Source organism: Xenopus laevis, chromosome 1S (assembly GCF_017654675.1).
Source record: "Xenopus laevis strain J_2021 chromosome 1S, Xenopus_laevis_v10.1, whole genome shotgun sequence".
NCBI classification, from domain to species: Eukaryota; Metazoa; Chordata; class Amphibia; order Anura; family Pipidae; genus Xenopus; species Xenopus laevis.
Genome location: NC_054372.1, coordinates 130055659 through 130199837, shown reverse-complemented (window position 1 = coordinate 130199837; position 144179 = coordinate 130055659). Strand labels below are relative to the sequence as shown.

General features: G+C 39.8%; 4 protein-coding genes and 1 long non-coding RNA gene across 9 annotated transcripts in view; 2 read left to right on the top strand and 3 right to left on the bottom strand.

Moving 5' to 3' along the window:
• Positions 1 to 9481, bottom strand: part of jph4.S (junctophilin 4 S homeolog) — a 14110-nt gene extending 4629 nt beyond the window's left edge. Inside the window, exons 1-4 of one of the 2 annotated variants that reach the window (XM_018243930.2) lie at positions 8994 to 9481; positions 7404 to 8237; positions 6190 to 6982; positions 935 to 1053 (exon numbers count right to left, since the gene is read on the bottom strand). In XM_018243930.2, coding sequence (XP_018099419.1) covers positions 935 to 1053; positions 6190 to 6982; positions 7404 to 7782 — 1291 coding nt within the window. In that variant the 5' untranslated portion in view covers positions 7783 to 8237; positions 8994 to 9481. Of the gene's footprint in view, positions 1 to 934; positions 1054 to 6189; positions 6983 to 7403; positions 8238 to 8936 lie in introns of both variants that reach the window. The other variant, XM_018243931.2, reaches the window with a different exon arrangement.
• A 26302-nt stretch (positions 9482 to 35783) lies between these two features.
• On the top strand, positions 35784 to 52279 carry ap1g2.S (adaptor related protein complex 1 subunit gamma 2 S homeolog). Of its 4 annotated transcripts, none has more exons than XM_018243926.2 (22): positions 35784 to 35924; positions 36180 to 36384; positions 38649 to 38773; positions 39211 to 39352; positions 39581 to 39677; positions 40274 to 40350; positions 40759 to 40851; positions 42147 to 42227; positions 42325 to 42423; positions 43026 to 43081; positions 43998 to 44111; positions 45083 to 45223; positions 45303 to 45357; positions 45538 to 45660; positions 45879 to 45962; positions 46228 to 46355; positions 46814 to 46918; positions 48163 to 48301; positions 48366 to 48504; positions 49380 to 49540; positions 50891 to 50989; positions 51088 to 52279. In XM_018243926.2, exons 2-22 carry the CDS (start codon positions 36184 to 36186, stop codon positions 51187 to 51189), a joined length of 2361 nt encoding a protein of 786 aa, XP_018099415.1. In that variant the 5' UTR covers positions 35784 to 35924; positions 36180 to 36183; the 3' UTR covers positions 51190 to 52279. The 4 variants fall into 4 exon arrangements, with proteins under 4 accessions (XP_018099415.1, XP_041436118.1, XP_041436119.1 ...); XM_041580184.1 differs by having other exon boundaries at positions 35805 to 35924; positions 45879 to 45956; XM_018243925.2 differs by having other exon boundaries at positions 35923 to 36046.
• Positions 52280 to 53800: 1521 nt separating this feature from the next.
• On the bottom strand, positions 53801 to 107983 carry zfhx2.S (zinc finger homeobox 2 S homeolog). Its single transcript, XM_041580183.1, has 10 exons — positions 107626 to 107983; positions 93982 to 96102; positions 92964 to 93520; positions 88502 to 88712; positions 85290 to 85361; positions 82830 to 82888; positions 75414 to 75614; positions 72817 to 72910; positions 68020 to 72234; positions 53801 to 58139 (listed from the first exon to the last, which is right to left on the bottom strand). The coding sequence occupies exons 2-10, from the start codon at positions 96059 to 96061 to the stop codon at positions 57334 to 57336; spliced, it is 8295 nt and encodes a 2764-aa protein (XP_041436117.1). The 5' UTR covers positions 96062 to 96102; positions 107626 to 107983; the 3' UTR covers positions 53801 to 57333.
• Positions 107984 to 119865: 11882 nt separating this feature from the next.
• On the top strand, positions 119866 to 126484 carry thtpa.S (thiamine triphosphatase S homeolog). Its single transcript, NM_001096213.1, is given in 4 exon segments — positions 119866 to 119958; positions 124203 to 124266; positions 125555 to 126141; positions 126268 to 126484. Coding segments are annotated over 2 exon segments (645 nt in total). The 5' UTR covers positions 119866 to 119958; positions 124203 to 124266; positions 125555 to 125597; the 3' UTR covers positions 126369 to 126484.
• Positions 126485 to 138701: 12217 nt separating this feature from the next.
• Positions 138702 to 143455, bottom strand: LOC108707021. Its single transcript, XR_001934201.2, has 4 exons — positions 143272 to 143455; positions 140737 to 140890; positions 140578 to 140638; positions 138702 to 139328 (listed from the first exon to the last, which is right to left on the bottom strand). It is a non-coding gene; the product is annotated as an uncharacterized LOC108707021 (long non-coding RNA).
• Positions 143456 to 144179: the final 724 nt, after the last annotated feature.

Genomic DNA, 144179 nt, shown 5'->3' with positions numbered 1-144179 from the left:
GGGCTCTGAGGGATTGAATCCCTGAAAAGATAAGACAATTTTGATTATATCAGCCAAATTTTCCTACAGTTTCAATTGAATTGTTAGGATACTTGAATTGGTCTGTTTAAAATTCCTGCAAAGATTGAATGGCCATGGGATTTCCCATTTGGTCTATGATATATTATTGGAGCTTACAGATGTGCAAAATTGACCAGGAAAAATGTGTTGCAACTAGAATATATTTGTTGCCCCTTTATTAATAGTCTCCAAAGATTCTCATTAGGTCTTTCGATTGTCAAGAAAAATTGGTGTGACCCTTCCTTTCTTACTTTTTTTTTCAACCCTTACAGATTTCCACAGTTCATTTACGACATCGCACTGGTTGCTAAACTTTGCTAACAGTGTTTGTAATGTTATTCTGTTTAATAAACTGAAAACGCCCAGGTCAGGTGAAACAGAACATCAATTAGTAGACAGGATACTTGATTTGACTGAAGCAAATGCTTCTCATGATAGTGCAAGTCAATCAATGTTCTTAAATGGAAATGGAAGTACTCAGGATAAATGGGTGAGTAGATAAATGAAAAATCTCCCTTGTCTCATGTGAATTTCTTTTCAATTTCAACTCTAGGTGACCTTTTCATTTAATCATTTTTAAAATGTTAAAAACGCATAAAAATGTATACATTGTGAAGAAATTGCATTACATGTAGTACATTATCCAAACAACAACTGAGTTTTTTTTAACAAATCTCTAATCAGATCATTGCAATTTTTGGTGAAATTGCTTACTGCTTCTGAAACATGGTCAGCCCTTTAGTAAGGTTTGTTATGCACATGAAAATTCAGTGTTCATGTCATGCAACTTCATAAATTCTGTTCACTTTTTTTATTAATGATAAGTACATGTATGGTCTTGTACTGTACATGTTTTGTACACACAGACACTTACTTGGTGTCTCCAGCAATTCTTCTAGGTCTTGAGACAAAATCTGTGCAGCTCGAGAAGCTTCCAGAGCCTGTTGAGCAGCTACAGATGCTGCGTCAGCTTGAAGGCGGGCATCTGCAGCACTGCCAGGGAGAGAGGGAAATCTGATAAACAGCTCTGCCAGGGAAAGACAAATGGAATTACTTTGCCAGAGTGAGAAACAGAACTGCATGGCCAGAAAAAGGAAACAGAGAAAAGATTAAATTGATGTGTCCTCCACTCATGAAGAAGAAGGCAAGTGCCAGCCAAAGCAATAGAGAGACAAACTCATTGGCAATGCCATGAACAGTCAGAGCTGCCAAAGCACAACTTGAACACATTGTCAGAAGCAACAGAAGAGGTACTTTATTTCCCTTAATATTGATAAAATGCCTTATTTCAAAGGTGCTTCAAAATAAGGATAAGCTTGTCTGTGCCAAATAATTTACTCAGCACCAATGCAGCTTAATTTAATAAAGTAATAAATCATGCCTTGAAGAGATATACAATGCACAATGACCAGTAGGTACAGGCCCCCAAAGCAAAAGTTTTCTAAACATTCAATATATATCATTCAATTCAATACATTAAAGGGGACACGTCACCCAAAAAAATTGTTCATAATCCTATTTTACCACATCAGTCAAGCAAAATGAACTTTAATTACACTACATAAATTATTTGAATCTTGTTTCCTTTAGTCTGGGAATTCATAATTATAGCAAGCAGTCAGGAGCCATTTTGTGGACACTGTTATTAAGACAAGCTTTGCATCGTCTCAGAATCTTGTTTGTGCACCAGAATGGGGGACCTGATGTCCATCCCCATGCACTGGCTACACAATTAAATGGTGAAGAGAACTGCGGGAATGTGGGGAGAGCAACAATTTCTAGGAAGTGCTGAATGGAAAGTGAAAGTAATTTTCTGCCCCGCCTCTATGCCAGATTGACAGCTGAGATGTTTAAATGAGTTTACAACAGTTATGAATGCTTTAATAAAAAATAGAAATTGGATTTCATGTTTAATTTGAAAATGACTTTTATTATACAGATGTTTGTGTCTGGGTGACAGGTCCACTTTAAGTAAAATTGTGCATCTTTCAGGACCCACTGCAAACCCTCGGCAGCATCTGGGACTTCTTTTTGTATTTAACATGCTTTTACTTATTGGTCTTGATCAAATTCTTTAGACTACAGCAATAACCTAGTAAGAAATATTATGATTTGATAAGTCTTCCAGCCTGCACAACCATTTCTTTATGCTTAGGCCAGTTGGTAAACAAAAAGAATGGATGTTATCACACATGCTGTTGACACTGCATTTATTCTGCTGTGTGCTCTGAAATTATTATACATGAAACTGATACTGTATTTTATATTACCATGTGCTCTGGGGGCATTATATGCAGTATATGTAGAATTTGCACTTCAGCCATGTGTTCCATGGTATAATACAGGAAACTGGAATTCAATGGAGGAATCTGCTTAGAAAATATCTATAAATACCCTCTCCAAATGCAAAAATCAACCTCTGTCCATAGAAAACTGTTTTTTTTAACTATTACAACAGAAACACATCTGCTCAATGTGTGATTGCTGGTTGGAATTCCCCAGTTTCCCCCTTAGTTCATCATCATTGAAGAATCCAACGTCTATTTTTTCTTTCATCCAGGACACTGCCAGCACAGAAAGAGAAAACAAAAAATAGACCTAAATTGTTTCTTCCTTCCAGTAAAAGTGGAATAACTAGTTATTTTCACTAGACCGTAAGGCAGGTTATATTTATGTGTTTGTGAGAATGCCTATTTCTCCAACATATATAGCTCAATGTTCCAGCAATTCAGCAAGCACCTCTGAAGGAGGCAGCACTCTGCTTACTGTAAACCTGCAGAAGCCACATCCCCCTACAAAGGCCAGTAGCGTCACTTGAGGGGGCGGGCCCTGGTGCGTGACGCGCAGCCGGGCCCCGCCCCCCTCCGTTCAGCCGCATTTGGCCGTATTTGTCAGTGGAGCATGAGCTGCCGGGTGGCCCTGAGGGGGTGCGGGCCCTGGCCCACTCGCACCCCCTACTCCCCCGGTAGTTCCGCCACTGACAAAGGCATTGTTGGAGGTAAAAAGTGCTGCTGTAAATTATAAGGTGACTTTTTCTTTTTATTGTATCCCTGAATAGCTCAACTATTTACAATGCACTGTTTAACAGTAACACCAAAAATGAAAGTGTTTTAAAGAAATGCCAACATAATGTACTTGTGCCCTGCACAGATAAAACTGGTAAGTTTGCTTCAGAAACACAACTATAGTTTATAGAAACAAGCAGCTGTGTAGCCATGACGACAGCCATTCAAGCGCAGGATACACAGTAGATAACAGATATGTTCTGAAGAATCCCATTGTATAATATAGAGCTTATCTTTTATTGGCTGTGTATCCTGTGACTTTTCTCCTTTTTCAGCTTTGAATGGTTGCCCCCATGGCTACTTGGCAACTTGTTTATATAAACTATAGTAGAGTTTCTGAAGCAAACACACCAGTTATTCCTGTGCAGTGCAACACTACATTACATTGTCATTCATTTAAAACACTTTAAGTTTTTGGTGTTACTGTTCCTTTATATTCTACTATGGTACAAAGTGAGACATTCAATGACCCATGGTGAAACCATAGAGACATTAAAAGGACACCTGACAGGGACATATACACTGTAAAATATTAAAGTGATATACAGGAAATGTAGGAGCACCTGCATGCCACAACCAAGCACTTAAACTAAAAATAGTATTCCAGTTCAACTGATGAGATTTCCCTGCAATAAGTCAGATCCAATTTTAGAATGTAAGAAAGTGAATGCTAGAACATTTTTAACTTTCAACTCAACAAAGGTTAAAAAGGATAACAAAAAGAGGATAACAAAATGTAAGCATATGGCTAGTTTGTCTTTAATCTTATATAAGTATGTTGCAGGCTGATACAAAACGTTGCTTGCTTTAACACCACAAGCACATCTACATTGTTGTAGTTATAAGATGGCCAATAAAAACACATATGTCTGATCATAGATGGAGCAAAATTAGGTTGACTATAATAGTCCGTGTTTTCATGATTGTCTGCAGACATAGAAAATTATAGTTTACATTCTTCCTAAAGCAGAAGTGGTTTGACATATATGCAGCATTTTTTACATACAGTTGTAAGGGAATCAGTCATTACTGGATTCTGACCGAACAAAGTGGCAGCCAGAATACCCTGAGTTCTATTAGCATAAAGGACTCATTTACCAATACATCCTACATTTCTCCTGTGCAGTCGACAACTGCAAACAACCAGAAACCATCAGTTACCGATAGCAACCAATCAAGCTGAAAAATGAGGGTTGTTATAGGCTAACTGCACTGGTATATTGATGGTTCCAGTGAATGCAACCTTACAGGAGAACTAAATCCTAAACATTAATCTGACTAAAAATGCCATATTGTATATAGTGAACTTTTCGCACCGGCGTAAAGTTTCAGCTTGTCAATAGCAGCATGATCAAGGACTTCAAACTTGTCACAGGGGGTCACCATCTTGGCTAGTGTCTGCGACACTCACATGCTCAGTGGGCTCTGAGCAGCTGTTGAGAAGTTAAGATTAGGGGTTGTTGCAAATTATCAAGCATGGCCTGTAATGTAAGCTCAACAAGGTTGATTATTAAATGTTGATGCTAGTTGCACTGCCAAGTGGCAACTATTTGTATTAATGACTAATTAGCCTTATATTGTAACATTACAGTCAGTCCCTTAGCTCAGTGAGGGGCATTTTTGGGGGCACAGATCAGTGGTGTAACTAGATATTACTGGGCCCCACAGCAAATTACTTTTCAGGCCCCCAAAATGTTTAGAGGTTGACTTGTTTCTCCAATATTTATTGAAATTGTATGTGAATTAGGGCCTCATGGGGCCCCTATACCTTCTGGGCCCCCCTGCAGCCGCAGGGTCTGCTTCCTCTATAGTTACGCCCCTGGCACAGATCTTACCTGCTAAAGGGCTGTTGTTGCTTTGGGCTGGTACAGAACCACAAAACATAATGTACAACATTTCTAGCCTGCTTATTTAGATAAGCTTTAGTTCTCCTTTAATACTGCCATGTACAATGACATTTTTGCCAATACTCTGGTTCCTTCTTTGTAGCAATGTTTTCAGGGAAGGCCCTTTCTGTGCAAAGTGAGGTCTGCACAGAATGAATATGGCGAGACAGGAGTGGAAGAACCTGGCTGGCCTGCACAAAGTCCTCACCTCACTCCAACTGTGGGATGAGCTGAAACACTGACTACAATCTAGACCTTAGTGACCAATCATCAGTGCCCAACCTTACAAATGCTTTTGTGGCTAAAGGGAAACAAATCTCACCAATAATATTCCACTGCCGCGTGAAGACCATCCAAGAACATTAGAGGCTCTTTTAGAGTCAAAGGGATGACCAAAATCATACTAATACCCTTGTTTTTAAAAATTAAATGTAGGACAGGCTGGTGATCATACACTTTTGGCCATAGAGAACTAAAAGTAGTAAGGGTTACTTCTCATTGACTGTACAGGGAGGCATCTCTAGTAACCCTAAACCCCACTTCACCAAACAATTGTTGTTTTACAAAATGAATAAGCATAAATATAATTACAATTATATTGAACACACAAAACGAAGTGACAAGCATTAACACTGAACCTAGTGTATTTTAAACAGCATTGTTCCCAAGGTATGTGGGTTCTAATCTGGACCAAAATATTTGGGTGTAGTTTATATATATATATATATATATATATATATATATATATATATATATATATATATATATATATATATATATATATATATATATAATACACAAAAGCCATGAATATCTTGTAAATGATATCCTTATAAACGGCGAGTTCTGATGTCATCAGTTATAAACGGTGAGTTCTGATGTAATTTCTGTCACATGACTCACTGAAACTTGTGTATTATAATAAATAAAAGTACCCCCAGTTGCAAAATCTGAGGATATTAGAAGTTACCTCGAGTTCCATGACCTGTATAAAAACACTCGGCCTTCCGGTTTGTACTTTTATATGGTCATGAAACTCCTCAGTAACTTATAATATCCTTATATTTTACAAGAGGGGTTCATTTATTCACTATATTACCTATTACCTCAGTGGCAACTCTTACAAGAGAGAAAGCAAGAAACATACTCATTACAATGAGTCTGACATAACCTCTTACCTGGCCACTGCCATTTCCTGTTTCTGTCTGGCAGTACCCTCTGCTCTTCTTGCAGCTTCTACTGCTCTCTCCACCTTCTCTCGACCTTTGCCTCTTCTTAGTGGGAACAGACTTTTAACTTTGCCACTGGTTAGTATATTCATCTTATACTTGCCCTCTTCTCGTGAGCCATCAGGAAAGGTTGTCCTACCATAACCATGTCGGCGGTTCCTCAGCCATTCTCCCTCATAGCAGAGTCCATTAGACCTGCGGCTGACACCATAACCAGTGCGTCGGTCACTTCTCCACTCGCCTGCAAATATCTCGGTCTCCCAAGCAGCTATTGGCAACTCTGGGTCTGTGTCCGCCACACTTGCACTAGAACCATCTTGACTAGCACTAGAGCCCAATGAACCCCCAGCGCCCCTTGACTCACTTCGCAGGGAACTACGTTGGCTGTCTCGACCACTTGAGGGAGTCTTATTATCAGACCCTCGATGCAATCGAAACCCACTTAGAATGAGCGAGCGTGAAAAGAAGAAGCTCCTTTTTTTGGGCTTTCCACCACTACCAGGTCCATGAGATTCTGAACCAACCCCTCTGACTTTCAAGACAAATCCCCCTCGGGATCCAGAGGCTGGGCTTCCCGGAAGAAGACTAGGAACAGTGGGGCAGTGGGTATCAGGGGAGTGAGGCAAGGAACTGAGTGTTGGTGTACGAGGGGAGCGTAGGAGGGCAGCCTGATGGTAGGGAACACTTTGACGCACTCCATAACCATGGCGCTTACCGGATTGCCATTGTCCTTGATATGTACCTATTTGGAAATAATAAAAAGTGATTTATTAACACATGTCTTCCGTTTATAGTGTTCAAAATAATTTGCCACATTTCCATTATATAATACTCATAGCACATTTTACTAATACACCTTAAAGGGATTATAAAACCAAACAACAAATCTAGTAATGAAAGTAAATAGAATTTTAAGCAACTTCAAATTCAGTTTTATAATTATAGTTATTTGTAAATGTAATTGCTAATGAAAGCAGTAACTGTCACTTGCACTCACATCCTCTGCACTCACTGCTGGTTCTGCCAATTAAAACAATGTAGCAGCATAGCAATAAAGTTGATTTTCCAGTTGCCATTTTAGCAAACATGGAATCTAACTGATTATCCATTTTCTTTATCACAAAGTCAATTTATTTTATTTTCAAATTATCTGTATTGCTTACCTCCATCTGAGTAAGTTTCCATCCCATATCCATCCTGCTGTCCATCTGTCCATAGTCCCTCATATTTTGCTCCAGACAGACTCTCTCTCACACCAAGCCTCCCCTTTAAACCATGTGTCCATTCGCCCCTGTACAGCCAACGACCTTTGTGCTCCTCTCCAAGCCCGTTTCTCTTGCCTTGGTCCCAGTATCCACGATATGTGTTTCCACTTGGCCAGGTGTAAACTCCCAGAGACTCAAAGCCATTACTCCAGAGGCCACTGTATTCCCCCTGTCTTGTAGGACCTTTGCACACTCCATAACCATGTGCCCGACCATCCTGCCAGTCCCCCATATAACAACCGCCATCTGAAAACCCAAATGTTCCTCCGCTGAACATGCATGAGCCGGTCTCACTATTGGTTAGTCCACCAGGATGTTCCACAATTACCTGCCCTGTACATCAAGCATATTTTGTTCTTCTCCTGAAGTTCACACATTCATGACTGACACAATGCAGACAATATATTGAAGATCATGGGACACAGGTGATGGCAATGCCAATATTTGTCAATTCTAATGTATGCTTTTCTTAGGAGCCCCAGCACTGTTTTTTTTGGCTTTCCTGTAGTTGCTCTTGATTCTTCCAAGAATTCCTTTGAAAGTTTCCCTTTAAAATTGGCTTTTGCAAACAGTCTATTCCAATCTGCAACTGCAGGTTTCCCTTTTCCAAGTCATCTATTATACGGTGCCATGGATCTGCCTTCCAAACATTTTCTGAAAGTCACTATTCCAGACTTTCTGATATGCGCCTTCACTGGTTATTTCTCCTGGAGAATCTCAAGCAGCATTGAACTATACAGAAAAAAACATGACATATATATATAGATACATTGATAAAAGGAAACATAGTGGGGTAAATATACACAAACACATATTTATTGTGTGAATAATCAGGTGATATGAAGTGATGTGTTTTTGTGATTGCAGGTGCTACTGTGTAATTATTTGACCCTTTATTTATTAAATCACAATTAACAACTGGCTTTCAAATGTATCCCACCTTTGGATCTTTGAATGCATAAATAAACATCTTGCAGCTCTGTTTACAATAAACAGCAGAATATACAGTACATTCTCACTGTAATTAAAATGGTATCACAAAATGAATCTTATTTTTACATATTAGTAATCACAGCTATGACTTTCCCCAGACACAGAAATAAATACCATAAAAACTAGCTATAGATTTAAATTGATAAATACAGGTGTATAACATAGATTTTTATAAATGCAGACACTCACAAAAAATGTATGTGTGTGTATAAACATATGAACAGCATATCACAACGGGCACAGAACACATCTGTACACACAGCTGGACAAAATAATAATGCGTGCAGCACAGGAACAAAATTACAGCAGCTATGAAAAATGCTCTCATTCCAAGCAACAAAGATAAATGAATTAACACTTCACACAATGCATAATGTCCGTGCAGCAGATGAATAAATGGTAGATCTTTCTTTGTACAGATTCTAAACAAATACTCACACACATTTAGCAAAAGACACGACAACATCAGAATCTGCTCCCATGACTCGTACTCACCTAACAGTTGATATAGATGCAGGCTGCAATAGCTGAAAGGGGTGGAGGTTTGCAAATGATAGGAGTGATGGTACTGGTAGGCTAGAATAGGAATTGAGGGTTGTTAAATGTTTTAAGGGAGCAGAGGGCTGGAGGGGTGGTTTGGAAAGGCTGCATTTTGGTTGAGGTTGGAGGGCTGGGAAACATGGAATATTGGGGTGGAGGCTTCGACAGGGGTCAGGTGTGAATGGTTTTAACAGGATACAGGGTAGGAAAAAGTGGTGAGAGTGTAGCGTTCTAGAGAAATTAGTGTATTGGACAGAAGTGATTGGTTTTAACTAGATTGTATAGATAAAAATTGAATCCTTTGGGGAGGTGTTAAGGGGAGTGGTTGTGCAGGGTGGGTATGGCAGTAAAGAAAAGCAAGGGGTGTGGATACACCTGGAAAGGGAGTTGGATGGGATGTAGGTGTGATAGGTATATGAGAGGAAGTGCTGTTTAAATGGGTGGGGGGGTTGCTTGTGCTGTCAAAGGGTTGCAGAGGGGTAGAGAATAGTAAGAGATGGAGCATTGGGAGAACAAATTTACATGGGGGTGGGTCTGAGGTGTGGTGTACAAAAGCACAACACAGTTAACTTGTTAGTGCCCAGAAAGCTTCGTCCATATTTAATTTTTAGACTTAAAAAAATACCTGTCTGATTTCATGCAGCAATATGTTTAAAAAGATGTTAGGTTCTATTTCTCGAATGTTGTGTTAAATGTATTTATTTATGCACTATCACCTCCCATAAATAGCTAAAACGCACGATGTATAAAAGCGTTCTACACTCTGTATAAATCTATTCATTGCACATTGTCTTCCTTCCCTCCCTAGTAACATCCTTACTGCTGTGCCATGGATACAGTCACCATGGCAGCAAGAGGAGAAGAGAGGCTGGACCCATAGAAACAGTAACCATGGTGAAGAGCGCTGCAGAAATCCTCTGCTATCATGTTACATTAAAAAAACACACTGAAATACACACTCTCAGACATGCTACACATTCTTTGAAATTTTTTCCAGAAAACTAGCAATGGTAATAGTTATAGTTATAACAGAACAGTTCTACAACACAAGCCTGTGCAATAGGAGACTAATTTCCCTATAAATGAGATACTGCTTAATAAATAAATGCCGAGCACTGTGCTGTGTTTAACACTCGAAAGGCCAGGCTTAACTAAGAAAGCTTGCCCCTGATACTGCCTCTTTGACTATACAAAATTATTTACAGTATCTGCGTTTCCACCGTGTGTGGGGAAATTATCATCATATATATAAATGCATGAACAGATAGTCGTTTAGACTTGTATCTTATTATTTTTCAAAACTGACAAGAAAAACTTTGCATGGAAAAAAAAGTTTGTTTCTGAGGAAAGCAATGTATTATACTGTATCAACAGTGAAATTGATGGCTACTTTTCCATTATGCAGAGCTGCCAGCTGGAACACTGAGCTGCGAGAATGACAGCGGCGGCTGCTTTAAATGATGATATTACATTTTGTGAAAGGGGTTGTGAAATTCTTCCTTTGTACCCTCAATTGGAGTTGAGATGTAGTTGAGATGTTGCTGTATAATGGGCAGAAGAAGCTTTATACCAGTTTCTGTGCTCCTCATGTCTAGACTTGTTATCCTTTCACAGATTCAATTATTACCATGATTGTAAACAGATCATACACGTATGTTTCCTTTTAAACAACGGCAATGGGAAAACATAATAGCAACCTATTATATACTCCAATATACCGTAACAAAGAAAACATCTAGAAATCACATCCACACACCCCACTAATGTTTGTTAGCTGTGCATGTAGTAAGCACTTAGTAACAAAGAAAGTTAATCTTTAGTGTGGTGGCTTGGCATGAGGAAGGACTAGTCTAATTTGTTATCACATAATGCTTTGTAATGTGTGTAGGGAACACATATGGTTTGTGCACAGGTTAGAGAGGGGACATTGCTCATGCCAGGCTGAAGCTTGAAAAATAACAGAAAGGCATGTAGACAGGCAAGCAAGGTGGCAGCTTTATAACTTGCCCCAGGACTTAAAGGAAAACCAATTAGCCAGAAATCCCATCCGCAGGGATATCGCCAATTCACTAACAGGTGTAGAGGACAATTCACTAGCAAACGAGGCCGTCGCTAGCGTTAATTTGCACTCTATCGTCAGGCGTTATTTCGCAAATTCAGTAAAGTGCGAATTTTTTTTTCCAGAGTTTATATCGCCACATCAGACCAGGCAAACTGCTAAAATTAAGATACATCTTCCTTAATCTTATGTCAGTCATATTATGTCTGCCAGAAAGTCCTAACTATTAAACTTTGTGTGTTACCATTTTTCTCCAGACATTTGAGGGACATGGAACATTCATTTTAGGGTGGGCTCAAGTCTAGGACATTAGATGATCTCTTTTATCTTTGTTATGCTTCCATGGACATTTGTGATAAAAAGTGGCCACTTCAAGCATTTGCACCAACATCTCTAATAAAGACGTCCATACGACTTTAATGTACCTGCCTTATTCAAATTGTCTTAAGTGTAAAAATAGCTTTGAGAAGTGATGGCTCATGGCCCACCTTGTGTGGCCCTCTGCTATAAATGCTTTATGTAAACTTTAAATGATATGAGAACTGAGATCAACTGGCCCCTGCATTGTTCACACCTCCGATTCAGACTGTTAAAGCACTGGATTGTTCACACTAATCCAATGTATTATTCACAGCTGTCAGAACCTGTATTGTTCAGGTCCAGGTGCCCTAGGCGATTTGGCTGGCGTGGCGCTGGCTGAAAGTGCACAAATTGACACTTGTGCGCATGCTCAAATTATTGCTCTCGGCATGCTTGAACTGCACGCTCGCATGTGCAAAACCCCACAATCACGGTAGTGATGTGCGTTCCGACCCAATACCCGCGGGACCCAACCTTGCACACTTCTTTGCGGGTGGCTGACAGGTGCATGTTGAGCTCTTCTCCTGTTCTTCACCCACCACAGATTGTAGGGCATTTTGTCACTGTACATAGTATAGTAGAGTGTATTGGTCCTGATAGGTCTCCTACCTTGCTCTACTCTGCCTGCGTGTGCCAAATTCTGCCTGCCCTAGACTGGCGTTGTGCCATACTCTTCCACTTGTGCCATACTCTTCATTTATAGAGATGAGCCTGGTCAATGCCGGATTTAAATGAGGCGCGCCCCTAGGTTGCGCGGTCCGACCAGGCGGCCGCGCGGTCCTAGCGCCCACCTCACCTCCCCTTCCCAGCGCGCCGGCGCAGCTGCTGTAAATGAATGGGGACGCATGCGTCCCCATAATGCGGCTGGGCGGCATGCCGCCCCTATTTTTTTGCCGCCCTAGGCCCGGGCCTATGCGGCCTTGCCGCAAATCCGGGCCTGAGCCTGGTGGGGTTTGTTAGCATTTGGACATGCTTATTAGGGGGTACCCAAGGTGTTTAATCATGTGCTGGAGGTTGCTGTGCTATGGATTTAAGGGTATGTCTTAATATGAAAAACTTTTTTTCACATATGAGTACTGGGTAATATCCCTGCAGTGAGCATCAACCATTTGGTTTTTTGTTGTGTTACCAACTTTAATGTGGGTATCATCTTAACATTTGTTGTGATAACAAATGTGTGGTTTAAAAAGGGGAGTGGTCAACACAGGCTTCCATTATCAGCCCTCCACCACGTAGGTCAGAAAAATTCCTGCCCTCTTTACCCCAGAAATTGGACAGCACTGGCTCAGAGTAAGATAATGCCCTCAATACTATGGTTAATTGATTACAACCTTTAAAATAATACATAGTCATCATAATTAATACCTATTAATAAGTATTATTAATACCTAATAGTTACAGTTTACAAAAAAAACAACGGTCACTTTATTAGGTGTGAGTTGAGTATTGGTTTATGACACCTTGATTTGTAGTCTTTTTAAAGGAGTCCAAAGCACTAGTACTAAAGGACTTGTACTTAGCTTTTGGAAACAGTTAGGTATATAGTACAGGATTCTTTGAGTTTAGGCATCCACGCTATATTTATGGCTTGCAGCTGTGTAGTCTGAGGTAGTAGAACCTAAATTACCATTGATTATATTATCAAGTAAGTGGAAACATCTTACTACTCTGTGTGCATCAAACAGAACAGCAAAGATGCAGGTTTCCTAATGGAAATTACCATCAAGCCAGCACTTTATGATGACATTACTGAAGAGAAAGTGCTGGCTTGACTGCCATTTGCATTCTGCAGCCTGCACACAATTAATTTAACCAGTTACAGTATTTATTAATACAATCATGCTTTGCATGATATTGATCAAAAAGGAAATTTAAAAAAAAAGAGAATTCACATTTTATTTACAATCAATTAATAAAGCATTAGTAACAAAAAGCTTTGATCTGCTCATGACTGACTAATCTTTGTCATGAAATATACTGTAGCTAGATTGCAGATTGTTGACAAGAAAGAAGAAGTTGGATTTTTTAATCCTACCCAGGAATTAAGCTTTTTCCCTGACATGATGAATCAGATATCATATCAGATACTTTGCTTATTATTTCAAGATTTCCAGGCATTTATAAGTCCTCCTTATCACTTGCAGTTCACACACAATGTAGTTGTCATTTCCTTTTACCTATAATCAATTATACCATATTTCTGCTTTATAATATGTGATTGCATAGTGCCAGGATTTATTTTAACTGCTGGTGTGTGCTCCAAGATGTAATTCTAATGTTTGCCAATTAGATTAATTATATAAAAATAAAGAAAGTGGTGGGAGACAGTCGAATCTCAGATTGGGTGTTAATTAACATGGTAGCAGTCACTGATCTGATGCTGCAGCTTGTCAGTGTTTTGCTGGCAACTTAACTTTGTTCCTGGGTGTATTGAAGCTTTGCAAATAAATGTACAGGTATGGGATCCATTATCTGGAAACCTGTTATCAAGAAAGCTCAGAATTACAGGAAGGTCATCTCCCATACACACTTTTTTTTAATCATATCCAAATTTTTTAAAATAATTTCCTTTTTCTCTTTAATAATACAACATCACCTTGATCCTAACAAAGCTGGGTGACTCCATATTGGTGTCAAAACAATCCTATTGGGTTTATTTAATATTTAAATTATTTTTTTTAGGTATGACGATGCAAATTTTCGAAAGACCCCTTAGAGCTTACCGTATAATACAACAATTCACCACTGAAAGGGACAGTTCTCATAAAGCTATAGTGTATTACAATGAATACAATGAATGAATGTGTACTTGGCCTGCCTCACAGTGATTCTTATTCTCTGCATCTGCATCCAGTCTATGCGTATAATACTAGAATGAGAACCACTAGGGAGCACTGTTTATACTGTATACAGCAGTAAAAAACACAATTTAAAGGGATACAATCATTTGTAGTAAAATGCATTATTCTTTTCAAGATACAGCCATATTATTCTAGTGGAATAATAAATACATGTTTTGACAACTCTAGTAAAAGGATTCCAACTGTCTGAATAGCCAGGATCTGCAGTCCTACATCACAAATGGTTGCACAGGCTAGGGAGATAAAAAAGCTAAAGGGAAAAAATACTCCCCCTTTTTGGCATGGGCTTATTCAAAAAAGTTTAGATTATTTTTTTTATTTATATAGCGCCAGCACATTTACAGAGATTATGGGGTAAATTTATCAATTGAAGTGAAGTGAAGTTCCGCAACTAGAGTGAAATTCCGCAGCTCACAATTCATTTCTATGGGATTTTGAAAGGCATATTTATCAATGGGTGAAAGTGAAAGTTCACCCTTTGATAAATACGCCTTTGAAAATCCCATAGAAATTAATAGAAAGTGGCGGAATTTCACTCTAGTGGCGGAACTTCACTATTAACTTCACTCTTTGATAAATATACCCCTATATCTATAGAAATAAGTCAAATCAACTGGACTTGCTGTGTTTTTTCTTTAAGATGTTTCTCTAGTCATCCAATTGGTTATTCTGAATTGAGAAAGCCAGTTGGATGACTGGTGAAACATCTTCAAGAAAAACTCAGCAAGTTCAGTTAATTTGACTTATTTTTATAGATATACCATGACCTGGATGAATGAGAACTTTCACAAACATACAGAGATTATATATAACTCACATCAATTCCTGTCCCAGGGGAGTTTACCATGTTAGGTCTCTATCCCATTCCCAGACACTATGGTCAATATAAGAAATTTACTAGCAATTAACCTACTAGTAGGTTTTGATGTGTGGCAGGGCTAGAATAAACACATTTTTCTCACATTTGCTTTATTTTGCCAAATGCAGCACCATGCTGCAACCTGTCATTCAAACCAAGTGAAATCTGAATCTTAATTGCAGAATTAAGGTCCCCTTAGATGCAAAGATTTCTCTTGCCGAACGACCGATTTTAGCGAAGTCCGACCAATCCTTCGAAATTATCGTGCGTTTAGTGGGATTCGTGTGATCGAACATCGTACGATTTTTTGTCCGACATCTGTCAGGAAATTGATCGGCCAGGTCAAAAAATCTTTATCAGTCCCAGTGCAATCTATCTATGTTTGCAGGGCCAAGCAGGCAGCTCCCCTTTGTTTTCCTGGCAAATTGGCCTTTTTAGTTGATGGACAATTCGTACGATCGTTCCGAGATAATCGTGGTCTCATGATGATGATCGGATCTTTTAAAAATGTCAACATCTATGGCCAGCCAAAGTATTGCATATTCTGCATTGAGTTTCTTTTGGGTTTTTTTCTGAAACAACTGATTGCATTTTCTGCCTTCATTTTAAGGGTAAGGCCACACGAGGAGATTTGGGGAAATTTTGTCGCCTGGCGACTAATCGCCTCGTCTTTTGAGCGACTATCTCCCTGAACTGCCTCAGCGTGTTTTCCCATAGGCTATAATGAAAAGTCGCCTGCGCTAATGCACACGCGACGATACGTTTTCTATAGTCGCCCAAAGTTGCCTCATCTATAGTACTATTGGTTAATTAAGACTCTACAGGTGACCCTGAGGGCTTAACCTTATAATTGAAAAAAAAAAAAAGAACCAAATTTCAGGCTGAATTTTATTTAGCATATTCTATATGCTATAGGCAGCTGAGTTGACCGAGATATAGTAAATGTAACTCAAAAGAAAAACAATTCTAGGAGTAATGCAAAACGGTATAGCATGACACCATATTATTTCAATGGAGAGGCTAGAAGGAATGACTCAAAGACTGAGGAAGAGAAATTTAGGTTTTAATAGCTCTATAAGTATGCTGCCTCATTTTGGTTTCTCTCATTACAGTGATACTTCAAAAGCAGGACTGAAATAATTTGTAAGTAAGATGCTTTTGCCAGGGAAAAGTTTCACAACACAGGTATGATGACACAAGTCAGTAGGACAAGTCTTTCCTGTAACTATGATCAGTGATGGGCAAATAAATTCGCCAGGCATGGATTCTCAGCGAATTTCCGCATTTCACACCCAGCAAATACATTCGCGGAAAAATGTGTCAAAAATTTGCCCTGGTAAAAAATCATCCGCAACAAAAAAAATTGGTTGCTCATCAGAATAGTAAAAATTGTCATGCGTCAAAATTATTCGGACGCCCAAAGACTTTAATGCATTTGGACAAAATAGTTGCACTTATAAAAATTGTCGCTCGCATCAAAATTGTCAAAATTATTTTGGCGCCCAATGACTTCAATGCGTTTCACAAAATTTTCAATAAATTCACGAATTTTTCGGCGAAGTGAAAGACCACAGATTCGCCCATCACTAGTTTTGATGTCCTAGAGGACATGGTGGCAGAAGAAAGGACTGCCCTGTGAGTATGATGACTGGACTGCTCTGTATGATGTACCAGCCTAGAACTGCATCCTAGATCCTAGTGCACTTGGCTCCTGCCCCCCTACATTAGCAGCTTTCCTAGCACCTCTATTTTTTTTGTACTGCCCCACTGGAAAATAATATTTAATTGTTGCCATATCTGCTTATGCCTACCAGAAAAAAGATGCTATTTGTTCTTAAATGGCATTAAATGGCACACCTTGTTTTTGGAAGGCCTTTAATCTATGTGATATTGGAAATATAGATAAGTATTTAATACTGTAAAAAAAATTGCATAGTAAGAGGGAATGTACACTCTGTACAATCTTTTAGTTGTAGGCCCAAACATTTTTAGTCTGTCATTAAATCCAAGGTGCAGGCAGGGAAGCACTAGATGGAGCTAAATTCCAATGTTAGCTTTGGCACTCCAAGCAAAAAAAAAGCTCTTAGCATATTTAGACAGGATGATACATTGCCAAATAAGTTTAACTTACAGTGATACTTGAAAGTTTGTGATACATTGCAAAATGTCTATATTTTTATGAATGTGACCTATACATGATCTTATTTTCAAACAAGAAAAGTAGATGAAAAAAACCTACTTATACAAATGAAAAACAAATGATTATATTTGGTCATGTAATTATTGAATTGAAAAATGATCCAATAACATATCTGCATGTGGCAAAAGTAAGCGAATCAGTATTCACTTACTTTCGCTCAGTATTTGGTGTGACCCACTTGTGAAGAAATAACTGCAACAAAATGTTTGTAGTAACTGTTGATCAGTCATACACATTGACTCGGAAGAATTTTAGCCCATTCCTCCATACAAAACAGCTTCAGCTCTTGGATGTTGGAGGGTTCAGCTTGCTTTAAGTCTTTCCACAACATTTCAATTGGATTAAGGTCAGGACTTTGACTTGGCCATTCCACAACATTCACTTTATACTTCTTTAACCGACCGAAAGACTTGTGTTTAGGATCGTTGTCTTGCTGCATGACCCGCTGTCTCCTGAGATTCAGTTCACGGACAGATGTCTTGACATTTTCATTCAGAATTCTCTGGTATAGTTCAGAATTCATTGTTCCATCAATGATGGCAAGCACTCCTCTTTTAAGTCAAAAAGTTTGTCCACATGCTCTTTAGCAAACTGTAGACAGTCAGCAATATTTTTGAGGGAGAGCAGTGGCTTACTCCTTGCTACTCTGCCATACACACCATTTCTATTCAGTGTTCTCCTGATGGTGGATTCTTGAACATCAACATTTGCCAATGTGAGATAGACCTTCAGTTGCGTAGAAGTTACCCTGGGTTCCTTTGTAACCTCTCGGACTATTAGATGCCTTGCAGTTGGAGTTGTTTTTGATGGATGACCACTTCTGGGTAGGGTAACAATAGTCTTGCGTTTCCTACATTTGTCCACAATCAATCTGACCCTTGGTGTTGATAGGCAGAGTCCAAACTCTTTAGAGATAGTCTTGTAAACTTTCCCAGCTTTAAAGGGGTTGTTCACCTTTAAATTAACGTTTAGTATAATGTAGAGAGTCATATTCTGAGACAATTTGCAATTGGTTTTCATTTTTTATTATTTGTGGTTTTTTAGTTATTTAGCTTTTTATTCAGCAGCTCTCCAGCTTGTAATTTTAGCAGTTTGGCTGCTAGGGTCCAAATTACCCTAGCAACCATGCATTGATTTAAATAAGAGACTGGAATATGAATAGGAGAGGGCCTGAATAGAAAGATGAGCAATAAAAAGTAGCAGTAACAATATATTTGCAGCGACCCCCATTTGAAAACTGGAGAGAGTCAGAAGAAGAAGGCAATTAATTCAAAAACTATAAAAAATAAATATTGAAGACCAATTGAAAAGTTTTTTCGAATTGGCCATTATATAACATTCTAAAATTTAACTTAAAGGTGAACCACCCCTTTAACGGCATCAACAACTCTTTCTTGAGACCCCACAGACACCTCGTTTGTTTAAGCCATGACACACATCCACAAATGTGTTGTATGTATGATCAGACTTTGCTGGATCCCCAGAAATAAAGACTTTTTCCAATTACTTTCTATTTGTGACCATTTTCAAATTCAAAAAGTTCTAAAGTTTCATTTTTTTACCTTCTAAAGCAGCTCTGGGGGGGGGTCGCTGACTTTTTCACTGTTCTAAATTAATAAATGTACTTCATATTTCATACTTCATTTGTTATCTTTGTCTCTGTTGATCAAAATCCCTGAGTTTCATTAAATGCAGATGTTAGACTTAATACACTAGCCAATATTCTACAGATACTGTATCAACTAAATGTATCAAGTGGTGGCAGACAGGGAGATTAGCGACCAGCGGCAAATCTTCTCTACTGCGGGCGACTAATCCCCCCGAAATACCTTTCCGCCAGCAAGAATGCAAATCGCAGACAGGGTGGCATACGCATCACTTCGGAAATTCCGAAGTCGCCCGAAGTTTCCTTGTGAGGCAACTTCGGGAGACTTTGGAAAACAAAGTAATACATATACCATCATGCTGAAAAGTCGCATTCTTGCCGGCCGGAAGGCATTTCGGGGAGATTAGTCGCCCGCAGTAGAGAAGATTTGTCACTGGGTGACTAATCTCCCCGTCTGCCACCACCCGAAATGTATCAAATTGTAACCGTTTAGATGCTCCTGGATTACTGAGCTGCCAGACTGAGACACCAGAGACAGGAACATTAAGGGCAAGGTCACACGTGGCGTTTTTATGTTGCGTTTTTAAAAATGTGCGGTCAAGCGTAAATACGCCACTGAAACCACACACGCATAATAATAATGCGTATTTCAGCCTGTAGTTTTCCCCACAACTCCACTCAGAAGAATTTTAGTAAATTTTTGCGGAAAAAAAGCCAAGTGGAAAACAATTTACATGCAGAATGTAGCCGTACTGCTTGCCAATACACAACGTAATTATGTCACCAGCATAAAACACCATAAATACGTATATGCAAAACCCTGGCGTCTTGTAGCGGATGTTGGCTCACAAGCACCCAGTGGGAATTGCTATAGTGCGCATTCCATTATTTTCAATAGGGCTTCATTTTGTGCATATTAAGCTCGTCATAAATAGTGACCTTGCCCTAAATTTTAAAATTAAATTTTGGGAAAACAATAAAAAATGGACTTCACTTTTAGGGATGTAGCGAACGTCGGAAAAAAAGTTCGCGAACATATTTGCGAACTTGCGTCAAAAATGCGAACGGTTCGCGAACGTCGCGAACCCCATAGACTTCAATGGGAAGGCGAATTTTAAAAGCTAAAAAAGACATTTCTGGCCAGAAAAATGATTTTAAAGTTTAAAGGGTGCAACGACCTGGACAGTGGCATGCCAGAGGGGGATCAAGGGCAAAAATGTATCTGAAAAATACATTGTTGACACAGCGCTGCGTTTTGTGCTGTAAAGGGCAGAAATCACACTACATTTCTAAACCTGTGTAATAAACTGCTTTAAAACGTCCGGCGTCTACATGCCAATCAAGTCGTGTAAAGGTTACAGCCTGTTCACACGCAAAGAAGAAACGTGGCGCTTACTGCAACGCAAAAAAACGCAAAGAGCTTTAATGAATGTTACCGTCAAGTGAGCAAATAATAGTTGTTAATTACTAGTTGAGCTTGTCACCTCCAGGATGTTCGTCCTGTTGGTGGCAATATTTCTGTAGTGGTGTGTTTAGCAGTCACCGTGCTTGTGTGCACGTGCACGGTCAGGCAGAGGTAATTCAATGTACAGTGAAGTGAACCAAAAAACACTGATTCTGCAGTGTGGGCCCAGTTTTGGTCTACTTTATTGATCACCTGCGGTGACCATAAAAGATGCGATTTTGCCACTGTTGCAGAACCCTGAAAAATTAGGCATGTGTACTTTCCTGAAAAATTATGTTTTTTTTGTCGCAGCCACTGAAGCACAGAGGCCAGAAAAAATATGCCATATAAATGCTGAAAATAGTCAATTTTTTTTGTCGCAGCCACTGAAGCACAGAGGCCAGAAAAAATATGCCATATAAATGCTAAAAATAGTCATTTTTTTTGTCGCAGCCACTGAAGCACAGAGGCCAGAAAAAATATGCCATATAAATGCTGAAAATATTAATTTTTTTTTGTCGCAGCCACTGCAGCACAGAGGCCAGAAAAAATATGCCATATAAATGCTGAAAATATAAAAAAATTTTGTCGCAGCCACTGAAGCACAGAGGCCAGAAAAAATATGCCATATAAATGCTGAAAATATAAAAAAAAATTGTCGCAGCCACTGAAGCACAGAGGCCAGAAAAAATATGCCATATAAATGCTGAAAATATTCATTTTTTTTGTCGCAGCCACTGCAGCACAGAGGCCAGAAAAAATATATGCCATATAAATGCTGAAAATATAAAAAAAATTTGTCGCAGCCACTGAAGCACAGAGGCCAGAAAAAATATGCCATATAAATGCTGAAAATATTCATTTTTTTTGTCGCAGCCACTGCAGCACAGAGGCCAGAAAAAATATGCCATATAAATGCTGAAAATATAAAAAAAATTTGTCGCAGCCACTGAAGCACAGAGGCCAGAAAAATATGCCATATAAATGCTGAAAATATTCATTTTTTTTTGTCGCAGCCACTGAAGCACAGAGGCCAGAAAAAATATGCCATATAAATGCTGAAAATATAAATTTTTTTGGTTGCAGCCACTGAAGCACAGAGGCCAGAAAAACTCAGGATTTACCTGGATTCAAATGAAACTAGTAGGGTTTGCACCCTAGTTTGTAACGGTGGCGGAGGGAGGAGGATGCTAAAGGACAGCTGTCTGTGGAGTCATGAGGCGTGCAGAGAAGGACAGCTGCATGGGGAGTCAGAACAAGTCTTCCGGCGTGCAGTAACCCTCCGAGATCCACGCCTCGTTCATTTTAATAAAGGTCAGGTAATCCACACTTTTGTGACCTAGGCGAGTTCTCTTCTCAGTTACAATCCCTCCTGCTGCACTGAAGGTCCTTTCTGAGAGGACACTTGAGGCGGGGCAAGACAAGAGGTTCATGGCAAATTGTGACAGCTCTGGCCACAGATCAAGCCTGCGCACCCAGTAGTCCAGGGGTTCATCGCTCCTCAGAGTGTCGATATCTGCAGTTAATGCCAGGTAGTCCGCTACCTGCCGGTCGAGGCGTTCTTTGAGGGTGGATCCAGAAGGGTTCTGGCGCTGCCTTGGACTGAAAAACATTTGCATGTCTGACGTTACAGAGTGGCCAAAGTGCTTTGTCCTTGCAGGTGCGCTCGTGGCAGGATTACTGGCACCTCTGCCCCTGGAATGTTGATGAGTTCCTGAAGTGACATCACCCTTAAAAGCATTGTACAACATGTTTTGCAGGCTGGTTTGTAAATGCAGCATCCTTTCGGACTTGTGGTACGTTGGTAACATTTCTGCCACTTTATGCTTGTACCGAGGGTCTAGTAGCGTTGCGACCCAGTACAGGTCCTTCTCCTTAAGCCTCTTGATACGGGGGTCCTTCAACAGGCATGACAGCATGAAAGACCCCATTCTCACAAGGTTGGATGCAGAGGTATCCATCTCCGCTTCCTCGTTATCAAGGACTATATCATCCACGGTCTCCTCCCCCCAGCCACGTACAAGACCAGGGGTCCCCAAAAGGTCACCACAAGCCCCCTGGGAAGCCTGCTCCTGTTGGTCCTCCTCCTCCACAAAGCCACCTTCCTCCTCTGACTCCAATTCTGACACCTCTCCCTGCGTTGCAGCAGGTGCCTGGGCTCGTTCTGGTGATTCCGACCAGAAATCGTGCGCTTCCTGCTCCTCGTCACGCTGGTCTACAGCCTCATCTGTCACTCATCGCACGGCACGCTCCAGGAAGAAAGCAAAGGGTATTAGGTCGCTGATGGTGCCTTCGGTGCGACTGACCATGTTTGTAACCTCTTCAAAAGGGCGCATGAGCCTGCAGGCATCGCGCATAAGCACCCAGTAACGGGGGAAAAAAATCCCCAGCTCTGCAGATCCAGTCCTACCACCCAGTTCAAACAGGTATTCATTGACGGCTTTGTTGTTGCAGCAGACGTTCCAACATGAGGAGCGTTGAATTCCAGCGAGTCTGGCTGTCGCAAATTAAACGCCTGACTGGCATGTTGTACCGCTGCTGAATGTCAGCAAGGCGTGCCATGGCTGTGTAGGAACGTCTGAAATGGGCCGACACCTTCCTGGACTGCCTGAGAACGTCCTGGAATCCTGGGTACTTCGAGACAAAACGTTGGACTATTAAATTCAGAACATGTGCCTGCAGGCATCGCGCATAAGCACCCAGTAACGGGAGAAAAAAATCCCCAGCTCTGCAGATCCAGTCCTACCACCCAGTTCAAACAGGTATTCATTGACGGCTCTTTGTTGTTGCAGCAGACGTTCCAACATGAGGAGCGTTGAATTCCAGCGAGTCTGGCTGTCGCAAATTAAACGCCTGACTGGCATGTTGTACCGCTGCTGAATGTCAGCAAGGCTTGCCATGGCTGTGTAGGAACGTCTGAAATGGGCCGACACCTTCCTGGACTGCCTGAGAATGTCCTGGAATCCTGGGTACTTCGAGACAAAACGTTGGACTATTAAATTCAGAACATGTGCCATGCAGGGCACATGTGTTAAATTGCCCAGTCTCAGTGCTGCCAACAGATTGCTTCCGTTGTCACACACCACTTTTCCGATCTTCAGTTGGTGTGGGGTCAGCCACCGATCGGCCTGTGACTGCAGAGATGACAGGAGTACAGATCCGGTATGGTTTCTGCTTTCCAGGCACGTCATCCCCAAGACAGCATGACAACGGCGTACCTGGCACGTCGAATAGCCTAGGGGGAGCTGGGGGTGCACAGGTGTGGAGGAGGAGGACCCAGCAGCAGAGGAGGAAGAAGAGGAAGAAGACGAGGTAGAGAGCGAAGGAGGAGTAGAGGTGGTGGCAGAACCGCGTGCAATCCGTGGCGGTGACACCAACTCCACTGTTGTTGTTGAGAGTCCACCAGCTGGTATGGTAAAAGCTGGCGGGCTAAGAGTGCAGACAAGCCAGCTGTCAGACGCCGGGCAAGGGGGTGACTCGCAGACATTGGCTTCTTACGCTCAAACATGGCCCTCACAGAAACTTGGCTGGGGGCAGATGACTGGGAATGGGAACTGGTGGTCAAGGTGGAAGGCGGAGTGGAGGGTGGTTCAGACGGGTCAAGGACAGCAGAGGTAGAGCAGTAAGATGCTGGACCAGAAGGAGGGTGGCTTTTAGTTTGTCTGTTGCCTTTGAGGTGTTGCTCCCAAAGTGCTTTGTGCTTGCCGTTCATGTGCCTTTGCATAGAAGTTGTACCTATGTGGCTGTTGGGCTTCCCAAGACTCAGTTTCTGACTGCACTCATTGCAAATTACAACGCTTTTGTCAGAGGCACACACATTAAAAAAATCCCACACTGCTGACCTTTTTGAAGCTGGCAATCTGGCGGTAACAGTAGAAGTTGGCGGCGTTGGCGGCAATGGCGGGTGCGTTGGCCGGCTGACCACAGGTGCCGATACATGTTGTTGCCCTACTGTTCCCTGCGAGCTGTCCTCCCTGCTTCTTCTAAGTCTTATTCTCCTCCTGCCTCTCTGACTCTCCGTCTCTCCATCTGAACTATCCTCCTCTTGCTCTCTTCTACTGGGCACCCACAAAACATCAATCTCCTCATCATCATTCTCCTCAGATGCATCAATTTCTTCTAACAGCTCACAGAAGGAAGCAGCAGCGGGGACCTCCTCATCACTCATTATGTCCATCTCTGTTGTGTTCTCTGCCAGAATTAAATCTGGTGTAACGTCCTCATCTCCTTCATCTTCTTCTGCCAATAATGGTTGCGCATCACTCAGTTCAAAAAACTCATGTGTAAATAACTCCTCTGACTCCAGTGAAGAAGGGGCGCCGGTGGTGGAGGAAGTGTTACGTGGGGTGCCCATAGCAGTGGAGGATGAGGATGTTGTGGTAAAGTTAGAAACGGTAGAGGATGGGGTGTGCTGTGTAAGCCAGTCAACTACCTCTTCAGCATTTTGGGAGTTCAGGGTCATTGCCTTTTTAAAACTGGGCAATTTCCTAGGGCCACAGGATAGCATAGCAGCACGGCCCCTAGTGCCTCTGCGTGGCGGCCTGCCTTTGCCTGGCATTATTTTTAAAACAACAACAACTCAGGTGGTGTTTCTGGAGACGGTATTATTATTGATATTTAGACAGAATGTGAAAAAGCTCACACAGCTAGATGGCAGTTGTTTGAAGAACACACTGGGCAAACAATGCCTACAAGGTCAACGTATACACTACTACAGCAGTGGATACGGAATATATTATTGCTGCTTGAAAAACGTCACTCGGGTGGTGTTTCTGGAGACGGTATTATTATTGATATTTAGACAGAATGTGAAAAAGCTCACACAGCTAGATGGCAGTTGTTTGAAGAACACACTGGGCAAATAATGCCTGCAAGTGCACTACTATTGGTGCACTACTATGAAGAACAGCAAACAGCACTGGACACGTTAAAGAACAGTAAGATAAGTAAAATAAAAAAAAAAATATATGTATATTAAAAAAAAAAAATTACTCGGGTTGGTGCTGCTGAACTACTAGGAGCAGCACAGTAGCACACCAGTCCCACTCCCCAACACAGCTAGACTAATAGCACTGGGCTCTTATAGTAGCAAAGTAAAAAAACAAAAAAGAAAATAAAAGCAGTCCTTACAAGAACTATTGGGTTATTACAGCAGTCAGCAGATGAGATCAGAAGAGATCAGTGCCCACAGCAGCTACATACAGAGCACTGCAGTAGAAGGTAGATTACTAGCCACCAAAGCTACCTAACCTAAAATGTCCCTCAAATCCCTGCAGAGTTCTGTCCCTCCAATACAGAGCAGTATCAAGTAGATTACTAGCCAGCAAACTTACTATCAACTGTCCCTCAAATCACTAACAGCTCTCTCCCTACACTAGCTCTTCCAAGCACACACAGGCAGAATGAAAAAACGCTGCAGGGCTTCAGTTTATATATGAAAGGGGAGTGGTCCAGGGGGTGTGGGGGTGGTCCAGGAGGGAGAGCTTCCTGATTGGCTGCCATGTATCTGCTGGTGTGGGGTGAGAGGTCAAAAAAAAGCGCCAGCTAAGGCGAACCCAAAATGGCGAACGTCGCGCGACGTTCGCGAACATTCGGCGAGCGCGAACAGTCGATGTTCGCGCGAACAAGTTCGCCGGCGAACAGTCCGCGACATCCCTATTCACTTTATCTGGTACATGAATAAAGTTGTTTGTGGATAATACTACATGTAGACTTCATCAATTCTCCACTGTTTATACAAAAGTCCCACACAAAGGGTTTGGAGGCTTAAGCTGGCCATACACCAGTGATCCCCAACCAGTTGCTCTCCAACCCCATGGTGTACTGACCACAGATCTGTATAGGAAACCTACGGACAAAAACAACTTATTAAAAGCCACAAGCTTTCATTATCCAAGATGTATTACTGGTATTCCGAAAGGTCAATTCCAAAGGGCTAGAAGGATTACATCAAGCGAGGAAGGTTATTGGGAGGCAGCAGGGACCCTAGTGGATAGATTTAAAGCAAAAGGATATAAAGAAAAATCCCTGGTGGATACAGCCAATGAAGTGAGTAAAGTATCTAGGGAGGTTTTACTTACACAGAGCCCACAAGGAGAAGGGAAAAGTAACCAGCTAAGGATCCCCTTCGTCAGTAAATATGCCAAACAAAGTAAGTCTATAGAACGTATTGTTAACAGATTTTGGCCAATACTCCTTAATGACAAAAATTTGGGTAAAAAATGTTCGCAACCACCATTGTTTAGTTATAGAAGAGGGTCTACTATAAAAGATATACTATGCCCCGCAGAACCAAAGGAGGTAAAAAGAATGGATAGGATTTTTAAGAGCTCCCCAAATATAGGAACTTTCCCTTGTCTAAATTGTATTTGCTGCCATTCGATTATTAAAGGGGGAGTGGTACAACATCCAACTAAAGGCTTTAATATCAAGTTACAACACTTTGCGACGTGTAACACAGAATGTGTAGTGTACATGCTGAAATGCCCATGTGGAAAAGTCTACGTAGGGCAGACATACAGAGCAATTAAAGAAAGAATAAAAGAACATAGAGGGAATATTAAAAACTTTAAGGTAAATACATACACAGATACCCCAGTGTCTCGACACTTTAACCAAAATAGACACAGCATGTCACAATTGAAATGGTTGGTGTTAGAGGTGATTCAGAGACCACGGAGGGGGGGAGACATCAAGAAATTACTTTTACAAAGGGAAGCACTATGGATAAAGAAACTGTGTGCGCTGGATCCTTTAGGTCTGAATGACAAATGGAGCATAGCCTGTTTCCTATAGTAGGGTGAATTTAATTAATCTTCTTTTCTTGACAGATAGTGCTACCAGAATATGAACTGAATACCTACAGTTTGGTAAGATGCTTTGACGGCAAGATATTTTGTTATAAAGTACTGTAGCAGTTGGTTTGAAATAAATGTAGCAATTTAAAGCAGACAGTAATGTTTCTCTCTAGGGAAAGAAAGTAGATACATAGTTTCGGGCAACTAACTCTTGAGCAGACCTTTTCATGGTAATGCTGAGGTTCATGTGTTTAATGTTTTTAACTGTTTTTAATTTTTGTTACTTGATTTTAAAGGAAAAAGACTTTGCACAGTTCACCTTGGTGTATAATGTGGATGGATTCTATTACACTTTGATATGGACTTTGATGTGTTAACGAAAACATGGACTGGAGTTTTTTGACTGGCTAGGCTGTAAAATCCTCCCAGCGTAGCTGGTTATCCAATTTGATGTGTGGGGTGGAGTTTTGTATTTGTATTTAATGGCGTACCACAGAGCAATTTTTCACACTTGATAAAGAGCTTTTAAGCTCGAAACATGTCGTGTATTCAATAAAACCACCTTGCAGCAGTACACCTGCGCTGATTGGTTTCTTCACCCACCTACTTGGATTGACCAACCCCTTGGATGTTGCTCTCAGGGTCCTCAAAGCAGGTGCTTAATTTTGAATTCCAAGCTTGGAAGCAAGTTTTAATTGCATAAAAAACTAAGTATAGTGTCAAGTAGAGCCTCTTGTAGGCTGCCAGTCCACATAGGGGCTACAAAATAACCAATCATAGCCCTTATTTGGCACCCCAAGGGAATTTTTCATGCTTGTGTTGCTCCCCAACTCTTTTTACATTTGAATTTGGCTCACAGGTAAAAAAGGTTGGGGACCCCTGCCATACACTTTAACATTCACATTTGGTGAGTATCTAGGCCCAATTTGGCCAACAACCATCCCAATTTAGGCTAATCCTATCATGCAGTCCTTATCACATCTAAAAATCAAACCTGCCTGATAGATAACTGGCAGATGTTTGTTCCAGTTGATAGCTTATTTTTCCATTTATGGCCAGCTACCTAAAAACAATGCTTCCTGGTTGTCAGGATGACTGAACAGTAAAACCAGATAACATATAGATTTCAAGTTATAAAAAGGCATTAGCAACAGGAGGCAATAGAACATAAAAGTAAATGATTCAGCTTAACTTATTTTTTTAGATTACATATAACTATGTAGCTATATGTAACATATACTGTATGGTCAATCTATCATTTTGAATTCATCTGTTAACTTTTCAGCTGCAAGTGTTTGACTGTTCTAATTGGATATAGGCTAGCAAAATACATTAATATGACAAATGGACTACTGCAATCCTGGTTGTTATCTTTATTATCTTGCATAAAAGAAGCAGATAAGGAATATTTTCAGCCAGACCTGTATCTCTTCAGAGCCAGATGAATAAAGACAATAAATTTCAACTTCCCTATACCTATAGAAACTGGGTTTTATTGTTACAAATTGTGTTTACAAACACAGATTACTGCATAAAAAGTCTATATGAGCAAAGGATGCAAGACATGCAACAGCATGAAGCATAAAGGTGAAATACATATATGTCAGGGTTTCATTTATACCTGCTAATAACTATTGTGCTCATTAGATGTTCACATACAGCCTCATTCTTCCAGAGCTGAAAAAGGGCAACCCCTGTCAAGTTTACCAGTATAATCCAGTCGTAGAAGGAGTTGGAGCCGTAGATAGTGAACCCACAAGCGCCTCACACAACCGCTACCCACCTGGAGTGGAACAGGGAGCAGGGTTGTGGAGAGTAGCCAATGAGACGATCAGCGAAGTACAAAGGGATTAGGCAACGTCGAGGTCAGGAGGTCCGAGGTCAAAAGGCAGGCAGCGAGATTCGTAAACGATGAGACAGGCCGAAGAGTCGAGACAGGCAGCAGAAATCGTAGTCCGGGTACAGGCAAGGGTCAACAACAGGAATTCAAAGAGTATAGAGACGCTAGGGTTTTAGTTAAACAACCTAATAACCAGGCAATGCATCTCAGTCTGAACCAGGTTTAAATATTGTTAGTTTGGCGCCAAACTGGCGTCTTTTCGCCAGCGTCGCGGTACTGACGTCAGCACGTCCGTCTTAGGCGTTTTCGCCCGTCGCCGGCGTCCAGCGTCACGCGCCGGCGCGCATTAACGCGCCCGTGCCTGCGCCAAACAGAACGCGGACCCGAATCCTCACAACCCCTATTAAATTATGTATTAGTAAAATCGTGTCATAAAATCTTAACACTCCATTTTAATTCATTGGTTTTAAAAAGAAAACTCAAAAGTCATCCTTTTGAGGCCCAACCAAGGTTACAAACAAAAAATATTTAAATATACTGTTAAGAGCACAAATTGTGCCTTTCAATGAATTGGCAAGGTTAAGAATTAATGTAAACAAGGTAGAGCTATTGCATAAACTAATTATATCTTACAAATTATTAAGCTAAATTATTATTTAATAACGACACAAAGAACTTCAAGAACTTGTATGTAAATGTACATGTTTGCATGCAGCAAATTGGTTAAATACAGATAATAGTCTGATAACATTAAAAAAACAACATCAAACCATGTTGTGTTGTATATATTCCCTTATAGGAGAGGCAAAGGAGAGGCGGACCCGAATCCTCACAACCCCTATTAAATTATGTAATAGTAAAATCGTGTCATAAAATCTTAACACTCCATTTTAATTCATTGGTTTTAAAAAGAAAACTCAAAAGTCATCCTACATTCACTAGTATTCATTATACATTATAAAAGTTACATACAATATCGCATTCTGCCGTAACTTCTAACCCTCCTGCATACAGTATATACTGACACTTCTATCCCTTATAAGTTAAAGAAAACATTTTTTCATGCTATGAAATTAAACATTTACATTCATTCTGTTACCAAACTAAAACTGGTCATAATGGCAGTAAAGTTCAACAAGATCTATCAACGTCAATGCTTTTGCTACCTGACCTGTATCAAACTAAAAATATGGCCAGATCAATCGCATGGAAATGGAATACTGCTGAAGGCCCAACACAGGCAGTGTGGGAAGACTTCATTCACAAGGCAGTACCACTATACAAACTAATATACATGAGACGGGGTTGCCCACAACAATTTGAAAAGATATGGTGACCTTGGTTGGGCCTAGAGGAAGAGGGTTGATGACTTTCCCAAACATCCAAAATTAGCACCCCACATCTCGCACTAAGCACAAAGACACAGACACATCTCCCAGTATTTCTACTAACGTAACTCTAAATAAGAAAGACACAACAATGTAGGTTGGTTGTACTCTAAGTTTATTTTATTGGTTTGATTTTCAATTAAATATATACGCAAAATGTACCAAGATAATCACAAAGATTTGATTGTATTTGAGAACTTTCAATAAAAGATAAATAAAAATATAAAAAAATAAGGCCACATGACAGAATCAAATAATCATACCTGGCAAACTTTTTTTTAACACAATAATTTACAAACCCCTTTTATCTTACTCACTGCTGAGCTGAACTTGGTTCGGATGAGCCCGGGTGCTAGACAGTTCGATTGGATATTCAAAGGTGTTAGTTCTGGGGCCAAGGCTTTGGTGAGGCCAAGTACGGCAGTCTTACTTACTTACACTGTATGGAACAAGGGACTGAGACAAAATAGTTGAATTTTAAACTTAAGGAGACAATTGCCCTTCTTGCTGTATAAATACAGACCATTCATGATGATTTTAAGTTTCGAAAAATTTGTTTAAAAAGCAACAATTTCTGACATTTCCACTTTAAGGTGAAAATTATAGCCGTATAAAAGGCCATGTTCAGAAGAGTCAACATTTCTGTCTCTCTTTCTCTTACCGTCTCTATCAGTCTCTCCCTATCTTCTCTATTTCCAACATGACAGACAGACTTTCCACCTCTAGAACTTGCGTAGATCCTGTATTGCTTTGTCAACATTTTGTTCCTCGTGGCTGCTACGAAGCACACGGGCACTGTCATGGCCACCCAGCAAGTGCTAAGCCAATCCTGCGATAAGAAAAAGAAGGAGAAAAATATTTAAATATACTGTTAAGAGCACAAATTGTGCCTTCAATGAATTGGCAAGGTTAAGAATTAATGTAAACAAGGTAGAGCTATTGCATAAACTAATTATATCTTACAAATTATTAAGCTAAATTATTATTTAATAACGACACAAAGAACTTCAAGAACTTGTATGTAAATGTACATGTTTGCATGCAGCAAATTGGTTAAATACAGATAATAGTCTGATAACATTAAAAAAACAACATCAAACCATGTTGTGTTGTATATATTCCCTTATAGGAGAGGCAAACAGACTAATGAACCCACTCGCTTCAGTAACTATGGATATTAGAACATGCCCCAAACCCCCCTTTTTACAAATAAACTAGAAGGAACAGCAGCCCCCCCCCCCCCAGTATTATGTATTTGCTGATTGTAAATGAGATTGCTACTAAAGTTTAAAAAAATTAAAACTGGGAATCATCTTACAGGTCCTTTCTCTTGGAAGGGAGAGACAACAGCGAAGGTAAGGGTGAAATATGAGGCAGGAGAGCGACCTGTGCACCAGATACAGAAAGTGAGGTAGGGATTGATGGGCAAAGTGCATTGCACATTTTCACAACTCATATGTGCATATCAGTAATTCCCTTACTGCAGCTGTTGGAAAACTATAACTATTAGGCTGTCACATAGATACTTGGGAGATGGAATTGGCAGGTTAAACATCCCTTATGTGCACAAAGAAATGTTTCAAGTGCTATATACTGTAACCACTGTAACACATGGACGACCTCACTAACTTCACTCTAGTAAAAAAAGAGAGAGCAAACTGTACTACAAACTGCACATGTATCCTTTCACATCAATCACTCACACTTACAAAAAAGTGGAAGAATGTACAAACTTTAGATTTGTACTGAAAGTGTTCTCCATCGCAATTTGCTATGAAAGTCAGGGTCGGTGTGAAGACACCAGTTACTTCTGTGTCCTTAGTGTATAACTAAAACTGACTGCTGCCACTTATTTCCTCAGCTCTGCACGTCATCCCTCCCTTTACCTCGCTATGGTTTGCTGTCATTGCATAAGGCTAGAAAAGCTGGAGAGATCTCATAATCAACTGTGCCAAGTCGAGCTCCCCCAGCTGATGGCTTCCTGTAAATGATGAAGAAAATAATGGCTTTCAAGCAATTATAATTCAGGAATAACAAGCTGTGTTTTTCTTCATGGTTTTGGCTTGCTAGCAATTATCGGGTGGTTGGAAAAAGACTTGTATAAGGAGAGACAGCCAATACTGCTGTCTTCCAGCTGCTGCAATACTTTATGTATTTATGTAATCATATATAATACACAAAAGCCATGAATATCTTGTAAATTATATCCTTATAAACGGTGAGTAGTGATGTCATCAGTTATAAACGGTGAGTAGTGATGTAATGTCACATGACTCACTAAAATTTGTGTATTATAATTAATAAAGTACCCCCAGTTGTAAAATATGAGGATATTAGAAGTTACCTCGGAGTTCCATGACCTGTATAAAAACACTCGGCCTTCGGCCTCGTGTTTTTATATGGTCATGAAACTCCTCGGTAACTTATAATATCCTTATATTTTACAAGAGGGGGTACTTTATTCACTATATAATACACAATAGCCATGAATATCTTGTACATTATATCCTTATAAACAGTGAGTTCTGATGTTATCAGTTATAAACGGTGAGTTCTGATGTAATTTCTGTCACATGACTCACTGAAATTTGTGTATTATAATAAATAAAGTACCCCCAGCCTCGTGTTTTTATATGGTCATGAAACTCCTCGGTAACTTATAATATCCTTATATTTTACAAGAGGGGGTACTTTATTCACTATATATTTATTATGTATGTATATATTTATCGTCTATAATATTTCTTCAGTATGGTAAGATGCTATACTATTTTCAAACTCAAACATTACAGTCTGACAGCTAGAATTTTCCTGGGACTAAAAATCCCTGTCCCATATATGTATGCTTGGCCTCACAGAAAAATATATGTATGCTGGGCCTCACAGAAAAATAATTTTAGAGCACCCTAAACATTGGGAATAAAGCATTTTCTTGTAGACTTGTATTAAAACTGAATCAGTCAGTGTCCTACTGGAACCCCTATACATTCTGAACATCCCACCATTTCCAGGATCTGGTTGTAGTGATGTGTTGGTTTACCCAAAACTCATGTGATGATTGGGCAGGTTAAGGTTGAAATTTGGGAGACCATTGCAAGTTTGGGTTGGGTGTGGGCCAGACTGGGGAATACACTCCCCCTCTGCTTACAAAGATTTCCTTTGTTGGAACCAGAGGTGTGAGCAGAAGTAGCATATGGAGTGGGAACATGTGGGTATGGGTTGATTGCGGGTCCTACAATGGCAACATTTTGTGGGTTAGGGTTAGGCATGGGTTGAGTTCTTCATGACTTGCACATCTCTATCTGCTTGCTCTATAGTTACACCCATGTAAACATATGTAATGAAAAGCATCCACACTCTTAAAGGGGTTGTTCACCTTTAAATGAACTTTTAGTATGATGTGGAGAGGGATATTCTGAGACAATTTGCAATTGGGTTTCATTTTTTATCATTTAAGGTTTTTGACTTATTTAGCTTTTTATTCAGAAACTCTTCAATTTGAATCTTAACCAATCTGGTTGCTAGGGTGCAAATTCCCCTAGCAACCATGCATTGATTTAAATAAGAAACTGGAATATGAACAGGAGAGGGGCTGAATAGAAAGATGAGGAATACCAAGTAGCAATAACAATACATTTGTAGCCTTACAGAGCATTTGTTTTTTAGAAGGGGGTCTCTGACACCCATTTAAATGCTGCAAAGAGTCTGAAGAAAAAGGCAAATAACTATAAAACTATTACAAATTTTTTTTAAAAGTTGCTTAGAATTGGCTATTCTATAACATACTAAAGTTACCTTAAAGTATTGTTCAGTGTAAAAATAAAAAGTGGGTAAATAGATAGGCTGTGCAAAATAAAAAAAATTTCTAATATACCGTAGTTAGTTAGCCAAAAATGTAATGTATAAAGGCTGGAGTGATTTGATGTATAACATGTCAGTCAGAACACTACTTCCTGCTTTTCAGTTCTCTTGGTTTACACTGACTGGTTACCCTGGCTACCAGGCAGTAACCAATCAGAGACTTGAGGGGGGGGCACATGGGTCATACCTGTTGCTTTTGAATCTGAGCTGAATGCTGAGGATCAGTTACAAACTCACTGAACAGAAATGTACCATGTGGCCCCCCTTCAAGTCGCTGACTAACTCAGACTTATAGAGCTGAAAAGCAGGAAGTTGGATTCTGGCTGTTTTATTAGAGATCTGTTCACTCCAGTCTTTATACATTACATTTTTGGCTAACTATATTAGAAACATTTTTTATTTTGCACAGCCTATCTATTTACACAGTTTTCATTTTCACACTGAACTATTCCTTTAAAGGTGAACCACCCCTTTAAGATGGCCATAGATGCAAAGATCCGATCATTCGATTCCTCGACCGTTTGGACTTATCGGACTTCCCCATCTCCCGACCTGCCGATAACCTTTCAGATCAAATAAAGTAGAAAAAGAACAGATCAGCCGAAAGTTATGTCCGACAAAAGCTTCTCCCACTGAAGATCGGCAGATCGGCAATAGATGCAGAGATATTATCGGCAGCCGACAGAAATTTTCTAACCTGTCCGCTCGACTGAACGACCGATCGGCATGGCACGACAGATGTCAGGACACTCCACATACGGTCCGAAAATCGTACGAATCGAGGATGTGGAAGTTTATATTTAAAAACATATTATCTCATGGTTTAAGTCACTTCTCTTGCAATGCTGCAAACACTGCAGCTCTACCCACCCCTCCCCGGAGTGCTTTTAGTCAATATTTTGCAATGGTGCTCACATATTTTGTTGTAGAGATATCAAAGCAAATACATACATAAAGTTATTAATCCATACTGTTCCATATTATGCAGCAACTTTACTCATGGATAAGACTTTTATTTATATGAAGACTTACTTGGCTCATGGTTCTGCTGATCTTCCGGTTAATAATCAAACATATAATTAACCTTTCTTTACATAGGGATAGCTAAATGCCCCCGCCCATTGCCCCCAGTGTTAAAACTTCCATTTCTTTTGTTGTTTTTTTTTTTTTTACATTGCAATTGATTTTGTTGTATCCTTGTTACAGCTAGTTTTAAGAATATTTTCAAAACACATCAGGTCTAAGCACCATGTGCAGTTCACACATTTCCGTTTCACACTGTGGTGCTGTATTTATTTGTAAAGGGATTAAGCCACTTTACTTTTTAGTGAATCATCTCTCAGCAAGTAGACTGGTTTGCATGGCAGTAAAAATGCACTGGCCATAAAGACTCAAAGGGAAATCACTTATGTTTTGGGTTAGTTAAGGGTTAATGACAGTTCTTTAGCTCTGTCCATGAGAACAAATTCCTTGTTCTGCAGGTCTTTATTGTGCTGAAGGAGCACTGCACAATAATCTACAGTTCTTGCTGACAGGGAACTCCCCATTTGCTGTGTAACTTCAGGTGTCACTATTTTTCAGGAAGTGAGGTGCCGTCATAAAGTGATCCAGGTAAGAAGCAGGTGTAAGAGTCAGAGCAAGAAAGACCGAAAGAGAAAAAAGAACTATTTCAAGAGGGAACTAAAGGAACTTGATGGTGCATGTTTCCTGGGGAGCAGAGCTGCTTAATTTAAGTACAGTTGTTTATTCATGTCTGCACAGCTTAATTTGTATTACATCTTCGATTTTGTGTTGTAACATATGTAGTAACATATTAACTTAACTAAAAAAAATTGACCAATCTATCTTGTATTTATTTATATTTAGTATAATGGGTCCTCCATTAAAGCTGCATGAACTGATCCAAGAGATCCGCAGTGCGAAAACACAGAGTGAAGAGCGAGAAGTGATCCAGCGAGAGTGTGCCGATATACGCTCTTCCTTTCGAGATGAGGACTCATTGTACAGGGGCCGGAGCCTAGCCAAATTACTTTATGTCCATATGCTGGGGTATCCCGCACACTTTGGACAGGTATGTGGGATGATTTCTGACTGGTGATTGAGTGGCAGTTCTTGTGGGATAGGATCATTTATTTTTTCAGTAACAAACTCTTTTATAGCTGTGAATTTATGATCAATTTTAGGGGACCTATGGTGTCTGATGGAACAACACACATAAACTGTGTGGTCTCACTATTTACAGGCTTATGGAGTAAGGCTAGTGGCACACAGAGTGTTTTCCCTCCAGCATACATCAGTCAGGAATGTGCATTCAACTACCCCTGATTTCAGTGGAAATGCTTTTAATACCACTGGTACTGAAAACCCGTTGCATTAGTGATGTCATGCGGTTCCAATTGAGGTGATTGGGAGGTGGCAGATTCCAGAAAGCTCAGTATATGAAGCAGATTTCAGCAAAACTCAGTACATGAAGGGGCCCATTTACTTAGCTCGAGTGAAGGAATAGAGGGAAAAAAAATTCGAATTTCCAATGGTTTTTTTTGGCTACTTCGACCATCGAATGGGCTACTTCGACCCTCGACTACGACTTCGATTCGAACGTTTCGAACTAAAAATCGTTCGACTATTCGACCATTTGATAGTCGAAGTACTGTCTCTTTAAGAAAAAACTTCGACCCCCTAGTTCGCCACCTAAAAGCTACCGAGGTCAATGTTAGCCTATGGTGAAGGTCCCCATAGGCTTTCTAAGCATTTTTTGGTCAAACAAAAATCGTTCGTTTGATCGATGGATTAAAATCCTTCGAATCTAACTATTCAAAGGATTTAATCATTCGATCGAACGAATAGCGCTAAATCCTTCGACTTCGACATTCGAAGTTGAAGGATTTAACTTCGACAGTCGAATATCGAGGGTTAATTAACCCTCGATATTTGACCCTAAGTAAATCTGCCTCGAAGTGTCAAGTACCATGGTTGCAACACAGTGATCTGTCATAGACAGGCAGTGAGTACCACTGCATCTTGCACCTGTTGGCATGCAGACAGGATGCAAAGTGCAAAAAACATGGTGGTTTTCACCTTTACGACCTGCATTTTGTATCAAGGCCTACTGTGTGATTTTTAACATAAAATAGCTTTTTATGGAGCAGGCTGATACATTTACATATGTGCAGAAGCTCAGCTTTCTATTGTTAAAGGACCAGTAACACCAAAAATTAAAGTATTTTAAAGGAAAACTAAACACAAAAAATTAATATGGCTGAAAATGTCATATTTTACATAATGAACTTATCATACCATCCTAAAGTTTTAGCATCTTAATAGCAGAAATGATCCAGGACTTCAAACTAGTAACAGGGGTCACTATATTGGAACACTTACATGCTCAATGGGCTCTAAGCAGCCGATGAGAAGCTACACTTAGGGGTCATCTCATATTTACAAAAAAAAATGTAGTTTGTCTGTAAGGTAACCTTTTGCCATAGGGCTGATTATTAAATTCTGATGCTAATTGTACTAGTTTCTGTGCTGCTATGTAGTAATTATCTGTATTAATTACTAATCAGCTCTATGTTGTGACATTTATATTCTATGTGTACTGTATATTGTGAGTCGGTCCCTAAGCTCAGTAAGTGATAGCAGCACAGAGCATTTGCAGTGAATCAGCAGAAAAGAAGATGGGAACCCATAGGGGTATCTTTGGAGGCACAGATCTTCACTGCTAAAGGGCTATGGTAGCCTTAGGCTAGTACAGAAGCCCAAAACATAATGTACAACATTTCTCCTTTAAAGTAATGGCTATATAATATACTCAGACATGTTGCTATAGTTTATATACATAAGCTGCCATATAGCCACAGGGGCAGCCATTGAAGCTGGTAAAAAAGGAGAAAAGGCACAGGTTACATAGCAGATAACAGATGACCCCTGTCAAATACAATGGTTATCTGTTATCTTCTATGTAGCCTGTGTCCTTTCTCCTTTTTTCCAGCTTGAATGACAGCCTCCATGGCTATACAGCAGCTTTGATAATATAAAGTATAGCAGTCTTAAAGGCAAACACAACCTTTTAACAGTGCAGGTCAACACCACATTATATTTAATTACTTTGATACGCTTTCTGTTTTTGATGTTACAGTTCCTTTAAGTGGTGAGGGTAGGCGTTTCCTAGGCAAGCTTGTAGGTTGAGTATAAGGAAAGACACAAGAAAAAAGGATTAAGCACCACAGATTCATAGATTGAATACATAAAATTGTTCTTTGCCTGCTGTTGCGTACAGTAGTTCCTATTATATAAAATTAATTTATGGTTCTTTAATGTATCCATTAATGCTAGATGGAGTGTTTGAAGCTGATTGCATCTTCGAAGTTCACTGACAAACGTATTGGATACCTTGGTGCAATGATGTTATTGGATGAGAGGCAGGATGCTCACTTATTAATAACCAATAGCATGAAAAGGTGAGATTGAGAAAAAAGAACATTACACAACCATTGGCCAAGTAAATGTAGAAATGTACAGGACATGTGGTTCTAATAAAAAATTAATCCTGCAGGACTACTGACTTTACGTGAAACTGTAGCACAAGTACACTCTTTGAAATCTGGAACAGCTTTTCCTACTCTTCATTAGTGATTGGCAACCTTGACCCGTTTCAATTCACCAAACATTTGCAAAATGGTAAAAATTTGCCAAATGCATTGAAGTCTATGCGCGACAATGTTTTTCACCCATTGGAGTCTATGGGTGTCTTTTGCTTTTGCTCATCACTACCCTTGATATTTAAAAATAAGAACATTTAGAAATTGATCTGGAAACCATCTATTTTTTTTTCTACTGTAAAGTTCTTTCAACTTTGGCTTCATCTAGACTTACTCAAGTTTTATATTACCCTTAGGGATCTGGAGCATAGCTCCCCAGTGATTAAGGGGCTGGCTCTCTGCACTCTGGCCTGTCTGGGATCAACAGAGATGTGTCGGGATCTGGCTGGGGAGGTAGAACAACTACTGCAGAACTCCACTGGTCATGTTAAGAAAAAGGTAAAGAAAAGGAAACCAAGGAAGTGATAGGAAATGTTCACTCTTTAAAATAAACAATTCCATAATAAGGCATTGAATGGGGAGATAGGGTCAAAGATTCACTGAATGTTTAGTCAGTTAATTTAAGATATGTATTTTTTTAATAAAGCTTTGTTAATATGGAATTACTTATATCAAATACACTTTGTTAATATGTTTTCTGTCCATAACCCCAAATTTACTCACCAGGCAGTATTATGTGCTGTGCATATCATCAGGAAGGTTCCAGAATTGGTGGAAATGTTTGTTCCAGTGAGTGAGGAGCTGCTAGGAGAAAAGAGGCATGGTAAGACTGGACGCAGTAAGGGACATTTACGGAAACAGTGGCTGGGAAGTTATGATGCAATGGGAAATGTATTTATAGAAACTATATGAAGAGAGAGATGAGTTAGGGTAAAAATCAGGGTTAAATTGGAATTAATCTCTTAAAGCAATTGGCATGATGACACTGTAGAGACATGTTAATGAATAATGACAGGTATTTCATTCATGTTTCACTGGGTACACAGGTTTTCATAAGGCGACAGGCTGCATAGTTAGTGCAGGCAACGCAGAGACACATAATGGGACACTTATTTAATGCAGTTGACACATGCGTGTAAAGGTAAATCATGTGTAAATCAAGAGAGGAGGCAAGTTGTATGTTAATAGTCATAGCCACTCTGTGAAAATACATATCTATACGGAAGTAGTTATTTAAGTAGTAATACCAAGCGGGAGACTTATTTTGAATAAGTAGAAAGTAAGTCAACGCTGAACTGAAGCCACAATATTTAGGACATTACCAAGTGCCAGTTAAGGGGTAGACAAGTAAATGTGCACCTGAGAAAAACAATGTATAGATATAGGTATTCTGTTAATTAACTGTGGAAGTATTTTCAGGTGTGCTTTACGGAGCTGTTCTGCTGGTCACAGAGATCTGTCAACAACAACCAGAGGCTTGCAAACGTTTCTGCAAGGTGAGGAATATATATTCCTCAACGTGAGAAATTTAATCTATGGAATTTTCTATTTTTAGCTCATAGCTAAAACAGTTGCAGTATTGAGACTATGTAGGAATATTAAGGGACACGTGTAATAATGGTAATCTTGGAGAAATATACTGTATTATGGTTAAACTAGTTTGAATGCAAACTTAAATTAAATGAAGTTGAAGTTCCTATCCAGAAAACTGAAATTATTATCCATTGTTGTGTTGGGATCAAAATAGCAAATATAATTTCTGTTTTCATTACTTATCTCCCACTGTCATTATTATGTTTTATTTCTCCAGTTTGTAGAAGACAAGGGCAATATATACTGTATATGTTGTTTAGGAAGAAGAATATATATTTTTATTTCCTCACATGCTCTGTACTGTTCCCCAGCTCCTCCCGCTACTCCTGCAGAAACTCAAACAGATTATGTCTGGTTATTCTCCAGATCATGTAGTGTCTGGTGTTACTGATCCTTTCTTACAGGTAAATGCATAGTGGCCCTGCCCAATTTACTATTGTTCTGTGCCTAACCCATACACAGCCAATCCCCACTGGTTATAATGTCTCTTTTCACTCCAAATTCCTCTTTCCCCCATTTTCAGCGGCTGCATCTTTTGTATTGCTTTGCTTCCTTCTCTGCTTCACACTGATGACTATATATACCTTAAAGGGCATCTCACCAAAAAATCTTTTTTAGCATACTAAAAGAAATTGTAATTCAACAAAACTTGTCAATATACATTCAATAAGCACTTCATTGGTACTTTAGATCCATATAGATTTACAACTAGAAGAGGATCTGGAGACTGCAGCCTGTAGCAACCATACTATATACAGCAGATATAGTGTGTATATATATATATATATATATATATATATATATATATATATATATATATATATATATATATATATATATATATATATAAATGGCAATATCCATGTCTTAAAAGCAATTCATATTTTAGGAATTCATACTAGTTTTATAGGGCCTATATACCCTCAACATGTGTTGCTGAAATGTGTTTCATACATTGTAATCTTTATTCTACCATAACTTTATTATATTACATTGTAAAAAATAAAAAAGAACATGTTTTCCCTGCTATCAGGAGTTTCAAGCCTTATCAGCTGCCTAGACAAATATCACTTCCATGAAGTTAGGTCAAACTCCCTGCCTGACTCCCTGTATGGTGATTGTAACATATAGGAGTACTATATAGTGATGGGTGAAAAATTAACGAAACGGCGCCAGCGTCTCGTTTTTGACGCCGGAGTCCATTTATTTGACGCCGGCAAATTTTTGAGGACGTTTCGCGAATTTATTCGCCGGCGGTGAATCACCCGAATTCGCGCCTGGCGAATAAATTCGCCCATCACTAGTACTATACCGTATGACGTGATAAAACATGTAGTGGCCAGCACGGCTGTATGACAATGGCAGTTTAGGCAAGTATAAAACTGCACGCTGAGCTAGTTATTCCTTCACAGAAGCCAGGGAGCAAAACAAAACTATAAATAATTAAACATTTACCCCTTGATGTTTCCATTTGATAATACAAAGGAAATACATTTATAGTGACCTTTTAATCTGATTTGCAATTGCCTTACCATTCATTTGTTGAATATATCCTAGTATCGTTTAGCATCTTGCATCTTCAATAATACCCTATTCCCCTTATCATCTTAGATTTCATTCATGTTATGAATAAATTCTCTATTCCAATTAGTGCCTGCACATTACCTACCTCATAATACTTTACCCTTGTTTTTCTCAGGTTCGCCTTCTGCATCTTCTAAAGATTTTGGGACAAAATGATGAAAGTGTATGTGATGCAATGAGTGATCTGCTAGCTCAGGTGAAAGAAGGAGAATAAGGTTAAAGGGGGAGGCTGCAAGGGGAATTACAAAAGTGATATATGTACACATGACATAAGAATATACCTCTCTCTGTAGGTATCTACTTGCACAGATACACAGTCTAATGCTGGGAATTCTGTATTATATGAAACTGTGCTTACAATAGTGGATACCAAATCTGCAAGTGGTTTGCGGGTGAGTACTGGGTTGGGGTTGCTTTCAGAGATCTACACGGACCATTTACATAGACCAATAATTTTCTCACTATTAAATTCAGAGATACCATGGCATAAATGTAGACATACATATACAAATGGCTCTCTTGTCAATTGTTTTTTTTTTATAAACAACATATTTCTAATAATTATTAAAAAGTATACAAGTTAACTCATATAGACAGACTCACAGGCCAACCTCACTATAGCATCCTATTTAAAGATGAACATTGGCCATCATATTGCCTAGGTTGACTCTCTGTGTATTGGTTTGGAGCAACTGATTGGACCATGTGCCACATATTTCACATGCCCACATAAAGCCAGTCTATTGGCACAACGGACAAAATATGTTGCCTGTACATTTTGTCTTTCTGTATGTGTGTCCACAGTGCACACTTCTTGGTCAAATTTCGCTTAGGAATTCCTGTGTGTGATGGTGTAGACAAGTCAAGCACTCTTTGGACAAAAACAGTGAAGTACTTTAGATCTAGTGTGCCTTGCTGTAACACTTTCCAACAGAGATGAACTAGCCTCTTATGTTTAGATCCTTACCAGCTAACTACATTCTCTTCAATACAGGTTCTTGCTGTTAACATCCTGGGACGGTTTTTACTCAGTAATGATAAAAACATCAGGTACCACCACTGTGTGCACCACCACTGTGTGCACCACTTTATTATATAATATATAATTATTCTTGCAGTCTCAATGGGGTGATCCTAGGGTGGAATGAAGTAGACAACAGGTGAGCTATGGGTGTGTGTGGATAGTGATAAGCATTGGGGTGCAAGGGCCCTGTATTAACTGTCTAGCTAAAGGCAACAAATGGTGAATTCATTCATACTGCCTAGTACTGTCAGGGGCGACTCTTTGCACCACCTGCTTGACGAGCAAAAAATTGTTCCAGCCTTTGAGAATGTGCATAGGTAGGCCTGTGGGCTCCCATATGCATCTGCTACATGTTTATTATTCACTGCACTCAGGTAGGTGCATTTGATGTCATGTACTTACTGCTTGCTCAAGCTACAGAGCTTCTTTGTGTCACTGACCATTATTCTTTTATTCTTGCACTGCATATTCCATTAAAGGTGCAACTAATACATGGGCATAGTGAGCAGCTGTTCTGTTTGCTTTGCAAGCAGTAAGTGTATTTTTGGCTAAGGACCCTGTTACACAAGGTGTTTTCTCCAACAGACCAACTTCCTTCTGTCCAAAAACAGCTGTGCATTCACATACCAGGCATTGATCTGTTCACAGATGGTGTATTTTTGCAAAGAAATGTGAAAGTATGCATTTTCACGCTAAAATACATCCAGTCTGTGAACTAACAAGCCTATGTTGTGCCTGTCAATGCACAGTGATTTCTGGGATGAAGCAAGTGGATCAGTGTTGTTTTCTCCCAAGGCGTGTGACATGGTCATAATGGTACCAATGGTTGTAAATGAGCTCTATCATTTTTAAAGTATTTTCTATTACACATGCTAATAAAACATACATTTATGTTCGTGTATTTAAGCTATAGTTTACTTTGTAGAACTTTTTTTTTTGCAGATATGTTGCTCTTACATCTCTGAATCGGTTGGTACAGTCAGACTATGCGGCTGTTCAGAGACATCGAGGCACTATTGTGGAATGTCTCAGACAAACAGATAGTTCCTTAAACAAGTAAGAAATAATCAACATGGTACCAAAACACCTACTTGCAATTATATCATTTTATTTTCTATGAGGCTTGAACACCAAGGTGATTTGTTTGTCCCAATAGCATTTGCTTTTTTCTGTAGAATTGGAGCACATGCGACTGAGATGGGGTAGACAGCATGCGACTCATTGGATTATGTCATGACTACAGATATACAAGCAGGCTTATAGCAACTTGCTTGGAGAATAATATCACTTATTTAGTATTTGTATGACAGTCAAACCCCATTGACTCCTTTTCCACATGTAGATAAATTAATCTTTGAAGTGAAAACCTAGCACTAATTACTTTCTCTTACATACGCCATTTGGTTTTTATGCACACATACATCATAAAAGTCCTTAGGTTTCATTTGTCTCCTTTAAATAACCTGTACTATCTCTCAAAAATGTTCCATTGTAACATGCAGGTGAGTGTAGTGCCTGTTATGCTGTTGGGACAATTTACAGATGCCATGGACAATTAACCTGCACCGTATGCTGCATTGGTTGCTACTATGGGTTATATCTCTGTTGTTTGTATTTTTGCAGAGTAATTACTACTTGGCTAGATCAAGTAATAGTTTTAGTGCCCTAGTTGGACATTCATGTAAAGATTGCATCAGGCACTCACAGATTACACAAACAACATATACAGTACATAGCATAAGGAACACAAATGCATGTTAATCATAGCTTATTGTCTGCCTGCTGCAATCTTTTGTATGAGTCACCTCCTTAAGCTGTTGGTCTGGGGAATGGGCTCTACAAATTGCCTGCAGGAACTAATGTAGGTGACATATCCAGATGTGTGATTTTGTATACAGTAGATGGGATACATTCATTTTAGTCTCTGTGCAACAAAAATAAATACATAGTCATCAAAATGACATAAATATTTGTAGCAAATTTCAGGAATGAGACTTTTACAAACCATATTTTCTACCTTCTTTTAGAAAAGCACTGGAGTTGTGCTTTGCACTAGTGAATGAAACAAATATTCTACCAATGATGAAGGAGATTCAGCGATTCCTGCAGACTTGCCCTCTGGAGCTAAAACAGCAATGCACATCAGGGATATTCCTGTGTGCAGAGAGGTGAGATGCTTCATGCAGAAGACCAATCAAAAATCCATTTATTACAATTACATACAGTAACAGAATGCTTCTATCACAGGTATTCTCCATCAACACGATGGCATATTGATACTATAATGGGGACACTGGTCACAGTAAGTAGTTTCCTGTGAAATCACAGTGGCATACAGTGTATTGTAAATTATTTCGTATGTATGTGACATACTACAATTAAGCTATATATGGAAGCATTTTTATAAACCATCTTTATGGTGTCTACAAATAAACCTGTTAATATTATGTCTATGCCTTCTGTACCCATTTCCTCTCATCAGGCTGGTGAAAGTGTCCGTGATGACACAGTCTCACAACTTATTCACTTGATCAGTGGAGCCTCAGAGCTACATGGTTACATTGTACGCCGACTTTACTTAGCAGTAAGCGAAGACATTGGGCAGGTGAGAATCAGAGAAGGGAGTGAATTAAAGGGATACTCCAGGAATAGAACATGAAAAGTGAGAGATAGAAGGTTTGAACATATGTGTGATTTTATATGTTGTACATGGAGTTGCCTTTAGAAATACATAGATTAGGTGAAAGAGAATAATTATATGAATTGAGGAAATAGATCAATATTATTTGTTCCTTATTATTTTTTTTTTTATTCTTTTTACAGCAACCACTGGTGCAAGTTGCTACTTGGTGCATTGGGGAATATGGAGAGCTTTTGATATCTGGATCAAGTGAAGAGCCAGTAAAGGTTTAATTTGATGTTAAAGAACAAACATATAATATCACATTGAAATTACCATAGATCTGTTAAATTTATGTCACAGCACTGGGAAAATAACCTTTACTATTATAATACTGTGAAAGTGCCGCCTTTAGTATTGATGTAGTAGTGAGACAATGGTGTCAATCCATTAATTTATAATGCCTGTTGTGTAGATGTTTTTGACATAAATACAAGATTAATGATGCCAGGGTGGCAGTCTTAAAGAAATGCTCTTATTTTTATTCCTCAGGTAAGTGAAGATGATGTTCTGGATGTCCTGGAGGGTATCTTGCAATCCCACATCTCCTTGCCTAACACACGGGCCTACACTTTGACTGCCATAATGAAATTAAGCACACGGTTTAAACACTGCACGGAGTAAGTACCACACTATAAATTCCTGTATGAACGTGTGTATGAGTGTGAGTCACCAAGTGTATAAGCTCATTTTTAAAGTCTCTGTTCAGTTCTGAAGGATTTATAGGGGTTAACAGTATATATCAAAGGGGAAAACAGATTGAGCTTTATTTGAACCCTTTCATATATATTTGCATAAAATATGTATCAAGTCTTCACTCTTCACTCTTTGAAACATATGCCTCTTACAATAATTATTTTGATTAACATTCACAAACGACATATACATTGCCAGGTACATACAACTCAAAGAATTCAAGTATTTATGAAAAACATTGTAAACAACAATGAAGTTACTGATTCCATATAAGGATGTTGATTTTAATTTCCAGTTGCAGTGTGTCACTGTCATCATGTACTCTTTAATGTCTAAATCAGAATACACTTTATGTTTTCACATGACTCTTCTTCTCTCTTAGCCGTATACGACGGGTGGTTTCTATCTACAGCAGCTGTCACGATGTAGAGTTGCAACAGAGAGCAGTGGAATATAATGCCATGTTTAAGAAATATGATCACATGAGGTATCATTCTGAAGATCCAAATCAACATAGCGTGTGGGAGCATATTTTAATGTATATAGTATCTTGGAAATAAATAAAGAATATTCTAAAACTTCATTCAGCAGCTGAGGCCTATTAAATCTTATTCTATTCAATCAAAATGGGGGTTATTATACATTAAAATAAGGCTTATGTAACATTAAAGGGATAGTCATGTTTTTTATGGTGTAGTTTTTATTTCTAAATTACATTGTCAACCATATAAAATGTCTGAACCAAGAAGTATAGTTTTTTTTTTAGTAGTAATATTGGTGTGTAGGCAGCCATCTAAGGTCATTTTGCCTGATCCTGTGCTTTAAGAAAGAGCCAGCACTTCAGGATGGAATTGCATTGAGGCAGGCTATTGTCTCTCCAACTCAATGTAACTGAATGAGTCGCAGTGGGACTTGGATTTTTACTGTTGAGTGCTATTCTCATATGTACCAAGGAGCTGTTATCTTGTGTCAGGGAACTGTTGTCTGGTTACCTTCTCATTGTTCCATTGTTAAGATGTTGGGGGGGAAGGAGGGGAGAATGTCAACTTGCAGTGTAGGAGTAAAGAGTGACTGAAGTTTATCAGTGCACAAGTCACATGACTGGGGGCACCTGGGAAACGGACAATATGTCTAGCCCCATGTCAAATTTCAAAATTAAATATTGAAAAACTGATTTCAGTGCACATTTCTGCTGGGGCAGCACTATTAACTGATGTGTTTTGAAGAAAATATGTTTTACGGTGACAGAATCCCTTTAAGAGTTAGGTGCTGGTACTTTTACCTAGCTATGGTTGTTTTTATGGGGCAATGCATTTAATATTTCCCAATGGAAACCTTTTTGTAGCTAGTTACAATTAGCTGCTACTCTCAATAAGTAATATAAGCTTTAAAAAAGCATATGTAGATTGGCTTGTGATTAAAATATCCTGTATTTGGTGTTTGTGTGGGTTTGTGGGGAGGAGTTGCACTATGTAAAGGTGGAAACTAGGATGGGGAGAAAGTGTATGTCCAAACCAGACATAAGGCTTGAACTTTACTGTTCTGATGTAGTACTTATTTGTATATATAGATGCAGAAAACATAGTTAACAAATCTGCTGTCAGGTCTCTAATAATGATAACAATAATATCAGCATAAAGGAAGGGTCTTGTGGTCTGGAAGGGAATCATAATATTGAACTCTCTTGTTGATTTGTGCCTTCTCATAGTTTCTGTCCTTCCATATGTTTAGGTCTGCCATCTTGGAAAAAATGCCCCTGCCAGAGAAATCTACAGAGGATAATGAGCATGCTATGCCTGAACTTAGTGAAGCTAAAAAGAGCATACCCATAGATAATTCCCAAATCAATTCTATACAACCAACAAGCCAGGTAAGTGGAGTGAGGAAATGGCTCTGTCTAACTTTGCCAAGTAGATAACAGTGTAATTCTGCAGGTGACAGACCTCTTGGGGCTTTTGGAAGTGAGCACTGACACAACAATGAATCCATCATCCACTCCTGTTCCGCCTCTACTTCAGAATATCACAAGTGGAAGTAGTTTGCTGGACCTTTTGGATGAGCCCATAAATCATGGTAGGCATAGTCAGATTGTCTGTTTATTTTTTTACCATGTCCAATTAATGCTGCTGCCATATGTGAACCTATTGCCGTGTCTGTGTGTTTATCAACCCAGCCAAACAGTTTGCTATATGTGGCTCAATTTTTGAGTGCCATTGGAGCTATCCTTTCACTTAGGTGCAAGGTATAATAAGGATATCTGAATAAAGTAACCAAAAATATATTGAAGGCCTTACGATGGCATCATGGGCTAACTTGGAGATTTGGAAATTATTTATGTAGACTTGATCTGTGACAATTTTTAGTAACCTTTATTTACTAGACCTTATTAGCAAAATAAAACTTTGTTTCAATGTTTTGTGAGGCCTTTTTATTTTATATGTGTAACTGGAATAAAACAGTTTTGTCATTTTATATCAAAGCAAGAGAAAACCTGAAGCTTATGGGGTAGAGATGGCAGATCTTTTACTGTAACAATAAAAGTGGCAGAATGCAGAGGTGCAAAAGCTGATATATTTGTATATCATAGAAATATATGTAGAAGCTACTGTATGTATTTTATTTGGATGTGAGAGTGTTACAGAAGCTTATGTGGTAGGACAGTCTACTCAAAAAAATTAGTGAAGAGATCACCACAGTCCATTATAGTAAAATTCTGCCACTCTCCATTCATTTCTATGGGATTTTTAAAAGAGTATTTATCAATGGGTGAAAGTGAAAGTTCGCCCTTTGATAACTTTGCCTTTAAAAATCCCATAGAAATGAATGGAGAGTGGCGGAATTTCACTCTGTTGGACTGTGGTGATCTCTAACTTCACTCTTAAATAAAGAAATATACCCCTATGTATATATATGTTTATCTGTCTTCAAATGCATGTTCTTTCTTGTAGCAATACCAACATTAGTTGTGTACAGTAAGGATGGATTACAAGTAGAATTTTCATTTATGCGCCCTCCCTCAAACCCTGCACTTCTTGTTATTACTTCATCTGCCACTAACTCCTCATCCAGCGACATCTCTGATTTTCAGCTGCAAGCAGCTGTGCCAAAGGTAACTCGGTTATTTTCCTCTAAACATTACCCGGGTGTTCTCACTCACTGTCATAAGCATATGTTTTATTTATTGCTTTGTTTATTTTTTGAAAACATAGCATTTGATGTAATGAAATATTCAAAAAGGGGGGTTGTGGGAGCAGTTGAATGGTACATAAAATTTACAAGTAAAATGGAAGTGCAACTGATCTGGGCAATTTAGCTAAAAAACTTACAAAAGAGATGAGTTTGGTCAATGCACATTCCCTGGTCCCGTTTCACTAGTACAGGGAGTTCTCGAGTTACATACACTCACACTTACATACGGGGGCTATTACAGTAACATAGTATGGTTTGCTTGACTTTTATTAGCATTTAGCTTTAATAAACCACCTGCCCCAATCCCCTCTGGTGTGTGTTGTCTACTGCAGAGCACAGAAAGGTAAAAAAAAATACTATATTAAGACAGACATCTGTCTAAGTTGCATTTAATAAGTAAATGTATATTGTTTCAACCCTCATTACAAATTTACAATCCTGCAGACCCTACGTAAAAACCATTGTGCGTCAACATTATTTGGCCGCCCATTGACTTTAACGCGAGCGGCAAATTGACGGGCGCATCAAAATTCGTGGCAAATTAGCGGGAAATTCACACATTTATCGGCAAAGCAAAACAGGACAAATTCGCTCATCACTATATAAGATATTAAAAAAGGAAGGGGATAATACAGTTCTCACCGTTGTTAAGTTGCTGAGAACTGTTCAGTAAATAGAGGTAGGGCATTCTGAGACAGGTATCATCAGCATAGCTAATACCTCTCATGTACTTGACTCAGACACAGATTTAACAAAGTATAACTGGGATCTTATAAGGAAGGCAACATCAACTTATTATACAGTGGAACCTCAATTTACATCCCCTGATTTAAAGTTTTCTCTTATTTTACATTGTTTTTTTGTGGACCCATCTATATACTATGCATAATACATTTCCCTGATTTTACATTTTCCTGGAATTTACACTATTTTTTTCTGGTCCCCTGAAAAACTTACTGTATATTATTACACTGTAGAACCCATTCTCGTGTGGAGAAATCATTATTCAGTTGAATACCAAACTGGATCTGAGCTCGAATAGGCATATTCAAATTTTAAATAAATAAAAATAAACAAATTGCATTGTGGGAACTAAACCAATTTGCATTCAGTTGTCCACATTTTACCTTTGTCATGTGGTTTAAAGGCATACATTTTGCTGTATGTTATGCTTGAAATATTGTAAATGTCTACACAGAGGGCAAGTAAAATGAAAAGTTTGAGGCTCAGTAGGTTCCTGGCCTGATCGTATGTGTTATTTATACTGCAGAGCATCCAAATTCAGCTGCAAGCTCCAAACGGATCTTTAGTCCCTGCTTTTGAAGGAGGATCCGTTACACAATGTATCCGAGTTCTGAATCCCCAGAAGGTACAGAGGAACATGCTATAAGGAAAAAGTAGTCACATACCCTGCGGAACACATTACATCTTTTTCTTAATTTTTTCTCCTTAATTTCTTTCTTACAGGTGCCCCTTAAGATGCGTCTTCGGTTTTCATGTTTGCACAATGGAAATACTGTACAGGAAATGTGTGAAGTCAGCAACTTCCCTTCTGCAACATGGCAGTGATATTGCTCCCTTTAGCTTGTTTAACATCTATATACACACTATAGACACAGTGTGGATAAGGCTACCAGAAAATGAAAGACAGTGAGCTAGGACCGGATTGATTAATAACTGATGGAGAATTTAGCGCTGTTAATTCGATATTAGGAAGACTAGAATAATTAAGAATGTTATAGATGTATTAGCCCCATTGTAGTATTGCAAAAATAATATTTCACTAGTAAGTGGTACCACTTTAAGAGATTTAATTTGCTTTGCATAAAAAAAAAAAGATTGCATCTCACACAATCTTGGCATAGCATCTAAAATTTTTAAATAAAAATGACCTACTACCATGATCCATATTTGCAAAACAAAACATTAAAAGTAAAACAAAAGCAGGTTGCTCTGGGAAAAACATAATCTGGCCTGAAGGAGACAAACAAGCTGAAATGACATCTGGTCACAGAGCAGGGCTGGTGCCACAATAAAGACCTTGAACTTAAATAGGAAACAGTGTGACACAGCAACAAATATAAAATATGCAAAACATTGCTGGGCTATCATTTGTGATTCCAGTATTACACTACTAAGCATGTTACATTTGCTACAGACGCTACACATGCTGTTTTTGTCATTGTATATAAAAAACTTTACATTTGGAGTTCATTTGTCTGGAGGTTAAAAAGGTTTTTTTAAATAAATATTTCTTTTTTTATATCAAGTATACATGTTGCTCTACTTTTCCATAAGTACAAGCAATTCGCAATCATAATTTGTGTAGCATCCGATTTTCATAAAAACAAAATTTATTTGCCTGACCGTGCCAAATTAATCACACCAGATTTATTTCAGACAGTAAATGTTTTTATTAAGTAAAGGTGTATGTGTTTTAATGGCAGTAATCATTTTTCTGTAGCAACTACAGTACCTCTGTTTCACCTGCTGGTGGTGCTGTCTTACTAATGCCCTTTTCCTTGCTTGCCATGACTTTTGCACTAAGGCACTCAAAATAGAGGGACCAGGAGTCTAATTAATAGTAAGAGAAACTAACAGAGATCTGTCCAGCCACTGTTAACCCTTTTTTCTGCCAAATAAATAAAGCTAGCAATTCCCTTAGGCTGTTTGTGTTAATTAGGATTTGTGAGCATAATGAATTCTCCAGCTAATTAATGCTGTGTGGTGATGTTGAGGGGGGGGGTGAGTGAATTTGTGTGAAAGCGGGGGATGCAGGTCGCTGTGATGGAAGGGGGCTCATGTGAGTGGCACAGAGCCAGCCTGTACCTGCCTCCTTCAAGATGACAGACTGCAAGAGACAACAGGGAGAAATAGAGACAGCGCAGTAAAAGAGCAGGGAGAGTGCGCACAGAGTAGCAGATGCATCCGCCATTAAAAAATCAGAATCTCTTACCCTCCCACCAATATCCAGCCATATATATCTCACCCCCACCCGCGTGAGCTCCCTGAGGTGTGAGCTGGCAGCTGTGGGCACTGACCATCTGTGTGCGTGTTCATGTATTCGCGTTTGTGTATGCCCTGCGTGCGCGTAACCAGGCAAAGAGCCTGGCAGGGAGAAAGAGAGAGAGTGGGGCAGAGAGAGAATCACAGACGGGGAACAAGACAACATGAGAGATATGCATTGGCAGTGAAATGGGCAGAAAGAGGCATATAGCGGGAGTTGGCAGAGATACAACGCTGGCGTACAAGCTGGCACAGATGCGGCCCCTTCATAGCTGGCACCTGGTACTTTATTGTGTGGAACAAAAAACGCATGAAACTGAGTGCGGGAGAAAAGGCGAGAAAGGAAATGTTACAACATGAGACCTATCACAAGAAAGGAAGAGAGACTGGCACATGAATGCTCTCCATCTTAATCTTGCTGCTCTGTAACACGACATTGTCATTAAGTGATTATCATGTGTGCGCTGCAGATTGCCCTTTGTGTCTATTTGTCCTGTATATGATATGTGTCCATATATGTGGCCTTGTCATAATGTGAACGTGTCCAGCATTCCACACGAGTCATGGCCTATTACCAAAGATGAGCAACGAAGAGAACTGTGCAAGGTAAAGCGAGACATCCATATGATCGTCACATAAGACTGTCAGCGAGACTCCAAGGGAAGGATACGAGAGACCTCCAGAGAATGGTGAGAAAGACTAATGCACAAAGAACAGATAACAGTACTATGGTATTATTGTAACCCTATGCAAGGTAGACTAGTCATGGTGTATCTTCCATCACATACCTGCCACTTGAATGGGCATTGCATACTTTCTAACATTTTCCAAGAAAGCGCATCTAGGGGCACTTTACTGCAGTGTTGGCACATCTTATGAAAAATGCTTGCGATGTGCATGGGGATCATACCCATTTATACATGACCTGCCTACCACATGCTATTTTTATCATTTTTACGTTTGCAGTCTCATAAACAATAGCTCTAGGTAAATCTGAAATAATTCTGCGAAGCTGGTAGGTAAATCTGAATTCTGTGGAGCTGGTAATAAATACCAGGAATGATTGTTCCATTGTGTAAATATTCAAATTGTTACTCTGCGATAATCTGTATGCTATATCTTACTTTGTAATGTTTAATGGCAGGGATGTAAATTACAAAAGACACACACAGGATAACATTTTATGTTAGTTTTATATTTTTTTACCATTTATACATCACTCAGAAACTCTTTGCATGCGACAATCCATGGCGGGTGAGCAGCTGGTCACTAGACAGGGTGAGGCTACAGGTAGAACATGGGACACACATAACTCATACACAATGAGCCGGAAAAGATTTGCTCTGGTTGGGCAAGCTGTGCTCGACTGTGCTGTCTTAGTGTTTGCAGAATCCTTTTCTTTTTTTTTTGAGGAGTCTGCCATTTTACCTGAATATTCAACCAGAGCAGTAGGCCCAACCTGCCTGTGGCACACATGAATGTGAGCGGATGTGGATGTGATAAAAAACAGAATACTTAATTGGTTTTGTTGATAGCAGGGAAACAGACTTAAGTGTTGATGATTGCTGTAGCTCAAGGAAGAGTAACCTCAAATACTGGCCACAATAAACATTGACATGTTGCTAAGCTGGCAAAGGGCATGAATTGGATGATTGGCTAGCATCCTGAGAGTAACTGTAAGGATCCGCCCAAGAACAGAATATTTTTATGCAAGATAATTAGCAGTATCATTTTAATTTGGAACATACCCTAAATACTCTAGTATTGCATCTTTGCATTTCATATTCATGTAAAATCTTCAAAAAAAACCCCCATAACAGGGAAATTTGTACAGATTTCTTAATGCTTGCCTAGCATGTAACATATTGAGCTAGTATATATATATATATATATATATATATATATATATATTTATCTTGTCTTGAAATTTAAAACAGTATGTGTAACTAATTGACAGGCTGTTTTATGCAACAAAAGTAGCCAGATACTATGACCTATGACAGTTTTGGCATGATTCTCCTAGCAGCTACTTACTGGTAGAAATCACTTACCGGTAATTGAGAAGGAAGGATAAAAAAAATAGTGCCTGCAATAACAGAGAAAGCAGGTGGAGAATGATATGAAACAAGAGAGAATAGATGTAAGAGGGCAAATAATACAAACTGATAATCAAAGGCCAAAGTGACATTGTGAACGATAGGAATAACACACTTTGAGGGAGAGGACAAACAATAAAGAAAAATAAAATGTAACGAATAACATTTGAGCATACAGGACAATGTATAAAGGAATATAGATCATTAAATAGTTGAACACCTGGTCAAAAATGAAAACAAGGTTTATGTGCCTATGTCTATGTGAAGAGACAGAGGAAGGCAAACAAAAAGTATCATGAAAGGAAGAACACAAGAGAAGACTATGGTTAGGAAAGAGGCATTATAGGACAAAGTGCTGACAATAGGCATGGGAAGAACAGTAGACGGTTTGAAAAAGAATGCAGCAAAAATGCTAGGGTACTGGTGAGAGTGAAGGTTTTAGAGCAGAAATTTTGAATTTAAAATTGGAAAGAGATGGCAGATTGAGAATGTTGCAACAGCTTGATAGGATTCATACAGCATCAAAAATTTATAATGGTGTTATTAAACGTAAAGAGAATGAGCCTGATCGAATGGGGCATGTTAAAGCTTAGCCTTTAAATCTGCAGTGCATTCTTATATCATTCACCACTGGCGAAAACTGGGATACGCTTATAATAGAGGTATCGGAGTGAGCAGGTGATTGCTACAGCCTTCCAGATAACACAGAATGCTCCAGCTGGGAATTGTGGCCCAGAATACCAATTAATCATGCCTTAATATGCAGAAATCTCTAGAAAATGATGAAAGTGTATAAAACAAAGACAAAACAAGGGGAAATACCTACATTTGGCGTTAGAGCACATACTAAGATGTGCAGATCAATGAGAAATGATAGCATGTGTAGGATAGATCAAGAAGCAATACTGAGTTAAGGCAGAAAGACAGGAAATCAAAAAGATTGATTCTTGACTTGTGACTGACCATTTCTTGAATTTTCAAATTTCAGTTAAATTCCCAGGGCCCGATTTAGTATAGTATACTGCCCTTTAGTAACAAATCAATTGACATACAGTATTATTACATCATGTGGTAATTGTATTTTTCAGTATTATGATAAGAATGTCCATCATGTGGTCCTCATGCTCCAAGCATCCCAAGGATGACACGGTTCAAATTTGTGGCTCTTTCTTTGTAGAGTTTGTATGCTTTACTTGAGTTTGAGTAGTCTCTTCCCTGGATTCCAGTTCCCTCCCACAGTGCATAAATATACCGGTAGTGTAATCAGTATCTGATCAAGCTAAACCTAGTCTACGAGCCTGTGTTAGGGGACTTGGAATGAAACCCCCGGCAGGGAGGAGACTTATGTAACTAACATTGTAGGCCACATTTATCAAAACATGAAAATAAAGCTTGATACAGCCTTTTATATAAAACAGAATAAACTCTCTGTTACACATGATTGTAAAATAATCCTATTAAAGGCAAGCTCTATTTACACCCATTGATAAATATTGCCCCATGTGGGAAATGCTGTGCCAGCACTATATGGAAAAAAAGTGGAAAGGAGTAGGACCACGGGCTGGAAATCCATGACTGATTAGGCTACATTGCGCCCTCTCTGGCCAGAAAATGACTAAGCAAAATGTATGTGTACCATAACAAAAAGAACACATGCTGCTCATTGTAAAGCACTATGCTGTGACCCAGCTTTCTCCATTTGTAGCTATTTTTTCCCACATAATACAAATATATGTCCTTTTTTTCATTTATCTTTCTTCTTCGATGATAAAATTTTTTGGTTGGTGTTCTCATGTTTCCACATAACTTTGGATTCAAAAGTTTTTTTTTCTTATGCTATTGTTTGGCAATTTTCACAGTTCACCCCTTTCCCAAATACCCCAAGCTTAAAACATAGACGTGTGATAAAGAATTTAAGGGAGTGAAAAATGCCCCTACCCCTCCCCCAAAAAGATAAAGCCCTTCCCTTTATCTGTCCACGAATGGTTAAAGCATTAGAGTTTCTAGGGTATAGTCTTTAACCCTAAGAATAACACAGTCATATTAATGTTGGAAGGTAGGATTTCCTTCCTTTGCAGTAAAATCCCCACGCATATTGTGTGCACACATCCGCTGTGTTGGAGAGGCGTGGGAGCTGTCTCTGCTTTTGCTCCTAAAGTCTTGGAACTTTTGGTTAATTTCAGTCTTTTCCCTCCCTTTATCCCCCACAGTTTATCTGCCATTGCCCTCTCCTTTGGAAAGCAGAAAGGGTGCAAGACATAAGGTCAGGGAAGGGACACTCATTTTGGCACCAGAAATGGGAAATGCAGAAAAACTTTGGGTTCTCAGAATCTTTGTAGAGGTTTTAGGTTTTTGTTTTCTTTTTGGCCTGCACGTGGTATCTTTGTGTGGAACTTTCCTGCTGAAGAGACATGGGAAAGAGACAATCAAGGGAGCAGTGTGGCTCATTTCAGCAGGAGAAGTAGGAGGAAGCATCCTTAAGTGAGGGAGTGCTTCTGTAACAGACAAGAAACACAAACACAGAAAAAGATAGAATAAAGAGGGAGACAGACTTGGAAAGAAAGTTAGAAGGACAGCTAAAGAAGAAAATGAGAACACTTTAAAAGCGTCTCTATAAAGCCATGAGCACAGAGGTAGCAGCACTCTTTGGCCTGAGTTGAGGTATTGCAGAGGATGCTCCATCACCGCACATGCTATGCACACGGTGCTGCTGTGACCTCAGGTGTTGGTTGCGAGCCGCTGGACCCTGCAGCAGAACTTGGCATGACAGGCAGTGGTAGGTGCATACCCTCTGCCTGAGTGGGGGTGGGTGAGGAGGAGAGCCAGGGTAGCAGCCTGAACCTTGGTGAGCTTCAGCTTCTCCCTCCTCATCAAAGGACATCTTACAACGCTGACACTGGTACCTTATTGCCACATCCACCATGGGTATGTCCTCATCTTCTAAGTCATCTTCATGTTCAAAACTTTCTTCCTCTCCCGTCATTGCTTCCTGTTCCCCACTACACTGATTTGTTGCTTTGGTCTGGGGGCAATCTGTTTTTTGATGAGGTGAAGGTTCAGGATTTGGTTTAAGTGACCCTGGGAGAAGCCCAAGGAGTGTGTGGGGAATTACTGGATTAATGGGAAACAGACGTTTTTTCAAGCCATACAGCTGTTGGAAGTATGGGCCCTGTATCTGAGGGGTGAACAAGGGTGTGGCTGCTGGAGTTAGTGGGAAAGGCATGAAAGGAGTCCCCATTAGAGAGGCCCCTTTAAGAACTGCAGAACCAGTGTTCTGTTCAGATGTAGCTGTAGGCTGTGAGGAATCCACCATTGTTTCAGAGGTTGAATGGGAAGATGTGGGGGCAGCTGGAGTCGCACGGGGAAGTAGAGTTGGAGGAACAGTGGATGTGATCCCAAGAAGACCTGGAGGAGGCCCTAGAAATATAGAGAAATAAATGAAAAAGGAGTGAGTAAAGGAAACATTTATAAAAAGAAAATCTGTTATTAAAGAGACAAAACACAACTGGTGCGTGACAATACAATTTTTGATGTCACGCCGAATGTAAAATAAAAGTCTTTTGCTATATAAATCTTTACCATTTCTCAGTCCTCTCTCATATCACACCAAGAAGCACGTGTTATCATAACCCCAGAAATGTACTTTCTACCTTAGTTTTTCAGTTGTGCCATCCAACCTCCCTGCATATTAAGCACAGCTCTTCTATTACTGACCCAAAAGCTGGCCATACAATATAAGATCTGCTCGTTAGTGGATCTTTACCTGATATGTCCACCAGCGGCAGGGATATATAGCTATGGCTGAACGATTGGATTACAACGAGGAGCAAAGGGGTCCGATGGGTCAATCCCCTAAAAAATTATACCTTCCCGATCGATATCGTGGCCAGGTATCGATCGGGAAGACCCGTCGGAAGCCCCATACATGGGCAGATAAGCTGCTGAATTGGTCTAAAGAACCGATATCGGGAGCTTTAATCTGCCCGTGTATTGCCACCATAAGTTTACTTGGAAAAACCTGTAATTGCAAAAAGCCTGATGCACAGACACACTCATATGATTACATACAAAGAGGCGCAATGGACATCGTTTACAGGTTTTCTGACACTACGTTTATGGACAGAAGCCACAAGCGTGAAATTCTGGCAAACCCACTAGCGGGACACCCATATAATTGCTTAGTAAGAACCACATTGCATGTGACAATCATTCAGACATATGACTGGTGACTGATATTGGTCGTGGTGCTGCAGCCTCCATTAAGTGGTATTGCTGAAGAAATGTTGAGTTTCTAATCTATATTGTGGACCAGAGGCAATTACTGCCTAGGAAACACAACCAAGCCAAAATATCTACATTGACTCCCAATCATTCCCTCACTGGCCATACATTCAGAGATCTGCTTGTTTGGCGAGGTCACCAAATGAGCGGATGTCTCCCCGATATGTCCACCTTGAGGTGCGTGATATCGGGCTGTTCCAATCATGGGCCCTAAGACTTTCAGACAGATATAAGTGGGGGGAGCTTGTTGGAGGGCCCCATACACTTGATCTGTTGTCAGCTTATATCAGCCCGTGTATGGGGACCTTAAAACAAGCTACATCTGTTAGGATAAAGTAACCTGTGGCACTGCTACTGAAAACAATGCTGCCTACAATTTGAATGCATCAAGTAAAGAGGTGAACTGCCTTTGTAGAAGAGGGAAAACTGTAATTCTATGCAAGAACCCTTTAAACCCCAACCCCTTTTAAAATTAATAGATGAGCTCTTGTTCTAGCCATTCCTCAATAAGAAATAAAGTTTGTTAGTAGTCACGTGCTGTGTTAACCCGTTTTTATTTTTGAGACATTAAAGGAGAAGGAATAGCATTTTACACTTGGGGGTGCCAAAAGTTATGCACCCCAAAGTGACTACTTTTACTTACCTGACAGCCCAGGCAGGCACTCCTATCAGCAGAAAACCGCACAGGCCCGGGTTCTTCTAGTGACCACCATGGAGAGATCCTCTTCCTGCTTCTTCGGGTCTTCTCACAGTTGCACATGCGCAGAAGAGAGGAAAGCAGGACTTTAATAAAAAGCCGGCTATTTCCCTCTACTGCGCATGTGTCTGCCCCGGGAAATTTGAAAAGCGCAGGAAAATTAACTCTACGTGGTGCTCGCTAGAAAAACCCCAGGCCGGTGTGGTTTTCTGCTGATCAGAGCACTGGCCTGTGGTGTCAGGTAAGTAAAAATAGTCACTTTGGGGTGTCTAACTTTTGGCAACCCAATTGTAAAATGCTATTTCTTCTTCTTTAAGGCCCCTCTTTTTTATGTTATTATTCATAGAGTAATTAAGTTTAAAAAACCAGCATGGGATTAGTTGACATATATGAGAACAGGGGCGGACTGGGGGGCCCGGGCCCACTTGGACTGCTGGCTTAGGCCCCCCTCCCGCTCTGCGTGCACGCAAATTACATTTTATGCCATGAGTGCCTCAGGGCCCCCTTTGCCAAACGTATGCGAATGCTCGCAAGCCAACTGAGTTTTTGCAGCAACCAGCAGGAAGAAAAACAGGGTGCGGATCTGGGCCTGTGGGGCCCACAAGAGCCAGGGACCCACCGAGTTTTTTCCTGGTGTCCCGCCGCCCGGTACAACCATGTATAAGAATTACCGTATATACAGACATCAAAAGACATCCAGAGAGAGAGTGTGTGTGTTTTTTTTTATTTTATTCTGGGCAGACAAGAACAAACTTTTGTACCTCTCTATAAGTTGTAGATTAGTTAAGGGCCACTAACAAAACAAAAACACAGCAAAGAGTGTTTTTTTTAGTGACGTGCGGGTCGAGAATTTCTCGACACGCACCCGACCCTAACCTGGCCCCTCCCAATCTGCACCTGGCCTGGCCTGCTGCTGCCCCTCTATTTATAGACCTGTGCCTGACCCACCCTGCAATGATGTCACAAAAGGGGCGGGCAAGTCTATAAATTTTGACGCCAGAAGACCCGTAGATTTTGTGCAGGAGTTGGCCCGAACCTGCGGGTTTCGGGCCGGCCCGCACATCACTCGTTTTTTTCCTTCCCCCAAACCAGTTTTCCTCAGCACTATTATAAATGAAACATTAGCCTTTGTAAATCATATTGTTATGTGTATAGTTAAATGGTCATATATAATGAGTATGCTCGCTCATGTTATTTGTAATTGACATTCACAGAGTCTGTATTTGTGAAAATACTGAATTATCCATAGAAATTATATTTTTTAACTTTATACTTTAAAGCTAATGATGTATGGGGAATATAGCATTTGTATTAGCAGAGTCAGGCAGTTTTATTAAAGTTAATGGGAGACAGAAGTGACAGTCTTGGAGCTGAAACAGGGACTTCATTCAAGGATCTCTTGCATTGGATTTCATTGACCTTTTCTCTGTTTTATAAAGGGAGGCTGCATTTAGAAAACCTACAAATGCAGTCCATGTTCTGCTATCAAAAAGGATAAACTTCACTGCATTACCCAGCAGATGTCTTGCCATTAAAAACTCCCAAAATCCATGTGCATAATTTTGCCTCTGTGTAGATTAAAAGTGCACAGTACTGTAGGGTGATAGTTATCACATATCTACACAACAGAAAAATAGCAATAGCACACAAGATGGGTGAAGTGCTCCCAATCCAAAAAATGGGGGAGGGGTATTGTATCAGTGTGTCAATTGATAAAATAAATCCCAGGGGCTTGTGCCTGTCTTCAGGGCCATGAGGTAAGGTGAGAACCTTTGTTTCAGGCGTCAGCTAGCAGTCAGTTACAAGTGGCAGCAAAAAGCCACCTCTTGTAACTTTAAAGTGATACTGACAGCAAAAAACTACTTTTTAAAATATGAATGTACATTAAAAGTTACCTATAGGTCATGTTGATAATTTTTTGCTGAGGTTTGTTTTTGTAAGTAATTGTTACTTGAAGTTTCTAAACCTGACTGTTGTGCCATCTCAGCCTGTCAGTAAGAGTTTCTAATGCTAACGGACTTCTGCTGCAGAACTATGGCAGCCCCCTCATAGAGGAACATGGGGCGCCAGACAGATAATGTAAACACATTGTGCAAATACTTTATGGCAAAGTTATAAGTAGCTTTCAAAGCTACTTATAGAGGTAAATAAGTTTAATTTCTGGTGTCAGTATATGTTTAAGAGCCGAATTTCCGGCTTTAACCCAGAAATTTGGCTCCACTAGTGTAGAGAGCAATATTGTGATCATTGCACTAGTAATGCGGGCCCGCCCCCTCTGACCCGCTCAGGCAGCAGCAGCTCCAGGATTGAACCCTGCCCATCTTGCATCATTTCTGTGCACCGTTAGCATTTATGTATAAATTATGCCTTTCCTGAGATAGTGCTCAGTTTTATAGTTCCTAGCCCATAGTCCTGAACACGCAAAGTAGTGTTACACAATCCTCAACGATTTTTGTAACATCGGGTGCCGACTGTAACTCTCTCTGCTCAGGTCCGATCCATACTTCCAAACATATTTCAGCAGCACTCCGATATAGTGAAAATTCTATTTATTTGTGCAACAGTTGAAGCAACGTCTCGGGCTTATCCAGCCCTTTATCAAGCTTAAGCACAGTGTAACTTAAAATACTTTAGGGCTCTTACAGACTAGCGTTTTTAGCTGCGCTCCGGTTTCACGTGTTCAGCCGCAGGGAAGCACAGGAGTAGACGCACTGAGTTTTTTTCAGTGGGGCTGTACTCATACAGACGAATGTAAGCGCCAAACGCAGAAAAATGCAACATGTTGCATCCCAACCTGTGTTCGGCACTTTATTATTATTAACATGTATTTATATAGCGCCAACATATTGCGTAGCACTGTACGAGTACAGCCCCAGTAAAAAAATTCAGTGCGTCAAATCCTGCGCTCCCCTGCGGCTGAACGCATGAAACCGTAACGCAGGGGAGCACAGTTAAAAAGGCTCATCTGTAAGAGCCCTTAAATAGCTCAGTAGAGGGAGGAAAACTCCAGACCTTCCCAATTAGTGACTCATCACATTAACCCTTTTGGTATGCATAATAAAAGTGATAAATATATGTAAAAAATATATGTAAAATATTTCTTACACATTTTTTACATATATTTATTTATGAGCTATTTAACGGATTTTAAGTTACACTGTGGTTAAGCTTGATAAAGAGCTGGTTAAGACCGAAACGTTGCTTCACCTTTTACACAAATAAATTTAATTTTCGCCAGGTCTGGACTGGGAGTCAAAATAGGCCCAGCCATTCCAAGTACACAGAGGCCCAAATAGTCCTCCACCAGCCCACTAGATAGAGACTGTCTATGGTACCTTACAGCAGCCTCTCTGGCATTTGCCAGAACATGCTGCTGAAATATGTTTGGAAGTAACCCATAGTCCTGATTAATTGTAACACTAGCATTTTAACTAGTGTTTCCTGTTCCTGGTTTGTGCCTGTCCTATGATTGCTGTGTAAGAACTGACCTTTGCCTAGTTTCTGAATATTGTCTAATCTGTCTATCCAGCCTCATCCTATTCCTTGTTTATGTGTCCAGCATCCTTGCCTGTCTTTGTGGACAAAAATACATAAAGCAGCACTTGAGAGTCACTCTAGGTGGCACTCTGCTGAAACATGCTTAGAAATTACCCCAGTGCCATAGCCTTAAAAGACAGTCATGCTAAAGCTATTAATATGCATTATATAAATCTGAACCAAATACAAAAGGCATTGTGGAAAATGGAGTGGAGGAATGCTGATTTCTGCTACAGTAGTAGTGCAGACATATTCATCAGCATGTACATACACAAATACTACTTTGTGTATATTGGAAAGTTGCTTAGAATTACGTCTGCTTTCATTATGCAAAATAAAATATGGGTGGAAACCCCTTTTAAATGATACTTAAAATTACAGAGCGTTTGTTCATTTAATTTAAGGGATAAGTAAACCTTTAAAATAAGTGAATGTAAAACTGACGTGAGTTCTATTCTAAGAACTTTTGCAATGTACATTCATTATTTATTTTGTTTTTATTCCCATGTACTGTCAATATGAATGAATTTTGTTACAGCAGTGCCACCTGCTGGTCAGTTTCCCACCAGTCTGACCACCAAGTAGTTCTGGAAGTTGTCAGGAGAAAGAAATAGACCGATGTTCTTCTGCGTAGGAATAAAATTAGAAACTTTCTCATACCTTTCCTAAGCAGAAGAACATAAAAGCAGCCTCTTTCTTTCTCCTGACAACTTCCTTGACTACTTGATGGTCAGACTGGTGGGAAAATGACCAGCAGGTGGCGCTGATGTAACAAAATTCATTCATATTAAAGGGATACTGTCATGGGAAAAAAATTTTTTCAAAATGAATCAGTTAATAGTGCTGCTCCAGTAAAATTCTGCACTGAAATCCATTTCTCAAAAGAGCAAACAGATTTTTTTATATTCAAATTTGAAATCTGACATGGGGCTAGACATTTTGTCAATTTCCCAGCTGCCCCTGGTCATGTGACTTGTGGCTGCACTTTAGAAGAGAAATGCTTTCTGGCAGGCTGCTGTTTTTCCTTCTCAATGTAACTGAATGTGTCTCAGTGCGACATGGGTTTTTACTATTGAGTGTTGTTCTTAGATCTACCAGGCAGCTGTTATCCGGAGCTGTTATCTGGTTACCTTCCCATTGTTCTTTTGTTTGGCTGCTGGGGGGGGGGGAAGGGAGGGGATGATATCACGCCAACTTGCAGTACAGCAGTAAAGAGTGATTGAAGTTTATCAGAGCATAAGTCACATGACTTGGGGCAGCTGGGAAATTGACAATATGTCTAGCCCCATGTCAGATTTCAAAATTGAATATAAAAAAATCAGTTTGCTCTTTTGAGAAATGGATTTCAGTGCAGCACTATTAACTGATTCATTTTGAAAAAATTTTTTTTCCCATGACAGTATCCCTTTAACAATACATGTATTCCTTAATATCTTGGAATAAAAAGAAAATCAATAATGAATGTCAAAGGTGTTTAGCATAGCACTCTCATCAATTTTCGCATTCACTTATTTTAAAGGTTTACTTATCCTTTAAAGCCTTTTATCAGCCTAGAAATACTGATATCCCTCTCCATTACAAATAAAAGAGGTGAGTGTGGTGAAGGGGTGAAGTTCATCAATAGACAGCAATTTCTCATCTTTATAGACTCCTGTGCTACGACTGGGTCGATACTATACGATTGGCATAAAGCCAATAAAAGACTAGTATTTCAATGGGAACAAGATAACCATGGAATTATAAATCTGCAGACATCAGCAGCAGCTAAAGTTTTAGAATGGATATTGAGTGATGCTGTTGAATAATATGTAGCTGCTTAGCGTCGGCCAGCAGGTTGTAGAGAGTGATAAATGTAATTCTTCCACATGACAAGTTTCAAAATAAAAGTGTGCACTGGGAACAAAAAACATTCTTAGTTATTTATATTAATTAACAAGTGTATGGCATATGTAATTAAGATAATTTTATAAGTTATATAAAGTGGTCAGCTTTGACAAACCATTCTGTGATTCTTCTTGATCATATTTAATCTGTCCAAACAGAAAATGACCTAGTTTCAGTTTTATGTATTGAGCATTTTGTTATTTGGACTCTCCCAACTGAAGGGGATTTCATAACATTAAGGACAGAAATGTTCCATACGCTTATGGAATATTAACTTTACTAAACAGAGTAAATGTCACACAATGGGCTGCCGCCTTGATCAGGGAGTGACCAGCCATTCAAGTTAAACCTGCAGTTACTTTAATTATCATACTTCTTCAAATACCCCTAACTGCTGCCTTTCTTTGTTAATAGAAAGTCCTATAAAAAGTAACAATCATTTAGCAGTTTTGTGCTGCTGGTGCAGATTTATGTATCTTCTTGAAGCACAGCATAGTCTACAATGTAGGAAGTGATTATTCAACCAGAGACAGGAAGCAGAAAATAAAGCATTTTTAGGGTCATCCTCACACTGCATGTGGAAGGCTGAAGAACTCCAAAATGTTGTGTGTCCAAATTAACCTTCTTAAAACAATAGCTCTATCTGCAATGGTGTTTCTGGCCAGCGAAATTTTTCTATTTATTGTGTTCAATTAAATGGGAACTAAATTCTAAAATAGAATAATGCTAGAAATGCTGTATTTTGTATACTAAATATAAACATGAACTTATGGCACCACAAGCCTAATAAACCAAATGATTTATGCTTGCAAAGTTGGCAGCAGGGGGGTCATTATCTTCTAACTGTGTTAAACATCTTTGCAAGACCAAAACTGTGAATATGCTTAGTGTCTGTGTCTGGGCTTCAGTTGGGAGTTTAAGCTTAGGGATCTTCGTAAATGATCAAAACAGCACTTGTCATAGAAACCAAGACTGATTAATTATCTGAATATGCTGACTGCACTGGGTCTACAGATACAAATCTCTACTCAGTCACTGGCTGCTCTACAGGGAAACAAACTAAGCTGCTCGAGTTCTGGGAAGTGAGGTGGGGGGGCTTCCCCTGCCATTTTTTTGAAAGTATGATTGTTTCCCTGCAGAGCAGTTAGGGACTGCCTGAAGTTTCCTATCCTCAGCAGTAAAACGAAGGGGGAAATTCACTGCATAAAATCAGATTTCTTATAAAAACAGTACACATTTTTTAATTTAAGTATATTGGAGATAGATTTCTTTTTCATTAAAGAAAGTAAAAATTGGATTTATTTAGCTTTTACATCACCTTTAAGGCTAATGGGCATTCCCATAGGATTCTGTACATCAATACTGACCACCAGTATTTATAAAATATCACAGGTCAACCTGGAAATGGCAAAGGCCATTACTTATTACTCTATCCTGTGTAGTTTTGATTGATGAGGCCTACAGGTTACATTGTTTGAAAAATATAGCATCTATGTTTGCAGGTAGGTCACATGCAAAGAGAAAATCTGTAAAGGCACAGGAATCAGCTGTTCTCTGAATAACTTGATTTTAGCACTCTTTAAAGGGCACCTGATGCCAAAAAATATCATCCCCAACCAAAGGCAGGCTAATAGAGCCTGCACTCTGGTTGGGGGCAACAGTGTTTTGTTTGTTTTTTTATTAAAGCGGTGGTTCACCTTTACGTTAACCTTTAGTATGTTATAGTGTTGCTAATTCTAAGCATCTTTTCAATTTGTCTTCATTATTTTCTTTTTTCTTCTGACTCGTTACAACTTTCAAATGGGGGTCACTGACCCTATCTAAAAACAAATGCTCTTTAAGGCTACAAATGTGTTGTTATTGCTGCTTTTTATTACTTATCTTTCTATTCAGACCTCTCCTATTCATATTCCAGTCTCCTATTCAAATCACGTCATTGTTGCTAGGGTAATTTGAACCCTAGCAACCAGATTGCTGAAATTGCAAACTGAAGTGACAATTGTGTGGATTCAGCATCCATTTCATTGTCTTAAAAGCCATAAATCATAGGGTATTCTCAAACCCTTCTCCATCTGCCCATGTAAGTCTCTGTACATTAATCCAGGGCTGATCTTTCACAATCCCAATTTATTTTGTCTCAATGTTACATAATTTTCTATAAATGTTTGTTGCACCAGCCCAGGTTTCCACATTGTTTTTCTTCCATCGTAAGTGCTGTTGCCTTTATTTTCCTTTACAGACAATGTATTTCCAATGTTGCGTGCACTTCCACATAACAGCAGACGACGGTGGTTAAAAAAACTTTATTTCCCCAACACTCCACACGAAACGCGTTAGGAGGAGTGTTGGGGAAATAAAGTTTCTTTTTAACCACCGTTGTCTGTTAAGTCTCCTAAGCTGCGGGTTCAGGGCGTTGCACCTAGGCCAGGGTTTCCCGGCGGTGAGTAACCTGTAAATGAATGCCTGTGATAGCAATTGTTTAAGCGAAAGGTCCAGGGCATCTGCACCTGGACCCACCCAATATTAGGGTGAATTTAAATTGCTCCACTTTTTTCTAAAAAGTAGGCCAGGAGTTTGAGCACATCTAATCTATTTATTACAAGTATATATCTATTTTCCTTTACTCTAACGCCCCCCCCCCATCTCACTTGATTTGATAGCAACATATTTCAATTCATTTCGGTATCTTACTAGCTGGCAATTAAGTGAAGTAGTTTGTATTTGTTTGCACCAATTTTCTCCATTTGCACATCTTCTTTATATTATAAGGTAGCAAACATCCAGCTATGTGCATAGGGTTTACTATATATTGACTTTTTGAAACAATAATGTTCACTAAATTCCACTTCTTTTGATCTTTACACTCAAAATAATATCTTTGGTCAACCTGTGTTTTACCTGCATTAAATGTTGCCAAACCACCAATTGGTGCAGGGATGCCTTGTCCTGGCATTAATAGTGGGGTGATCCTCTGGATTTGAGGTGACGCAGAGTTGCTTCCCTGGAAGCTGAGCATCTGGGATGTCTGTTTGCTTTCAGAAACAAGTGGAGCCACTGCTGTTGGATGGTTGTCTCTATATCGGCTTTCTTCCTTTATTTGTTGTTGGATAGTTGCACGGAGCCTTGCGATGTGCTGACGGGAAAATATATGAGCACGACATGGAGTGGTGGGCCCATATTTTACATTGCAATGAGTGCACTCTGTGGGTTGTGGCCCCTCATTACTTGTGACTGTGGCAGTGAGACCCTGGAGCTTGGCTTTCTTTTCTTTAGCCCTGGCATTCTGAAACCAAACTTGGACTACCCTCTTTTGTAAGCCAATCTCGCCACCTAAGGAATCACACTCGTGCATGCTTGGTGTACGATACTCTGAATAGCATGCTTTCAATATCCTTAGCTGAAGGCTGCTCATTTGAGTCCGAAAACGTCTGGCTCCTGTAGATCCAAAGAGTCCTTCAGAGTTTATACCCCCTTTCCCAGGGCTTGGTGGTCCAGGGTCTGAACTGGATGAATCACTCATTTCCCCTCCCTGTGGGCTGTGTATCAGACTTTCTAACGGTTTTGCTGCACCTTTCTCAGACGACTTTTGATTGCTTCCTCCTTGACATTCCAATGGATGGTCTTCAGGAGTTTGTGGGTGCAACTGCTGCTCAGAAGCCACATTTTTATTTTGATCAGGATTGTCCACAACAGCAGAGCCTGTTTTGTCACGTTTCTGTGTTTGATCTCCTGATAGCTGTGAAGAACTTAACAAGCCAGTGGTAGGCTGTTTTATCTCTGAGGCCGTATGCAACAAAATAGAAGCCACAGTAGGTTTGCTTGTGTAAGAAGCCAGCAGCAGACCTGGAGATGACTGAGGGCTGTTTACAAGACTAGAAAGTACTTGTGCAGGATTAACCAGAGTTGGAAAAGTTTGAGTTGGGTTTACAAGGCTAGGTAAGCCCTGCGGAGGATTAACAAGACCAGTTAAAGTTGGAGTCGATTTGACAAGGCCTGGGATAGCCTGGGGAGGATTAATTAGGTTTGGTAATATTTGATTAGTATTTAGTATGCCTGAGAGAGCCTGGCTTGGACAAACAAGTGATTTACTGGTGACTGCCATTGAAGTCATCCCCAAAGAAGTTTGAGTTTTAGGTAACAGTGGAGAAGAGCCTTGTCCTGGACAGGACACTGCTTTGGTTACTATAGAAGGTGTTACCTGACTTGGTGAAACACTGTAATAAAAACTAGTAGTTGCCTCCCTTTTTGTTCCTTCATTTGGTGCATCATCTTGTTGACGGGAACCTGAGGGTACAGTAGGGGGTGCCCCACGGTATTGGCCTTTACGTTCACGAGCCCTAGTGTTCTGAAACCAAACTTGTACAACTCTCTTTTTGAGGCGTACTTCAAGAGATATACGCTCAAGATTGCTGCGTGTTGGGTTAGAGTCCTGTAAGTACCACTGATGTAAGATATCTAGTTGCTCTGGCAATATAGTGGTCCTCAGGCGTTTGTCTTTAGGGGGCTCATCTCCACCTTCGCTGCAAGTTGGAGAAAGGCTTTCTTCCTCATGTTTTCTTTTTCTTTGAGTACCTGTATCACTAGGTCCTGCAGGTATTACCAGAGAGAGGTCCATTAGATTAGTTGGAACATTATTATTGTCTGCTTGTAACTGGTTTTGATCTAACATTTCAGGAGTGGTGGATATTAAATTTTGCTCTTCAGAAATGTTTTTTTCCTCTGACAGTTGAGGATGTTCCTCATTAATTGTAGATGATCTCACACTTTCCTTTGCATCTGATGGCACAATATTTTTCTCTTCCAATGCCTTTTGCTCCTCATCCTTGACCTGTATGAATATTAAGGGAATTTCAGGAGCTGCCTCCTGAACTTGATCTACTTCTTCTTGGCTGGGGTTTCTTGACACTTCCTGTTTTTCTTCCTCACCGGCCACTTCCTCATGTTGCTCATTGTAGCATTCTTTCAGATGATGGATGAGCTGGAATATACATGGCATTGTGATTCCACATTTCTTACATGGAGGCACTTTACTATTAGAAGCTGGCCGTTCCCCGGGTGGACTAGGTAGCAGTGGGGGTGAAGAAGAATAGCCAGTCTCAACTGCTTGCTTTCTTGCTTTCTGACGGGCATTCTGGAACCAGACCACAACCACCCGGCCAGCCAAGCTCAATAAAGTTGACAGATTTTCCACCTCGCTGTCTCGTGGATAAGCACTGTATTCAAAGAAGCTATTCAAAGCTTGAGTTTGGAAGTCAGAGAATTTTGTTCGTGAGAAGCGTCGGTTGCCCATGCGATCATATTTTGAAGCCTCCGCTCCTTCCTCTTCCTGCCCCTCATTGTTTGTTTTCTCTTGTGCATACCACTGCTGTATGGCTGCAGGAGGCAAATCAGTCTTATTAGCTGCCCACAGAAAATGTTCTTCTACTGGATTACTAGAAAGGTCCAAAAGACTATGAAGACAGTTGAGCTGCTCAGCTGTAATACTAACATCTCCTGATTCCTCTTTTTCTTCTGTTTGTTGTGAGCACTGTGAAGTAACTGAGAAATCAAGTGGGGTAACAGAGGAAGATGGTGTTTCCATGGGAACCCCTGTAGGATTGTGGCTATCATAGCTGCGTCGGTAACGAGCAGCATACTGATTCAAAGCCTCAAATGGAAGCAGACGCTGGTGCATATGCTCTTCATGCGTCTTAAGAATCAATCTGTTGGAAAAAAGTTTCCCACAAGTACCACATTGGAGTTTTTCTATAGAAGGTGGCGTGGGGGAGACACTAGGTGGGGCAGCAGGAGGTGGTGGCTGAACTTGGGGTTGACTGCTTTTTGGTTGCCTTCCCTCATTGTACTGTGCAACAAGCTCAAAACCAAAATTCTCTAAAAGAGTATGAGCTCTGGATACAGTTGGATCTCCAGCTCCTTTGGGTGCTGGTTCCAGTTTTGACTCTGAATTCTGACAGCCATCTGCTTCCCCTGTGGCTGCCTCCTGCTCATCAGGCATCTTATCTTCATTTTCCTTTGCTGCTCTTGGTGTTGCACTGTACTGATCGCCCTCTTCTTTTATGGATGGTGGCTGTTGAGCACCTCCAAAAGGCAAGACATGAGAAGCTCCTCCATCTCCACCAACCTTCAGCTCTTGAAGGTAAAAAGGAAGCAGAAGTTGCTGCTGTTGACGTTGGAGTTTCAACAGGGCTTCTGGAATTAAAGGAAATGAGGGAAGTAGAGAAGAAGCAAACAGAGGGGGAGGCTGAACAAGAGGTGGAGGCCGGGGCAAATCCAAGGAGAGCTGCACTGCAGGAGGGGCAACAGCAGGTAAGATAGGAACACCCAAACAGGGAGCTATATGCTGCCTCCTTTTTTGGGCAACTGCACTCTGCAGTTCCCCCGATGGTTCATTTTTCCCATCATTTGTAGGCTCATTCTTGCAAATGGTGTCACGCTGAGATTTTTCTGCAGGAGCTTTAGCAAGTTCATATTTTGACCCTCTGGATCGAGTCTGGTGAAGCACAGAACGCATGTGAATTTCAAGAGTTGAGCTCTGGTTGTATGAAACATGACAAACAGTGCACTTGTATGGCTTGTCCTGTCCAGACTGGCCTCCGTGACTTTGAGACGCAGCCCCTTGCTCTTGTCGGTTGGACAGAGAGGGATCTAGTGAAGCTTTACGCACCTTGTGCAAATGGGAAACAGAATTATAATGAACAAGCAATATGTTCTTTTGTGTGAATGATTCCTTACACACTACACACTTATGAGGTCGCGAGGGGTCCATAAATTTATCCATAGCAAAATTGGTGGTCTTGCGGTAGGTCACTTGCTGTGGGGGAGCTGGTATATTCTCCTGGGAGCCAGTCTTGTCATCTAGTTCTAAGACTTCAGATTCTCTGTTTCTGGCTTCGCATGCTTGTTGGAGATCAGATGGGCTAAGATCAGGGTGATCTTTCTCCAAATGTTCTTGTAGATCATTGGAACTGTCACATAACTGCTGGCACGCTGTGCATGAATTATTTTCTTGGGACTTATCAAGGTCCCCTTCATGTTCTGTTGCCTGAACTGGACTTGTAGATATTTCTGGAGGGGATTCTGGAGGGGATGTGGGAGGTTGATGTGGGATGTCACCTATAAGAAAGCAAAAATTATAATTTTAAGAGTAGAAAATAAATTGTCTTATAAAACCAGGATACTCATCTTTATATCCAGAGTAACACATAGAGCAGTGATCTGCTCCATATTATTTAAAAGAATAGTATATGTTGAGAATGAATACGTAACCAGCAGATAATTGATTTGTATGTGTGTGTGTCACTCACCAATTACCTGACTGGAAATAATGAAGGTCTTAATTGAAACAGAAAGAAGCATTGGAGTGCAAGAGAACTCTATCCATTCACTGGGTGATGCCTGTATGCATGCCCTTGGATCATGTGATTACAGTAACCTTCATTTAAGCTAGAGGGCAGAGTACTCCAGTTGGTCATTTTTCATATGGTATTATTCAATAGCACATACAACTAGAAAAGTTTATTTTTCATATAAGGCTTTTTATTTTAAAGTGATACCTTTAGAAAACTGCACACTTTCCCTTTAATATTTGATTTACACATTTTTTTTCTTTGAAAAAGCATGTAAACCAAGCTTTACATCTGACATCAAGATATTCCTATATAAACATATTACAGGTACTGCATAAATTAGACTTACAGGAAGTGTGGACCTCTGAGGCGGGCTGCGTTGGCTCTTCTCTTACTCGGATAGGAAGAATTCTGGTATGAAAACTCATGTCCACTTTTTGAGCCTATAAGAGATTAGTGATAGAGTAAGTATTGCTGTAGACAGATAAATGTATAGTAGGAGAGTCATAGTTAGGGCATAGTATGGGTGAGCTTCAGAAATATTTTACATCAAGGTTTTGTAAAGTTCCTATAATTGAGAAATGTACGTATACTGAAACATATAGAATAGCAATATGCAGCTACTGTTTTGTAACTCAAGTACCCAAGTAAAGCTTTTTACATTGTATGGTACAATGTTTCATACACAGTATCTCATTGTCTTCTCTAGTGAAAACACTAATTCTGTTTATTGTATATGTCTTGTGTTGGGTATCTTCAGCCCTCTTTAGTCAATTTCTTAGGCTTTTTATGTCATGCAGGGTCATGCAACCCCAGTTGCCAATTTTCTCTGAAAAAGCTGCAGACTTCCTATAACCCTGGGTAATCATTTTAATATAATCATACATGACAAATCAATTCACCCTTCGGAGTACCTTTGTGGTCTATTATTTTCCCGAGTTTGCTGCAAGGGATGTCTTTAAATTATATTTTATACGGAACAGGTGTGCACAAAAGCACAGCATTAGGTGACAAGTGACAAGTTTTGTATTTAGAAGTAGGCAAGAAATGAAACTTGACTAAAGAGGGTTTCATTTCTTGCCTACTTCTAAAAATGTCTAATTCACCTTTTATCACTGTGAATCTTATATTCATAGCTCAACTGTAGGCACAACATGTCTTTGTCTTGTGTAATTTGAAAAAATGATATGGGTCCAAGACAATTCATTTAAGTATAAACCAGAATAGCACATCACCCACAGATTTCATTTGTGTCATAACGTACTACAAATATTTGTATTCAGCCCAAAAGTTCAAACATGTTACAATATCTGTATTTTGTATTCAGTTTATTTAAAGCCGTGTCTTTGCTTCATCGGAAGATGAGGCACAAAATCCAGCCATAAGGACTGGCTCTGGCTAGCCATCATATAGAAGGCTAATCCTTCATTTAGAAGGCACAGTAATAATTCTGACAGTTTCATTAATATATTTATACAATCCTCTTTATCATATTGTGGATCAGTTTGAGCAAGTATTTGTTGGAATTCTGAACAACTCTGCCATGCACCTCATGTCGCTTCAGTTTGCCAGGTTCTGGCCAGTCACTCCATCCATTTTCTTGACAAACCAATGAAATTCTTATGAGCATTCATAGAAATGCTCGGGAACCAACCAAATACTACAACATTATTTTATACACTAAATGAATAAGCAAAAGGGTATAAAATATGGTGTTCAACTATAAATGGATCGAGTGGAGTATTACTGGATTCCAAAGCTGGTCATGCATGGTACGATCTACTTGTTTAGTCATCATTACCTGATTTGGCCGCAGAGTTCTAGGATAAATTGGGATGATCCAATTATTTGTTCCTCAGGCATATAATTAGCAGACACACTGGTAGAGTAACACTTCAGAGTAACTGGCATGGTCCTCATCCTAACAAGATTTTCAAAACGTGTACATACATTTTGCCTATTATTTTAATCATGAAAAATCTATGGATTTTGTTATTGCTTGGGCAGAACAGGACAAGTAAAGAACTTGAAATGCTGCCCAACCAATATCTGGCAGGTTTAAAAATCCTGTAGATGAAGAACAGCTGCAACCCATTCATAGCTTGGGTCACTGTAGATCAAAGACTGAATCTGCTGATGGAATGTGTGGTTTTCCCCATAGACCAAATAATCAGGAGTCACATGGGATATTTGCATGTATCACTCTTTGCCGGGGGGAAAGTTGCCACAATGAAATCTGTGCCAAGACACTTAAAAGGGTTGTTCACCTATAAATTAACTTTTAGTATGATTTAGAAAGTGATATTCTGAGACAATTTGCTATTGGTTTTAGTTTTTTATTATGTGTGTTTTTTTGAGTTATTCAGCTTTTTATTCAACTGCTCTCCAGGCTGCTATTTCAGCAGTCAGGTTGCTAGAATCCAAATTACCCTAGCAACCATGCATTGATTTGAATAAGAGACTGGAATATGAATAGGAGAGGGCCTGAATAGAAAGATGATTAATAAAAAGTACCAATAACAATAAATGTGTAGCCTTACAAAACATTGACCCCCATTTGAAAGCTGGAAAGAGTCAGCAGAAGAAGGCTAATAATTCAAAAGATAAAAAAATATATAATGAAGACCAATTAGAAAGTTGCTTAGAATTAGCCATTCCATAACATACTAAAAGTTAACTTAAAGGCGAACCACCACTTTAAGCTTTTGATATTGTTCTAAACATACACTCACTGCATTGTGAAAAACTATTCCTTATTTTAGACTTGGGGAGTAAAGGAGGATAGGTGATAAAATGATAATTGAAATGTCTTATAACTGACACACCCGTATATATAGGAGAAATCCACTCTATGATACAATACTAAGCAGGTATTAAACCAAACACTCAACAGGCCTCAATATAATATAATTATTTTTGCTTGTCTTATATGGTACACCAACTTACCACCTGCAACAGTTTCTCCACACATTCAGAAACAACATTGTGACCATGCCCAAGATGAGCTCTCAGGTTTGCAGTTCCCGTTAGCTGTTCTTGACACAACGGGCATCGGAAAGTAGGCTGCAGAGCGTGCTGTGACACTGCATGGCTTTGCACTTGATCCTCAGAAGGACTGACGTAGGCACAGAATGGGCAACAGAAAACCTGCATGGGAAGAATTGTTTCATTAAATTAATGACTGATAGCTTAAACAAAGATAGAGACAAAAATGGTAAATCTAAACTAATCAATAATAGGCTGTAAACAGATATTCTGTTAAAGAAAGGGTTACTTTATTTAATTACTGTTGCACTCTAAACCAATTTAATAAGTGTGCTGGATATTCTAGCCAGATATTAGAATTTGCAGGTCTGAGTGGAACCTGCCATCCTGCTGCTTTGCAGAGATAAAATCAAATATCCACCATAATCTACACTGACACCAAAGTGGTCATATGTAAAATGCTAAAAAAAACCTTTAAAGGGCACCTGTTGGGTAAAAATGTTATCCCCAACCAAAGGTGCAGGCTAATAGAGTTAGTATAACTGTAGTGTCGGCTGGGACAGCAGAGGCTGCAACCACACACTGCTAGACAATGTGTTTTTACCCAAAATACATAATGGAGCTTGTACACAGGTCTTTGACAGACAGCCCTGAAGTTTATGATGATCCTGTCAAAGGAAAACATGTTTTTTTCAAAATGCATCAGTTAATAGTGCTGCTCCAGCAGAATTTTGCACTGAAATCCATTTCTCAAAAGAGCAAACAGATTTTTTTATATTCAATTTTGAAATCTGACATGGGGCTAGACATTTTGTCAATTTCCCAGCTGCCCCTGGTCATGTGACTTGTGCCTGCACTTTAGGAGAGAAATGCTTTCTGGCAGGCTGCTGTTTTTCCTTCTCAATGTAACTGAATGTGTCTCAGTGGGACATGGGTTTTTACTATTGAGTAATAAATACCAGGCAGCTGTTATCTTGTGTTAGGGAGCTGTTATCTGGTTACCTTCCCATTGTTCTTTTGTTTGGCTGCTGGGGGGGAAAAGGTAGGGGGTGATATCACTCCAACTTGCAGTACAGCAGTAAAGAGCGATTGAAGTTTATCAGAGCACAAGTCACATGACTTTGGGCATCGGGGAAATTGACAATATGTCTAGCCCCATGTCAGATTTCAAAAATGAATATAAAAAACTGTTTGCTCTTTTGAGAAATGTATTTCAGTGCAGAATTCTGCTGGAGCAGCACTATTAACTGATTCATTTTGAAAAAAATGTTTTTCCCATGACAGTATCCCTTTAAATATGGGCACCTCCTGCAGGCAGTTAAACAGTTCTAAAGTTAGGCAGGGGGTATATGTCAGTTCCATTAACCAGACCTCGCCATGTGTGGCAAGCTTTAGGGTGACTTTCCTTTTATGTCTCTATTCATAACTAAAGGCAGATGCTATTTTGACTTGCCCATAAGTAAACTCACACAGAAAACTGTAAGATGCAGTGTTTTGGCATGTCTTTTGTCTCTGTTCTTGAGGCATATGGCATGGTCCATGGGTGCACATAGATAAAAATGATTTAACATATGCTGGCTTCGCCCGTAATAATTGAGTGAAAACAGCTCTCAGATATGTCTTCACCAAGATATCCCACAGTTTTACTGTTTTCAAAGCCCATAACCATTAAGCATGGTGTGCCATTAGAGTTATAAATGTGCATAATGTCTGGACACAGATTCAAAATAGGCATTGGCCTTTAAAGAGCAGAAAGGCCAAAATAAACCCATACAGACCCAAAGCACTGTTCTACTGCATTTTTACTAATGACGGGGGCTGTCGTACAGTTTCTAGACTGCAACACCCATCCTATTTTTTCAACTCATTTTGTACACTAGGTAAATATGGCAGCAGGTACATCAAAACCTCTCCGGCATACAGTATGCATGAGACTTTACTCTCCAGTTTCTGTAAGGTAACTGCAGTTATTTGTATGTGAAAGAATGTGGTTGAACGGTCAAGAGCTGCAGGCAATATGTCAGCTCAGATTTTTTAGTGCAAGGATCTGTTAGAATATTGTACAGGTATATAACCTTATATCCAGAATGCTAGAGGACCTAGGGTTTTCTGGATAACAAATCTTTCAGTAATTTGGCTCTTCATATGTTTTATTATTACAGAGAAAAAGGAATTCATTTAAATTATTTTTAAATTTGGATTATGAGGATAAAATGGAGCACATAATTAGAAACTACATTTTCTTCATTAGAAAACAAATACCTTGCATTACCACAACGAGATCTGATCCCTGCACTTCTCTTATTTTAATGCCTTACCTGGACTTTCATTTTTATATGTACTTAGTAAAAGTTATGTTTTAAAGTTTATTCACAGAGTGATTTGATTGTGGGATGGGGTGGTGCAGCCGTATAGTATAGTTCTTATTCTTCTTCCCCATATGAAGTCTATGAAGCTAACAGCAAGAAGCAATATAAGAAAATGGTATAAATTGTACATCATGGGAAACATTTAGGACTACTGACAGCAGTAACCAAATGCAGACCACATGAACAATGGGCAAAATGCTGCTATGACACTGCCCAAGCAGGGCCATTATTTCATGTGAATCTGACAGGCCGGGCCATTACTCAAGCTAACAATGAACTAAAGCAGACAATGAACTTAAATGGTCAGCTAGAAGATAAGGTCAAGAGTAGCATACAAAATGTACGACTGACAGAATCATCCAGGTCCTGGCTGGGATTCAAAATAGGCCCTAGCATTTCAGGTACACAAAGGCCCAAACAGTGAGTAAAGGCTTACATTGTGTAGGTATAGTTTTATGAATGGGTCTGTAAATCTATGCCATTTCACTGATGGGTTTGATTAAGTTGGTTATGTGGGAAGTAGGTGTATTGATGTGGGTTTGTCTCTCTGCACATGAGTTATTGTTTATGGTGCAAGTGTGTGTTTGGGGGGGTTAGTCAGTGTTTAGTACTTTAGTTTTATTTTAAATCATGTCATAGTGCTGCTCGTGCTTTAAGAGGCCAGTTCCAGAATAGACAATGCTTGACTGACAGCAGCAATACTGTGGTTATCAGAGAAAGGAATTGACTGTATTGGAGCACACTTTCTAAAGCTGGCCATAGACGCAAAGATCCGATCGTACGAATCATCGTACGATCGGACTTTCCCATCTCCCGACCTGCCACTAACCATTCCGATCAAATAAAGTACAAAAGAAGAGATCAGCTGATGTTCTGCCCCTGACAGCAATCGTACGAAAGTTATGTCTGACCAAAGCTAGTGACAGTCTCCCTCTGAAAATCGTAAGATCGGCAATACATGCAGAAATATTATCGGCAGCCGCCAAGAATCTTTTAACCTGTCCGATCAACCAAAAATGTCGGGACTCTCCACACACAGTCTGAAAATGGATCTTTGCATCTATGGCCAGCTTTAGCCTGCCTGTCTCTTGAGGGTTAGACCTGTTTTATTTAATGAAATTGGTTACATGACAGAAGCCTTGGTTGTTCAGTTAAGAACAGTGAGAGGAAACCACTAGCATGTTAGCTGTTGCTGAACCACAACTCCCATCATTCCCTCCGTCCCAGCACAATGGGTGTTGTCAGGTGTGAGTGAGGCTGATAGTCTTTCATGCAATGTAACATTGTCTCCCATGTGATTGGCGGTCACTTACCGTTCTGTAAACACAAAACTCATATTCCATATCCATGCAGCTAACTGTTTCACTAAGGAGCAAGTTAGGGCTTCCCCTGCTGTCCCAGTACGGACTCCCAGCGGCAGTAGCTCCCCTCTCCCTGTGCTGTCACTCAACCCTCCCTTCTACTAATCTCCCCCCACACCCGCCGCGTAAACCTGGCTCCTTCTAAATTGCTTGTGCTCCCGAATTCCTCACTCTCTTTTTAACTTCTTGTTCACTCTCTTTTTAACTTCTTGTTTACCTCCCACTCCCCGGCTTCCCCCTACACTCGACTCACTTCCTCGCTTCCTGTCACGCTGTCCCGCTCTTCTTCCTCCTCCTGCTCTTCCCTACTTTGTCTCTCGGTAAAGCCCTGCTTTTTGCCCTCTTTACCCTTCTAATTAGGGCTGCTTTTTCTCCCTCTTTGCTTCTTTCGGCCTAGCTGGTAAACAAAATCCTCTTCCCCCCTCCTTTCTCCACCCCTGCCGCTGGGTGTTCCAGATTTGGGCCCATGCTTAACCCTCGCCTGCCCGGCCCGTCCCTGGGAAAGATGTGTCGCTGCTTCCTGCGGCTGCTGTTGATTGCAGGACATGTGACAGGAGCAGCCGCAGACAGGGCGTGCTGGGATTAGTCAGTGGCTGCAATTAACACGTCGGAGCAAAATGACTTTTCCAAGCGTTAGGTCATGCACTCCACAGATCCTCGGCTGCTGCTGCTGAACTACAAAGCATATGGTTACTGAGGAACTCTGGGAGTTGTAGTAAACACCAGCTGGCTGGGAAGTCACACCCAATTAGTTTCTACACTCTGACTGCCTTTTTTCATTTATTCCAGCAAAGCAGGATTTTTAAAATGGACTATATATTTGCAATCAAGTATGGTTAAAGGGGTGCTTCACCTGCTTTAAGGTAACTAACTATTCGTATGTTATAGCATGGCAAATTTAGAGCAATTTTTCAATTGGCCTTCATTATTTTTTTATAGATTTTAATTGTTTGCCTTTTTCTCCTGACTCTTTCTAGCTTTCAAATGGGAGGGGGGGGTCATTGACCCCATCTAAATAGCAAATACTATGTAAGGCTACAAATGTATTGTTATTACATTTATTACACATCTTCCTATTCGGGCACTGGCCTATTCATCAATGCGTGGTAGCTAGTGTAATTTGGACAAAGTCAAAAAACCCTTTTTATGGTCAGGGCACACAGGCGGATTCAGGGAGATTAGTCGCCCAACGACAAATCTCCTCTACTTCGGGGGCGACTTATCTCCCCAAACTGCTTTCCCGCCAGCTAAAATGTAAATCACCAGCGGGATGTCACTCGAAGCGATTCGTTTTCTGAAGTCACCCGAAAGTTGCCTGAAAAAGAGGAGATCTGTCACCGGGCGACTAATCTCCCCAGTGTCGGACTGGCCCGGCGGGACAGAACCCTTCTGCATGCGCGGCGATGTTTTAGTAGGGGGGCTGGAGGGGGGCCCCTGGACAGCAGTCCCGGTGGGCCCCGGGCCCCCCGGTCCGACCCTGAATCTGCCTGTGTGCCCTAGACGCACATATAAGGTGGCCATAGACGCACAGATAATATCGTACAAAACTAATATTCATACAATATTCAGTGCATGTATGGTGGGAAAAGAGCCGACCAATATCGGCAGAAGATTTGAATATCGGTCGGCTTGCCGATCGGGCTGGACGGAAAATTTTGATCGGGTGCCTTTGAAGGCACCTAAACATCGGCCATTGTTAGTGCTGAATCGTCAGATACAGGTAGAATTCTACTGTTTCTACCTGTATATCTACCTGTATATCCGACGATTCAGCTCTACACGTGGAAAGATCTTTTCCCAGAAAGATCATAATTGTTACATCTATGGCCACCTGATCACCATCTGATAATCAGGAAATCTTGCACAAAAGGCCTGTGGCACCTTGACAAGTGTCCCTTATTATTCAGAGCTGGCCCCTTCATCTTACTGTATAAGAAGTGCAAAATTGCTTGCATATAGAATCACATTTAGGGTAGGGACACACTGGGCGATTTGGAGAGTTTTAGTCGCCTGGCGACTAATCGCCGCGACTTTTCTCCCCGAATGCCTCCCCTCGCTCTGCGCCTGGCTAAAATGAAAAATCGCCTGCGCTAATCACACGCGGCGATTCGTTTTCCGAAGTCGCCCGAAGTTTCCTCGTGAGGCAACTTCGGGTGATTTCGGAAAACGAATCGCCGCGTGTGATTAGCGCAGGCGATTTTTCATTTTAGCCAGGCGCAGAGCGAGGAGAGGCATTCGGGGAGAAAAGTCGCGGCGATTAGTCGCCAGGCGACTAAAACTCCCCAAATCGCCCAGTGTGTCCCTACCCTTAAGGGCTTTTTGGGGGCTTCCAGAAATCACACAGACTGACTTGTATTAGAGTTGGAATGTGAAAACTGACTTGAGACATTGGCGCTCAGTAAAGCTGCAATCACACATGAATCAACGTCATTCATTAAAGGTACCTGCGCCCGAAGCTTCTCTTTGGACTTGTGAGTTTTTCCACTATTGCAACCCACAAGTAGTCCAGATGAATTGGGCATACTGTAATTAAGCCTATTAATTTTGAGGAACACTGGAGTTACCTTCACCTTGAAGGAGTCCGTAGATTCACAGTTCCTACAGCAGCTTGCATCAGTAGTGCTGTATATTTTTGCCTAAAGAAGGCTTTTTTGCAGCCCAGGTAATTTATTCGGCTTCCACCTGAGGCAAGTTGCTTAGCTTGCCTCATTGGGACAGTGCCCTTGCTAAAGAATCAGGCACAGATGTAACTTGACACAGAGTGCCAGATATTACGCAGAATGTTCAGCTCTATTGAATCTGCTTAAATAATGCAAAAGAAATATCACATTCTGGTTCCAAAAATATGAGAATTTCACATGGCACTCAAGGATGTAAATTACCCTTCCAGTGTAACAAATCACATTCTAATGTCAATACAATTTATTGGGTGTGATTTCGGTGTGCTACAGTGAGCCCTCACGTGTATAAATAAAGCAGCCTTAAATGAGGATTTGCAATAAACCCAATAGTTCAGTTGAATTCTATGTGAGTGTGTTGGATCTGACATCCATGTTTCAGAGCCACCTGAGGAACCTAAAGGTCTGTCACTGGGCTGGGAGTCTGCTGTGAAGCATTGTGCTTTTGAAGTTGTGGAGGTTTTTAGTTGTTAGAGTGAGTGCAGAAATAAAACAGATTTTTCAAGGGCCCTTTATTTATGCAAGGCTGCATACAGAATGGCCCTTCAAATTCCATCACGAGACCTGTGTTTCAACAACAATTGAAGGGCTACAGGTTGTGCAAAACTGATATTATTTGTGGATATCACTCACCCTACACTTCATGGTATCCAAGAGCCATAGTCCCTTCCTAGATGCCATAGTCAATACAGGCATTGCCGTTATACCCTGTCAGCTGATATGTGACTTCTTGGCATGTCGTTACTAAGATTTCCCACAGACTGACTACTTTGAACTGCTTTTCTGTCAGGGCACGCTATACACAAGTTCACAGCAGTCACACCATCTGGTCAGATTCAAGAGGGAGCCTACATCTGAGCAGTTTAATGAACAGACAAAACATGAGCATACACATACAGTGAGGTTGCATTGCTATTTTCATGCTTAGGTGCATATGATCTTCATTGTGCGCCAAATAAACACACATACCGTTGTCCCTTCTGCAGGTTTTTCGCCTTCGGTACTGGGTGCTTCATCCTGTCCAGGGCCTAAATTAAGATATCCGTGATGAGCGGGAGAGTAAGCAACAGCAGAGTTAGACAGATGGTAAATGGTTTGTACAATTGTGTCATAAGAAGCCTATAAAGTTTCTCCAGCAGTACCAGAGACAGAGGGGCAAATTTACTAAACTCCGAAAATTCGCCAGTGATGGCTGGCGAAGTTGCGTTAGCATTACTGCACCAAGCAAAGCGAAGTTGCGCTAGCATTGCCTAATTTGCATACGGCAGGAAGATAAAGTTCAATGGACATATTGCACCAAATACATTATACTACACAAGCCCGGGAAACCTTAATTAAAGAAAACAGAGTTGTTATATTGCCCTATACATGAGCCCTGTGTATAGTTTATGTGCCATATGTTAGGAAATGTAGGGGGGAAGCCAGTTACCCCAAAAAAAAATTACGCTCTTTTGCAGCCTATCACCCTGAAAAAAGGAAAATATGCCAGTGTTTTTTGGGACTTAGAATTTAGAAAAGTCCTATCTACTGAGGTGGCAAAGTCTGGCACACCGCATCTTAGTGAATTTGCATAGTTACATCCCTTCGCCAGAGCGCAAATTCCCCAGGCGTTAGGGAGCGAAGTGCCGCTAGAGTCTATCTCCTTCGCTAGTGAAGTTACTCCAGCGACCTTTAGTAAATTGGCAAAGTACCGAAATGACGCCACGCTGGCGAATTTAGTAAATTTGCCCCAGAGTCTTTTGTGAAATTCCCATTAGATGGCCTTCAGAATGGCTCAGTCTGGCACTGCTGCAAGAACGGTGCTGTACGTACTTCTTTCAACTCGAAGCTTATCTCATTTTGGATACAATTATTTTATTACAATTCTTTTTTATGTTCATATCATTTACATAGTTACATACAACCCCCTAGATCCTTCTCAGTTAAGGAAACTCCCAACACACTGGCATTTAGTGTATAACTTGCATTTATCAACATTGAATCTCATTTTCCAGTTTGCTGCCCAGTTTTCCAATTTAGTCAAATTACTCTGCAATGTGGCAACATTCTGCATGGAACCTATAGTTCTGCACAATTTTGTATCATAAGCAAAAATAGAAACAGTACTTTCAGTGCCCACCCAGGTCATTAATAAACAAGTTGAAAAGCAAAGGACCAAGTACAGAGTCCTACGGTACTCCACTAACAACACTGGTCCAATTTAAAAATGTTCCATTTACCACCACTGGGTAGTTCTCTACCCAGGTACAAATACTATGTTCCAGGCTAACATTCCTTAATTTAACCAGGAACCTTCTGTGTGGCACTGTATCAAATGCTTTAGCAAAATCTAAGTAGATCACATCCACTGCCATCCCCGAGGTCCCTGCGCACCTTCTCATGAAAAGAAATTACATTCATCTGGCAAAATCTATTAAGCATAAAACCACACTGGCACTAACTCACAGTATTATTTGCTTTGAAGTCAAGTATTTTGTCCCTTAATACCCCTTCAAAAAGCTTTCCTACCACTGACGTCAGACTAACTGGCCTATAGTTTTGAGGCTGAGAACAAAATCCCTTTTTGAATAGCGGCACCACATTAGCAATTCACCAGTCTATCTGCACCATGGCAGACCTCAATGAATCCTAAAAAAATGAGTAAAGAGGTTTGGCAATCACAAAGCTAAGCTCGCTTAGTACCTTGGGATAAATACCATCTGGCCCCAGACCTTTGTTTATCTTAACATGTCTTTTGAATTTCCTCGTGCGTGAACCATGCATCATTAGTTATATTACAGAATTGGGAATATGAAGAAAGAAACCTTTATTAAATGGTTCCTCATTTGTGTAGACAGACAAAATGACCCCCCTCTGATATTAAGGGTCCCATCCCTTTCTGCTTTATTTTTTAACTATTTACATATTAAAAAAAATAATTTTTAATAATAATTACTGCTTGCTGCAATACCCTTTTGCATCTAAATTTTTAGCTTTTTTTTCATTATTTATTGGCCTTCTTGTACCTGGTAAATGTATCAGCTGTACACTTTTCTTACCCACCTCGACACCAACACTCGAACCACAAAGATTTTGTTTTGCTTTTGTTGCTACATTGACTATTCAACCCTCCTTCAGCCCTCCTGCCTCCAGCTGCATGCCACATTTACCACAGGATAGTTCACTGTTGTGACAAGATAAGCAGGTTGGAAATACCATTTATTTAAACTCATGCTCACTTGATTTAGTTATGCTGTGGCTATGCTAGGGAAGTGCAGACTTCAATTATAGGTCAGTGTGAGGAAAGATAATGATAGATTGGGTACCAACATAGCTGTCCGCCTTTACTATAAACCTTTGAGTAAAATTGGGAAGCACTAGCCCCCAAAGGTTTATAGGCTCTTAGTCCCCCTGCCCAACACATTCCATACAGGAAATCTTCCTACTCACCTTGGGACATGTCTTTGCTTTCTTCATCAGATTCTGAGTTTGGAGTAGCTTCTGAAGTCCTCAGTGTTTTTACTGAAAAAACATGTTTTGATGTGGGTTTAATTGAGAATTATATCTTGTGAAATAAAGCATAACCAATAAATGTATGTTATCAAATAATCTTATCAAATTGGCATACACATAGCAGTAATTCTGGTCTTTTACATACTGTATTTTACCTTGAGCTCCCTTTTTTTAAAAATTCAGCATGCTCACTCACTGAACAACTAAAAGAAAAAAAGGGATGGTAAAAAAACATAGCTATGTCCATTCATTGGCTGATGTAATCTTGCATGTATGCATGCCATTAGTTTGTGCCTGAGACTAGTGCCTCACACAAGTGATAGGGATAGACCTTATTATTATAATACTTATTATTAATTTATTTATACAGCACATTTCAGAGATTTTACATCATTCACATCAGTCCCTGCCCCAGTGGAATTTACACCCTAATACTGTATACCTATCAAATTCACACACACTGTGTCAGTTTTATTAGAAAATCAAACGTTAAACAGCAGTCAGAAGATGCTGGTAGCTGAACTTCAAAAGTTGCTTTAGAGCCACAGTTTGTCCATCTCTCTCAAAAATCAGCCATTTTATACCTACTGCAAAAAATTAAGATGACCATCCTTCTATAATCCTTCAGAACAAAGGAAATCCCATAATATTATCATAGCTGTGCCATTATTATGCCCATACTTTCTATACAGGTACCCTAGTAAAAAGGGGGTGCTGCTCTCCTGTTGGCCGAATGTATGTACAATACAGTTTCAGTAGTGCACATGCCCCAATCTGGGAACACAGGAGAGGGAGACATAATTTGTGTGCCTAGGACAGTAGCACAAATAAAGACACCACTGACCAAAAGACATAACACCCTAAATCTAATTGTAAATTACAAATGAATGAGAAATCAACCTTTAAAAGTGCCCAACTCTTAATATATACCATATTAGTGCATACAGTACACAGCCTACAAAGCAAACTGAATCATATTTTCAACTGAATAGTATAATTATATGGTTATACAGACCGGCATTCTCAGACAGAGAGAAAGAGAGTTTGACAAGGGACAGATTATTCAGGGAAGCAGTGAGAACAGGCAATTTAAAAGGCAGAGAGAGTACTGGGTGAGGGGACAGGCGCAGTGTCACCAGATAAACGATTATACTAAAAATTGACAGTTGTGGGGAATTTATTCCCGTTTCAGCTAATTAAAGTGTTAAAGTTCTTTAACACCGTTCAACAGCCGCCAAAATCATAAAATATTGATCAGGAGATGGGCCCAGAGCCAGACAAGAAGGAGGGGTAGGAGGGAAAAAGTGGGAGGGCATAGAGAAAGGAACTAAATGGGCTGAATAAGGAAAGATGATTCAGGGCAGGTTAAGTGCATATGGCACAAAGTGAGCGGTTATTTCTAGTGGATTGTCTTGCGAAGCAAGCAGTGTTAGAAGAATATTACAATTTATCAGGCACTGAAATTTATGCTGCCATTTACAGTAGGCAACAGGATCGAAAGCAGTTCTTACTAACTTTTGGGAAGAATATTAATTGGAAGCTGTAGCTTTCCATAGATGAAGGTTGTGTCTGTGTGTGTGTGTGTGTACCTGCAAAACCTAATTATTCATAGAGCTAATTGTGTTTTTATTAAAATGGTCAAGAGGTTATGCTGGTTATGATTCACTGATTTGTGATTGTACAGGTGTGGGATCTATTATCTGGAATGTTTGGAACCTGGGTTTTTTTTTAATAAGGTTTTTTTTCTGTAATCTACATCACCATACCTTAAATCTAAAATAAAGCTGCTCTTGAATTTATATAAATATGTGACTGAAACCTAATTTATTCAAATAACCCACCACACACATTACATAGGCATGACTATGATTACGTATCTCTAGATATTAAATGCATTAGGACATGTTGTTTTAATTCATGGAATAAAGCCTGAGTTTTCATCCAAGCCGGCAGGCCCGGATTTGCCTGCCGGCTTGGATGAAAATAGGCGGCAAAAAAATAGGGAAGGCATGCCGCCCAGCCGCCGTTCAACTACACCAGCTGGGAAGGCGGGCGCGCGGACCGCGCGGCCTAGGGGCGCCCAGAAATGAAATCCGGCGCTGCAAGCTGGTGTGTCTCAGGAGTGCTTGCTCATTCTATGATCTATCTGCATTTCAACCCAAAGCTACGGGTTCGGGGTAGATTTGCCACCTGGCCAGTATTTTACCGGCCTGGCCAGTAAAAATTATGGTTGATCCCAATGTTATTAATAGGGAAAAAAAGATAAATATATAGGAAAGCCGTTATTTTTTTTCGGAAAAGGTGGCAACCCAAGCCACCATTTGTCACCGGTGAGTGTGAATTATGTCTACATCGGGTAAAGATTATCATTTTTATTTCACATGGGAAATTAACACAGTGGTGTAACATCATTCAGATAAAGGAAGCTGTTTGACCAGGATGTAATGGGAGGGCTCCAGAAGGCTGGCATCGTTAGTTGCTGCCTCCTGCCTGCTCCGCAGGATTATGAGCATGCTCATACTTTATTTCTACAGGAGCAACTCTAGAATCAAGCAAATAACTTGTGTGGCAGGGTGGCATGCCACCCATTAATTTATGCCGCTCTAGTCCCAGCCTTTTGTGGCCTTGCCACAAATCCGACCCTGTGCTTAACTTAATTGCTCTGTCTTTTCTGCCATTTTGCTAAACCTATGATAATGAAGTGTAACTCCTTCTGAAAAATACTTGATGCATTGCTCAGCCACCAGACCACAAAAATATTTTATGTTTTTTAGGCCTCTTTCTAGGTGTATGCTATTACAGACTATGAAATGTAAAGGAAATTAAATTTAGGTCCATATAATTAGCCCTGAAAAACAGTAAATTATTGACTATTTATATATATATATATATATATATAGATATATATAGATATATATATATATATATATATATATATATATATATATATATATATATATATATACATATATATATATTTGAAGTGCTGTATAATTTTAAATGTTCCTAAAGACTCTATGGTTTATTGAATTTCAGCTGCAATTTCATTTAAAAAGTACTATGCTCCTTGTGGTTAGCTAATGACAAGATCAATATGTCTAATTTTTATTTGCTAGAGCATCAGGTTGCTTATATTCTGCAGTTCTTACCATGTTCTTGTGGAAGGGCTCCTCTGCAGACACTGATGATTCCTTCCAGCATAACTTCCCCCTGTGTTAGCCTCCACTGTGCAAGGCTTTGATGGTGACTTGTTGAACGCAAATGTGCCATCATTCCAAGATGAGAACTAACTATGCTGTCACATGGGCCACAGCGGAAGCTTGTGTCACTTTCACCGGCACCTTCCATTGAATTCAGGAACTATACAAAAGACATACAAAAAAAATTAGTTTTGTAATCTTAGCAAAATAACAGTCAACATATTTGCACAGCATTTGTTTTAAAGACAAAAAAAAAAAAGATATCAGGTTGTGTAACACTGCATGTGATGTCTGCAGCTTCACAAATGTTTCATATAACATAGTTCTCATGATATAACAGTGTCACATGATAACGTGCAGTATATGTCATACACACAAGACTGTGCAAGTTGGCCTATCCCAAGTAAGCTCTGGGACTATTAATTAAAATATTTTCTGTACAATCAAGATTATTCACACTGAAATGTCACAATGAATAGTGCTCCTGTTTTATTCTGGCCGAATTAAAGCAACACTTTGCAGATCAGTCATGGTAATAGAAAAGAATAAGATTCTGTGCCCAGTAGTACTTTAATGTCCCTGCAGCAGATCTTGTTATTTGGCTGTTGAGTTAGTTGTTATCAGGAATTAAAATAATACTGAAGACACAGGTAATTTAGTGCTGGCAGGATACTTGTACCAGAAAGAGAAGGAGACTTTTATATAGCTTTTCTGTCTTACACAGTCATCCCATATGTGCTGCTCCAGCACTTGGCTTTCTTGGCATTCATAATATTTTTATTACCCCACTGAGAGACTTTTGGGCATAGCAAACCCAAACTCTAGGGTGGGCTATAGTCACAATGAAAAGCTCTCATGGGGACAAACCTATACTAATCTGTCTTGTCTTGCTACGTAAAACAAGTGTGCTCTTAACTTGAAGATTCTTAGTTACTTCTCGGAAAAAGAAACAACATTTGGACCACTAGGGGCAAAAAGCCTATATATGAGATTTTAGATGTATCTGTTACATTGCAGTTAAGAGGGAGGGATGCAGCAAAATGATTAGTATTTAAATGTTTTGCATGATTTTTGCCAGAGTGACCTGAAAAGCCCTCCCCAGGAACTGAGTGTTCCTGAACCAGCTTTGTCTGCACCCTCAGAGGTGTGTCTGTGACTTGATCAGGCTGTAATGGGTCTTAGTTTGGGGGTACATGGCCAAAAATCACCCAGATTTAGTTCCTAGACAGGAAATTCTGCACCTTGTACCCAAGGTCCAAAAACTCCCTTGTGGAATATTTACAGCCAGGGTTGCTGACAGGCCAGGACTAGGGAAATGCATGATTTTCTGAATATAAGCTTGCAAGCAGGCGGGCTACTATAAAAAATTTACTGTCATTCTATTTGCTGGACACTTGACAGTACTAAAATACAGTTCTCTTATCGATATGAATAAAAATATGTAACAAATTAATACATTTAATGTGCAGTATAACAAAATATTTTACTGAATTTACTAAATCAAACAAAGAAAATTCATGCTTTTGGCTCCTTTGAATCATACCTAGTGGATTATATGCCCAAAAAATCTACTAGGAATTTCAGAAAAAACTTAAACTGTGGAATTACTGAATCATTTAGAAGTTCAGTTCTTCTGACTCTTTCAACCCTGTTAGTGATACCAAACATTGCTCAATTCCCAGGTGACGACCAGACCTATATAATCTATGGTCTATGGCAGGCAAGCAGGTAAATAACATTATTTCTGCCATATTCCAGAACCCAGTACAACAGTGAGAACTTCAGACATAACTCTCCTTAGCAGGTTGCTGCCTTCTCGCTCTGATGTAAGTGTCCATCAGTCTTACTTTCCCACACACAATACCCATTTGTATCTATGTGAATTCATTAAGGAGATTTCTTAAAGGAGAAGGAAAGTTATGGAGGCATTTTATTGCCAGTTGATTATCTGCAATAGTGCAAGCTAGAATGCTATATTTATTCTGTAGAATGTTTTACCATACCTGAGTAAAAAGCTCTAGAAGCGCTCTGTTTGTTTAGGATAGCAGCTGCAGTATTAGCTTGGTGGGACATCACTTCATGCCTGAGGCTCTCCCTTCTCACTTATAGCTCTGGGTTCAGATTACAGCAGAGAAGTGGGGGAGGGGGAAGAGGAGCAAACTGAGCATGCACATGCCCGGGGCAAGGAGGTTTAAGCTGAAGGCAGGAAGTCTGATACAGAAGCCCATGTGTACACAATTGAAGGAAAGAAATGTAGTGTTTCTTTTGACAGAGGATTCAAAGCTGCACTACTTTGAGTGTTTACTGGTATATTTAGGTGGACCTTTCTGATAAGGCTTACTTAGTTTTAACCTTTCCTTCTCCATTAAAGAAAGGGTCTGAGGATGATTGGGATAGAGTTAGTGGCATGATCTCATTGCAGAATAAATTATATCCTGTTTATAAATAGTGTTTAGCTTTCATATATTTACACATGGTTTCAGCACCCAATGAGAACTTGGAGGAAATCAACAAAGCAATGTAATGAAAGGTGCAAAGTTTGCCTAAGTCTGAACCATTGCAGAAAATCATGTACAAAATGCTGCCAGTTGATTGATTGCTGTTGGTTACTAGACCAATATCAAGACCTGCAACTTTTCAGGGCCATACTGCAGCGTCCATTGATAGTGAGGAAATATCTGTCTGACAGGATGAGAAGGATGTCAGACACAGTCTGATTGGTTTATATAACTTCTTATCTATAACAAACTAGTAATATGTCTTTAGTTCATTATTAAAGAGGAAGATGTCCTATAGGTATCATAATTAATTAATAATTAATATGTGTGGATTACAGGCAAGAATTTCCCTTTAAAATTAAAAACAACATCTGAAGTAATTTGTTGTACATGAGACTAATTTTATAATATTGGTATTGAATGATCTATATCAGCTGATAAAAGCCAGTTTTGAAATTGAAGAGCCTTGGGCTTGAACAGGCCCAAAACATAATGATAGGCTTTCTAGCCTACTTTAGTTTTCCTTTAATTATCTACCAGTTAATAAATAGGTGTTGCTGGAAAGTGGGAAAATGTATGTGGATCATAACTGGTTTCATGCTTTATATGGCAATGTAGGCCTAAGCCAGGTGGATTCAGCAGCTGATAAAAAAGACTAGGTGAGCGAATGTCCATTCTGACAAACACCGCCACCATAACTTGCCTTGTCAACTGTTAGGCCTGCCGTAATAAAACTATCTAGTTACAGATATCTTAATATTTTATTAAGTGCTACAGGTTGGAAATTCCAAGTTCTAATTATCTATCACAGCATGCTACATACAAGATCATCACTCTAGAACTAAGGCTGGCCATGTAAGGTTGGATCTACATATTCATCCAAATCCAAGTTGGTCCTAGGGTTAACGACTGGATTACATATGTGGCCTACACAAATATATATGCCAAGGACCAGCTCAGAGGGCCGCTACAGTGCTTGGCCAATAGTATTTTCCTTTCAGCCAATCTCCAGCCAGTGCACAATGGGCTGCTAACAGAGTTGGTTATCTTTTGTGTATAGTAGCATAACATGTACTGTGTCAGGAAAAAAACGAATTAGAGACGTGTGTGTGTATAATGGGTACCAACAATTACTGATCTACAAGCTACACAATTGAATAAGTGCTTTAGCATTACATTTGTGGTGCCACATGTATGAACTAACAACTGCCTGCGAATTTGAACCCTGGTTCCTGGCTTAATAAGCAATGCAATGCAGCTTGAACTTCTAAAAAGAGGGAGTTGGCACTTTTAAGCCTGAGTTTAATAAATCCTGGGGTTCATTTTGAAAATGCAATCCCTACAAACTAGCAAGATTAATAAATGTTCTCAACTGTTTTGATTCTCAGACACAGCTTATATAGCACATATAAGTACAGTAAGTAACCTGCAGATTTACACAGACAGGATTACATACAGTGGGTGTCATTTATGAACTGGAGTTATGTCCTGTTTTACATCACTCATGTAATCCTGGTATTAGAATGAATGACAGGTGTTGAGAGAAATAAACAGTGCTGTAGAACTGCCATAACTCCAGGTAAGTAAATATCCCTTACAGGTTAAGAAAAATTACTGCTCTAAAACATTAACACTTTCACAATAAGCCACAGCAAATGTGTTTTCCAAAAATTGTTTAAAGAACGTGTATCCCCAGATTCCCCACACCTTTCTTTGTTTGCAAGGTTAATTTCCTCCCGGGATAATGTAAAGAATTTAGTTCTGTAAATATCATTCCTTTACTATCTAGAAAAAGCACTTGCTGTGGCATGAAGCAATGGTTATTTAGGGAACCTTTTGAAAAACATTTGCAAGGCTTCATATTTAAAAATAAATTCACACATTGTGGTACACAACCAATTTCAACATGTCACCTTGTACACCCTGAGGCTTTCTTCATGGCCTCCTCCCTGCACATGCAATTGCAGCTTCTCTCTGCTGTTGCTGTCAAACCCACAAAGATTACATCTCAAATTCAGTGGAGGAAAAGAAGAAGCTTGACTGTAGCCACTGATGGGTAACTCTACTGCTGAGGCCTGGGCTGTGGCTAGTGCAGCACCTCCTTCCCGCATATGGGCAGCCAGTTGGTACTTCTGAGCATGCTTGTCAGTCTTCAGATGCAGCTGAAAGTTGGCTTTAAGTTGGGTGCTGTAGGAGCAGAGACGGCAGCAGTGCAAATCTCCTCTGACTTCTCTCCACTCTCTTTCAGGAAGAGAGCGGCCTCTACTTGCATGAGAAAGCAATCCCTCCAAGCTATCAGTAGCAAAGGAGCGGCATATAAGACACTGAAATATGCCAGTTGAAGGCTCCTCCTCCAGGTTAGAGGAGAATGAATCTTGCAGAGGTGGAGATGAAGGAATGGGAATGATGGAAGGGCCCAAACTGTTGAGCTGAGGGCCTGAGACAGATTCTGGGATAAGGAGACTGCAAGCTGACAGAAAAGACATGCATTACAATACAGATAGAAGTAGGAGGTTGCATAATGCGTACCAGACAATCACTAAACTGCAATAATATAAATCGTTATATAACAAACTACACTGTAAATGTTCTATTGCTTAAACTGCAGAGAGGTTCCAAACAGCACAAAAGAGAGCATATGAAAGGAATTATTATAGTTGCTTACACCCAGTTAAAAGATACTTTAAAATTGTGTCTTGTTGTAAATTACAGTTTTCAGAATAGTAAATAAGAAGTGCTACCAATTGTTTACATCCATTCAGTGGAAAATATACTGTACATGTCTGAGTTTCAGTAAAGCATATTACAACAATACTGTTGTGTAACTTTCCATTTCTGGTATCATACTGTATGTAAAACCCACTAGGGACCGGCATAGCAAAACAAAACATAAATTTACACCCCTCGCATTTTAACTACTCCTTTATATACCTTGGTTCCCAGATGAGCTGAAGTGCAAGGGATTAAACAGCAGATGGTGGTCCATGCCCTGATCGGGAGCAAGGGAACTTCCATAGAAAGGGAAGGTATCTTGCCCCATTCCCAACCCCTGATGAAGCATTAGGACATTCTGCATGTGCTTCTCACTAGTCATGTGAATACGCAGATTTCGAGAGATGTTGGTTTCGTAATTGCACACTTTGCAGTGCCACGAAGCTTTCTGCTTTAGTTGCCGGTCAGGTGGTGAGGGCTGGCCACCCTCCCCCTGGCCAGTATTAGCCACTGGTGATGCCAAGGGAGGGACTGCAGCATTGGGTGTTGTTCCTGGCCCCTGGTAGCTTTGTAAGTTGGCCAGATGTTTGTCAGACTGCATGTGTATTGTGAGATTGCCCTTGGTGGTAGTTGAGTAGTTGCATGCTTCACAGCGGTACGGCTTGTATCCACAGTTGTAGCTCTCACCACGGGCAAGACGTGGATGCTGCTGACCATTGTGACAATAAGAACAGTGACTCTGACTCTCTGGGTGCTTTTCCTTCATATGGACATCCAGCGTCTGTTGGTACTTGTAATGCCAGTTGCACTTGGGACATTTCAGTGTTTTGCAAGAATTGCGGGAATGAAGGAGAGAAAGCTGACCCTGGAGAGAAAGGCTTTGGAATGATTGGGGACCTGAGGTTGCTGTGCAGTCATCAAGGACCTGAAGCCCACGTTCAGTGTCTGTATGGTCCCCTCTCTTATCATTGCCAGGGGCAACTCCTATGTGAGAAAAGGAGCTTGTCAACATTGGGCCATAGAAGCTTTGGTTTGCAAGTAGCTGTTCAGTAATATCTGTGGACTGGGAGTTTGGAGGGGGCCTTTCTCCTTCCTCAACATCCTCTTCACCTTGTGTCTTTGTTCCTGCTGGGTTCCATGAGGCTCCTCCATTCTCATCATTCATGTGGGCCTTGGACTCTTTGGCTTCAGTTAAGTGGGGTGTTCCAGCAGGATCACAGCAGTGAAAGCTTAAGGATGATTGAGGTGCTAGGCTAAGAGAGACAGAATTTATTTCTGGATTAATAGCTACTTGGCTTTTGGTTACTGTATCGGGTATTGGGGAAGTTACATCCTTTGATTTTCCTGATGGTTCTAGAACAGTTTGGATCCTTTCTAAAAGTAGGGGAGACTGATCCCCTAAAAGAGCTATATTCTCTGGTTCCTGACCAGCTTCAAGTGAGCTGTGATTTATTTTTGGTTCTAATAGGCTAAGAAATATCTGTCCACTAGAGCTGTGGATAATACCAGATGTCTCTCTCATTGCTAGATGATCTTGATATGGGTGTTCCAATATATGGATATGTGATGCATGCCACCCAAACTTGTTGCCAGACCTAAAAGTAAGCTGACATGGGAGGCAGATTAACACCCTTTCCACTATCTGTGTCCTTTGTGAGCCTCTGGTTAGTTTGAGTGTCTTGTTGGTTTCCTGTCCTCTCTCTACCACCTTGTTTTCTTTGGGTTGGTCTTGGATTTTAGATGAGGCGCCAGACACCAGGTGGATGGGATTGGCTGCCCCAGCTGAGGTATGTTGGGATATTTGGTTAGAGCATATGCCTTGGTAGGTGGAGATGAGACGGAATACAGTGGGAGGGGTACATGGCAACACTGTGCTGTTCAGGGAGTCCTGTGGTGAGGCTGGGGAGGGTAGAGTTTGGTTCTCTTTTCCCTCCCCCTTCAGGAGGTAGACATATCCGTCACTGGAGAACAGCACACGACCCAGTAGGGGTTCCCCCTCATCCTCCTCTTGGCAGTTAGACTCTGCAGGAGTTCTGAGCTTTGGCAGATACTTTGGATGCAGGGGGCTAGTAGCTACTAGAAGGGTGGGTTGTGAGGTTGAAGGTTGGGGGCTAAGTGCCTTATAACTCCCTCCAGGTGTGGAAGCTGCAGTTGAGGTGGAAATGTCATGGGAGGGAGAGGGGGGCAGAAGAGAGGTATCTTTGGTGGTTTCTGGGCAAGGGGGCAGAATGACGTCCAATGGCCATGAGCTTCTCTCATCCTGCCTGGGAGAGGAGAGGAAGCATTCACCAGCATCCATGGTGAAATGTTAGAAAAACAAGAGTCATCTCACACATAGCCCTGTGGAAATAAAAGAAAATGTAAATGTCAAGTGTGTAAGACAATGCTGCTGAGACTCTGGCTAGGCAGGCAGTTAATAAATAAAGATTTTTCATCATTTTATAGCAGATCTGTGTCCATTAGTTAAAGTCAATTACTGTTCTGTTTCTGGCAAACCAGGAGTTAATTAAGACCCTGAAAGTCACATCAAAGACAATAAATCCTAAGATGCTAAAAGTTCTCTGCAGGTACATATTAAAAGGAGAAACATTTCTGACAGTCTGCGGCATGAGAGGAGTTAATTCCCAGTTACCTCAGCAAGAATAGACCAGTGTTTTGTTTTAATGGAAAAGCACAAGCCATCTATTACTGCTTGGCTGGTTTGTATGGCTCACAGCTCTTCTGATCTCTCTGGCAGGTGTGAGGTTAATCAATATTTTGCCCCTCTCCCCCCCCCCCCATTGAGTCCTTATAATTCTGTTCCCCACAGAGTCAGATATTGAGGTGATTAAAGAGATGTGAGCCTGAGCACATTAGCATGTTAATGAGTATGGAAATTATAACTAAAGAGTTTCATTCTACAGCTTAGTAGGGGAGGGGGAAGGGAAAAGCAGTGGAGTGAGTATGGGGGCGAAACAGAAAAAGAAAGAAAGGAATAAGCAAACAATAAAGAATGCATATTTCTGTTACGGACAAGTTTTTATTTATTTATTTTAAAAAAATCCTATTTTAGCTCAGTTTAATCGTATTTATAATCGTCAGCAGAAGCTTGGTTTTAACCAATTAGAACACCCTGAACTAATAATGCCAATCATAAAGGCCAGGCTGGACTACAGAAATCATTAAGGGTAGGGCTGGATTAAACAGGCAATACAGTGAAACCATCCAACAAATAATAAAATCAGAGCCGTCAAACACTGCAGCACGGCAATAAACCTTTTAATACTGTTATAGTACCGACATACCCATAAAATAATAATAAAACAATATTATCTATTGTGGACCAGCTCCAACATCAGACAAAGTAATAAACAACAAAAATCTGTCAGTAGTCAGTGCACCAAAAACAATCAATGCCACTATTGTCAAATAACATACTTGTCAATACAACCATAACCAGACCATTTAACAGTATGGCCCAAAGTCATAACCAGTCAATAAATCTGTTACATAACTAACCTAAATCCACTTATATAGCTATTACCTTCTATTACAGTCTAATAAATCAGTAGACCTGCTCTACCATGGTTGCCAACAGTCCATCATTTTGATTCTCTGTTCCTGGGTGGCACATTGTTGAAGAGTTGCCTCATGGTGGAAATTTACATTACTGAAAAGCACAGTGTCATTTAAATGATAAACTGATATGGGCCTCACCTTCTTCAAATAGAATAATACATGGAGCATACTGGGGGGAAATGTATTGCTGACCTAGAGAATGGAAATTGCCCCTGAATCACAAATGAGCACAAAAAGTAAACACTACAAGTATGGGACCTGTTATTCAGAATGCTCGGGGCCTGGGGATTTCTGGATAATGGATATTTCTGTAATTTGGATCTTGATACCTTAAATCTACTAGAAAATCATTTTAACATTAATTAAACCCAATAGGCTGGTTTTGCTTCCAATAAGGGAGAATTATATCTTAGTTGGGATCAAGTACAAGCTACTGTTTTATTTTTACAGAGAAAAAGATAATCATTGTGAAAAATTTGTATTATTTGGGTAAAATGGAGTCTATGATCTTTCTGGATAATGGTTTTCAGATCCCATACCTGTACAAGTTTGCAGTTATTAGAATGTTCATTCTATGGTCTCTTCTGTTTTTATATAGCTTTTGTTAATACCCAAATTAGAAATGAAGGGACATTTTTAAGTTCTATCTCTTACATGTTAATCAAAGCTGTATTAAAATGTATTTTATATATTATTTTATATTTTATAATTCACTCTGATCTAACTGGATAGACAAATGTCAAAGACCACTGACTGGTATGATTATTATTCATAACACATATTTATAAAGGACCAACATATTCTGTAGTGCTGTACAACAGAAAGGTGCATAAATCTAAACACAAACTACATGCAAATCAATGCCCCTCCTCTTGTGCGCGTACAAACGACTGTGTGCGCATGTGTGGACGTGTGCACGCGCCAAAGATCCGTTTGTGTGCACACGTGACCGAGCATGCGCGACCGAGCACGCGGAGCTGGAAATCTACAGAAAGTGGAGGAAAAAAGCCCCTCTAACTTTGCACCCTAGACACGTGCCTCTTCTGTCTACCCCTAGTTCGGGCCCTGACACAAATACTGACTACGAGAGGTAAAGGGGGACCTGTTCATCTGACTTTTATTCCAAATTCTAGAAAAAAAAAATTCAAGTCCCTCTTAAAGGGGTGGTTCACCTTTGAGTTAACTTTTAGTATGATGTAGAGAGTGATATTCTGAGACAATTTGCAATTGGTTTTCAGGTTTTATAATTTGTGGTTTTTGAGTTATTTAACTTTTTATTCATCAGTTCTCCAGTTTTCAAATTCAGCAATGTGTGTTGATTTGAATAAGAGATAAGAATATGAATAGGAGATAGGAAAAATGAGTAATAAAAAGTAGTAATAACAATAAATTTGTTGCCTTACAGAGCATTTGTTTTCAGATGGGGTCATGACCCCTGTTTGAAAACTGAAAAGAATCAGATTCAGAAAGCAAATAATGTAAAAAAAAAAAACTATAAAAAATTAATGAAGACTAGTTGAAAGTTGCTTAGAATTGACTATTCTATAACATAGAAGTAAATATAAGTAGAATATAAAAGTTAACTTGAAGGTGAACTACCCCTTTAAATACAGAGAATGCAAAAAGTGTTTTGATTTTGGCCTAAGATTACCACAAATGTAGCTAAATTGAGTCTGCCCCTTTTCTCTTTGTAGCTCTAGACCTTTCTGGTTCATATTGCCACCATATTTTAATCTTGTGGGCCTGGAGCTGATAATCTATGCTGTACAAAGAAGACCCAGAGAAAATGACTTATCACTAACAAAATAAAATCAGAAAAGTGGAAAAGACACTGGGTACTGGCTGGAGTATAACAGAAACAGCAGATGAGCTATAGTGTCTATACCATAACAAATAAGTTACTGAACAAGCTACAGAGGGACAGGCTGCTGAGGTGATAAATGAAAACACGTAAAAGCCACTGAGAAAATACAGAAAATAACATATTTAAATATAAAAAGGGCATATAGCACAAGGATGAAGATGTCCAGAGACAAAACAGAGGAGAAGACTTTACAAAAACAGCAAAGAAAATGCAAAGAGAAAGATATTGAGCCATACTTTCAAGAGAAGAGTATTGGTAAAACATTTCAAGAGACAGTAGAGATGCCAATAAATACTGAGATAGACTGTAGAGAGAACTCTGGGACCATGATAGCCAGAGAAGCATGATGTTATCTATAGACACCAGTGGAAAAATTAGTGAAGAGGTGGCACAGTAGAAATAGAGAGGAATATTTTAGATAGACAAGAGACAAAAGGAAAGACATGAGGGGCAGATTTATCAAAGGAAAAAAATTAGAATTTCAAGCTAATTTTTCTGTACCTCGACTAGGGAATAGTCCAAATTAGATTTGAATTAAAAAAATCGACAGTTATTATGTACTGTCTCTTTAACAACTCAACTTCAACCATTCACCATCTAAAACCTGCCAAATTGCTGTTTTAGCCTATTGGGAAAAACTGACCTATTCGATCAAAAACTGACCTAATTGGCAAAAAAAACAAATTTAATTACAGTTAGTCTTTTTGAACCCTGGATAAATCTGTCCTTGAGTGAAGATGTTTTGAAAAAGTAAGAAAGAGGAAGATTTTATAGAGAAACAATAGAAGCAGCAACGGTCAAAAATACGAATGGTCAAAAATTAGGGATGCACGGAATCCAGGATTCAGTTCGGGATTTGGCCAGGATTCGGATTCGGCCGAATCCTTCTGCCTGGCCGAACCAAATCAGAATCCTAATTTGCATATGCAAATTAGGGACAGGGAGGGAAATCACGTGACTTTTTGTCACAAAACAAGGAAGTTAAAAATTGTTTTCCCCTTCCCAATTTGCATAGGCAAATTAGGGTTCGGTATTCGGCCAAATCTTTCGGCCAAATCTACATAAGAGTTAAAAAAGTGAATCCAAAGAAATTTCACACACAAAACTGAAGGTAATAACAAGGACAAAAATAAACATGATAGGATTTATATAAGGGAGTAGGTTAGACATACAGTACCTCTATGTAGATCTGACTAATTGGAGACATATATATATATATATATATATATATATATATATATATATATATATATATATATATATATATATATATATATATATATATATATACACACACACACACAAATGGTTGTTTTAGTAAAAGACCAAGATCAGTGTTTTGATGGGTTCAGATTAGTACAATAATGGGCTGGTGTGAGGAAGACAATGTCTGTCTAAACTAGCAGCGGCTCAATGTCAGTCTAAGCTAGTGATTAAAAAGATAATGGAAGGAGGAGAAGGTCAGTGGATTGTTAGGATGGACTGAAAAGAAGATAACCCATGGGCAACACTTAATTAAAGGTGCCAGAGGCATCACAAAGCTGCAAATGATGGTGGAAGAGGGTGCATGCAGCACACATTTGACATATTACCCACAGGGGATTGAAATAATAACAAGAGAGAAACCAGAAAGAGCCCAAGGGAAAAAAAAAACAAGAGAGAAGATGCATGATCACAAAGATGTTCAAAATAAACAGAGAGGCAGAGGAGAAGTCACAGAAGAGCAAAAGTTATTAAAAGATCGCAATATCAGATGGGATAAGAAAATAGTATCTGGAATGCCAGATGCAAACATTGGATAAACAAAGAGTCAGAAAAAAGAATTGTTATTCAGAGAAAACCCAGAAAGCAGATATCAGAATAGAGGATCCCAAGCGACAGAAAAGGCAGAACAGAACAGGACCAAAAACACATCAGAGGATAGAGAGAGAAAGAGCAACATACTCTGAGAAGCAGCAAGTAGGAAACAGAAGAGCACAGGAACACATCCAGAGGGACAGCAGAGGAGGGGGATGAAGAAGGATGGAAAAATCAATACAATGACTTTCTAACGGTGTGTTAAGAGAGTGAGGTGTCGACACACTGTCTGTGCAGGAAAATATGAGCTCCAAATATATATACTGGCAGTGCCTGGCAGCTTCTAACCGGTATTGGCCTTATGTGCTTATACACGATTGCAGTATGTGTTATTGTTTGTGCCTTTTTACTATAAATGGAATTATCTTGTTTATGGCTATGTACATCTGCAGTGAATATGTGTTTTCCTATGTTTCCCATGTATCACTGTACTTTAATATGTCCTCCACTGGTTACATATGGCAGGGAAAGCACAATAAATTGTGCTCTGCTGCAGAGTTTGTATATTTATAACAGTTGTTGTCCAACCCGTTGTCCTCCAGCTGCTGTTGATATATAATTTGCAGCCAAGGGCAGTACTATGATTGCAGATGTTGTATTTTTAAACCCTCTGTTGGTGTATGCTGGCATTGATTGGCTTACTATTAAGCATATCATTTTTACAGATACCAACTCTATTGTATGCACACAGGTGGTCAAGTGCTGAACAGCTGATCTTGATGAAATAAAGAAGGATTGAAATATTTGCTATGAACTAGATAGTATGCAGTACATACATTATCTTTGCCAGGCCTTCATATTAGTAAATAGTAGGCTTGCAACTTGCTTTATAATTTACAGTCCCAGCAAGTAAAAATTATGCTTGATGCAAATGTAATTTTAACGAAAGTTAACATATATGGGTAGGACAGAACTGATTCCTTTATTGATCTGGGATTCGTTTATTTTTAACACATAGAGCATAACCCATTTGTCTACTGGAGACCACTATATAAAGGTATAGGGTCCCTTATCCTGAAATCCATCATCCATATAGCTCTGAATTACGAGAAGACCATCTCCCACAGAATGCAATTAAAGCAAATAATTCTCATTTATCAAAATTATTTTCTTTTTTTCTATAATAACAGTACCTTGTACTTGAGGGTAACAGAACTGCAAGAATCTATACAGGTGGCAAAACAACACCCAAAACCCTATTGGGTTCAATTAGTGTTTAAATTATTTTTAGGAGACCTGCCATCATGCTGATCCAAATTACAAAAAAATCTGTAATTTATGTGGAAAACCCCAGATTCCATGCATTCCGGATAATAGAACCTATATCTGTATATATTACAAACTGATATTCACCCCTTACAATAAAGGATCATTAAAATGATATTTAGATGTATTATGGGAAGCTGCATGTGTTGCCAATGCTGAATCATTGAAATTATATTTAGATTTAGTATGGGAAGCTGCATGTGCTGCCAGTGCTGAATATGTTGCATGCCTGATCTATACTCTTCAGCAGATATTAAAAAGTGATACTAGTAGCATCTTGTTTAATCAAACAGGCAGACTCCAGCATATTACCACCTGGAATGAAAGAAAGGGTTCTGGAATCTCTGCTTTCCATTTGAGCAGACTAACACTAGTATTCAGTCTGTCCACCGGCAGGAGATATGAAATTAAACATAGAGGCAAATAACCTGGAAGACCAAGAGCTGGAAATGCAGTAAAGGAGAAAAAAATCAGAGGCTAAATGAGAACGTTACAGAGATACGCAGATACTGCATACAAATAAAGAGACAGGGGGAGTGGAAAATGAAAGAGAACAGAGGGAGTAGAGAAAGACAAAAGCAGAGTGACAGAATGAGTCGGAGATGGTTGGGGGCGGAGAGAAATGCAGAAGATCGCAGAAAGACAAAGAGAGAGGAGGAAAGATGCAAGAGAGAGAGAGAAATAAAAAGAGAGGAGGGCAGTTAACAGGCTTGTGACGCAGGACAATTACTTCAATGTCTGTATGTGAAGAATACACCTGAATCAGATTGAGGCATGCGATGCACATGGCAATATTGGTCACCTAGCTAGACAAATCATATTTCTGTGTGTATGTTATAGTTTGGCAAAAAAAAAAAAAAAAATCTGTTGATTTTGCTTAATGCTGCCTTGGCTATAAGGTTTAAGGTACAAACTCATTGTTCACAGTGAAATATATAATGCAGGCCTTATCATAATGGGCCTTCCTTTCTTACTGTGCATATTAAGTCTTGTCATTTCCTTCTCACAGAGAATTAGTACCATTCCCCTTCATACTCACTGTTATCAGTTCTTTTTCATACCCTTCTTACTGTTCATCAGTGCCTATCATCTCCTACAATTTTCGTCCTCACTGGGCATCCGCTCAGTTACCCCATACCTGCTGTGATTCAACCTACCATTTATTTTCTTCTTTTCATGGCCATTATTACTCCTCTTCACTATGCATTAGCTTCTCTCATCCTATGCCCCTTTATACTTATTCCACTCATTTACTGACCCACCAATGTGTATTAGTTCCTATAATTCTGTTCCCCATATCCTCAAAGTGCATCAGTTCCCCTTTATACCTACTGTACATCAGTTCTTTTTGTTGCTTGTCCCCTACATTCTTACTGTACATCAGTTTATCTCAACTCCTCACTACCACATTTGCAATGTATTGAGTCACCTAGGAATCACTACAACATATGGGATTATGGCCTAGAGTTATATATTATTGAATTGCAGGAGAAGGATACTGTTACTGATTTCAAGTTGTACAAGCAAAAGTAATAAGCACCTACTGTTCCGAAACGGAAACCTAGGCCATAAGCCCATATGAGAAATTAGATACCTGGAAGTGGCCCAACCCCATTTTTCTGAAATTTCCCTTAGGATTTCACTTTGCACAATTCACAGAAACTTGAAGATGTTTCACCAGTCATCCAACTGGCTTTTTTTTTTTTGAGAAAGCCAGTGGGATGACTGGTGAAACGACTTTAAGGAAAAAACACAGCAAGTCCAGTTGATTTGACTTATTTCTACAGATATACCATGATGTGGATGAATGAGAATCTTCACAAACAGATATCTATTATTGTTTTGGAAATGTTTATTAGTGTTGTTTCTTGTTTCTCTGTATAGTAGCTTTTTGCCAATATATTCCAACAAAGATGGTTGTTGCACCCTCAAAAAATCATTATGCTAACGGAAGGATAAAAAGAGTGTGTACACAGTTTAACATGACAATGTGAATCAAAAGGTGAAAACAGACCCCGCTAAAGAAGAACATTTTTTGCACCTTCCCACCTACAACTGGGCTAAAATTGGTTTAACAACTGTGAGCAATCTCATGACTTTCAGAAATATCCAGACCTTTGGGCATTAAGTCCAGAGTGTGTGAAGCACATGAGCCATAGCTAAACCCATATTCTTGGGTCATCCTCATCTGAACCACCATAATAGTAGTCCCATTTCCCTGCATACTAGATAAGACACCAGCCAAGTGATAAATCCCACAAATTATTTGCAGGCCCAATTTTATTCCTCATTTTATCCACTAAAATTAACTAAGCCAAAATGTGTCTGCCATTCACTTGCTTTAATTACATTAATTAATTACATTATTTTTGTAATGCTTAATTAGAAAACAAATGTTTTAGTTCTATAAGCTCAGATATATTGAGGAAGGATGGTGCAAATTATTGTTTTTCCTTAGGGGGGGTCTGATTTCTTTTGTTATTCCACCCTGCCAATATATACCTGTTTTCTGAACAGCTCCCCATATTCTGTGTTCCTGCTCTCAATTGTTTTACAATATCATCCACTTACTCTGTGCCATCCTCATTGTGCATCATTTATGTCCACTTTATACTCACCATGCATCAGTTCCTCTAATCTCCTGTCCACTTCACCTTTACTGTGTATCAGTGTCTCTCATCCCATCCCATCCCATTAATTTTCACAATGCATGGGCTTGCCTGATTTGTTGTGTTTTCCTTTAGGCATATATTTATGTAGCCCACCAACTTTCTACATATTGTGTATGTCTCAATATTGCTACACATGTTACCTATGTTGCCCCTCTGCATTCCTATGCTTTCCTGTAAAAGTTTTTACTTCTGTGTACAAGTGCCCACTTTTCGTTTATCAACAACCCTCTCACAGAGAGATCTTATTCACAATTACACATCTCTGTGTAGTTTGGAGCCTCCATATGTATATATTCCTTTCTATAACCATTCTATTCCCTCTCTACCTTCACTACATTTTACCTACCTAGATTTTTTTTCACTGGATTTTTGTATCCCTAGATCCCCTAGATACATGTTTCTGAATTCTACTTATTAAACCCCTTTCTTCAGCAAATGTTATGCTTGCTCTCCCAATTTGCCTATTTCAACTTCCAGCTCATTTTTTATTAGCCACCCTTCTTTCTTTTGTGACGGTCCCATTTCTTGAATATATCTCAACTGTTCTGTATATTTTGTCCCATTCATTAATCCGTCCATGACGGTATATCCTTCCTTCTCCCTATTCTGCACAATATAATCTCTTCCCTATATGTATTAGTACTGTCTACACCTGCTCCTCTCAAGGCCCCTTCTATATCATTCTGTATCTCTATTTGTATACATATCTATATACATATTATTTAAATTGGACCCTATTTGTGCTTTGGTCTCTTGTTCACATGAACCCTTATTTTTCATATCTCTTTTAGCTATATATTTGCATTTATACATATTCAGGTATGGGACTGTTATCCAGAATGATCGGAACCTGGGGTTTTGCGGATAACATTTGTTTCTGTAATTTTGACCTCCGTACCTTAAGTCTACTAAAAAATTATTTAAACATTAAACAAACCCAACAGGCTTCTTTTGTCTCCATCTCCAATAAGGATTAATTATATCTTAGTTTTGGGTCATCTACATGGTACTGTTTTATTATTACGGAGAAAAGGGAAATCATTTTTAAAAAATGGAATTATTTGGATAAAATGAAGTCTATAAGAGACTGCCTTTCCATAAATCAGAACTTCCTGGATTTCTGGATAACGGATTCCATACCTGTATTTTCTTTTCTTTAACATTCTGCACTATTTATGTAAGTGCTAATCCTTTCTTCTACTGTGTATATTTCTATTCTGGTATTTATTTGGCACCTCTCACTCTCTCTACCTCTATGTAGCTGTGTTTTTCTACATACAGCATATGCTTTTCTCTTTTTATCTCCACATCTCTCCCACCCACACTCCTATACTCATTTGTCTTAGCAGATTAAATGCTTCCCTGTCTATATTTCTCCAACCTCCAATGTATATACTCTCTCTTGTTATCCCCCAGCCTCTTTCTGTTTATTCCCTTTTCAGTGCATTTCTTTAATTGATTCTTTCTATCTTTCTATCCTGACATAAATAAATCTTCTACTCTCTATATCTACTGCTCTGTCTCTAGTTTCCTTTGCATCCCTGTATAACTGTGCCACAGTTCCCCTTTCCATTGCTACGTGCTAGTACCAAACAGGTTCCTTTTATATCCTTTTATCTGTACATGATGTCTATACACTTACATACATTGCTTTTTTGCCATTCGGCAATACATTGTGGTTTGTGTTACTAGAATAAAAAGTGTTCTTCATCTCAATAAATATAACAACAACAAAAATCTATCAATCAGACAGATAATCAGACACGCAAAGCTTGTGATGTCACAAACCATTTGGGGCAGGTGTGAAGGGCTCTCAGGCCGCTGACGTTTCCCTGTGTCTTTCATTCACTTTGACCCCTGCCCCCCACCATTCCCTGTCCTGGGTTTACCTATAAAAACCTCATAAATGCAATAAGAGGAATGTGTAATGACTACACAAAGATATGTCCATATGTGTCATTACCTATACCTCCCTCCATGTGCTATGCATATGTAAATACCAGATCCCAATATTTTACACACACACATTTATATAAAAAGAAAATATTGGTCCCACCCCTTTGACTCCACATAAATGGTTACATGCATATGTGTATATGCGTGCATCTGTGTATATTATACACACATATTTGTATTGGATATGCATAAAAAAAATAATCTGCTCATTACATGTGAATGTTTATATAGAATACCCTCAGCAAGCTGTAGACTATGTTTTATATATTACATATTATTTAATACCTTTAGGTTTCTTTGAATGCCTGTGCATAAATACACACACACACATATACACTTGCTGAAACTGATCTTTTAGAAATCACTGCCATATTTGTGTGTGCGTGTATATATATATATATATATATATATATATATATATATATATATATATATATATATATATATATATATATACAGTATATATATAACAATCTATGAAAATACTATTGTCTATGGGAATAGGATTTCCAGTATATGTGACTCAGTATTTAAATAGCAATGGTTAGCCCTCAATCAATCGCCTTCTGACCCACAAGCCACAGAAAGAGTGAAAGAGGGAGAGAGACGGGGGAGAGAGACGAAAAGAGAAAGAGAGAGAGAGAGAGAGGGAAAAAAACAGAAATAGATTGTAAAATCAATGCTACTTACAGCTTAGCTGGTGCGAGAGGATAAAGCTGTGTCTGAGGGATGCTGAGGAGGCGGTCTCTCTCTTTCTCCCTCTCTCTCGGGCTTTCTTGCTCCCCCCTTTACAGAGTGAAGATGAAGACTAGGAAAAAATAAATCAATGTCTTTGTGGTGTGAGGTACTTTTTCTGTGTGGACAGGGCTTTTCCTATTGATTTACAGTCTCCGAGATACCTCTCTCTCTCTCCCCCTCTCTCTCCCAGATCCATTCACAGACAGTTCCTCTCTCTCCCTAGCACAATGGAATAATCAATACACACACACTCACTCACACAGCACAGAGCTGGGAGACTGAGCAGGTGCAAAGAGAAGCAGCCTGGGAGAGACGCTGGGAAGAACTAGATACTCAATTTTGGCAGAGAAAGGGTGTATGCAGAGGGAGGTGGCAAAGGGACAGTTCATAGGAAAGCAGAGGTGTCAGTCTAGAGCCAGAGCATTCACCTTTTCAGCTGAAATTCAGGGAATAGTAGAGAAGCCACAGAGATGTTTAGCGTATTGAAAGAGACACAGAGGAAGGGAGATGTCACCTTCCATGAGAGAGAGAGAGAGGGGGGATCATTAAAGGTATTAATCACATATAAAATAGCCATCCATCTGTAGGACCAACAAAAACATGTTATGAAGATATGTGGCAGGCTGGTAAACACACAGGCCAAATTAAAAGCTTTAAAATAGATCAGGCAGCATTTATGTTACGGTTCTTGGTACTAACGACTGAATGATCATTGGTTTTCTCTGAGAAGGTTGAAACGTACTGACAGCATAGCCTTGCTCTACTGCAGTAGGAATTTTGGACTGATTATTAAATGGACACGCTACGTGCAATGTATAGGAATCAAGGCCGACCTCCTTCCAATACTGCAGGCCTGTTTACAATAGCGCTTAAAGGAAAACTATACCCCCAAAATGAACATTTAAGCAACAGTTTATATCAAATTAAGTGGCATATTAAAGAATCTTACCAAACTGGTCTATATATTTAAGTAAATATTGCCCTTTTACATCTCTTGCTTTGAGCCACCATTTTGTGATAGTCTCTGTGCTGCCTCAGAGATCACCTGACCAGAAATACTGCAACTCTAACTGTAACAGGAAAAAGTGTTGAAGCAAAAGACAGAACTCTGTCTGTTAATTGGCTCATGTGACCTAACATGTATGGTTTGTTTGGTATGTTTGTGTGCACAGGGAATCGTACGATCCCAGGGGGTCGTCCTTATTTTTTTAAAATGGCAATTTTCTATTTATGATTACCCAATGGCACATACTACTAGAAAAGTATATTATTATTAGAATGGTTTATTTACATGAAGCAGGGTTTTACATATGAGCTGTTTTATGCAATATCTTTTTATAGAGACCTACATTGTTTGGGGGGTATAGTTTTCCTTTAATGAAAGCTAAAATTAGTATATAACCACCGATAGGAAATCATTCAAAACGTTTTACAGAGATCACTGGCTCTGATTAGTTACAGCATAGGGTAAAAGGAGTTTTTCATTTTACTGGTAATCTATATTTCGACAACGCAAGGACCTACCATGGAGAAGCTTCCATTTTCCTTTTTGTCCCGATTAGCTCAAGAAATGATCAGGCTGTAGGAATCATACAGTGCAGAATCTAGGCCTTTATTGGGCAAAATTCAACTGTACAAGCAGTGTCAGGCGGATTTCCACTACTGTCAATGTAGGCAGCAATTGCCTGGTCCAGGCATCCCATGTCATGACAGCACTCATCATTTCCAATAAAAGCCTTTATTTTCTCATGGCAACAGCTCAGTGACATTTCAAGTGGTTCTCCAGTCCACATGGTCTGGGCATCCCTACCTAAACAGCTGCTGTCTTTTTTCACTGCATCAAAAACATTACATGTGCCATGAGCTTAATGCTGTATACCTATCCCAAATGCTAATTATAGACCAGTGCACAATAAAGTAAATAGAACATAGGCAATTCTTGATTCATATAATTGATTGTTTTATAAAGTGACGATGCTGTATATTGTACAGTATACTCCAGGATAGCCATTGCTGAGTTTATTAATAAATAAACAAAGTTTAACAGAACAATCCAAAATCCCATTACTTTGTATGCACCAAAGCCAAGAAAGTCCACACTCCACTGTGTATTTACAAGTTTAATAAATATTCATTCTTTCCTGATTGAAAATTCCTCTGAATTAATATGACATAGCAAATGCAATGTTTGTTGCAATGTTGTCATCGTTATATATTTTAGTGAAGCTGTAGTTATACACTTATAGCATTGAAATGATGATAACATTTTCTCAAAGAAATACAAATGAAACACACAAAATAGTAATTCGTGAAATGAATACTTTTTTTTTTATTAGATTCTTTTTATTGAGCAATTTTCACATTAACAATAAGAAAAAAAAAAAGATTATAAAAAAGAAGGAGAGCAAAGGCAGGAAAAAGAAGGAAGAAAGAAGGGAAAGGGGAAGAAATAGCTAAGATTAGCTAGACTGAGCACTGCAATCAAGTACATCGTAAAAATCTCAGTCTGCGTACAATGCATTCTTGGACACCATTATATTCATACATTAGATAGCCACTCATCCCAAATTTCACCAAATTTGCCTGGACAACCCCGTGCAATATAGGTGAGTTTTTGTCCTGGGAGACTCCCATTTACCAATGCCTTCCAAAATACCTGCGTAGGGGCTTCCACAGCTTTCCAGGTCATTAATATGGCTTTCCTTGCATAGTGCAAGAGCTGTAGCAAGCACAGCCTTTCATTTGACTTTAACCTTAGTCCCTCAGCGTGTCCCAAAAGGCAAAAGGCAGGAGACCGTATGGTCGGCAGTCCTGCAGCAGAACCCACAACCCCTAACACCTCGGACCAAAAGCGCTGTATTTTGGGGCAATCCCAAAAAACATGCATGTAAGTGCCCACATCTTGATTACATTTTACACAAATATCCGGGCACCCGGGGTAAATCTGTGACAGCCTATGCGGAGTCAGATAGACCCTGTTGAAAAATTTGGTGCAAATATACCTGTCCCGTACTGAAATGGAAGTATCTGGTATTTGATCCAATATGTCTTTCCAAGCATCCTCCTCTATTTGGGGAAGGTCTAGGGACCATTTCAAGGCAACGACTTTTACGGGATCAAAACTGTCCTGAAGTAAAATGGCATAGAACCAACTTAGCGCTTTGGTGAGTTCTGCCCTATGGAGATATTTCTCCAGGGTGGATGCTGCAACTGTCAAAGTGCCAGTGGGAAATTGGGCCTGGGAGGCATGTCTAAATTGTAAAAATCGGAACAACATGTGATTCTGAAGAGCAAAATCATCTTTGAGCTGGGCAAATTGTTTCAGGACATCCCCCTGCACCACGTCCCCCAGTAGTTTCACCCCCGCTCCAGCCCATACCCCAGCATCTGGTAAAGTGCTAAATTGTGGGAGTTTGGGATTACACCAAATTGGGGTCCATTTGGACCAACTGGCCAAGGCCTTGTAGGGAAGTATTACAGTTCTGTGGAATACCTGAGTCACTGTTCTCATGGGATGCGTCAATCTAGAGGCAGAGGGGAGCCCTCTGTGCAACTGGTTGGCCAAAGCCTCAAATGAAGCGACCACCGCTGCCTCAACGACCGTGGCCTGGTTATTAGGGTCCGGGTTAAGCCACCACCAGGCGTACACCAGCTGACTGGCATAGAAATATAGAAGAAAGTTAGGGAGGGCTAGTCCCCCTTTTCTCAGTGGGGCTTGCAACATCTGGGTTTTAATCCTCGGCCTCTCTCCAGCCCAAACAAAGCCCCTCACCAAGGCGTCTAGCTCACGAAACCATGCCTTAGTGGGTAAAATAGGTGAATTATGAAACACATAGAGCAGCTTTGGGAGCAGCACCATTTTGAGGAGGTTAATCCTGCCTGGCAAGGACAGTGGGAGACCGGACCAATGTTGGAACTTGGTTTTCATGCTACGTATGACAGGTGTCAAATTCAAGTCCAGATATCTGGGGGCATCCCTATGTATCACTATTCCCAGGTATTTGAAAGTAGTAACCCACTGTAGCTGAGGGCCATGCTGGGGGTCTCTATGTGCATCAGGATCAATGGGAAAGACCAGGGACTTCCCCCAGTTTACTTTGAGGCCCGACAGATTCCCAAAGGTGGAGACCTCCTCTAAAAGAGCTGAAATGGACTCTCTTGGGTCTGCTAAATAAACCAACATATCATCCGCGTACATTGAGACCTTTTCCTCCAGCCTCTGCATCTTAAGGCCCACAATGGTCACATTGGCTCGCACTTGGATGGCTACTGGTTCAATGGCCAGGGCAAAGAGGTAGGGGGATAGTGGGCACCCCTGCCTGGTTCCCCTCTGTAGCGGGAATTCCCCCGACAACATTTTATTCACCAGAAGCCTGGCTCTAGGAGCAGAGTACATTGCTTTAACCCATCTAATGAAGTTATCGCCCAGCCCAAATCTCTCTAGTGTTGCCCACAGATAAGGCCACTCCACTGTATCGAAGGCCTTTTCTGTGTCAAGGGACACCACAACCCTCTCTCCCCCATTTTGGTGCACGGCCCCAATGTTCGTAAATAGGCGCCTGACATTAATATCAGTGGCTCTATGGGGCATAAAACCAGTCTGATCTGGATGGATGACGTTGTCTATTACCAGCTTTAATCTGTTCGCCAACACTTTAGCCAGCACTTTAATGTCGGTATTAAGGAGAGAGATGGGTCTATACGACTCGCATCTTTCAGGGGCTTTCCCCTCCTTGGGTATTAAAGTAATGGTGGCCAGACCACAACTGTCAGGCAACTGAGTTCCCTGCAAGACAGAATTAAAGAGGGAGCAAAGCTTAGGCCCTACCGTGCTTATGTGGGCTTTATACCAATCAACTGGAAGACCATCAGGTCCAGGCGCCTTACTGTTGGGAAACGACTTTATAGCCGCAGTGACTTCCTCGGGGGTAATTTGCACATTAAGCTTCTCAGCTGCTTCAGGGGGGAGCCTAGGTATAGGGACTCCATCCAAATAGCGGGCTATCACATCCGCCGAAGCCGTGAGCTTTGACCTGTATAAGGCAGTGTAAAACTCAACAAATTCTGATACTATGCAGTGTGGTTCCCTGACTTCGTGGCCGTCCCTCGCAAGAATTAAGGGTATGTGAGTTAGTTGGGATGGTTCCCTAGCCAATATTGCCAAAAGCCTGCCACATTTGTCCCCCTTGTCATACCAGGAAGAGACCCTGTGCAACTCCCATTGGGTGTATTTTTCTACATAAGCAAGATTAAGCTCTCTCTGAGCTGTCGCCAAGGTCTCTGCCTGCCGCTCCTGTGGGAGTTCCACATATTCCAATTTGGCTCCCTCCAGCACATGATGGTAGTTGGCCAAGTTATGATCCAAGGTAATCCTTGCTGCTTTAATTAGAGAGATATAGGCACCCCTAGCGTATGCTTTGCTAGCATCCCAGACTATCTGCTCCTGGGCCGTGCCGGCGTTAGTCTCCCAGTACAGTTTATATTGGGCAGTGAAAGCATCCTTTACCTGGGCATGATGGATCCACTTTGGAGGAAGTCTCCATTGACGGATCCCCGTTTGCATTCCTAATTTCAGATCTAGTTGAAGGGGGGCATGGTCAGAACATATTCGGGTTGTGTATTCTATTGAACCCATGTATGGTAGAGCCAGAGGGGAGGCAAGGGCAAGGTCTATTCTAGAGAGGGCCGAAGTGGCAGAGGAATAGCATGAGTACTGGTGCGTGGAGGGGTGTGACCACCTCCACACATCAGTCAGATTTGAGGCCTTAAGCCAGTCTCCCAGGGCAGAAGAGTCTCTACCGGCCTGTTTGAGCCTATCTATCCCCGGGTTAGGAGTGGCATTAAAATCCCCCATCCAAATAGTGGGATAGTCTCCATTCTCTGCAATCTTTCCCAGGATTACCTTCAATAATTCCACATCACCAGGGGGCGGGGAATACACATTAACTAGGACGAAAGTGTGAGAAGCTAGTAACACTTTAAGGATTAAGTATCTACCACCTCTGTCTGATACAATAGTTTCTATTTGGGCTTTAGTGGACTTCCGAAAAAGAATAGCTACCCCTCTGGAATACGTAGAGTATTCTGCATGGTAAGTGGGCCCTAACCAGCGCCTCTTAAGAGCTTTCGTTCTTTGCCCAACTAGATGGGTCTCCTGGAGTAGAAGTATATCTGCTTTGAGCTTCCGAAAATGATCTAATACTAAGGAGCGTTTCACCTTATCATTAATTCCCCTGACATTCCAGGAGACTACTCTAATTGTGTCGGTACCCATTGCATCTCCACATTGGGTGGTCTAGTGCCCTCAGTGCATCCCCACCAAGAAATCAGTACACAGTTTAGGAACATTATACAACAGTTCATGCGTGCCCATGCAGAGGTATAGCACCTGGTAGTAAGGAAAGAGAAAGAGAATAGAAGAGAAAGGAGAAGAAAAGGACAGAGATATACACATTTCCCCAACAGTCCCCCCACCCGGTATCCCCCCACATACATTTGGAGATACATTAATCCCAAAACAGGGTTTTCCTGGAGGTGGAGCCTCAACCCATTAACCAATCTATAGAACTTAAACTATAACTCGGTATCAGTCTGATATGCTGAGTCCAAAAGTTTTTAGCATACAGTCTATCTCACAGCTGTTAGGTTTTGTTGTAGCTGCGAGCTCCGTGGACCAGTAGTATGCCCCAATCAGAGGAAAAAAAAAAAAAAAGGGAGGGGAGGAAAGGAAAGGCAATCATTATAGTAAAGCCAGCCCGGCTTTGGCTTGCTAAATTTCCCCGCAGGTGCAAGGCACTACCCCGGTTAGGTAACTGACCCATGGACTAGAGTGAGCCATCCCCCCACATGTCCAGTGCAACAAACGCAACAGCGTGTTCTGTCCCGGAATGATCCAAACCCAGATCAGTGGCTCTGACCCATGGCTCACAAACGGGCATGTTACTCACGGTTTAGGGTCACAATGTAGGAAAGTTAATTGGAGCGGTCCGGGGAGGCCCATCTGCGTGGAGGGCTCCGGTTATTTTGCTGCGGACGCGCGACCAGCCAGTGGGACACGGTTGTGGGGTGCTCAAATAATTGCACTTTGCCGCCATCCATTATCCGTAGCTTGGCTGGGAACATCATGCTGTATCCAATGCCCAATTCTCTCAGGCGCCTTTTTACCCCGGCAAAGGTGCTACGCTGGCGTTGCAGGGCTGCAGAATAATCAGGATATAAAGAGACTCTGGTGTCTTGAAAGATAATGTCGCCCTTCTTCCTTGCAGTCTGCAACGCCACATCTCTGTCCCGGTAGTTCAATAACTTGATAAGGAAGGGCCTTGGTGGAGCTCCAGGAGGAAGAGCTCTGGTGGGGACCCTGTGGGCTCGTTCCACCACAAATTGTGTGGAAAAAATCTCTGCCCCCAGCATATCCTTAAGCCATTGTTCTGCAAAGGTCTCAGGAGCTCGGCCCTCACTGCGCTCTGGTAGGCCCACAACTCTAATGTTAGAGCGCCTCTGACGGTTCTCCATATCCTCCATGCGGTCAGTGGCTTGCTTGAGCTGTTTATGTATTTGCGCTATATCAGCAGGCATCGAGGCAGTAGTGTCCTCCAGTGCACTTACTCTCCCCTCCAGTGCCCCAGTTCTCTCGCGGATTACCTGCACGTCCTGTTTGAGGAGAGATAACTCCACCTTCACCTCCTCTATTTTGGCAGTGAGCGTCGCCGTGATCGTGGTCTGGCAGGTAGTGATGGCCGCGAGTACGTCCTGGATAGTCGGGACCGGCGGCTCTGTAACTGCAGGAGCCGACTCCATAGCTGGCGATTTCGGAGACTGCTGCGTCACTCGCGGTGATGGCGGTGAAGACGAGTGCCGTGCGCCATTTTGGGCTGGGCCTCTCGCAAACTGCTCTAGCTTGGCAGCGGTGTCAGACCTCACTTTCGGTGCGTTTCTGCGCATACCGCCTGGCTCAGCTTTGTCCCCGGGTGACAGGCAATCCTTTCCTCCACAATTCCACTGATATTAGGGCCAGGATGGGCTGTTCAGGGTAGTGTAGCGACGGAGCTCGAGATTCTGCTTCCTACCCGACCGCCATTCGGCTCCGCCCCCCGTGAAATGAATACTTTAGTGTTTGTTTTTCAGGCCAAATTTCAAAAAGGCCAAACAATATTTAGATACAGTGGTATTGTAGTATGATCAGTGGCACCCTGCCAGTGGAATAGTGCTGCACTAAACAATCTCTTAGGCTGTACTGTATTATTAATGTAATAAAAATTGCAGCCTCAGGAATAGCCTGTATCACTAAGTAAGCATCATACATAAATGCCTCAATGTCCCTGAGTGGTGTGGTTTATCAAACAAAGATTTTATCAGCATAAGTTCTTCCACCCTGTGGTTAAATACTATATGCAATTAAAAATTATTATAATTGCAGGTGGCTTGGACTCAGAGGCTGGAGGTTGTAAGGACAGGATTAGCACATTTGGATCCATCCATCCAAATGAGCTAAACTGGAGAGTTTCAAAATATTACAATTTATAATCAACATTATGTAACGTCCTAATTTGAATCTCATGGCCTTTATATCAATAGTATAAAAAACAAGTAAATAGCAGATTTAAGATACAACTTACAAGTAGAGTATATAATTGATGTAGGTACATCTTTTTGTCTATATCTACAGCACAGCACTGGGGTGAAGGCTGAAGCTTCATAAATAAACTATAACAATAACACCCATGGGTAATCCAGATTGTTCTTTTTTTTTAATAATGTGGCTACTAAATTAGAGTAACAGCCCTGTTCTAGCTGCCAATCAATGAGCAGCAAGAAGAAGTGTCTCTGGGGCAAAGGTTATCAATTCACATAATTAAGGAAGGATGCTTTTAAAAAATGCAATTTACAGTGATTGCATTTAAAGGAACACTAAACATTCTAAACAAGCTTATGTAGTAACATGCTGCAAATTAGCCACAGTGCAGTAAGCTATAGCAGCCAATTAAAAGTCACATTTGATTACTCTAGTGCAGCTGGAATGATTATAATGAATGTCTGGATTACAGCTTTGGCCAAGTCTGGAAATGTCTACCTCTCAGTCTCTTATAGAATTTCTACCACTCAAGGGGAGCTAAAGCCTCACAGATTAGCTTGCATATGTATGAGTATTAAATAAGTTCATTGTACAAGTACATACTTTTCCACATACAGGAACCATATGCTGCTCAATTATGACCACAGCCCCCAAACTCCCTAGACATCTCTTTCTTACTTCACATTATGCAGCTGTCTGACCTCCCTTCTCATTTGTGCCATGGCCAGTGGTGACGTAGCTTTGAGCAGAACCACTTCTGGTGGTAAGAGTAATTAGTATACACGCAAGAATCAGGGATGTGCTTGGGGGTCATCAGTGGTGGGGAGGGTAAGCACAGGACCGTTACTTAAATTCTGTAGGGTGTCATTGTGTATGTACATACAAATTTGTCAGTGTTTCTCGTAAACTGACTGATACCCTTTACAATTAGTGAACTAGTGACTTTTTTCCAAACTATTTAGCTGGGTACTGATGTAATACATAAGGGCAATATGGGCTCATTTGACTTTACACTCAATGGCAGCCAAAGACAAACCTTGATTCCCTCTAGGTAGGGACATTAAACAGAAGTGTAGAGCAAAATGTACTGCCCTAGTGATACATGCATATTTTGGCCTGGTACTGGTGTTAACTAGTGATAATTACCTCCAAAAGTGATATTACCACTGATATTAAATTGTAGGGTTTTGTTTAAGGCCGCCATCAGAAATCACAGGGCCCTGTAAAACCAAAATTTTTGGGCCCCCTTGACCCCACCCTAGACCCCCCACACCACAGTAATAAAGACACACAAACATGGGTGCTAAAAACCCATTGGAGGCCAGGGTCCCCCCGCAAGATAAAAAAAACCATTGATGGCCAGCCCCCCTTACAAGTTAAATTACAATATTTTATTCCAATATTTTATATATTATTATAAAATTTTATTCCAATATTTTATTATAATTTTTTTCCAATATTTTATTATAATATTTTATTCCAATATTTTATTCCAATATTTTATTCCAATATTTTATTTCAATATTTTATTTCAATATTTTATTCCAATATTTTATTATAATATTTAATTCCAATATTTTATTATATTTTATTCCAACATTGTATTATAATATGTTTATTATAATATTGTATTATAATATTGTATTCCAATATTTTATTATAATATTGTATTCCAATATTTTATTATAATATTTTATTCCAATATTTTATTAAAATATTTTATTCCAATATTTTATCATACTATTTATTATAATATTTTATTTATTTTGTTTGATTTTCTGCACTCACCAACCAGAAAAAGATACGTTTCTAACTTAATTGGCTTTTGGCAGAGAGCCCAAATGTTTACTTTTGTAAGAATTTAAGAGAAGCAAAGAAACAATTGTAACAATGTAAGATAAGCAAAGAAACTATTGTAATAATTTTAAGATAAGCAAAGATACAATTGTAACAATTTAAGATAAGCAGGTCTCTTGGGGAAACTGTGACTTGCAGCTTAAAGGGCAATTCACCTTCATTAGCAAAACTGTAATAATACATAAAAACCACAGAAATGTGTTTAATCTTTCATAAACTGCCAAATTTTGTAAAATGAACATGGCCACAAAAAGGGTGTGGTCAAAAAATTCCTGGCCATACTTCCTATATCATATGATAATGCTCATTCCCAATACTTTTATTTACTTTAAAAACGTCCTCCATTATAGCAGTTGCCCTTATATTATGTTGTGGCCTTCCTGCTGCCAGCCATAACTCCCTTCAACCTTATGTTGAGAAAATTATGATGTGATGTACTACTATTCACACTGAAAAACATTATTTCTTGTCATTATCCATCCATAGCACATAACAGGCGTCCCTGTACTATAACTACTGCCAGCCAAAGGTGTGGCAGTTCTTATTTTGTAACAACTGGAAGGCCACCTTGATATGTTTTATTGGATGGCAAAAAAGTGTTCCTCCATGTGAGGGCCCTCCAGCTGTCAAAGAACTACAACTGTTTCTGTCCGTTGTTCTGTGGGAGCTGGAGGAGCACATGTAGGAATTATTCAGTGTACAAATCACATTTTGCCGTGTGTAATGTTGAAGGGAGTTGTGGCGGCAGTAAGGCCACAGCATACTATATCTATAAGGGAAATGTATGTCAGGTGGCATTTTCTCCATTGGCAGAAATGCTAGCCAGATTCTATCTGCAGGCATATCATCTACCTGCCCGGACCGGCAATCTGGGGGTTCTGGCAAATGCCAGAGGGGCTGCTATAAGGTGCAATAGAAATTCAGTATTTAGTTGGCTGGTGGGGGCTGTTTGGGCCTCTTTGTGGGCTGATTGGGCCTCTGTGTACCTGAAATGCCAGGGCCTATTTTGACTCTCAGTCCAGACCTGAAGGGGTGGATTGTAATCCCAAAATTAGACACACAGATCAGTGTAAACGCTAGTCTAGAAAACATACCTCCCAACATTTTGGAAGTAAAAAGAGGGACAAAATTTTTTTTTCGCACGTAGCGCAGCAAATTTTTTGACCACACCCCTTTCTGTTGCCACACCCCCTAATTACCATGTTCGGTTTACAAAATTTGGCAGGTTATGAAAGTTTGAAAATATTTCTCCTTATCTAAACTGTGTTTTGTGTCTCAAAATTGTTACAAAGTATCTTATTTGCACCTGTTAGCTGTTCTGGACTCTCTGCTAAAAGCCAATTAAGTGAGAAACTTTGTTTCTTTTTCTTGCTGTTCAGTGCAGAGAAAAGAGGGACTTTCCAGTACAAATGAGGGACTGCGGGTTGAGCTATCAAAAGAGGGACTGTCCCTCCGAAAAAGGGACAGTTGGGAGGTATGTAAAACACAATGCATGACATTTGTATAAAAATCTACAGCTTTAAATGGAGGCATGGGAGGTAATTTTACATAGTAAAATATGTACAAAGAAAAGGTGCTGGTAGTAAAAAATGGGACACTATAGTACTAAATAATTTCTGTGTGAGAGCTTCTGCTCTTGTAGCAACCTTGAGCAGGAACAAACCAAGGCAGTTTGATATGGCTGTGAGCTGAGAGACAGGGGCGGGACATGGGCTGCTATTGCAGACCTGTGATTGTCACTCATAGTTATGACCACTTCCTGTGGAAGAATGAAAGCACACACCAGCTCTTAATTCAGCCCAGAGACCGAGCAGAGACGATTTCTCTGCAGCTCTAAAATAATAACATTTTTAAAGGTAAAAATATGATTTAAACTAGGGATACTATATATAAAGGGAGGGTGCATATAATAATTGGTGATTAGGATGTATATTTCCACTGTTTACAGCCTATTCTACAGAAAGAAATGAAGGTAACACAACCCCTCCTAGAATTCTGCAGTTCTTATGTATTTACTTGTATGTATGTACTTTGAACTCCCAAAACTGTTTTGTCACTAGGATTGCCTCCTCATAGCTTTAATACCAGCCACATATGACATGGCTTATTACCAATTCATTTAGATGCAAGCTGCAGACTGAACTACTTTATGTGAAGCCATGCAGCATGCATCAACATTAACTAGTCATGCTACACTGGATGCAATATGCGGCTGGTATTAAAGCGAAGGTGGTAACCCTACTTGTTACAGAGCATGATTCTTTTTTTTCTTTTTTAATACTGGATGCAAGCAAATAGATTGCACCAGTCATGCAATTATCTAAATCTATACCACACTGAATCAATCGTAATCCTGCAGTATGGAACAGGAGGAAAATATTCCACATCTTTTTAAGGACAGCGGTGGTGTGGCAGAGGTTGAGGACACTGAGGTGTATAAAATAGAATGGGGGGGTAGAATGCAGGGAATATGAGGCAAGAATGGAACATGAGGACAAGGAAAATAATGTGGGTATAGAGAAAATTGCAGGTGGAAGTTTGAACATGATAAAAATGGCATAAAGTATGAAGAAAGGTGGTGTTAAAGAGAAGGAAGGCAGAACGTTCAGAGGAAAAAATACATGGCAGTAAGAAAGGACAAGGTATGAAAAGGAGAGAAAACTAAAACTAGAAATAAATGTTGCACGGGGTCAAAGTTAGGTTGTCTAGAATGCCAAAATATAATCTTTAAGCCCAGTGGGGCTAATAGAATCTGATGTGTGTGCATCCTCTGGTCCTACGTCACACGCATGTGCTTAATGAGCAAGATAGGCCACTCGCTTATTATGTGCATGTGTGTACTTTTAACATGGCTGACAGCACTGGGAGCTCCCTCCTGGTTTGGAGGCCAGAACACTCGTGAGCAGGGGGTTTGGAAAATAATACTATTGTTTGCCCCATCCAGTGTATGAGCTTTATTAGCCCCCACTCTAGTGGGGAAAACCACAGATGCTCAAGATGTTGGGAGGAACTGAAAGGGACATGAAATAATGAAAATCCGTGCAAATGATGGTGTATGTCATGTAGTAGTTAGTTTGCCTCCTCCAGGATGGCTGCTGTGTTCTGTCCTGCACAGTGGAGTCATCATAGGGTCACTTCCTCTAGAGGGCTGCTAAAAAAAAGGCCTTCCAGAAACTGAAAGAGTTGAATCCAAGTGCCTGAACAAACCTAATCCAAATCCTTAAAATTATGGGACATTTTGTCACACAAACAAGGAATTAAAATAAAATGTAACTGCGTCTGTTTTGCCCTTCCTTCGGATAAGGTTCGGTATTCGGCCAAATCTTTGGGCAAATCCCAAAATAGTGGATTTTTTGCATCCGTAAATTTGCAACAGTGGCTCTTTATTTGGAGAATGAGGTCCTGGCTAGTTGCACTGGTTTATTAATACACAAATGAATCCTTTTTGGGGGCAAAAAAAGTAGATTTATGGTGTGGTGACCCAAATTATGGAAAATCACTTACCCAGAAAACCTCAAGTTACAATCATTGAGGATAACAAATCCCATAAATTCTGTTCTCCCAAAATAAGCAGAAGCTCAGGTCTGCTGTTGCCAGTACAGGTGGCATGTCACATACTACTTTTAAAATATGCACAGTAATGGAAAACTGCACTTAATTATGTTAAACACAAATTGAAAAATTAGCAATATTTCGGATTGCTAGTACTGTATATAAATATAAAGGTCTCTGATTTAAAAGGTTTGCATTTTGAACGTGTGCTTTTGCATCACAAAAATAGTTGTGCAATCATATGTTTTAGTATTTTTTCAAAAATATACCTGATGAATTTGCAGAATTCATACTACAAAATTTTCTGCCCCCCCTACAAGTAAAAAAAATAATTGGTGGCGTGGCCCCCCTACAAGTAAAAAAAAAAACATTTGTGGCCAGGGACCGGTAAGAGTAAAAAAAAAAAACCTTGGTAGCCAGCCCCCCCACCACGAGTTAAAAAAAACATTTGTGACAGGGCCCCCAAACCCAAAAAAAAACATATCAGCGGCCATGGCCCATGCCCCCCAAGTTAAAAAAAAATTTAGTGCCAATTGGTGTTCAATATGGCTCAGCTCCTACTTCGGCAGTTCAAGTGGAGGGCAGCTAATCCAGGAAACGCAGCAGGGACAGCCCCCCTTAACATATAGAAGTCATCGGGCCTGGGACAATTGTCCCGCCAGTGCCCCCTTGATGGCGGCCCTGCTCTTGTACTAAAATCATATGCAAAAAAAGTAAAATTGGTGTAAAATTAAATACGTATTCATAAAAACAGCTAGATAATTGGGTAAGGCGAAGAGAAAGTCCAAACATAATATCTGCTCTCTGTGTGAACAGCCCCTGCCGAAAGTTACATGTGGTCTAAATATGAAGCATGTACACATCCACCTGTTAAAGATGCTGATCCTAATCAAGAATTTCTCTGGATTGAAAGACTTCTTTCTGATACAATGACTGAGAGTACATCTTCAGTACCCACTACTTCTGTTGCCACAGTTGAACATTTGCAGTCATCAAACACTGAATCAGAATCTGGCAATTTGGCTGAATTTTTTGTTTTCCAGTAGAGAAGGTCTCTAGTTTAATAAAGGAAGGTAGGACAGAAGTGGGTCAGAAGGATCCAGCTGCTACATCTGCTTCTGAGAAATAGCAACTTCCTATCTTTGCGCAGAAGTCGTACATTTCATTCCCCATGAGTTAAAAGATTGATAGAACAGGAGTGGCACAAGCCAGACTCCTCTAAAATATTTAAACTCCTTTTAATTCTACTGATATAGTAACTTTGGAAGAATTGCCAGATTGTCAAAAAGAACAACAATTTCTGTGGAGGAATCAGGATGTTCATAAGTTCCCTTCGCAGAACTTATGAACAAGATCGAACATTTGTAAGCCTGCCATTGCTGTGATTTCTTTGTAGAGGCATTTTAAATGTTGGCTAAAACGCCTTTCTGACAAAAATTGTCCTATTTTGGGAATCCTTCATGAGGGGTTTTGTAAAGGTTTGAATACTAATACGTTAAAAGTCCAAGTTTGTGCCCTTTCATATTTTTTGTCTCAACTCAAATGTCAAACTGGTTTCAAGGATTAGACCAAGCAGCTGGTCTGTTGTGTCTCCTTGGGATTTGAATTTGGTTACATCTCTCTTATAGGAAAGTCCATTTGAACCTTTGCAGCTGGTATCTTTGAAACATTTATCTTGGAAGGCTGCGTTCATTGTAGCTATTACATCTGCAAGGAGATTTGGGGAATTACAGGCTTTAGCAGCAGTTCCCCCTTATACTACATATTTCCCAGACAAAAAGTGGTGTTGAGGACTCTACCATATTTTATTTCATAGGTTCCTTCCTCATCAAACATAAATTCTCAGATAATTCTACCTGCCTTCTGTCAACATCCTGAAAATTCTAAAGAAAGGAAGCTTAGTACTTTGGATGTATACAGATGTCTTTTAAAGTAGATTGACAAGACAAAACCATTTAGATCCACAGATCATTTGTTTTTGATAGAAAGAACGGATAAAAAGCTGCTGCCACTATTGCTTCTTGGCTAAACAATATGATATCTCTGGCATACTCTTCATTGAGAAAGGAACCTAATTCTCAGCTAAAGGCTCATTCCACCAGGGCTGTTTCGACATCTTGGGCAGAGAAATCTTCTGTCAATGTTAATGAGATTTGCAAAGCAGCATCGTGGAGCAATGTGCATACATTTGTCAAGCACTACAATGCAGTCTCTCAAAATGCAGCTTTAGGCAGCAGAATATCGGAAGCAACTGTTCATTCTTCTTAATGTTTTGTGTTCGCTACCATATTAATTGGCTAAGTCCCATTTGTGTGTTGCCCAAAGGATGTAAAGAAAACTGAACATTTGTCTTACCTGAAATGTTACTTTTCTTGAGTCTGTAAGATAGCACAGTTAACCCTCCCTATTAAATATCAATGCATCAAATTGGTCTTGTGTGTTTTTCTACCTATTTTATGAGCTTGAATATTAACACTACTGAGTGCTGTGAGGGGGATGGGTTATTATAGTTTTGTTTATTGGTTGTTGCTTTTTTCTGTCCTACCAGGGGATTGGACCAGAGCTCTGCCATGTGTATGCTGCTTACATACTAAAGAAAAATAAAATTGCAGGTAAGACAAAATTCCAGTATATCCTACCCATTTATGAACACTAAAATCCAGTCGGATGACTAGCAAAATGTCTTCAAGGGAAAAAAAATACAGCAAGACCACTAAAAACCCTTCTCCATCTGAGTTGACAACCACCCTACTGTTTGTGATACTTAAGCCAGTTTTCTATTCATGTAAAAATAACTTTACTAAGCAAATATCTATATGCCGCCATATCAAAAGCTTTGGCAAAATCGAAATGTCTGTCATTTCTTGTAATATCTCCATTGTTCACCTATTTTAAGTACTAAATACAGGTATGGGATCTGTTATCCGGAAACCCTTTATACAGATAGCTCTGAATTACAGAAAGGCTGTCTTCCATTCAAACATTTAAAAATAATTTCATTTTTCTCTGTAATAATAAAACAGACCTTGTACTTGATCCAAACTAAGATATAATGAATCGTTATTGGAAGCAAAACCAGCCAAATGGGTTTATTTAATGTTTACAGGATTTTTTAGTAGACTTAAGTTATGAAGATCCAAATTATGGAAAGATATGTTATCTAGAAAACCCTATGTCCTGAGCATTCTAGATAACAGGTCTCTAATGCTCTAAATTGGACAAGTGATGCTCTAAAAAAAACATAGCCTGAAGTGTAACTGTGTGGCTCAACTCTCTGCATGCTGAAAGGAAACATTTGCCTATGTTAGCATTAATTAACCATTCAACTGATGTGTTTATACAAAATCAACACTTTTTTTGGCCAAACAAAGGGGTATATGCCCCTTTAATGCTAGTGGACAAGTTAATATTATAAATAAGGAAGAAAATCTATTCATTAGAATGAGATTTTAATTCGGAAATGCATGAGATATTTTGCAACTCCTTGGAAACGTAGGCAGCACATTAACAGCGCATTAAGTGTCATTAACACTCCATAAGGTACGGTTTACATTGTATGCTAGTTCTATAACCTGTATTTCCAACAACTGCATATTGCAGCTTCAGGTTTCTTTAAGGCAACTGTTAAGATGTCACGTTATTCTGGCAGGGAAGGCATAATCACTAAAATCCAAAACAGCTACTCTCAGACACAGAGTGGTTTAATCACCACCCTTCAAAACCCTCTAGCAGGGGAGCATTCAATAATGAATGGATTGCTTTAATAGCTGCTCAGCGGGTCTCTTGTACAGAAGTGGTTAATCTCTGCCCTCCAGGTCTTGTGATACGATATTCATCTCACTGTGAACTTTATTCTCTCTTCCTTTCTGCATCTTCCTTTTATCCTATCCCTGCCTGCAGGTCCTGTATTGCATTCTAGGTGTCTACAATTCTCTAAAAGAGCATGCATTCGCCAACCCACTCATCTGGCTCAATTGAAGTGGAAAGAAAATTTGTTCCAGGCCCCCAAGTTGAGGATAAACTGCACAGTTTGGGAGCAAAGTTGCAGAATGAACTAACATTCAGAGATTCTTATTATGACACCCCTGACTGTCGGCTAACACTGGGTGATGTCTGGTTGCGGCGAAGGGAAGACAGCTGGGAGCTCAAATACCCACCACAACGGGGAACCAGAGGCCTGAACGGAGCCTCTACACAGTACCTGGAGCTGAATTGTGAAAGAGATATTGCCCACAGGGTGAGTGAAGAACTCAATATCCCATGCCCTCATAGCCTGGACTTATTGGAACTGCAGGAGTTTGCCAGCTTTGTGACAAAGAGGCGTAGATTTGAGCTTCCACCAAGAAATGGGTCTAAGCATAAGGTGGTTGTGGACCTAGATACAGCAGATTTCGGTTTTTCTGTGGGCGAGGTAGAGGTTTTGGTGGAGACACAAGAAGAAGTGCAGAGTGCCCTTAAGGAAGTGGAAGAAATCTGCAAGAAGTTAGGTAAGAATTTGGGGCTACAGTTTTATTCCTTGTTTGATTTGGTTTACTGCATTAAAATGTAGTACATTTATATTCTGTAATTAAGTATTGAGTAGTGTTATTTAGTAGTGTTGTGTTTTGCCCTAGGTGTACTCAGCGATTCTCCAGTTCCAGGGAAAATGTCAACATTTCTCAAGATTAATCGAGCAGATCATTACAAGCAGCTTCTGGAAGCACATGTTCTATAAAGTGTTATACACAAACAATAGCAACCTAGAATAATGCCCTCCAAACCAGTATAACATTGCCATGCCTCATGTTAGTTGTAGTTCCACGTACATGCATAAAGCTACAACAATATAAATAGTTAAGTCTCCTTTGTTTTTCTTCATGGATGAGGTACAATAACTTTACCAGAGCATAGTCTCTTTAGCATATTTTTTCCAGTTACAGTAGGATCCAGTTAAGGAAGTAAAAAGAGAGTCATACATGGGATACCTTTTAATGTTAACAATATATAAATACTAAGAATTTGAGGTCCCTTATTAAAGGGATTCTGTCATGATTTTTATGATGTTTTTATTTCTAAATTACACTGTTTGCACTGCAAATAATTCACTCTACAATATAAAATTGTAATTCCTGAACTAGCAAGTGTATTTTTTTGTTGTTGTAATATTGGTGTGTAGGCAGCCATCTCAAGCATTTTGCCTGGTCATGTGCTTTCAGAAAGAGACAGCACTTTAGGATGGAACTGCTTTCTGGTAGGCTGTTGTTTCTCCTACTCAATGTAACTGAATGCGTCGCAGAGGGACCTGGATTTTACTAATGAGTGCTGTTCTTATATCAGGCAGCTATCCTATTTTAGGGAGCTGCTATCTGGTTACCTTCCCATTGTTCTGTTGTTAGGCTGCTGGGGGGGTGATATCACTCCAACTTGCAGTAAAGAGTGACTGAAGTTTATCCGAGCACAAGTCACATGACTGGGGGCAGCTGGGAAACTGATTATGTCTAGCCCCATGTCAGATTTCAAAATTAAATATAAAAAAAATCTGTTTGCTCTTTTGAGAAACTGATTCCAGTGCAGAATTCTGCTGGAGCAGCACTATTAACTGATGCATTTTACAAAAAAAAATGTTTTTTTCCCATGACAGTATCCCTTTAAGGCTCATTTTGCTTAACCCTTTGCCTGCCAAGCACGTACACCGTACGTTCTGGCAGGCAAGGGCTTTAACTGCCAAGCACGTACATTGTACGTGCTTGCAGTTTTACTTGCTGTACTCTGCATCAGCGGCTTTAGCCGCCTCTGCAGAGGTTTAGCAGCATTGACAGCCCCCTGGGCAACGAGGCTGGGGGGCTGTCATGTCGGTCCTGCGACTGGATTGTCGCAGGGCCGACCTAAAAGAGGCAGACACAGCAAATCGCGTGTCTGCCTTGCTGCTCTGCTTCCTCCTGCTCACCTCGTGTTCCAGCGACGCCCACACACTTCCTGCTTGCTGTGAATCTGCAGATCTCTCTTCTCCAGCTCTTAGATCAGCCAAAAACGGTAAGTGCCCTTTATTTTACACACTTGCATACACCTACCTACATTATACACACATACACACATATTTTAGTAGTAAAAAAAAAAAAAAAAAAAAACGTTTTTTTTAATTTTTCATTTTCCACTTATATGCACTTATATGCATTTATATACACTTATATGGACTTATATACACACTTATACACACTTATACACTGTCACACAATTCTTGGAAGTGTACACACATGTATACACATTTTATTTTTTTTACTTTTTCATTTCACCAATTTGTGTTTTTTTTACCCATAAAAACTGTTTATTTCAGCAGCATGACTATTGGATAATCGATTTCGGCCACTAATTATGCTGTCGGTGCAGTTATTTTGTTATTTCATTGATTTGCACAATTTTTGTGGTTTTATTGCAATTTTATCCCTGGATTATTGTTCCTTATGTATCTTTAGTATAGTTTTGCTGTTTGGTGCTTTGGTATATCATTTTACTTAGATTGATCCGTCAGAATATATGCTTTCCAAAAATATATGGTTTTCTGGGGTCTTTTTACAGTTTGGGGGTCTTACGGCACATAATGCACAGTTGGGGTTCTCTTTTCAGCAGCTTAGTTGGCCAGCGTGAAAATTCATATGCACATTTTTCATTTGGGGCCGTACACACCATATACTTTGGTAAATCTATGCATATTGGGCATCAAACTATTCAGTAGACCTCTGATGTCCATATTTGGGGTGATTTTTCTTTGTACGTAAAACATTGTGTGAGATAAATGTGGCATACTTCAACATTTTTAGGCGATTTTCAGAAATGTAAAAATCTCTATGTTTATAAAAGTTTTGCAGTTTGGTACTTTGCTGTAGAAAGACGTCTTTATCTTGGTTGTTTTCGTCAGAATGTGTACTTTCCAAAAACATATGGTTTTGGGGGGTCTTTGCTGTTAGGAGGGTCTTGAGGCACATAATATGAAGTCAATGGTCTATGTTTACAGAAGGCGAATCGGCAGCAGAGAAAACTCATATTCACTATTTACATTTGGGATCCGCACATGCCAGCTGCCTTGGTATATCAATGAATATTGGGCATAAAACTGTTCAGTAGACCCTTGGCATCAGTATTTATGGTGTTTTACAATTGTATGTAAGAAGTTGGGTGAGATAAATGCGGCCAATTGCAATATTTTTAGGCGATTTTCAGAAATGTAAAAACCGTTGCTTTTATCGCCAAATTTAGGAAAGGCTTGCGACTTGGTACTGTGGAGTACAAAGACATGCATACCCAATTTGGATTCGCGGGAATGTGTACTTTCCGAAAATATATGGTTTTCTGGGGCGAACATACTTTTTTCTACCTTTGCCCCCCCCAAAACTATGTAAATGTGTTGATTTTGCAGTACCTGAAATGACAGACCATATGGGGGTCTTCCTTTTGGGGCCCTATATGCCACGTGCTTGGGTACACCTATACATATTGGGCATCAAACTGTTCAGAGGACCCTAGGCTTTCATATTTGGGGTGATATCTCTTGATACCTAAAAGTATGTGGGTTATACGATGCTGCAGGGTAGAAATTTTGAGGTGATTTTTGGAAATGTCGCCAAAATTATCAAATTTAGGAATGGTTTGCGGCTTGGTACTTTGGAGTACAAAGACATCCATACCCAATTTAGATTCATGGGAATGTGTACTTTCCGAAAATATATGGTTTTCTGGGTTGAAATTACTTTTTTCTGCCTTTGCCCCCCCCAAAACGATGTAAATGTGTTGATTTTGCAGTACCTAAAATGAAAGACCATATGGGGTTCTTCCTTTTCGGGCCTCTATATGCCACGTGCTTGGGTACACCTATACATATTGTGCATCAAACTGTTCAGAGGACCCTAGGCTTTCATATTTGGGGTGATTTCTCTTGATACCTAAAAGTATGTGGGTAATACGATGCTGCAGGGTAGAAATTTTGAGGTGATTTTTGGAAATGTCACCAAAATCACCAAATTTAGGAATGGTTTTCGGCTTCGTACTTTGTAGTACAAAGACATGCATACCCAATTTAGATTCGTGGGAATGTGTACTTTCCGAAAATATATGGTTTTCTGGAGTGAACTTAATTTTTCCTACATTTGCCCCCCTCAAAACGATGTAAATGTGTTGATTTTGCAGTATCTGAATCGACAGACCATATGGGGGTCTTCCTTTTGGGGCCCCTATATGCCACGTGCTTGGGTACACCTATACATATAGGGCATCAAACTGTTCAGAGGACCCTAGGCTTTCATATTTGGGGTGATTTATCTTGATACCTAAAAGTATGTGGGAAATATGATGCTCCAGGTTGGAGATTTTGAGGTGATTTTTGGAAATGTCACCAAAATCACCAAATTTAGGAATGATTTGCGGCATTGTACTTTGGAGTACAAAGACATGCATACCCAATTTAGATTCGTGGGAATGTGTACTTTCCGAAAATATATGGTTTTCTTGGGTGAACTTACTTTTTTCTACTTTTGCCCCCCCAAAACGAGGTAAATGTGTTGATTTTGCAGTACCTGAAATGACAGACCATATGGGGGGGGGTCTTCATTTCAGGGCCCCTATATGCCACGTGTTTGGGTACACCTATACATGTTTGGCATAAAACTGTTCAGAGGACCCTAGGCTTTCATATTTGGGGTGATTTGTCTTGATACCTAAAAGTATGTGGGTAATACGATGCTGCAGGGTGGAAATTTTGAGGTGATTTTTGGAAATGTCACCAAAATCACCACATTTAGGAATGGTTTGTGGCTTGGTACTTTGGAGTATAAAGACATGCATACCCAATTTGGATTCAGGGGAATGTGTACTTTACGAAAATATATGGTTTTCTGGGGTGAACGTACTTTTTTCTACCTTTGTCCCACCCCCCCCAAACAATGTAAATGTGTTGATTTTGCAGTATCTGAAATGACAGACCAAATGGGGGTCTTCCTTTTGGGGCCCCTGTCTGCCACGTGCTTGGGTACACCTATACATATTGGGCATCAAACTGTTCAGAGGACCCTAGGCTTTCATATTTGGGGTGATATCTCTTGATACCTAAAAGTATGTGGGTAATACGATGCTGCAGGGTAGAAATTTTGAGGTGATTTTTGGAAGTATCACCAAAATCACCAAATTTAGGAATGATTTGCGGCTTGGTACTTTGGAGTACAAACACATGCATACCCAATTTAGATTCATGGGAATGTGTACTTTCCGAAAATATATGGTTTTCTGGGGTGAACCCACTTTTTCCTACTTTTGACCCCCCCAAAACGATGTAAATGTGTTGATTTTGCAGTACCTGAAATGACAGACCATATGGGTGCCTTCCTTTTGGGGCCCCTGTATGCCACGTGCTTGGGTACACCTATACATATTGGGCATCAAACTGTTCAGAGGACCCTAGGCTTTCATATTTGGGGTGATTTCTCTTGATACCTAAAAGTATGTGGGTAATACGATGCTGCAGGGTAGAAATTTTGAGGTGATTTTTGGAAATATCACCAAAATCACCAAATTTAGGAATGGTTTGCAGCTTTGTACTTTGGAGTACAAAGACATGCATACCCAATTTAGATTCGTGTGAATGTGTACTTTCCGAAAATATATGGTTTTCTGGGGTGAACTTACTTTTTTCTACTTTTGACCCCCCCAAAACGATGTAAATGTGTTGATTTTGCTGTACCTGAAATGACAGACCATATGGGGGTCTTCCTTTTGGGGCTCCTGTATGCCACATGCTTGGGTACACCTATACATATTGGGCATCAAACTGTTCAGAGGACCCTAGGCTTTCATATTTGGGGTGATTTTGCTTGATACCTAAAAGTATGTGGGTAATACAATGCTGCAGGGTAGAAATTTTGAGGTGATTTTTGGAAGTATCACCAAAATCACCAAATTTAGGAATGATTTGCGGCTTGGTACTTTGGAGTACAAACACATGCATACCCAATTTAGATTCATGGGAATGTGTACTTTCCGAAAATATATGGTTTTCTGGGGTGAACCCACTTTTTTATACTTTTGACCCCCCCAAAACGATGTAAATGTGTTGATTTTGCAGTACCTGAAATGACAGACCATATGGGGGCCTTCCTTTTGGGGCCCCTGTATGTCACGTGCTTGGGTACACCTATACATATTGGGCATCAAACTGTTCAGAGGACCCTAGGCTTTCATATTTGGGGTGATATCTCTTGATACCTAAAAGTATGTGGGTAATACGATGCTGCAGGGTAGAAATTTTGAGGTGATTTTTGGAAATATCACCAAAATCACCAAATTTAGGAATGGTTTGCAGCTTTGTACTTTGGAATACAAAAACATGCATACCCAATTTAGATTCGTGGGAATGTGTACTTTCCGAAAATATATGGTTTTCTGGGGTGAACTTACTTTTTTCTACTTTTGACCCCCCCAAAACGATGTAAATGTGTTGATTTTGCTGTACCTGAAATGACAGACCATATGGGGGTCTTCCTTTTGGGGCCCCTGTATGCCACATGCTTGGGTACACCTATACATATTGGGCATCAAACTGTTCAGAGGACCCTAGGCTTTTATATTTGGGGTGATTTTGCTTGATACCTAAAAGTATGTGGGTAATACAATGCTGCAGGGTAGAAATTTTGAGGTGATTTTTGGAAGTATCACCAAAATCACCAAATTTAGGAATGATTTGCGGCTTGGTACTTTGGAGTACAAACACATGCATACCCAATTTAGATTCATGGGAATGTGTACTTTCCGAAAATATATGGTTTTCTGGGGTGAACTTACTTTTTTCTACTTTTGACCCCCCCAAAACGATGTAAATGTGTTGATTTTGCTGTACCTGAAATGACAGACCATATGGGGGTCTTCCTTTTGGGGCCCCTGTATGCCACGTGCTTGGGTACACCTATACATATTGGGCATCAAACTGTTCAGAGGACCCTAGGCTTTCATATTTGGGGTGATTTTGCTTGATACCTAAAAGTATGTGGGTAATACGATGCTGCAGGGTAGAAATTTTGAGGTGATTTTTGGAAATATCATCAAAATCACCAAATTTAGGAATGGTTTGCGGCTTTGTACTTTGGAGTACAAACACATGCATACCCAATTTAGATTCGTGGGAATGTGTACTTTCCGAAAATATATGGTTTTCTGGGGTGAACCCACTTTTTTCTACTTTTGACCCCCCCAAAACGATGTATATGTGTTGATTTTGCAGTACCTGAAATGACAGACCATATGGGGGTCTTCCTTTTGGGGCCCCTGTATGCCACGTGCTTGGGTACACCTATACATATTGGGCATCAAACTGTTCAGAGGACCCTAGGCTTTCATATTTGGGGTGATTTCTCTTGATACCTAAAAGTATGTGGGTAATACGATGCTGCAGGGTAGAAATTTTGAGGTGATTTTTGGAAATGTCGCCAAAATCACCAAATTTAGGAATCGTTTGCGGCTTGGTACTTTGTAGTACAAACACATGCATACCCAATTTAGATTCGTGGGAATGTGTACTTTCCGAAAATATATGGTTTTCTGGGATGAACTTATTTTTTTTTACTTTTACCCCACCCCAAAACGATGCAAATGTGTTGATTTTGCAGTATCTGGAATTACAGAACTGATAGCTCAAATGAGGTATCTACATTTTAGGGCCCCTATATGTCACGTGCTTGGGTACACCTATACATATTTCGCATCAAACTGTTCAGTGGACCCCAGGCTTTCATATTTGGGGTGTTTTACATTGATACCTAATGATGTGTGGGAGATACGATTCTGTAGATTGGAAGCTTTGAGGTCATTTTTCAAAAAATTCACCAATTTCTATAAAACATTATAACTTTAGGAAACAATTGCAACTTGGTAGTTTGGAGTACAACGATATGTTTACCCATTTTTGATTCACCAGAATCTGTTCTTTCTAATAATGGGTAGTTTTCTAGGGTAAACCTACTGTTAGTGGAATGTTTGGCCTTGAAATCAGAAGTATGCCGTTTGGGGAGCGGTGCTTTGGACATTTGCTAGTGTACTGCTTTTAGATTTTGATCTATACAAGTGAGAAATCTCCATAAAACTATATATATTTGGTATTGCCGCGTTCAGGAGACATAGACCTTTCCAAATCAGCTGTGTTCTCATACATAAAGTAAATAATGTTTCTGATATATGTGATTGTTCTTTGTGAAACATGATTTTTTTCATTTTATTGGACACTTAGAAGCCTATATTTTTTTACAGAAGTAGAATTACACCAAAATTCTTGCATATTTTCAAAGTTCAGGTTGTCCTGAAAAAAACAATATATTGTTTTCCTGGGTAAACTAAAAGACCGCCCCAGGAAGGGGCCTAAAATTGAAAGAGTGCAAAATATCTAAAAACTGCTTGGCAGTAGATGTTCGCATCTAGGACAAAACGGCTGGCAGGGAAAGGGTTAATGATAGCTGCCTTAATTTTAGCATGTCTCCCCTACCTCTGTTCTACATCAAATTGATTCCCACACTATCATGTGACAACAATCAAAAGATTTAAATACACTGAACTTTCCCAATTCAGCCATGACACAGTATTAACTGGGAAGCCACTACCAAGTCATATGATTACATTTATATGCCCCCTTATTTGTATACTGCATGAAGCACTTTGATTCAAGCAGCACAGTTACTGAGCTGAATGTGTAGTAGTATGTGTTAATTTCAGACAAGTCTGTCTTTTAACTCTGTCAAGGTCTCTCACTTTTTTTTCTATCACCCCGGACTCCCTTGCGCACCCTCCCTGTCTCTCTCTGCCCTGAATTGATTTCCCACTTGTGCATATTGACTTTCACTTAGTGCTGATCAGTGTTAAGTTGTCTGAAATCCGCTGCCTTCTCCCCGCTCAATACCTTCGATCTCACCAGTTCCTACTAATAGCCTAACAAGATTGCTCTACCCAGAGAGGTGAGTGTGTGGGAAAGAAGGGAAGATGGACATTCACTGACCACAGCAGGAGGATTCAACAAGCTTTCCTACAATAAGGGGCAGATTTACCTAGGGTCGAATATCGAGGGTTAATTAACCCTCGATATTCGACCGTCGAAGTAAAATCCTTCGACTTCGAACATCGAAGTTGAAGGATTTTGCGCTATTCCTACGATCGATCGAAGGAATAATCGTTCGATTAAATCCTTCAAATCGAACGATTCAAAGGATTTTAATCCATCAATCGAAGGATATTCCTTCGATCAGAAAATTGTTAGGAAGCCGATGGGGACCTTCCCCATAGGCTAACATTGGCCTCGGTAGGTTTTAGGTGGTGAACTAGGGGGTCGAAGAATTTTTTAAAGAGACAGTACTTCGACTATAGTCGAACTAATTTTAGTTCGAATCGTTCGATTCAAAGGTCGTAGTCGATGGTCGAAGTAGCCCATTTGATGGTCGAAGTAGCCATATTCGACCATTCGAAATTCGAACTATTTTTTCCTCTATTCCTTCACTCGAGCTAAGTAAATGGGCCCCTTAATGTCTAACACCTAGGGGCCGATTTATCAAGGGTCGAAATGCGAGGGTTAATAAACCCTCAAAGTAAAATCTATCGAATTCGAAGGATTTTATCGCAAATACTTTGATCGATTGAATAAAAATCGTTCGACCGAATGATAAAATCATTTGAATCGAAGGATTTTAATCGAACAATTTTTATTCGATCAAGAAACCCTTAGAAAAGTGCTGGGGAAGGTCCCCATAGGCTAACATTGAACCTCGGTATGTTTAAACTACCGAAGTATGTAGTTGAGGTATTTTTTAAAGAGACAGTACTTCGACGGTCGAATAGTCGAACGATTTTTAGTTCGAATCGAATTCGAAGGTCGTAGTAGCTTATTTGATGGTCAAAGTACCCAAAAAAATACTTCGAAATTCAAAGTATGTTTTCATTCGAATCCTTCACTCGAGCTTAGTGTATTGACAATAACAGTGAGTATACTTGCAGCTGTTATCAGCACTTCTCTGTTCAGTGTTACTGTGTGCAAGCTGTATTTAGGTTCTCAGTGGTGGTGTTAAAAATACTTATGCATAATATCTCAAAGGAACAGCAAAATTTCGCATTTCATTTGCACTTTTCAGAACCTGAGCTTTCTAAATCTAAAAAAATTGCTATTTTTCATGATATAGGGATTTATACCAGAAAAAAAAATATTTCATGCACAAAAAATTCAACTACTTTGGAAAGCCTCAAGTATCTTGAACGTGCCAATACCAGATATGTATAGTTTTATGGGGATTTCTGACTTTTATAGATCGAAAACTCCCAGCAGTAAATTATTGAATTTCAAAGCAGTACAACATGGCATACTTTAGATTACACCAACACCAAAAAATCCTGGAACATTAGGTTTACCCCAGGAAACCATATATCTTTGAAAAGTAAACATTTTGTCGAAATCAAAATGGATAACCATATCTTTCTACTCCAATGTACCAAGCATCAAAGCTTTTCTGAACGTAGCAGTTTCTATAAAAGTTTATGTAAATTCAACACATTTACTGCATTTTTTGCAGGGTAAAAACGCAAAAAAATACGTTGACCCCCCAAAACCATATTTTTGTAAAGTACACATTCGGCCGAATCTAAAATGGGTACCTATACCTTTCTACTCCAAACTACCAAGTCACAATGCTTTCCCCAAAATTGTATTAGATACCAAGAAGAAACATCCTAAATATGAATGCCAGGGGTCCACTGAACAGTTTCATGCCCATTGTGCATAGGATTACCAAATTGGTGTAGAGACCCCGAAATGAAAACAGTGTAGATGAATTTTTACAGCTGACATACTGGATGCTGCAATATAAGCACCCGGTATGTGTATTATGTGCCATAAGGAACCCTTAGCAACTAATGTGTATAGAGAAATTACACCATAAGGCACCCTAACAGTATGGAGACCCAAGAAAACCATATATTTTTGGAAAGTACACATTCTGACTAATCCAAAATGGATAGTGTTTTTTTATGAAATTTCTGAAAATGGCCACAAAGCTTGCATTTAACCCCATTGTATGCCCCATGTTTTGTAACATAGCATAAAATGTCCTAAATATGAACAAGGGGTCTACTGAACATGAGGCCCAATATGTATAAACCAAATTGTCATGTACAGAGGCACCCAAATGAAAATAGTGCTGTGAATGTGTGTGATCCCACAAAATTGTAAGTGTTAATGTAAGTGTGTATTGGTATAATAAGTGTGTGTGACACTAACCTGGGGTGGCAGGCTGAGGATTGCCCAAGAGGGCTGGAGACAGGGCTTAAACCGGAGAAGGCCATCTTCTTCGTTGGTGGGGGGGGGGAAGCTGGAGGGCTAGGAAGTGAGGACAGCAGCAGCAGGACACGCAGATTTCACGTATCTGCTGCTGCCTTGGGGAGCCTGGGCAATCATGTTAGTCAATTCTGCTCATTGGTGCTCCTCCGCTGCAAAACCCAAAATCCACAGAACGTAGATGCTATGTTCTGTGGCACTTAAAGGGTAAACGTGCAGCAGATTCACCAGGCGGTTTGTTTGTAAATCAGTTAGCAAACTCTATATGCAACTAAAGAACTAGAGTTCTTTTTTTGAAAACAATTAAATATATATATATATATATATATATATATATATATATATATATATATATATATATATATTTTAACCATAAAATGTTTAGCACAGCCCTTTGGGAGAAAAAAAGGTATGTTGTAAGTAGTTTCTCAGAGGACCCCCAAACACTAAATTCAAGCCATAGTACATTGTGAAGACAGTGAAGCATGGTGGCACAAGCATCATGATATGGGGATGTTTCTTTCTACTATGGTGTTGGGCCTATTTATCTGACACCAGGGATCATGGATCAGTTTCAATACATGTTGCGGAAGAGGAAATGCCCTTGAAATGGGTGTATCAACAAGGCAATGACCCAAACACACCAGAAAACAAGCAACATCTTGGATCCAGATTGGTTCCTGAATGATGTTATGGAGTGGCCATCCCAATCTCCAGACCTTAATTCAATAGAAAACGTGTGGGTGACATCAAAAATTCGGGTTCTAAGGCAAAACCAAGAAATGCAGAAGAATTGTTAAAGGGGTTGTTCGCCTTCAAACCCTTTTTTTAGTTTAGTTGGTTTCAGATTGTTCACCAGAAATAAAGACTTTTCCAATTACTTTACATTTTCTATTTGTGACCGTTTTTCTAATATTGAAGTGTAAAGTTTCATTTTTTAGCGCCTGAAGCAGACTCTTGAACTGTTCTAAATGGATACATGTATTATCTTTGGCCCTGCTGAGCAGAATCCCCAAGTTTCATTAAAGGCAGTGGTTAGAATTGATACAATTGTTGCTAATATTCCACAGAAACTGCTGTGAAATGTATCAACTAATTGTATCAATTAGATATAGCAATTTATAACAGTTCAGATGCTCTTGGATCACTGAGCTGCCAGACTGAAACACTAGAGACAAGAGCAAACTTTAAATGTACATTTTGGGAAAAGCGTAAAAAATAAAACATGGAAAACAACTGAATAAAAAGGCTTGGTTTATGGTGAGCAATCTGAAAACAAGTGAAGAAAGTGTTTGGAGGGTGAACAACCCCTTTAACTGGTGCCAGACGTTGGTCGACTCCATGTAACACAGACGTGCAGCAGTTCTCAGAAATACGGCTTATACAACTAAATATTAGGTCAGTGATTCAAAGGAAAGCAAAATCTTGAAACATATTCAGTTTATACAGTGAATGTTTGAGTTTGTAAATAAGAATGCAGATATTGCTATTTTTTTCTTCACTTTCTGTAAAGGAAATAACACAAATTTGATACATTTTTCTTCATGTTTTGATTTGGAATAGAATGTGCAGTGTTCCCAATGCATTTTTGTGTATGGAAATAGTATAAGGCTATTGAGCTTTATTCACTTCTTTTAAGCACGCTGCTGTTATTTTGAACACAACTGTGTATGTATGTTGGGGACCTGGCTTACTGAGCTGCTAAATATGAAACATGAGCGAGAGGACTTTAGGGGAAATAAATTCACTTTTAAAATGTCATGAAAATAGTCAACGATAACTTTTTGTGAAGGTGAGCTACTGTTTTAAGCCCAAATTAAAATGGAAGGGACAATTTTCTTTTTAGTTATTTTTCCTTAACCCTCCTTATGTACACTTAAAGGGGTGGTTCACCTTTAAGTTAACTTTTGGTATGTTATAGAATGACCAATGCTAAGCAACTCAAAAACCACAAATAATTAAAAATGAAACTCAATTGCAAATTAACTCAGAATATCCCTCTCTACATCATACTAAAAGTTAACTTTTTTATATGCAAGTTTTCTATCGACAATATATAATTTAGTGACAATATAATCAAGCAGCATGAAGCTACCATTATTAATTATGCATATATGCAATTTTCTGCATTAAATAAGCAGGTTCACTAGAAAAAGTTTATGTGCCCCTATTGTAAGATAAGTGAACAGTTAATTTTGGCTCACGCAGTGCACTGATGCAATATAAGATTAGTTATAGATAGAATGCCTAGTCTCACTGTAAAAAACTGCCATCAAAATATCCATTCAACTTCATCCATTCAAAAAAAAAAAATCCGCTGCAAGTCTGGTTTCGCTGTGATAATGACTCAGTATCCTGTGGAAGGAAGAAGCTAGATGTGATCTGTTCCTCATCCAGACATATTTATGAAACAACATATCCCTATTAAGGATGCACTGAACCCCATTCTCTTTTTTTGCAAACTTTGGATTTGACTGGATTGATTAGTGATCAGACCAATCTGGAACCTTAAGCTGGCCATAGACGCAATGATCCGATCGTACGAATCGAGGATTCGTACGATTTTCGGACCGGGTGTGGAGAGCCCCGACATTTTTCGTCCTACGGAGATCGGTCGTTTGGTCGATCGGACAGGTTAAAAGATTTCTGTCGGCTGCCGATAATTTCTCTGCATGTATTGCCGATCGGATGATTTTCAGTGAGAGATTTTTTTACGATTGCTGTCAGGGGCAGAACATCGGCTGATCTGTTCTTTTACTACTTTGTTTGATCGGATTGGTTAGTGGCAGGTTGGGAGATGGGAAAGTCCGATCTTTTGAGGATTCGAACAATAGGATCTTGCATCTATGGCCAACTTTAGGCTCATATCACACTTAGGGGCCGATTCATCAAGCTCGAGTGAAGGATTCGAAGTAAAAAAACTTTGAATTTCAAAGTGTTTTTTGGGCTACTTCGACCATCGAATGGGCTACTTCGACCTTCGACTACGACTTCGAATCGAAGGATTCGAACTAAAAATCGTTCGACTATTCGACCATTCGATAGTCGAAGTACTGTCTCTTTAAAAAAAACTTCGACCCCCTAGTTCAGGAGATAAAAGCTACCGAAGTCAATGTTAGCCTATGGAGAAGGTCCCCATAGGCTTGCCTAAGTTTTTTTGATCGAAGGATATTCCTTCGATCGTTGGATTAAAATCCTTCTAATCGTTCGATTCGAAGGATTTAATCGTTCGATCGAAGGAACAATCCTTCGATCGTTCGATCGTAGCATTTGCGCTAAATCCTTCGACTTCGATATTCGAAGTCGAAGGATTTCAATTCCTAGTCGAATATCGAGGGTTAATTAACCCTCGATATTCGACCCCTTAGTGTTTTCACCATCTGTGGAGAAAACACCAATCCTCTTGCCAGTGGTCACAGAAGGAGGACTTTGTTTTTTGAATATGCAAATTTGTTTTTCAGTTTAGCAATTTGTTCAGTTAAGTCTTTTGTGAAGTAAACAATATTCAGCCAAATTCAAAAATTACGGATTCAACGCATCCCTAATCTCTACTCCATGGCGAAAATAGACAAAATAGAATATAGAGAAAAACGGAAATATGCACCTTTCTTCTTTTTGCTTTTTTTGGGACCTTTCCTTGATTTCTTCACAGAAGGGACCATATCCTAAACATAAAAGGACAGTACATTTTTGTGATAAATCTCTGATGATCGCCACAGTTATTCTGTGTGATGTGAAACTCCCCTATCCTAATGCAACTTACCTCTGCCCTGCCTTCTCCACCTGTAAGTGCACTGATATCGGAGAAGTGTGTCAGTGAATTGAGTTGTGATGTCATGGCCAGCACTCTATTCTTTCGAGCCTTCTACTTACATGTCATATTCAGACGCACCATCATGGACTCCTCATGGTTTATCCTGAGTAAGTAAGGAAGAAGGTAGCAAAAAAAACAAAAGCTGTTATTACAATGAAGATCTATACATCATAGCTAACCAATCCGAAGCCCCTGGCAATGCTAGGCTTTAAAAATGAATTTGTTTAAAAATGGATGCTAGCAAGTCAATTTAGAAATGGTTCTTAAATCCTCACCTATGCGGCTCTTCACTAGGAGGAAGTACTTTGTAAACATGGGATATAAATGGTAAGAGTATATTTAAACACAAAGAATGATTTAATGTAAACTTACTCATAGTAGACCTCTGAGCACAGTTACTTTTCAAATTTTAGTGGTTTTTGAGATTCTAGATGTTTTAGACTTTGAATAACAGGATTTTAGCTTAACATCTCTCTTTAAAGGTAAGTGACCCTTATTGTTAACACACTTCCAGTTTAATCTGTTGACCCTTGGCTTGCTGATGCTCTGTTGAGCTAAAAGATTATACATTGTGCCATAATGTGCCAAGTTTTGCCATAGACTCTAATGGGTGAAAACATTTGTGGTGCTTCAAAAAAAAAAAAAAAAAAATTCATCCATAGACTTCAATGTAGTTTGGTAAAGTTTTGCCATTTCATGATTTTTTTTGGCAAAATTCGCCCATCACTACAGATTAATCCAACAAGACTACAAGTAATAAGAGACAAACAACAATTAAAAGGGAAGGCATTCCCCTGTGATCGTACTTTTCCTAAGCCTGCTATAGTCCCCCAAACGCCATCAATCTTTAGCTGTCAGATTTTGGAGCCTATTTTCTTGCTAATGCTGGAGGGACACAAATTACAATGTGCTGGCCATTTAATTTGAGAACTGTGGCCTATTTTCAAATGTGGCCTCCAAGGAATTTATATGCCCCCCCCCTTCCATCAGTGTATTGTGACATAAAATTTCATACAAAAAGAAAAAAAAAAAGAAAAGCTTATTTTCTGATCTGATCCGTACTACTCTTATGTACCAAAATCCCACAGGCCTGAAATTCAACAGCAAAAAAATGTGATAATGTGTACAATAAAATCCCCAATAGGGACACTATACTGTGTCTTAAAAAAATATTTTAAAACCCCTGATGGTTTTCCTACTCAGGAGTCACACATTTAAGGGTCTATCTATCAGATGGAGGAAGCACAACTCAGTACAAGTTGTTTGTCTTATTGCTAAATTACAGAATGTGTATCTGAGATTGAATTAGTGGGAGTGCCCAAATTAGTAACTCCCTCTTGCATGGCACTAGAGAGTATGTTGGTGCTTTATAAATACTGTTTCATAACCATACCATGTAAAAGGCCTTGTATCTGGTCCCTGACAATCTTGATGCCCTAACAGTAAAAGTTCATACTGTTCACCTACAACGGCAAGCACCAGATACTGTTTTTCAGGTTTACCTTGTTAGTATACCAAATGGTTTCTGATGACAGCCATAACCAACGGCAATACACTGTGTGAGGGTCAGTACTACTGGTGTAATTCCACCATTGAATTGTTCTACATGCTGTTTTTATACCATTTGTATGCTTTGAACAAATATTCAAATTTGTAAGAATATATAGAGCATACTAAAATTGAAGGTTCACATGGAAAGGGGATCTGCAACCAAGAAGTTTTTTTGCACAATGAAAGAAAATAGAATTTTATGTAATTTTACAACCTACATTGATTAAAGTGTTTCAGTTGTTTTAAAGTAATGTGTAAGGGTAACCGCAAAATAGGGTTTGTTTATCCCTTTCTCTTTTCTGACTGAAAAAACTTAGCTCCGTTCTCTATATCTAACTTCTACATTTTCATTTCAGTCAGAACTTAAACAGCCAGCCAGACACTGCTTTGAATTGCAGTTATGTTTACAAATAATGTTAAAACCCCTTACTTCTTTAATCAATGTATATTTGAAAGTTGCTTAGAATTAATTTTTTTAAATGTTGGATCTTTAAGGGTTGCCATTCGGCCGGTAAAAATGATGCTTGATGCCAATGTTATTAATAGGAAAAAATGGCAAGAATATAGAAAGGCCAGTATTTTTTTCCAGAAAAGGTGGCAACCCTAGTGATGATACCCTTTAAGGGCTGAATATTAAACCGTTTCAGCATGCAGTCTGATCACTCTACTAACATGAACAGCAATATTACTTTAACTATAAAGCGAAATATTCAGGAAGGTTCTAACATTACTTTAACTGTTCTACATGTCATTACTACAGGACAATTAGATAGAGTGGATATTTATATTAGTTCAAATCATCGTGTAAGCTGCATTGTACATGCTTCTCTTTGGTATTACTTTGGTTCACATTATTTATCAAAAGGGGAAAATCTTTTATGTATTTTGAAAACAGCGGCACTGATATAGTTCTTTCAGGCAGGACCCACTTACAAGTACTCCTTGCACATAAAGATAGGTAACATAGCCCCCCAAATCTGCATTCATAAGCCCATTCAAGCCACGCTCATCTCGTGAGCTTCCATTGTATTCTCACGTCTGTGTCACCAGGCGTCTCACTTAGACGTCTACAGGAACGTCCTCTAGGCAGCCAATCCACAAACAACCTGCTTAGAACGTCATCGGGAATGTTAGATTTCGGGGCAGCTATTGGCAGGAACCATTTAGTAGTTATCACGTGATAATATAAAATCATAGGCATTTAGCCAATCAGAAACAGCAGGCTCATTCGCTCTGCGTCCATATTTAATATTGGCAAAGGAGTTTATCGTGTAGAAAAAGTCGTCAAGCATAATTACGTATTGCTTATACATAGATTATGGAGCTACCAGGCCTCAGAATTTCACGAGTGCGTCACCTGCTGGTGAGTTTTGGATATAATAAAGCTCGCCTGATGATATAGGTATGACTATGAGACGTCTTATCCAGTACTTTCTAGATAACCCTTTTTAGTACTAAATCTACTAATTAATTATGTAAACATTAAGGAAATCCCAATGAGGATAATTAGTTTGGATTATATACAAGGTTGGATTCCTGTGTACTAACATGAACTTCGCCCTCTGGCTATGGCAAAGGGAAAGCCAGGGTAGTTACTGGTAGTAAAAGCTTCAGTGCCAGGACAAGTTATGCTACATGAAGGGTTGCCAATTATACTGAAAAAAAATACCGGCCTTCCTATATATTTATCTTTTTTCCACTATTAATGACATTGGGCCAGGTGGCAACCCTAGCTACATGTCATCAAAATGGAGTTTAGCAGTGACTAGGGTTGCAACCTGGCCTTTAAAAATGATGGCTGATCCCAATGTTATGAATAGGGAAAAAAGATAAATATATAG

Coding starts and splice junctions, on each gene's coding strand:
- ap1g2.S (XM_018243926.2), top strand. CDS start 36,184: ATGGGTCCTCCATTAAAGCTGCATGAACTGATCCAAGAGATCCGCAGT. Junction 46,356..46,813: donor CGGTTTAAACACTGCACGGA/GTAAGTACCACA, acceptor CTTCTCTCTTAG/CCGTATACGACGGGTGGTTT. Junction 48,505..49,379: donor GGATGAGCCCATAAATCATG/GTAGGCATAGTC, acceptor TCTTTCTTGTAG/CAATACCAACATTAGTTGTG.
- zfhx2.S (XM_041580183.1), bottom strand. CDS start 96,061: ATGGATGCTGGTGAATGCTTCCTCTCCTCTCCCAGGCAGGATGAGAGA. Junction 93,521..93,981: donor CAGCTCATCTGGGAACCAAG/GTATATAAAGGA, acceptor CTTTTCTGTCAG/CTTGCAGTCTCCTTATCCCA. Junction 72,911..75,413: donor TGGAGAAACTGTTGCAGGTG/GTAAGTTGGTGT, acceptor AATCTCTTATAG/GCTCAAAAAGTGGACATGAG.